The sequence below is a fragment of the Furipterus horrens genome, unplaced genomic scaffold (assembly GCF_987537825.1).
Source record: "Furipterus horrens unplaced genomic scaffold, mFurHor1.1.pri manual_scaffold_9, whole genome shotgun sequence".
Classification (NCBI taxonomy): Eukaryota; Metazoa; Chordata; class Mammalia; order Chiroptera; family Furipteridae; genus Furipterus; species Furipterus horrens.
The window spans coordinates 54,095,730-54,239,908 of NW_028327179.1; the positions used below are offsets into that span (position 1 = coordinate 54,095,730).

The 144,179-nt window shown below is 37.8% G+C and overlaps 2 protein-coding genes across 2 annotated transcripts in view; both read left to right on the forward strand.

Annotated features, from left to right (window-relative positions):
* The first annotated feature begins 3,244 nt into the window (after positions 1 to 3,244).
* Positions 3,245 to 121,537, forward strand: PRKAR2B (protein kinase cAMP-dependent type II regulatory subunit beta). Its single transcript, XM_090287338.1, has 11 exons — positions 3,245 to 3,787; positions 31,623 to 31,658; positions 79,024 to 79,076; positions 82,446 to 82,529; positions 97,577 to 97,683; positions 100,559 to 100,712; positions 113,822 to 113,923; positions 115,198 to 115,272; positions 117,366 to 117,431; positions 117,561 to 117,699; positions 119,625 to 121,537. The coding sequence occupies exons 1-11, from the start codon at positions 3,478 to 3,480 to the stop codon at positions 119,756 to 119,758; spliced, it is 1,260 nt and encodes a 419-aa protein (XP_090143464.1). The 5' UTR covers positions 3,245 to 3,477; the 3' UTR covers positions 119,759 to 121,537.
* A 10,835-nt stretch (positions 121,538 to 132,372) lies between these two features.
* Positions 132,373 to 144,179, forward strand: part of HBP1 (HMG-box transcription factor 1) — a 30,004-nt gene continuing 18,197 nt past the window's right edge. The window contains exons 1-3 of the mRNA XM_090287342.1: positions 132,373 to 132,446; positions 140,911 to 141,094; positions 142,437 to 142,665. Coding sequence (XP_090143468.1) covers positions 132,432 to 132,446; positions 140,911 to 141,094; positions 142,437 to 142,665 — 428 coding nt within the window. The 5' untranslated portion in view covers positions 132,373 to 132,431. The remainder of the gene's footprint in view (positions 132,447 to 140,910; positions 141,095 to 142,436; positions 142,666 to 144,179) is intronic.

Consider the following 144,179-nt stretch of genomic DNA (forward strand, 5'->3'; position numbering starts at 1 on the left):
GTCAAGACCAACTAACTGGATTCTGTCTCTTGATAATACGAACTAGAGACACCAAAACCATAGTCGATGCTGAACTGCTAAGGTATATAAAACTGACAGTGATGGCCACAGGGGGCCCTGTGCAAGCACAGTGCCTGTGTCCTTTCAATTTGCCCTTTCTTTCTCTTGAGTGGGTATATATTTCTTGTACAAAGACACTTTATCAGGATGCATTTTAAATATTAATAAGAAATGCTGTATGATTGATTGGTCATAATTATTATTGTAAAGCTTGCCTAGACTATTGATTTGTTCAAGCTATTGGCCTGTTTTGGCAGCTGCATATAAACAAATCAGTGTCTCTCTCCAATATTTTTTCCCAAGTGTGTAAACAAGTTTGATAGCACTCTTATTTTATTCCAATGCTGAACTCTTGGGAGTTCTTTTGCAATTGCTTCTGATTTTCTGAGAAAGTAGTGCAAATTGCTCTGTAAATCAACAACCAAAGGATCAGTATCAGTGGTATTCTTTTAAAGAATTCAGAGATAAATAATCCCCATAAGCCAGTGTCACTGAATTTCAAGGTTTGAAAAAAAAAAAAAGTTCTGAAAACGAAAGCAAAGGAAATCATACAACATTACCAAAATGGTTATGTGGTAGTGAATAAAAGCCAGAGTATGATTTGTTCTGAGAACAATATTAACATAATGGGAATATCAGGATCAAACTTTACTTTTTCAGGTGATTTAAAAATTGATGCAAATTAATATTGTTATAAGAGAGCTGTCTGCCAAGATATTTTAAATCCAACATATCTTCTCTTAATATTATATTATTGTACAATATCACAGTATGGGAGAGACCATATAGGTCACCTAATCCAATTATGCATTTCAGGCTTGACTCACTTCCGTACCCCTAAAGAAATGACAGCCACATGACCCTGGCAATGTGTTTGATGACAGAGCCATCCACAATGCCTCATATAGTAAATCCATAAAAAGGACTAAATGTAAGATGCTACTTTCAAATATGGCTCTTGTAAATGTTTGGAAAGGGGTGTTTTTTTCTTTTGTCATTTTTTGGGGAAGGGGTGTTAAGCATTGTGACAGACACTGATTATTGTTCCCAGGATCGGTTCCCTTTAATCTCCAAATGTTTACTTGGCACATGACTGCTCAAAATAAAGATTATATTCCTAAGTTTTCCTTTTAGCCATGCATTTTAGTTGCTATTGCTGTGTAACAAATTACCCCAAAACTTGGAGGCTTAAAACAATCTATTTATTATGCTCACAGATTCTGTGGGTCAGGATTTCAGACATGGACTCACAGGACTGGCTGTCTCTGTCATACTGGAATAACTCATATCAAAGCCATCACAAGCCCATCCAGATTCAGAAGAGGGGAGTTAAGACTTCAACTCTTGACAGGGGAGTGGCACAGTTACACTGCAGAAGCACACATGGAACAGGAGATATTTTTGCAGCCACCTTTGGAAAATGTAATTTGTCACAACATAGATGTGGCCATCTCGACTAAGTTCTGGCCAAGAGGATATGAGTACTAGATGTGCTTAACTTCCTGGAAGTCTCCTTAGACACTGGGTATGTGGGAAGTGGGGGTGGAGGGGGCAAGTTCCCTTCTCTTTTCCACTTTCCTCTTGGCTAGAATATGGATGAGATGACTGAAGATGGAGCAGTAATTCTGAACCACAAATTGAGAATTACAGAACAAGGCGCTGGAAGGAGTCTGGGTGCCTGATGGTCATGAAACCGCTAAAAGTACTGAACTGCTTACATTTTATATTATAGAGAAATAAGCTATCTTGTTTAAGCTACTGTATTTTGCATTTTCTGCCACATGCAAACAATGCTAACCTTAATAAAAGACATCATGAATAAACACAGATGATGCAAATTTGTCTTAAATTACTAGATTTACAAAGATAATAATGCTTACTTGGTTAGAGTTTGACAAATATTGTGGACCATGCAGTGAGGATCATGGTACAATATGTAATAAAAGCTTACTTCTTAAAATGCTTGACACTTACAGGTAGATGTACATTACTATATTTAAAAATATTATTATGAGATCGAAAAGAAATGGAAATAGAGAAAATATTCACCTTTGAAGTGAATTCAAGTTGGATATTAAAAAAAGTTAATAAGATGTATTTTTATAAAAGGGACTATTTTTTTACATCTTGATTTCTATTCTCTAGTCTCTGAGTCATGTATTTACTATTTTTTGTGAGTAGAAAAGATAACTCAGAATAACTAAGTTAGCTTGCTCTTGAAATTTTACTTATAATAATATGGTGGTCATTGTAGAAAATGAAGTATGTTTTTAAATAATATTTAATTGGCAAAAGAGAAATTTATAACTTAAAACTGTAAACATTTGCAGAATTGGCCTCATTTCAAAGTCAAGACTTCTACTTTGAAAGCACACATCTCTAATTTTATTTCTCTTTAATTGAAGTGTTCTCATTTTTGAAAATATTCAAAATCACCCAAGCCCTAAGGGAAAGTTTTAAAATAAACAATAAGTCTAATCAAGCAAAGCTTTTCCTGCTTTAGTACCAACTATCTGTCTTAACCATGACATTTTATTCCAGTTCTTCCCTATCCTATTTGAAGGGTATCCACTAACTTTGATAAGGGCCTCACAATAAATGGTGCATTTGTCTCAATAAATAGTAGTAAATGCGTAGGGTGGAAAGTGTAATAGTATCATTGAAGCAAAACATAATAAACAGGATGGATGGAGAAAAGCTGGGTAAAATGCGGTGAAAGAAAAAGGAAGGTGTCACATTTTTTCTTTGTCCCAAAGAGAACCATTACCACTCAATGACTTTAAACAAAAGACATTACCAATACTTATCAATGCAACTAGATTCTCGGAAGAAAATGAAATGCCGCTACCGAGGATGAAGTTCCAGGGCAAACCTGGCGGCACCAGCGTGGGTTCCCCGTGGTGAATGACGTGTGAGAATTCAGCCATGTGGCCCGCTTGCTCGAGGACAGGTGAACAACGAGGCGAGGCTGGCTGGTGGGGAGCACAACCCCAGGTACCGTGAAGTGGGAGGCCCCACGCCTCAGTCGCACGCCAGAGCAGCGTTCCCAGCAAACCCTCCCGCTGGCTAGGTTACCATGGTTTCCGAGGGTCACGTGGGCGCACTCCCGCGCTCCCTCCAGCGTGCTGCGGCGGGGTGGGGGCAGGGCGGTCCGGGCGGGGGTGAGAAACGGCCTCGGCGGGAGCGGGAGGAGCCGGAGATGCTGCCAGCCCTCCCGGGGCCGTGCTCGCTCAGCTGCCGCCGCCGCACCGAGCAGCCGTGTGCTGGGCCAGCCAGGCCGCCGAGACCACTTGCGTCGCACTCGCAACCGGTAACGCCTCCGGCACTGTCCGCGCTTGCTGGGCGGCCGCGGGGTCCGAGGCCGGTCCGGGGAGGGGGCGAGGGCGGCGCGCAGGCGCCCGCCGCCCGGAAGGCAGAATGAGCATCGAGATTCCGGCAGGACTGACAGAGCTGCTGCAAGGTTTCACGGTGGAGGTGCTGAGGCACCAGCCCGCGGACCTACTGGAGTTCGCGCTGCAGCACTTCACGCGCCTGCAGCAGGAGAACGAGCGCAAAGGCGCCGCGCGCTCTGGCCACGAGGGCAGGACCTGGGGAGACGCGGGCGCTGCCGCCGGGGGCGGCACCCCCAGCAAGGGGGTCAACTTTGCCGAGGAGCCCAGGCACACCGACTCCGAGAACGGGGAGCAGGAAGAGGAGGAGGAGGCCGCCGACACAGGGGCTTTCAATGGTGAGGACAGAACCCGTGTGCTGCCCTCCTCCTCACCGCCTTTCCCCCTGTGCTCTTTTTAATTCCGCAGTTTTGCTCACCTACCTCTCCCCGCGTTATCCACCTTCCCTACCTTCCCATCTCGCCCACCCCCTCAGCATCCATTTTTGTCTCCTGTTCTCCCACCTTCCTATTCCGCTCTCTTGTCATGACTTTCCTCCTCGACCCCTGCTCTGGAATGGGGAACTGAAAGGTAAGGGTTCTCTGCCCGCTCTGGTCCTATGTTCTGAGGCAGAGGGCGGCCGGCTGGGGGTGGGCATTCGCAAGACAGCTTCACTGGGGTTGGAGATACTGATTTGGACGAATACAATTGTGCATAAAGAAAACTGGCCCAGTTGGCTTCCTCTTTCAGCCCTTATATTTATTAACGTAGTGTCCAAAGAGAAAAGGCGAGGGGTGTTTGAATTGGTTGGCTTTGTTAAGAGAGCAAATTCTCTAAAAGGAGCATGAAATTGGGGCAGAAGAAAATTTATGGTAATAGCTTTGACATTCTTGGAAATAAACTAATCTATGTTTTTCCAATTTGCCAATGCTGCATTGTGTTATTTCTGGACACACAACAAAGGATCCTTTTTAACTTGTAACACACGGGGTCTTTGGAATGAGGAAACGGGCTAATCGTTTTTATATAAAGCAAATATTGAGTGATTTGGTGCCTTAAAAAAAAAATAAGTGTGTGAGAAACACTGTAGGAAGTTTTAAAAGCTTGTTGTCAGTTGTCTTTAGAATGAAAAGCCAGTGAATAATTGTAAGGACTGTGCCAGACACTGAAGCTAGAAAGAATGAATGGGAAAGAAAAAGGAATTTTCTCAAATAACTGCTCCTGGCAAGTCCCACCCCTTCTGCTTACAATCGTCTTTGCCTAACACACACAGACACACGCACATTTACAGCCTCCTGTGTTTACACAAATGCCTAAATCCCATCTTTATGGCATCCCAAGTTGAAACAACATGGTGTGCACTGTACAAGTGTTTCTCTTTGTGGTTGGTATAAGGCAAACATGCATTCAATATTGCATCAGCTTTTATTTAATTACGCTGCTTGTGGTTTGTGTGCCTGCAGCACATTTCATACAATGAAAATATTTTCAAGTGTAATTTTCTTGTGTATGTACCTAGGAAGGTATTTCTTTGCAAAATTGTTGAACTATACTATAAAATTAATGTATTTTTAGCTTGCTCAAAGCAATCACAAATGCCTGGAAATTAGTGCTCTATGAAGATAAAGGGGAAGATTGTTACTTTAAAATTTTTAATCAGTCTTAATTTTTTATTTTGCACAAGAATTGATCAAATGATTTTCTTACTAGAAACAAGAAAATGATAAAAGGATACATATTTTAAATAGACGAGAAGGAGAAGCCATTAGTGGATGACACAAAGGACAGAGGCACCTAATGTTATTTCTTATGGTTCCAACACATGCATGCACACATATGTACATACATATGCACATGCATACACACAAAGGAAAAGAGAATTGTTTCCAAGGTTGGAGGAAATTAGGAACTAAGGCATTTCATAAAGAGCCTATATGTGCTCAATACATTATGTTGTTAGTATAACTAAAATGTTTTGTTTGTGTAATGCTTTTGAAGTACTTGTCATTGATTCCATTTTTTCCCCTTAGAGCCATTTTTATTATACACATAGCAGATTTCATTTCTATTTTGCAATGAAAAAAATAATCTATTAACTTCTGAACAGCAGGGATCATTTTGTGTGGTTTTATATTCTCCAAGTCACCTTTATTGTAAAATTTACTCATTGTGAGTTTTAATAAATACTTGTTAACCAATTGTACCACCTTCAATGACTTAAAAACTTTTTTGACTGCAACCAAGTACAATTTGATCATTATCCAGTACCCCCCCCCACACACACACACACAAACACATCAGAAACCTTGGCAATGGTACTTCCCTCTATTAGGTGCAGTAGACAATCTTCTACTTTTTTTTTTTTAAATAAACTGTGTTGAGGCGTGGAGTTTAAAAACATTTTCAGGCTGCCAGTGGCTGTCAAACTTTTGTAAAGGTTCAAGCATTAAATACTTTATTTAGACTTTGTGAGCCACATTTGGCCTCTATCACATATTCTTTTTTTAATAACAACCCTTTGAACACATGGCTCTGTGGAGGTTCGGGTTGTACAAAACTGGCCACAGGCCAAGTCCACAGTGTGCCAACTTCTGGTCAGAGGGGGAAAAATATCAAAGTAATGCCATTGGAAAGCAAAGTAGGAATGAGCCTATCAATTTAATGTCTAGGTCCAAAACAGTGTCAAAATACATATTAAAAAAAAAAACAACAACAGTTATTGGGTAATTATCCTAGCAAAGTAAGGAAGATAAGTCTTAATTTACTGTGACACAACACAAGGCCAGCTGGATCAATAAGTCTTAAACTTTAGTATACATCTAAAGGAAGTTTGATTCAGAAATGAATATTCCTAGGTACCTGGGACATGTTTGTTTTTTTCCCCAGACATGCCAGGTCTTTCTGATACTCATTGTTCCCTGACTACACTTTGAGAAACATTGATCAACAGTGATGATAATAATCTCTCTCATATTATATAACAATTAAAAAGTAGCTGTCATTTATTGACATTCGGTGTGTGCTAGGCAGTAGCTAAGTGCTTCAATTTGTTACCCCAGCTTTATGAGAAAGATAAGACTGTCATTTGCACAGTATTTCACAGTTAGTATGCTGCAAAACCAAGATCAGAACACAGGTCAGCTTGGCTCCATCCCTGTGCTCTTAATTCGCAGCTTTTATCTCCGGAAGGCAGTGAAGCCTGGCATCACTTGAGCATTTTTTTTTTTTTAATGTCAAGCTCTACCTTAATGTGTTTTATCTTTAAAGCTATGAAATATTAACTTGTCCAAGGTCACACATAGGGCTAGTAAGTAGCAGAGCCTGGTTTCTTAACATCTCTCTGACCCAACCAAACCTATCAGGAAGTTCTTCGTAAATTAAATTTGTACTATGGGCTGACTCACAGGTGAGGTTTTTCTGTTTGTTTTTGTTTTCCCAGTAATGGTGATAAAATTACATTGATAGGGTCATACCCATTTTCATGAATCCATTTAGGAAAAAATACCAATATTTATGAGAGAATGGGAAAATAGGCAAGTTTTTGACCATCAGACTGGTGTCACTGACTCACAGGCATATGACATTGACCTCTTAGTGTGGTGGTTGAAGCAAAAAGCCAGTCAGGGTCTGGTAGCATGGCCATTGGTGGAGCCAGGTGAAATGGATGGACCAAGGTGGTCTTTACTCTTCTGCTTTCCCATTCTTCTCCTATTTTGTTCTAAATTTATCACTTTTAATTTCTATTTTCAGTTTTCTATCAATTGTGGTTAAAAAGGCAAATTTAAGGTGTTAGAATAATAATGGCATATGGTAATCCCCTTTCTGGGAACTTCTGAAGTCCTGAAAGAAGCTATAATGAAGACTCTGCCCCCGTCATCCCCATCCTATATAAATTGAATAAAGCTGGACCTGTCACTTCTGAAAAGGTAGTGGTTCCCAAGCTCGGAATTTATTAGAAAGGTTTAGAATTTACAGGACAAAGAGTTGGATTAGTATCAATTTGTAGTGGAATCTATGGGAATTACAGGTTTCCCCCATCTGAAAGTGGAGTGTTCCTATGAAATCTTTTGTAAAGTAAAGAAGCAATTACAGTGGACCCTTGAACAACAGGAAGAAGGGGTGAGGGTGGGGTTTGGAGGTGTCAACCCCTCATGCAGTCAAACATCCATGCATAACTTTTGACTCCCCTCCAAACTGAACTACTGATAACTTATTGTTGGCTAGAAGCCTTACTGATCACATAAACTGTCGATTAACATATATTTTTTGTTATATGTATTTTATACTGTATACTTAACAATAAAGTAAGCCAGAGAAAAAGTTATTAAGAAAATCATAAGGAAAATGCATTTATGGTATTTATTGAAAAAATTCTGCATATAAGTGGACTCATGCAATTCAAACCTGTGGTGTTCAAGAATTGACTGTACCATTAATTTATATGGAACAATTTTTGACCCCCCCAAATTACCCACCAAATCATGCCGAATAGCACATAAAACCTAAAAATAACACTAACATAAAGTAAAGGCAGTGCCACTCTTGCTGTTCAGGGTACACACTATCATCGCTTGCTGCAAAACAGATATTGAACACTGTTTTTACCTTTAACCTTTTTTCATAAAAACAAAATCCTGTTTGGATTTTTTTTCACTTAGCAAAACAGGTATGCACTAATGCAGGTGTTTTGTAAAAGCAAAGTGCTGTAACATGAACTTTTGAAAAGCAGAGAATACCTGTAGTGGTTTTATATTGGCATCATCGTGAAAGCTTTTGTTGCTCAATAATTTCTTCAGTGAAATAGCGGAAATTATAACATTAAGTAAATAAAATTAGAAAATACCCTGATAAATTGACAAGTGGCCAGAAAAAATAAATTATATATATTGTATATGAAAAGCAATCAACCTGAAATAACAAAAAGCTATAATAAACTATGGAAGAAGCAATTTTCTATATTGTGGATGAAAAAGATCTAGAATTCAAAGTGGATACACAGGCCAAAAATATAAGAACCATATCTAATAAAGCTAGTATGTCAAAGGTATATAAAAAGAAATTTACCATGTAAAAACTATGACTTAGTCCTCGTACCTCTGACCTATGTCAAATCTTTATTGGAGAATCTTACCTACCTTTGACTTTTTACAATTTAAAGGGATCCTCAAAACCATGCAAAATATTGGAAAGTTGAAGCTTGTGGTGGTGGTGGTTTTGGCAGTGGGAGACTAAGAGGACAAAATTATTTATTGTGAGAAGAAATGGTTGAAGGAGAGTTGAGAAGAATAGTCATGTGTCTTTAAAGTTTTTAGATGATTATGAGCAAATATCTGTTAGACAGAATTAGAACTAAAACTTCATTCTAACTTGAAGAATAAAAGTCAGAAATTCATCTGTTGAAATGGTTCATGTGGTCGTCTTAAAATGAGGTGATGGAAAAGCAGTAAGGGCAATAGATGGATTGACTTCTCAAGAATCTGCTGTGAAAATATTCATACCATGCTTATACTGGGAGTAAGAAATATGTTTTCTCTATTAGATTTCACAGCATAACCAATAGCAGGAGATTGTAGAGAGCCTTAAAGAATTGATGCTTTGACTGATTTATTAGGCTCATGGTGTAACAGAACCCCTGGGCTTCTCCGATTGAAACAGAACCCACGGGCTGTTTAGTTAGGGGCCCGATTGCCCGCCACCAGAATCATAACTCTGAATACCAGAATTTGGTGAAAAGGAAAAGAATTGTTTATTTACACAAAGCCCTGCCTCCCCCTCCCAGACCTGGCCAGTCTTTGGAAAGTCAGAAACACTGTTTCCCTACTTCCTAGGCACAGTTCAGCTTTACCAATAGCTGCCAATCACTCAGTTCTGATTAGGGAGGTCCTTTCTGTGCTGTGGTGCCCTCCAGCTCTCAACGCAGGACCGCCTTGATTCTCAGCCTCCTTGCAAACTGCCTTCTTCCTGAAAACCGCATGGATTTCCTCTCCTTCTCCAAGCAGCCTGGCAAGAGCCTCTTCTTAAAGCCGCCTGGAGACCCCTGCTCCAAGCCAGATGGAGGGAGCCCACAAGAGCCAGAGAGTGAGGGCGTGAGGGCCAGAGAGAGCCTGAGAGAGAGAGCCTCCTAGAGCCAGAGCCAGCCCAAAATGTCCGCAGCTCCTTCTCTCTTCCTCCCTGCCTCCTCTCTCCCCCTGCGTCCTCTCACACAGTGGGTGTTGCAAACAGTTCTGACCATTCACACAACCCTCCGTAGGCTCTGTCTGCTTCTTCCATACCAGCCCACAGTCCAAGATCCCTCCCATCTTCCTGAGTCTTGGAAGTAAAGCGGATCTTTGCAACAATGTATCCAGCCACTAGCTCCAGGCATGCAAGGGCATCCTGAAAGCTGCTTCCTGCTGCCTATCTCCCAGCCGCAAACTCTGGGGTTTGTTTTTGGACTCCCCTGTTTCTGTAACAATGGCCGTGTGCCCTTATATAAGAACTTGCTCTCTCTACAGCAACCAGAGATTATTATGAGACAAAGCCACCACTTGTCAGATCTTGCATCCTACTATATGTAGCTGTCAACATATGACTGAAGAAATTCTCGTTGTTGTAGTTAACCAAGTGACTAAAAGTTAAAATGACTTTTAATATATCATACATTTAATCAGTTTGAAAAATGTTTATGAAAGTCAGGGTTTCAGGCAACATTTATTTTATGTATAAAGTGCCGTGTTAGGCATGTTATCATGTTATCCTACTAATAATACCTTCCTCATAAAGTTGTTACAAAGATAAATGGTTTAACATTTGTAAGGCCCATAGGACAGTGCACTTAGCAAACATCGATTGCATGTTAAACAAATTATCTCATTAACATGAAATCTTACAGAAGTGTAAACTTTTCTTGCAGGATAGAAATTTTATTGCATTTGGTGGAAATGAACCTAGCATTTGCACTTTTTAAAGATATGAAGTAGGAAATAAGTTTATGTGCAGTTCTACTTAGGATTTAATGTGCAGTTGTGTTGCACAGTAACCACGCTACCCGCCCCCCCAAAAAAACCCACATCCTTTCATCTCATAATTTGTAGCTAAGAGCCCAGCCCAGGATTTTGTAATTAATGAGACTTAATGGTCTTTGGCTATTAGAAATTTACATGGTAGTTTTAAATCCTCCTGAAATAATTACATCATTCATGACAAATGGCTAAAATATTGAAGCCATTGTTTTACTTATGAGCATAAAGCAATTCTGTTAGATATTTTAAAAATATTTTGAGTTATAGATGGTAATTATGATTTTCAAAGTAGATGGTTAAGAACAATATTAATTTTTATAGTGATATTGAGTGGATTGCTTTAGTATTGAAATTAGAAAATAAAGCACTTGAAATAGTGTCCTTTCTCAGACTTTTATCCATATTTTATTTTATGCTTCAGTAAAAGAGAGGGCATAAAATGAAAACACCTAAACAAAAATTAAAGCATTGAATACTTCCATGTGTTTACTTATCTTAAAAATCAAACTGTTTAGGCATTATTTAATATGATAGTTACAAGTTTTCCATTTGCGGTTGCACGTAAAGTGATGTACTGTGTCTGGGTGGGACTGGAGTAAATATTTAATAGTTATTGTTGAAAATCTCATTTCTTCTTTTAAGTTTTTAATTTTATTTCAAATGCATTTGGAAGAGATTTAAGCATTTTAAAGATTTTATTTATTTATTTTTAGAGAGAGGGGAAGGAAGAGAGAATGAGAGGGAGAGAAACATCAATGTGTCGTTGCCTCTTGAGCACCCCCAACTGGGGACCTGGCCCGCAACCCAGGCATGACTGGGAATCAAACCAGCAGTCCTTTTGTTCACATGGCTGGCACTTAATCCACTGAGCCACACCAGCCAGTGTCCAAATCTCATTTCATAGATTCCAGTAAATTTCCAGTATCAAGATTTTTGTTCATAACTGTGTCAAAAAAGAAATGTTTCTTTTTAAACTGTGTCAATACTAACGAGATCTTTCACTTGATCAATGGGGAGTCAAATTGTAACCCATTAAATAATTTTTTTATATCCTCACCTGAGGACATGCTTATTGGTTTTAGAGGGAGGGGAAGGGAGAGACAGAGAAAGAGAGAGAAACATCAATGTGAGGGAGAAACATCAATAGGTTATCTTTTGTATGCTCCCGGACTGCGACAACACCAGCACTGAACCCACAACCTAGGCCTGTGCTCTGACCAGGAATCAAACCCATGACTTTTTTCAGTTTATCGGATGTTACTCAACTGAGCTACACCAGGCAGGGCTATAACCCATGAAGTCATTTAACGAGAGTAATAGCAATAGAGAAGGCCTATGGTGGAAGCAGGGATTGATGCACTATTTGAAAGTGAGGAGTTCAGTTAAGGAGATTGCGTAACTGACTGCAGAGTCTACTTTATTTACTTTATTTGTGTCTGGAGTCACATGGTACCAGAAAGGGGCTGAGGCCTGGAGAAGAAATATGTGAATGTTGGAGGGTAAAGTGCTCTGCTAATTCACTCATCCACTCACTGCAGAAAGTTTTGATAACGAAAAAAGAAATTACTCGTAAGTGTTCTACCTCTAGACTTCTTAAGCATTAACCCTTTTGTTAGAGACTGTATCATAGATAGTATATGTAATCTATTTCATTTAAAGGGTGGAGCAGCTGAGAACCAGAGGAGTTCCTTATTCAAATTTAGTTGGTTTTGGTCTTCTTGTACATAGAACTATCACTTATATCTTAAGTGCTATTTATATTAACTTATATATTATGAATTCTTTCTGTTTTCTATCAAGGGGATAGATATGGTTTAAGGTTTAAAATATTAGTCCAGAGATTTTCAAATGGTGTGCTCCAAACATTTTTAAAACATGTAATATTTGTCTATTTAGTCAGGGGCACTGACCTTTTTTTCCTTTAGATTGTCAAATTTTAAAAAATTACAACAGCCAACACAACAATAGCTATCTGATATGAATGAATCAAAATTCTACCTTTTTAAATTTTTTTGGTCAGATTGGCATAAAATATATTTTTAGTGTTCCTCAGTAATTAGTTTACATGTACCATGAGATAAGAAAGGTTGAAAATCCATGGGCTAGGCTAAAGACAAGTACTTTTGTACTTTTGCCTTCAAAATTACCATTTTTTTTTCTATTTCATGTTTTCATTGCAGTGAAATCTTATATTATTAGACTTTATTTTTGTGTTGCTTAAGAAGAAACTATTGAAAAGTAAAAAGAGTGCAGTGGTTTTTCTGAATTGAATGAATTATTGTTGTGTTCTTGATCCTGTTCCGATTGTCCTTTCACCCTTATACATACATACCATTTAGGTGTGGTTGTGATAGTCAACAAAAGCCTGTATAAAAGTTTCACTATGTTGCCAATCAGTATCTTTATTTTCTAAAAGCAAGTTTTGTGTTTTGGAAATTGAAAATGACTCAGACTGTTCCATTATGTAATTATTTTATGGAAAGAATTTGATCTAAAATTTGTAGGTCATGACTTACATGAAAACAAAACAATCTTAAAAAATCAGATGTATAAACAGTTGGTGTAACATTTATAAATGTTTTAGCAATAGACTCTGCCATGTGTAGCTTAATATGTTCGGAACTAAAAAAAAATTCATTCCAGTTGCTGCTTTGTAAAAAATGTTTCTGTATTTTTTAAAAAAGACAAAAGGTCAAAATATAAACACATGTTCCACATAAAAGTGAAGCCAAGAAGATATACTGTATACAGTTATTCCGGTATCCATTTGGCTAGGAACTGACATTGTTTAATTTACATTAGCTGTTCCAAGACAAAATAGTTCATGATAGTAAGGGGATATTTTTTGGATTAAAAAAAAAAAAAAAAAAAAAAGAGGAAGAAGCCTCCATTTGTTTAAATACATTTCAGTTAGACCCAAAAAGCATCATTCCAAAAGATTATCTAAATTAAAACATGACTCAGCTGTTTCATTTCAGTTACTGTAGAAAGGTAATGTTGGTTAAATGATCTTTTTACTCAGTTGTTAACATTTTGGCTGCTTAAGCATGAGAAATTTAAAAATGACACATAGACATATTTAGCCCTCCCCAAAGTATAATTAGGATTTGAACCTGACAGTTTTAATTCGGAGCCCATCTCCTTAACCATGGTACATACACTTCATTTTCAGTAATTCTTACAGGGTAACATGGTTGAACATTTTTTTCAAAAAATAAGCTACCAACCTGTCTTTCTAAAAATTTACAGTCCAGAATTCATCTGTCCCTTTTACAATTTGTGGTCTCTGTCTATTCCACTCACATTAACACTTCATATAGTTCTTTAGAAATTCAAAATAGGGAGAAACAAGATGGCGGAGGAGTAAGTGGAAGCTACACTAACTTCCTCCTAGAACTAGTCTGGATTTACAATGTAATTTTGGAGAAATCATCTGGAATAACGAACCGAACACCAGCTGGAGAGAAGTCTTATAACCACGGAGAGACAGAAAAGGCCGCTACATCACAACGTGACCGGTAGGGAGTGCGGAGACGTGGAAGGGCTGGCTGGGCTCCCACGGGTGGCAGCTGAAGGGGCTGAGAAACAGCTCAGCAGCCGGGGATTCCCCCTGAGAAGGGCAGGGTCTAAACCCCCAGCTGGGCTTCCCAGCCTACAGCGACAGAGTGGAAAGTAAAATAGTATCAGCTGTGAAAAGCGAAAAGCCACAGGCTTTCTTGCTAGCCGGAGAGAAACAGCAGGAGAAAAAGAGCTCTTAAGTGGATCACATACGAAAATATTTTGGCCACCACTTACCCTGGGCTCAAGCAGAGGGAAGGCAGAGAGGACTGGAGACACTTGGGGAGAATTTGGCACGGTGGCTTTGAGGGGAGAACTGGAGGAGCAGCTGACTGGGTCCCAGTGCTGACTCATCCCCAGTACTGCGGGTAGACCATTCCCCTCCAAGTGGCGTCAGCCTGAGGGGAAGCAAAAGCCCTGCCTACAGGAATTAAGCTGCCACACCCACAGTCCTTAAGCCTGACAGCTAATCACAGATTGAATAGATTAACAATCAAAGAAGACAGACAACAGCAGTAGATCCCTGGAAGTCTCCAACAGGCTGCCTAGGGCCAGACTGGTACATGATCTGACGCCACCAGAGGCAGATCCAGGAAGTGCAGATCATTCCAAGAAGCACCAACAAACAATAGGAGTCAAAAAAATGGGGAGACAGAGAAACAACCTCCCATCAAAAGGAAAGGTAGAATCCCCAGAAAGAGTGCTAAATGAAATAGAGGGGAGCGAACTATCAGATATGGAATTCAAAACATGGATTATGGAGAAGCTGAATGAGCTCAGCGGAAACTTCAAAGAACTCCAGAAAAACTACAAGGAACTCACAGAAAATTACGTGAGCATGAAAAAGGACATAGAAGCTATCAATAAGAGCCAGGAGGAAATGAAAAATACGATCTCTGAATTGAAGAACACAGTAGAAGGAATTAAAAGCAGGCTAGAGGAAGCAGAAGATCGGATCAGCGAGCTGGAGGACAACCTACACAAAAACTCCCAGACAATGCAACAAAATGAAAAAAGACTGAACAAGACTGAAGAGGTTCTAAGACAGCTGCAGGACAACATGAAACGTAATAATATCCGTATCATAGGAATTCCAGAAGGAGAAGAAGAAGAGCAAGGGATAGAAAACCTCTTTGAAAAACTAATGACAGAAAACTTTCCTAACATGACGAGAGAAAGAGTCACGCAAGTCCAGGAAGCACAGAGGGTCCCAATGAAGATGAACCCCAACAGGCCCACTTCAAGACACATCATAATTAAAATGGCAACATTCAAAGACAAAGAGAGAATCCTAAAAGCAGCAAGAGAGAAACAACTAATAACATACAAGGGAGCTCCAATAAGGCTATCATCAGATTTCTCAGCAGAAACACTACAAGCCAGAAGGGAATGGCAAAAAATATTCCAAGCAATGAAAAACAAAGGCCTACAACCAAGAATACTCTACCCAGCAAGGCTTTCATTCAAAATGGAAGGTGAAATAAGGAGTTTCCAAGACAAAAGAAGGCTAAAAGAATACATCTCCACCAAACCAGCATTGCAAGAGATGCTAAAGGGTCTGCTTTAAGAAGATGAAGAAACAGAGAGACAGAGAGGAACACGAGTACAAAGGGGGAAAATGACAATGAATAAGTACTGAAAGAAAGAAGGAACTTCTACCACTTGCAACAACATGATTGGAACTAGAGAGAATTATGCTTAGCGAAATAAGCCAGGCAACAAAAGAAAATTACCTTATGCTATCACCTGTTACAGGAAACTAATGAACAACACAAACAAATGAGCAAAATTGAACCAGAGGTATGTAAACAAGGAATAAACTAACAGTAACAAAGGGGGAGATGGGAGGGAGAGAAGGGGTAAGAAGGGGAAGGGTCTAGTCAAAGAACATGTATGAATGACCCATGGACATGGACAACTGGGTGGGGACTGACTGTGGGGGGGGGGCAGGGTGCAGGGAAGCAAGAGGGGGAAAAAAAGTGAGACAACTGTAGTGGAAAAACAAACAAACAGAAAATTTTTTAGTGGGGGGGGAATAAAAATATAAAGAATAGAAATGCAAGTTCAGTGAATATTAGAAGGACAAGGATTTTCCTTCCGATAAGACAGTCCTACAGATTTAGAGACTTGTATGTGGGTTATGTTACATAAATTAACATGTGTTTTCTGTTTTCAAAGGGCATAAGCCTACAATCTCATTACCTGAGTGATTATCTGTATGCATAGGCCTCACTTAATCCTGTCTGCATTGCTGCCTCCTGAGACTCAATGGTTTGGCTGAACTAAGTGGCTGGGTTGGTGAAGAACGGGGTGGTCTGTGGGCTTCACTTTAAAACTGGTTTCTCTTTTCTATCCTAATGGCTTGGACAGAAAAAGCCCAGAGGCCTGAGATGGGGGAAACCTAAAATATTTCCCTCAGTCCAAAATAAGTATAATGGGCAAAAGGGTTTTGGACAGGTGAGATGTACCTGGCACACCTTCCTCCAAAGAAGCCCTTCTTTTCCCTAATGTGGGACATTGAAAAATTAATACCTGTCTTTTGTCATCTAGTGGTTACGGATTAAATGATGTCCTTTAACCCTGTTGCCCCCAGAATACAACAAGGATGCCAGCCTGTCAAACCAAGCATGCCGTTGTCCAGAGACAGCCAACCAACCTGGAGTCTGCACGATCCTTCCCCTTGTGGGAAGGCCACCCTCCCCTCCACATCCCCACTCTTATTAGGGATTTCTTGACCCACGGGTAGGTAGGACGACGACCATGTCCAGCTTGAAGCAGCTAGAGGAGCTCGAGACCTTCATCCATTGTCCTTTATAAGATTGTAAAGGGTCTTAAGTCTGAGAGGGAGGAATTGTTATTTTTTATTGTTAAAATATTTAACTAATTAATTAATTAACTTTAAAAAAAAGAAGAAGAAGAATATATGAAAGGGTGAGGCGGGAGAGCTTGTATGTACGACCCATGGGCATGGACTTGGAGAGGGGATTGTTGGGGAAGGGGGGTGCTGGGCGGAGGGGAGCAAAGGGGAAAAAAAAATTGGAACTATTGTAACAATATAATCAATAAAATATACTTAAAAAAAATACTGAAAATAGAAAAAAAAATATATACTTACCTACCTCCTGAAAAAAAAAAAAAAAAAAAAAAGAAATTCAAAATAATGTTTATTTTTAGAAATGAGCACCTCATATATTGAACTGTTTTAGTTCTCAAAACTTTTTTGATTATGTACATTCATTAGCAAAATATATTTCAGTATGCATTCCCAGTATATGTATTTATAAATTTTATACATGTGCCAGTACATTAGTTTATTATGTAGATGATAAAGCTTCCCAGAATACAAATTTTGAAAATAAAAAGTTATTGTAAACAAATTCTAATTTTTCCTATACCCTAAAGGATGGCCTTATAGTCTACCTGAGGTGCATGAACGCATTTCGTAGACCACAACTTTAAACAATGCAACACAACTCAATACTCCATTAATATATAAGATAGCATGATCAACTTTGGTTTCCTGATTTCAGCTGTTAGATTATAAAGGACCTGCACATGGGCAGGGTTACTGTATGTGCATGCGCTTTTTAAAATGTACATTCATTAGGTAAATTGTTTGACCCAACAGAAATTTGGCAGAGTAGAGGAAATCCTCTTTTAAAAAGGAAATAAAACCAAAACCACTTTAAAACACCCTAGGAAATGTTAAGTAGGAATATTGAAAATTATCACTTTATTTAAATGAGGCAGATGTTTATAGTAAAATCATTACTATGTGTCTGAAATAGAAATTAATTGGAAAAATTTAGTTGCATTAAATTGACAGCTTGTTGCCATTTCCTCATGTCATAATATTTATGAAAGTAAGCCCAGCATAGGACAAATTTATGCCTAAGTTTTACATTAGAATGAGGTTTCATTTCAAAAACCCATAATTCTGTACTTCCTCTACTATAAATTGCTAGCTTAATAGATTTTTAGTAGGGAAAAAGAAAGTCCTTTTGGGTAACTTTATGGAGTTGTTAACAGGTCTTTGATTTCTTACTTGACTCATTAACAACAGTTTACAAACCAAGTAACAATAGGGCATTTGATACTTAATAATTCCTTAAAATAATTTCCTTATAATTCCTTTAAAAAAAACAAAAGGATTTTAGTTTTTGAATTTTAACACCCATCTGTAAAAAGGATGTTTTGTAAAAAATATTTTAGGAACACATTTAGCATTAAAATGGTACAAAATTTCAGTTAATGTAAGATGAATGAGTTCTGGAAATCTGATGTACAGCATGGAGACGATAGTTACCAATACTGTATTACGTACTTGAAATTTCCTAAGAGGTAGATCTTTAAATAAATCTCTCTCTCTCTCTCTCTCTCTCTCTCTCTCTCTCTCTCTCTCTCTCTCTCTCACAGTGGTAGCTATGTAGAAGTGATAAATTATTTAGCTTGATTATGGTGATGGTTTCACATTGTATGCATATATCAAAATATCAAGTTGTATACCTTAAATATATAAATGCTTTATATGTCAAAGATGATAGTTACAAAATGTGAACTAATCTGGTTGGGCTGATGGTAGTAGTGTTAGAGCATAGCAAGAAATTTTTATTTGCCAAAACCAACTAGCACAGAACATTTTTTCTCTTTCTTTAAAATGTGAGATACTTCCAATATACAGAAAGTAACAGAAACTAAATAAAGAACACTCACATAAGCTATCTGCTAGCCCTTAACAAATTTTAACATTTTAACACTTGAGTTCTTTTTCTCTTAAGAAAATATCATGTGCAGTAGGAATCTCCTCTCTTATCTCATTCTCTTACATTTCTTCTCCATAGATAATTACCACTGTGATAAATTTGGTATTTATATCTCCAATGCATAGTCATTTAATTTTATCCAGAGATTAGAAAGTGTTGTTTTGCATATTTTCAAAGTTTTTTAATTGTGCCATTTATAAAAGTTTCATTTATATAAATTATCATCTTTCTACTTGTTTTTGAGAACAGTGTTTTGGGATGCTGTTACACTGATTCATTAAACTGTAGTTCATTTATTTTAAACTGCTATGTGATACACCCGTGTATAAATAGACACTTTGTACGTTCTTTGATAACTATTTTGTTTCCAACTTGTTATTCAAGTGCTGTAGTAAACATTTTGTGTGTGTGTATGTTTGTGTGTTATACAGATATACTAACGTTTTAAAGGTGGATTTCAGTGTGATCTGGGGACCCTTGGAGGACCATTCCCCTCTCACTCCTAGACCTTTTTAGGGAACCTATGGGGTGAAAACTATCCTACTACTACTACTAATGTTCTTTTCCTTTTTCCCCTCTCTCATTCTCTCATAATTATATAGTGGAGTTTTCCAAGGATACATGATGTATGATATTTCAACAGATCCGAATGCAGAAGCAGATATGAGAACCCAACTGTCTTCTATTATAATAGATTTGTGAAAATGTAAAAACAAAAAAGTCGTTATTTTTATTAAATTTGTTTGTTTTGGAAAAAGTTATTTTTTATAAAAATGTTATATAATTGTTTTTTTAAATAAAATATTTTAAACTTTTTCAATTTTAACTTACAATACAATAAATATTGATGGATATAACCCACATAAGCAAATAATTTTTAAGAGTATAAAGAGGCTTTGAGACCCAAAAATATGAGGACTGCTGCTCTAGGGAATATACATACATGTGGAAAGGCTGGTTGTAGGGGTTTAACTGCACTTCCTACCACTATTATTTGTTCCAACAAGGTTGTTCCACCATTCTACTCTCTCAGCATCTGTATAAGAGTTCCCGGTTTGTAACAGAACCCCTGGGCTGCTCCGATTGAAACAGAACCCACAAGCTGTTTAGTTAGGGGCCTGATTGCCCGCCGCCAGAATTATAACTCTCAATACCAGAGTTTAGTGAAAAGAAAGAATTATTTGCACATAGTTCTGCCTCCCCCTCCCAGACCTGGCCAGTCTTAGGAAAGTCAAAAACACCGTTTCCCTACTTCCTAGGAACAATTCAGCTTTACCAGTAGCTGCCAATCACTCAATTCTGATTGGGGAGGTCCTTTCTGCCCCGTGGTGCCCTCCAGCTCTCAATGCAGAACCGCCTTGATTCTCAGCCTCCTTGTAAACTGCCTTCTTCCTGCAAACTGCGTGGATCTCCTCTCCTCAAAACCGCATGGCAAGAGCCTCTTAAAGCATCCTGGAGACCCCCTCCTCCAAGCCACATGGAGGGACCCCGCCCACTAAAATGTCCACAGCTGCTTATCTCTCCCTGACTGCGTCCTCTGAGTCCTCTGACGCAGTGGGTGTTGCAAACAGTTCTGACCACTCACAGAACCCTGCACAGACTCTGTAGGCTCCTTCCATACCATCCCCCTGTCCAAGACCCCTCCCATCTTCCTGTGCCTTGGAAGTTTCAAAGTGGATCTTTGTGCAACAAAGTTTCCAGCCACTAGCCCCAGGCATGCAAGGGCATCCTGAAAGCTGCTTCCTTTTCCCTATCTCCCAGCCCCAAACTCTGGGGTTTGTTTTTGGACTCCCCTGTTTCTGTAACAGGTTCACATCAAGCTAATGTCTGATTTTGTCAGATTTTAACAAACTTTGCCAATAGGATGGATGGTACATGGAATCTCATTATGAATTGAATTTGTTTTTCCCTGATTACTAGTGATGCTTAGCATCTTTTCATGTTCATTGGCCATATTTGTAGTTGATCTTCTGTGAAAAATACTTTTCTTACTCTTTACCATTTTTCCTATCTGATTGATTGTGTTTTTCTTACTGATTTGTGGAAGGGTTTCTTTTTCTTCCCCCTTCCCTCCCCTCCACTCACTTCCCCTCCCCTTCTTTCTTCTCCCCTTCTCTCCCTTTCTTTATTTCTTTTTCTTGTTAAATGTTCTGGTTACTAATCCTTTGTTGGTAATGCATTGAAAAAAAAATCTCATAGTCTTGAGTTTGTCCTTTCATTTTGTTTATGGTAACATTGAGCAGAACTTCTTAATTTCAAAGTAGCTAACATTTGTCCTGTTCTTTACACTTAGGCTTTTTACGCCTTAAAGAATCCATCTCTACCACAAAATTAAAAATTAATGTTTTCTTATAAATATTAAAGTCTTGAGTGTCAGACTGAAGGTTTTAGTCCATCTATATTTTTGTGCATGGAATGAGTTGGTATTTTTAATAACTGGAATTTTTTTCTATTACATATTACAGGTATCCCTCATATAACACGGTACTTCTATAACACGGTTTCACTCTAACACGGTTAGATAATTGGGGAAAACCCCCATATAACATGGTACTTCTGTAACACGGTTTTGCTCTAACACGGTTAGAGAATTGGGGAAAGCTCCCATATAACACAAAATTAGGGAAATCCTCATACAATACTGAACGTGATGAAAGCTTTTAAGAGCAAAAGATAAGTCTTTTAAAATTTTTCATTCGAGCATGTACATTGTATCAGTTTACTCTAAAAAACGTAAAGAAAGACCTAGACTTAGCCGGACAGTTCGTCATATATCTTAAATGAAGATCCTTGCACTGAAAGGAGCACAAAGTTGAAGAGAGAACTTCAAAAGTGCTTAGCACCATATAATGAAATTTATAAAGCTCTCTCAGCTAAGAGCAAGCAATCTAAAATAGCAGTTTTTTTGCAAAAAGTAGGGCACAGAAATAAGGATAATGCTGAAGAAAGTTCAGAGGAGGAGGATATCTTGTCAAAAAGAAAATGCTTTTGGTTAATGGAGCTTAGTAGTGATGATGAAGAAAACATTACTTAATTCATATTAATATGTAATACTTTTGATGAAAATTGCTTTAATAAAGAGATTTATCTTAATTATAAAAATGTAATAGTATGTTTTTTTAATTTTTGGAAACTAATTCCCCTTTTTGTACTAGTTCTTTGTTTAGTATAACACGGATTCACATAATACAGCATTTGTTAGGAACCAGCAACCATATAACATGGGGGTTACCTGTATTCTTATTTGTCATTACTGAGAATATGTAAAAGAAATTGGTAAAACTCAATAAAAACTCCCTAATAGAACTGTTCAGTAAAGAAGACATAAGAATGGCCAATAATCACATGGGATGCTGCTCAGTGTTTTTAGTTATCAAGGAAATAAAAATTAAAACCACAATTATATACCATTAAACATACACAAGAATGGCCGAAATAAAAAGTTATACCTTACGTTGGCGAAGATATGGATCACCTGGAACTCTTGTATGTTTCCTATGAGAGTATAAAATGGTACAAACACTTAGGAAAACTATGGGTTTTTATAAAGTTAAACAGTCACCCAACTGGGACCCAGCAATCCGTCTCTAGTCATTTACTCAAGAGAAATGTATATGTTCACAAACATACATGTATATAAATGTTTATAGAGGCTTTATTCAAAATAGCCCAAATTAGAAACAACCCAAATGTTCATCAACAGGAGAGTGAATAGGCAAATTGTGTTTTATTCATATAATGGATTACTACTCAGCAGTAAAAAACTATTGATTGTCTCAATAGCAAGACTGAATCTCACATTTATATGAAAATCAAAGATAGGCAAAACTAAACTATGATGATAGAAGTCCTAATGATGGCTTCCTATGGAATAGTGGGAACTGATTGCAAGGGCGGTCATAGAACCTTTCCAAGGTGTTGGAAATGTTTTATATTTTGATTGTAGTATTGGTTACATAGGTGTATACATTTGTCAGAACTTACTAAATTGTTCATTTCATTGTACATAAAATTTTCACCTTGATTTAAAAAAATTGGAAACAGAATTCCCTTGAAATCACCTTTTTTTATTTTAATTGAAAAGTACCATTGCTTTCTGCACTGATTATCTTGTGAAATTTTCATTATTTTTTGTTGGACACTAACATCATTTTTATAATTATGGGGCATAAATGTGACTGCTTTTTGCTACTTGTACAGAAAGCCAAAGGTTAGTCAAGCTGCTGTTTTTAAGCACATTTTATATTTTCATTCAGTGCTGTAAATTTATGGGTTTCACAAATTTTATACTTGTATAAATATCACATACTTGTTCACATAATCATTAGGTGTCAGGGTGAACCCCTGTTATATTAATTTTCATCAGCAGTATTCATTAAGCTTTTGTTGAACCTAATTTTTATATCAAGTGGTGTTCTTGGCCCTGGGGATACAATAGTGAAGCAGGCAGACAAGGAAAGACCCTGCCATCAAAGAGGTTATCATCTGGTATGGGAGGAAACACACAATAAAGATAATACGCTAGACACCTTTAGATAGCACTGATTGCTATGAAGAAAATGAGACCGGATGATGTGATGGACAGAAACTGGAGGGGGCTACTTCCAACTGGGTGTTCCAAGAAGGGCTCCCCAAGGAGGGTCATTTGAGCTGAGACTGGAATAGCAGAAACAACTTCATTCTGTGAAGATATGGGGGAGGATTTTCTATAATTGTACCTTTATGAGTCGTCGTCGGCAGCCGTCCGTCTCGAGAGACGATGGTGTAGCTTCTTAAGAGTCCATCTGCACCGCCGAGAATGGCTGTGCAGTCCGACTCGGGAGTGACATGGTATCTGTCTCCTCCCGTGTTGAATCGACATCTTGCGATGACGCTGAAGCTACAGAGCCTGGGCAGGGTGATATGGAGGGTCTGCTGTTGCCCATGCAGCAGACCCCCCCTCTCTTCGCAGCTGAAGGGTCCAAGGGAAAGACGGAGTCAATACAGCTTGGCTTCAGGTGCGCCGCAGGAGTTGCCGGTGTTGACTACAACGTCAAACCGCCTTAGGGACTCCGGCTCCGGATTTTCTGTCGGGGTTTACTCCCTTAGCCTTTCCCCTGAAGAGGTATGCCGCAAGGCAGCGGAGGTTTTTTGGAGTCAGAGTTTTCCTTCTCTGATGTGCCCTGACTGGAAGATCGAACCAGCGACACTTAGCTCGCAGGCCGACGCTCAATCCACTGAGCTAAACCAGAGTAGGCCAACCGTAACAACATCCCCGGATTGTTTTCTCAGTTGTTCTTCATTTCAGAGTCCTTGTATTTTTTCTTAATTACCTTTTTTGGGGGGTCTGTTTTGTTGTGACTTTATGGTTGTGAGACAATTTGAACTCTTAAGCATTTGGATTTCCTACTATTCTTAGTAATTTATTCTGTAGTGTTCACTCTTAGAAGCAGAACATCACCCCTTTGCACATATTTGACAATACAGGTTTAGAAGACAGTATTAGCATATGTAGAAGCAGAGATTGAATTTCTGTAGTCTTGTCAACAGACTTCCAATATCCCACTACTCTTCTGAACCACATTGTAAAAATCCTAAAAGTATTTGGGAGCCTTCCCCTCAGAACTGTTATTGTATCAGCTTTGTGTAGTTAAGCTTAGCTATTTTGGGACTCTTCTAGCTGAAACTATACTTTTATTTCCATTCCTAAGAGAGCATTTTTGGTAAAGTTCCCATGAATTAAAAAGTGGAGAATCAAGTTTATTCATAAGCAAAAGTAAGTAGGAGTGGTTTTTTTCCCCTTAAGTAATAGTTATATTTTATTACTGTGATATTTAAAAATATCAGTTACATGTTGAGGACTTTGGTGCATGAATAGAAAGAATGAAAATATGTGTCTTTGTAGTGGTCCTCAAAGTTGGCACTTTCTAAAAGCTCTAGTGCCTGTATTTTATCTCACTCTGCCCTCCAGCCATGCTTCTTTATGTCTAGGTGGGTTGGACACCAGATAGCATGCTGTATAATCAAAGAGGAAGAAGAAAATTAGTCCCCCAAATGTCTGCCTGTCAAACAGTTCTCTTCATGTCCAATCAGAAGTACGCAGAGAATGCATGGCTCATAACCTGTGTCTTCTCAGGACCAAGGCTGAGAAGCTTTGGAGAGTGTCTCTCCAACTGTGATTTGGTCCTACTGCCCCAGAGCCCCTTCAGGGGCTCAAAGTGTCTGGAAACAAACTCAAAGGTTTGCAGGATAGTGGCAACTAGAGTATCTCTAAGTAGTACTTACAAAAGTGGTCAAAGTTCATCATCATTTAACAAAAATATAGACCATAAGTGGCTATTTTCAACATCAGGAATTAAACATGTATAGAAAGTTAATTAGCAAAATATTTCAGGTTTTGTTGTTTTATTTGCTTTTCTGCTATTGATCTTTTAAAAAGTTAGTTCTTCCTTGGTTCAAGGGGGAGCTGTATTTCACTTTTAATTTTTGAAGTATGGGCATAAGAGAAATTAATTTATTCTGAGATAAGTATTTGCTCTGTTAAAAACAATTAGTTTACATGGTTTCAATTTAGGTAATTTCAACTATCTTTTATTTAGACAGTTAACAGATTCAGGAAGTGTTTATTGCTGGAAAAGGCGACTAATAGGAGGATAGGAATGCTCATTATTCCACTGACTCCAAGATTATTGTGTACATCTCACTTCAGGGTATATGACCACTCTTCTGCATAAAGTCATTTAACTAATGTGGCTTCAGTATAGATCGGCTGTGTGTGTGTGTGTGTGTGTACATATGTGTTTATTGATCATAGATCATGACTCTGGGCTGTTATTTTTTTAACTTGAAACTTCTTTCCCAGAATTTGCTATATGCACCAGACCAAACTCACAGGTTCATACTTTCAACTGAATGCTTTGGTTTTTATAGAATTTAACTTTTTAATGGCATTTCTCTTTATCTAAATTTTTGTTTAGATAGTAACTTATGTGGTGTAAACCCCTGAAGTCACTGAATTTGAAAATATAGCTAGCATTTGCCAAGCACTGCAGAAGCAGGGATTCTGTTACTTTTCCAGTGTTGCACATCTGCATTCCATAAAGCAGTAAAATAATCAGGAGAAGGAGCTCACCTTGTTTACTTCCTAGGGTTGATTGATTCTTACCACAGGTATTGACTTGGGCCTCTGCTCTGCCAGTTACTCCTTAGGCTTTGGGGACAAAGAATTGAGAAGATAAGCAGGTCCTGTTGCACCAGTGGAGTCACAGACGTGGGAGGCTTTAGGAATGGAGAGGCTTGTTCAGTTTACCCCAAGTCGTGGAGGATTCTTTTTGTAAGAATATTTCAGGATTACAGTTACATCTCTGGGTCTCCTGGGAGGAGAGGGATTAAGACCAGTCTAGTGGAATATGGTTTGGGAACTGAGGGAATTTCTGGTTAGACAAGCATGAAAATATTCATAGGAACACAGGACTCTTAGCATTCCACTGCAGTGGCATTTGGAAGGAAGTCAAAACTATGTAAATAATTCTGCATTTTTCTTGAAGATTCACTAAGATCTTAGGTTATATCTCTTTAAACTGGTAGCCATTTAGTGTATTCTTAAGTCATGTTTCATGTTTCTCCAGGAAGTTAATGCATTTCGTATATTTTTCCTTTTATATTTTCCTAGTTTCTAGTATCGGTTTTTGCTTTTTTGTGGTGTGTATCATTGTGTGTAAATACATTCACAGAATATTTATAGATAGGAAACTGGAAGGGTGGAAACTTTATTTGATTTGCCACATTTTAAAACATCATCTGTTAACTTTTTTGTGAATTTGTACTGCTGCTTACTTTGTTAAAAGTGGTAATATTAAAATTGGTAACAGTAGCTCGCAATAAATAAGCACTCATCTCTTATATTTGAATAAGTATTTATACTTTACAGGCACTTTCAAAGATGTTTATATTTTTTCTTAATAACGGACCCCTCCACCCCCCCGGAAAGAAGGAATGCAGGTCTTACTTTTCATAAGTTGAGAGTTTAAGTCAAAGTTACATGATTCATCTAAGGTTTCACAGAAGGCCACTGGCCAGTAGTGCATGGAGTCTTAGCCTCCTGATTCCAGTTGGTACATTGCCCTGGATCTCAGCCTTGATCACCAATGGTAGGCAATGTCACCAGTGCCCTTCCTCACCTTCCTCCTGTTCCCTTCCCTATACTGAGGTTTCTGAGAGAGAACACCAGGCATACCCTGCCCAGACAACAAATTGCTTTATTTCCAGCAAGGCTATATTATCACCCTTAGTAACTAGACTTTAAAAAATCTAGAAAATTTGTGGCTACTATTAGCTGGCCAAAAGTTTGTGCAAGAAACGTGTGTTTCATCCCTGCAAGTGGATATGGAGGAATATGGATATGAGGGTTTGGCCTTTTGGTAATTGTTGTCAACACTCACTGTTTATTTTGGCCACTGTGTACCACTTGCCTGGGGCAACCATCTTCCTTTTTTTTTTTTTTTTTAAAGATGTTTTATTGATTATGCTGTTACAGTTGTCCCAATTTATTTTCCCTCTGCTCCCCTCCACCCAGTGGCCCCCTCCCTCCAGTTGCCCCCCTTAGTCCATGCCCATTGGTTGTGCATATAGTTCTTCTCAACATCTTCCTGTCTACTCCACTCCCTCCTACTATGCTTCTTAATTCCTGCATCATCTCCCTCCCTTTTCCCCCTTCCCTCTCCCCGCTGACCTCCTCCCAATTTGTTCCCCATACCTATAGTTCTTTTTCCACTCTCATTGCCTACTTAGTTGGCTTTGTTTCGATTCCCTAGCTTCTGTTGTTGGTTGTTGTGATATAGTTTTCATTTTAATGTTCATAGTTTTGATCTTCCTTCTTCTAAACAAATCCCTTTAACATCTCATACAACAGTGGTTTGGATCTAATGAACTCCTTCAGTTTTACTTTGTCCTGGAAGCACTTTCTCTGCCCTTCTATTCTGAATGACAGCTTTGCTGGATAGAGTAATCGTGGTTTTAGGTTTTTGCTTTTCATTCCTTTGAATATTTCTTCTTGCCTGCAGGGTCTCCTTTGAGGAGTCAGCTGATAGTCTAATTGGGACCCCTTTGTACTTAATTCTCTTCTTCTCTCTTGCTGTTTTTAAGATTCTCTCTTTAATTTTTGACATTTTGATTATAATGTGTCTTGGCATGGTTCTCCCTGGGTCCAGTTTATTTGGAACTCTGTGCTTCCTGGACCTGTAAGTCTATTTCCTTCCCCAAGTTAGGGAAGTTCTGCTTCATTATTTTTTCACATAATTTTTCAATTTTTTCAACTAGTTCTTCTTCACCCTCTGGCAACCCTATGATTTGAATGTTCACTCTCTTATAGTTGTCCCAGAGGTTTCTGAACTTCTCATTTTCCTCACTTTTCATTTCCTCTTTCTGCACTGGTTGACTGTTTGTTCCTTCCCTCACCACTTGTTTCATATGTGTTTTGGTTCATTTCAGCAGGACTAGCCTTCATTCCTTCTCCGTCTTGATTAAGTCCCACTGTTATTTCTGTAAGCTGTCTTATAACTATAGCTCTGAAATGAGCCTCAGAAAAATCATCTATCTGTTCGTCCATTAACCCATGTATTTGCTTTCTGGTCAGCTGTGTGATTGGGATCTCTGTCATTATCCCTGCCATCCTGACAGTTTTCATTTTACCTTTCCTTCTTGTCATACCTCCTACGCTGTAGTGGGCGGAGCCCCGTGCACTTGTCACTACTGGGCGACCCTTCTCGCCACACTGTGGCGCTTTGTGTGGGGGTGGTGGCCCAAGATGGATTCCTGCTGTTCACTCTCCACTGAGAGACCCGGAGGCTCCTCCTCCGTCCCTACACCCTCTGGGCCTCACAGTCCGAGGCAATGGGGGTCTGCCCTCTCTGGCATTGGAATCGCAAGCTGACGGATTGTCCTGCAGCCAGAGGTGCTCCCCAGGTGCTTTTCACATCCCTTAAATACGGGTGTCTGTGCTTACCACTGTCTAGTCACTCATCACTGCAGCTGCCGCCACCAGCATCACTTGATCTCTCCACTCCGGTGTCGCCCCTCCTACCTGTCCAGACGAGCACCACTTGTTTATAACTTCATACGTTGGACTTCCATGTAGCTTTATTTTATGGAACTTCTGGTTATTTCTGGTTTTGCGGTAGTTGTAGTCCTTCTTAGTTGTGGAGGGAGATGGAGGATGTCATTCTGTGCCTCCATTTTGGCCAGAAGTTTCACAACCATCTTCTTAACTGTCTGATCCTGTGTGCCATTGGGAAGTGGAAAACTGAGTCATGTAACCTATCTACCCACAATTTAAATATTCATATAATTTCTAGCAAAAATATAAAGGAGAAATAAAGCAATTTATAGTAAGTAAAATGTATTTTGGTAGGTACATGCATCAATATACATACACATAAGAAGGCATAATGGAGTCAGATTTTCCCACCTCCATGTGAAATCATTGAGAAAATGAAGTGATACTTTAGCTGTGGCATGATTTTTTTGAAATGATGAACATCTTTTATTAAAATTAAAAACAAAAACAAAAAAAACCCTCTACCCCAAATTTCTTTAATTTATGTTTTAGTTATGTTGTATAAAATAATCGTGTTTACATAAAGCAGTGTTTGGATCTAGGTTCAGATGATTATAAACTGACTTTTGCACCATGAATGTACAACTGGATATTTGAAAGTAGAACAGGACAAAAATTGTGGGGTTCAGAACAGTTCTTTGTTGCACAGGACTGTCCTGTATGTTGTCTGCCAAATGCCAAGGATATTTTCTAAATTATTATGACAATGAAAATATTGCCCCCAAAAATTCAGAATACACTTTCTAGATGACAGTGCCGCTTGTTTTGAAAATCTCTGCCTTAAACATTTCAGAAAGACACCGAAACCTAAGGGACCCCAAGAGAACAAAGATTTCCCAACATCTCAAACCAGAATCATAATGCTGTGATGTCATTGTCTATAGAGGCTGGAGAGGCAGGAGGAAAAAGTCTACTCTATTTTTTTCCCCAAGGCTAAAGTGTTTTTTTTCCTTCATCTTGGCTTTATCAGCCTCTGCTGTACTCTCCTGCATTCCTGTGGTTGAAGCTTTTTGCATTCCTTCCGTTCTCTGTCCTTGTAGCTTTCTGGGGAGGTTTTCTTTAGACCAGCTTCTGAAGGAAATGTGAAAAATGGGTTTGGAAGTATCCAGCAAAACTGATGGAAGTGTAAATATATGTAACATATAGTTTACCCAATTATAGGCTTTTACGTATATAATTTGTGACTTTGCAAATAAATATATGGCTAAATTATTTTGGCACATAAGTTATGAGAATTTTATCTCTATTAGTTTGGAGGATATAATTTTGCTATAAACTATAGTATCTTGATAATTGGGTTTGTGAATTATTTCACCAAGTTCATCTTTAGTAACAATGGAAATCAATACAAAGGGAGATACATAGCTGTTATTGTGATTTCAGGGATAAATTTTTTGCTTTATGTTCTTCGCGAGGAAGCATTTTGGTGATAGATAAACATAAGTTCAAATTCTCCATCTGCCATAGAGTAGCTGTGTGATCTAAAACAAATTAATATATCTGAGCTTTACTGTAAATTGTCCTCATCAGTAATATGGTGATGCTGATATTTAATAGCATGGTTGCAAGGACTCATGTAAAACATCTCATGTAGTTTTCTCCTAGTGCTTGTTACTGTGCCTTAAAAATTTTCATGCAGTGTAACTTAGGGCTGATAAAAATTTTAAGTCTTTTACTTGACCTATTTCCATAATGTAAGCAATTTTTATAATTACTGTTTTGAAAATATTGAAGTGTTAAAAAGTGCAATAGGTCCATGACATTCTGTCACTAAATATACTATATAACAGATGATGTCATTTCTGTAAATAATATGGACAACACATGTACCTGCTTTTCTCAAGAATAAAGTTTTTAAAAACCTCATTTCTTAGGTAATTAAAACCAAAACCAAGAAGAAACAGCAGGCTGAGTTGGTCTGGGGACTCCACACACCAACCTGAAATGGCACCCTTTAAAATACAGATTTGTATGTCATGGACCTCTGACTTACACAAGAATTGCAAAGCCACATCGCTTAAACTTGAGGTCCTTCAACTCATAATGATTTTAGTACACATGGGCATTTTAAATTTTGTTTCCTAATTTTTTGCATTGTAAAAATGATGCTTCTGAATAGTTGTATGCATATGTTGCTTTTTTTCTTTAGTGGTATTTTTAAAAAATGATTATTGATATTTTAGAGAGAGAGGAAGGGAGACAGAGATAGAAAAAGAGAGAGAGAGAGGAAGAGAACTTGTTGTTGCACTTATTTGTGCATTCATTGGTTGCTTCTTGTATGTGTGTATGCGCTCTGATTGGAGATTGAACCTTCAACCTTGACATATCGGGATGACACTGTAACCAACTGACCTACCCGGCCAGGGTCTGGTGATATTTCTTTAGGATATATCTCTAAGAGTAAAAGTAGAATTACTCTATTAAAGGACACAAACCTTTTATGGCACTTGATGTAATTGCCAAATTATATATATACATATTCTATAGATTTACACTGTCTTCAGTTAAGTAGATTCATCTGTCTATAGCAAGGGATTTTTTATTTCTAGTGTTTTGAGGGGTACTAATTTAACAGGTGAAATATTTTAATTTGTATTTCTTTGGCTACTAGTAAATTTAAAGTTACTTTTCATATATTTGTGGTATTTCCTCTTGATTATTTATTCACTTATTTTTCTCATATTTCACTTAAAGGATAATTTAACAAATTAGGTTCTTTTCAGAACTGTGGTTAAATTAGATTTTTATTTAATCATATTATACTTTTTTTTCCTTTTAGCTCCAGTAATAAACCGATTCACGAGGCGTGCATCGGGTAAGTCTGACTATGTTACAGATTTTGCTTACCACTGGTGACATTTTTTAAATGATAGTAGTATTGGAGAAGAAGGTATGTAGAGAATAATTACTATAGAGCAGTGACTTTCAACCGGTGTGCAGTGGCAGGCACACTGGTAAGCCGCAAGAAATTTTAAAACATGCGATACCTGACTACTTAGTCAGGGGCACTGACCTCTTTTCCCTTAATTGTCAAATAAAAAAATGGCAATGGCCAACACAACAATAGCTGTCATTGTGAACAAATCAAAATTATACCTTCCTTCTTTTGTCAGATTGGCAAAAATTATACTTCTTGTAGTGCTGCAGAATTTTAGTAGTTTATGTGTGCCATAAGATGAAAAAGGTTGAAAATCACTGCTATAGAGTGATAATTTATTTGTCGTTTTGTCAGGAAAACAACCTCTGATGTAATCAAGAATAGAAAGTAATTGGAAATATTCTCTGGTTGACTAAACTTAAAATCACATTGTGCAGTGAAGCTAATATATCTTTCAAATGGAGACTCACCCCAGGTTGTTTATTCCTGCTCTTGATTAGTTATTATGTTCGTGGTTATCTGCTTGACAAGCCACAGTTTAGAGGCAGTATTTAGAAGATTGGGTAAAGAACCCTTTAGAAACAATGATGGATGAGAGTTTTTAATAAGGGACAGGAAAACTTAAAATGCAGATACCTTAAGACATTGTCATCATAGAGCCATTTAGAATCAGAGAAAATTGCTTTATATTTGTTAATACCCCTGTGGTTATTGCTATCTTAAAAATACCACAATAACCTAATGCATGTTCACAGTGATTACGAGTGTTTAAATTAGGTGCACTATCTACTTGGGTAGAAGTACAGGACACAGTTGAGAGCATTTCTATCCAAAATGGTTTAAGTAAGAAAAGTTTGGATATTGAAATGGATAAACTATTATTTGAAAAACTCACCTCTGTGGAATATTTCTTCTGAAGATAGAGGACAAATGAAGTCTTAACATATTTGACTTGAGAAAATGGTTACTCTTTCTTTTAAATATAACTAGATATTTTTGTTGTTGAAAAACACAAGATAGACATTTCAAACCATCTTTGATATTTATATAATACAAATAATTTATTTTCATAAAATTACCTTATTTCCATCTGTGCTGTATTACTAAAGGTGTTTTAAGGTTGAATTTTATTTTTAACTTGTTAGCTGTTACTGATACAATTTATTCTTACTACGTAGTGACCAGGTCTATAAGGAAAAAGACAAGGATTAGGGAAGCATACTATATTGGGATGGCATTTATTTTACCCCTTAGTTTTTTGTAGTCTCCAGGCATATTAATTTAAATATTGAAAACAAGAAGTAGAATGTAATAACTTTTGTGGAATGAGAGATTATGTTTATATCAATAAGTCATCAGGTTTTATCCCAAAGTAGAGCTATCAAGAATGATAGTAATTTAGTTCAGTATATAGTCTTTTATGAGCAGTGGTGGAAACAAAAGACGAATAATAAGAGAGACTCTGTAATGTGATATCTTGTTTTTGTGATTTAAAATTTTTTCCATAGGAACGTAGTTAAGAATCTTAGAGTAAATTGCATATTTTTCTTTCTCAAACTGTATGACATAAGATTTATTTCTGGGCAAGTTTCGTTAGTATTTATTGTACATTGTACATACCATCAGTTGATGGGTTGGAACTCCAGTTATGTAGATTCCTTTTTTTAAAAAAAGATTTTATTTATTTTTAGAGAGAGTGGAAGGGAGAGAGAAAGAGAAGGGAAAGAAACATCGATGTGAAAGAAACATCGATCTATTGCCTCTCATACATGCCCGTCTGGGGACTGAACCACAAGTTAGGCATTTGCCACACCTGGAATGTACCCACAACCTTTCGCTTTGCAGGGCAACACCCAACCAACTGAGCCACACCATTCAGGGTGTAGGTTACTTTTGGAGCACCATTATTTGAGTCCCCCTTCACCACTACATCTGTGACAGTGTAACTCAGCAGGACTTGGTGAAAATATAGAAGGTGGAATGCCAGCAAGGAAATACATATTAAAGTGAAATACTGCATTTATTCCTAGAATGACAGGCCATAGGAAATGTCAGTGAACACAGTAGGAAGCAATTTGATTTAAAGAAGAATAATAAAGTGATATTAAGTTCAAAAATCATGTTATATGCACAAATAAGCCTTAAAAGGAATACAAACTGTTACCCTAACATTCTGAAACCATTATGAGAATGAATCGAGACATTGATTATAGGAAGGAAAAGACAACTAATTTGTGGAATGCCTGCCTCTGGTGGTTCAGGCACTAAGCCCTTTATATACATTGTTAAGCATTTTATATACACTGCTGAACACTTTATATACATTTTCAGTCTTTCATGCAAGGCAATAGGATTATATTTACTACTGTAGATAAAAACAACTGTAGTTATAAAAAAAAACAGGGATGGGATCTGTTTACTCATCTATATGTCTAATTTATATTGACTTCCTTTTTTTATAAAAATTTGTCTAAAACTTTTCTGGCAAAGAAGAATATAGAAACAATCTTGAGACATCTTGAGGAGGAAGTTCTATAATTTCCTTTGTTAAGTTAATTTAGTGGCTAAAAGTAATTGATTTTTATACTAGAGATATACATCAGTTTCTTTTCAATTAGCATTTCCTGAAAATGAAAATAAATGTCTGCTTAATATAGATAGTCATACTTGGTAATTAGAAATATTTCTTAGGCCATTGTTTCCTGAAGGAGTTTTATTTCAGAAATACTTTTTCTTCTTAGAAATAAACTGTAAAACTTTAATGGGAGATGTGTCATATAGGGGAGAAAATAAGTTAGGTAAAATTGACCAGAAGTCTATATGATATGAAAGTTCTAAAAATTAATCTATTTTTAATACAACAATAATAAATGCTGTATTTTATATATATATATATATATATATATAACAACAATATGTATACTATGTGTAGTTCTAGGTATACAATCACTATTGATTGAATGGAAAAAATGTTACATTCTTAATCTTCTGAGTTTCCCAAATTTTTGGCTTTTGATATTCATACTGCATCTATAAAAAATTAATATTTCAACCTGAATGATTCAAACAAAACATTTCTCCCTTTCACACCTTTTTCTTTTTGAAGATGAGAGGAATGTTTATATTAAGAAATTGTTTATAACAAAACCATTATTTAGGATCATTTTTACACTTTTAATAACACTGTTTCTGTTAAATGCTTCTCATGTGTTTTCAGTGGCTGCCCACAAAACTGTCAGTTTTTATTTCTGTAAGAGAAATCAATTTTACTCAGTATTTTCAAACCAAATACCTAGAATTTTGTTTTTTTTAATCCTCATGTTAGGAGGGAAGAAAGAGAGGGAGGGAGAAACATCGATTAGTTGCCTCCCGTAAGTGCCCCAATTGAGAATCAATCTGGGGATTGAACCCACAATCTAGGTATCTGCCCTGACCGGGGATTGAACTGGCAACCTTTTCGTTTATGAGATGATGCTCCAACAAACTGAGCCACAATGGCCAGGGCCAAAATTTATAGGCTCTTAAGAGTTTGTAGAGGTTTCAGGATTTTATAAGCAATTTTCCACTTGGTACAGGAATGAAAGAAAGAAAACAAACATATGGGTGGGCATTGGAAGAATAGGCTCTTGCTTTATATACTAGATTGGATAAATTCTACAAAACATGATTGAACCGGTCAGATATCTCCTGAAATTCAGGTAAAAGGTACCTTTAGTATCTTCTTGACAAGACTATATAACCGTAATTTTGTTGTTTATTTAAATTTTTATTGAGATATAATTGGTATATAACATTGTGTATGCTTAAGGTGTACAGTGTATTGATTTGATACATTTCTATATTGCAGTATGATTACCCATAGCCTTATTTTAAATAGCACCCCATAATCCTATTTTTAAACAAAGAAAAAGAAATACTGCTTTCGTCCTTTTTTAGAAAAAAACCATATCCACTCTTAGTAATCATTTATTTGTGTGTCTTTTTAAATACACAGAGGTCATACACAATCTATTTTAGATTTATGTAATTAACATTGCATGTTTGGGGTTTAATTTTTCTTACAACTTATTGTGGGCTTTATGTTTTGGAAGGTCATTCTTTTTGGTGGAAAAAGAGAAATATACCATTTATTGTTGTAATTATCAAAAATTAGCCCTGACTGGTGTAGCGCAGTGAGTTGGGCATCGTCCAGCAAACCAAAAGGTCGCTAGTTCGATTCCTGGTCAAGGCACATGCCTAGGTTTTGGGCCAGATTCCCAGTTGGGGACATGCATGAAGCAACCGATTGATGTTTCTCTTGCATGTCAATATTTATCTCCTCTTTCTCCCTCTCCTCCTCTCTCTCTAAAAATAAATTTAAAAAATATTTTTTAAAATTAGTTGTGGTGGTAGATATAGTAACTTGATAGAACTTTGAAGAGTAACTCTAAGCAAACAACAATCTTGTTTAATTGTTCATCTAATATAACATGTGGGAAAGACCCTAGGTTGTGAAGTTATACAGACGAGGGTTGAGTTCAAACTACCCATTTACTCTGTGACTTTACATGTAAGTTCTTTATGTCATTGGGTTCTACTTTCTTATTTTCATTTTCTTTCAGTGGAGAATCATGCCAGCTACAGTCATACTTATGATGGTTAAGTTAGATGGTTTTTACTGAGCAGAATGTCTATGCCATCAAAAATGTTAGTGGTTGTTCTCTATGACGTTATTTAAATCAAAAGGAAACTATAAAACCCTCAGCTCTGTGCCTTATCCTGTCATTAAAAGAGTCTTAAAGAGTTATAACACTATTTGATATTCATTCTTTATTACAGACATCTCTTTTTATTATTTGCACTTTTTGATTTTTAAAAAGTATGGTTTTACTGTGTGGTTTACCCTGCCTGCCCCCCCCCCCCGAATTCTGAATTGAGAAAAAAATATCTGGAAGTATGCTGTTCATCTGGAGACACTGCCCTGAAGCTTGAAGTCAGACCTCTCTCTGAATTTTTTTAACCCTAGGATTTTCTTTTGAAAAAAAGTCAAGCTTATAGGAAAGTATGAAGAGTAATTCAGTGAACACCCTTATCTAGATTTCCCATATGTTAATATTTTGCCACATTCGCATGCTATTCTCCTTCTTCCTTACACATGCACATACACAAACTTTTTGTTTTTTCACTGAACCTTTTAGGAATCCTGAATTCTTCATGGATGTCTCCTAAGAACCAGGACATTCTTCTACATAATATAATACAAGGAGTTTAATCTTCATATAATGCTGTTATCTAATATATAGTCTATAGAATTCGATTTCCTCAGTTGTCTTGATATGTTCTTTTTGCCCCGCTCTTTTTTTAATTCAAGGTCATTCGAGGCCTTTGCATTTAATTGTCACGACTCTACTTTTCTTTTTCAATCTGATTTTTTAGAGTTCTGAAGGTTATCCCTAACAATGAAGGAGTTCACTGTTGTGAATTCCTAGATTGCATGAGCACATTCACTGCCTGGTCACTGTGCCCCATTAATGTCCAGGAAATCTCTGCATTAACATTTAGTGTTGCTTCCATGGACTACTGTGAGCATTACTTGTTCTAATACGTAATCATTTCTTATAATAGAAGTGAAAATCAAACTCCAAATTATGAATTTGCTAATTTTCTTTTCTCACGTAGGTAGTTAACAGCATCTACATTTTTAGCCATAACATAAGCATTGAATTTTATAGTACATCTTTAGCAGAGCTAAAATTGTATATTTTTTCCTAAACTAGCATTTAGAATAATTCAGAGGTAAAATTAAATTTTTAAATCTCACATACCCACTGTGTAAAATGACATTAAGAACCCAGTGAAATCACCCCAAACAGAAAATGATCAGTCCCCAGGAAAGTGGTGAAATACCAGAAGTTGAGATCTTGCTTGAATCTGATTCAGGGAACATATGCTTCCTTGATTCAGGGGACATATGCTTCATTTTGTTTTGTTTTGGAAATATGTTGTAGCTGTGGCATTATTCAGTGTTTTTACTCTCAAGTTATTTGATGAGATTTTTTAACTCCCCCCAATGATTTTTGCCAGAGGTCACTCTCAGATTGTCAAACTAATTTGCTAGTATGACTATATTTACCTTTATATTTTGTTTTTGAAATGAGCGTTTTCAAGCTTGGTAGTCACCAACACTAGGTACGTAATGCGCACTGGAAGAATACTACTTCAACTAATTCATTAATTCATTCAGCAGACATTTACTCCATCCCTACCACCACCAGATGCGGTGCTAGGGATGCAAGAAGAGTTGGCCACAGCTCTTGAGAAGTTCATCGTCTAGCAGGAAAACTGGCTGTGACTCAGAGTGTGGTAAATACCACAATATCCACAAAGGGAAAAGGAGAAGACATCGTTCTTCCAGGATATGGCTCACAGATCGGTGCCGTTTGAGCTGATCTTTAAGCTCTTAACATGGGTTTGAAGAGGAAAATAAGGGGAGAATCTGTGCTTTATTACTAAAAACTGGCTATTTTTATTTTAATAAGCCCTTTTTTATAGTATGCTGCTCTGCACTTTGCCTCTGCCATCAAGCACCTGTGGCATGGAGTAAACAGATGCCATGGCCATGGTCATAAGAGGCGTAAGGCTAGAAGTTATTTCTGCCTTTAACTTACCATTGTTACAAAATGTGTGTCTCTCTTACCAGAGTAGGCAGTCTGGACTCTGGGTTCAGATTGACCTGGGTTGGAGTACAGCCTCTGCTACTCACATGTCCACTTAATAAAAGTACATGTGTGTCTGTGAGTGTGCATGTGCATAGCCTCAGTCACCATTTTAATGCCCAACTTCTCCAGGTAGAAAATGGAAATACAGTATTCTCTCACTTATCATGGGTATTGCGTTCTAGACCCCCCATCCCCCTGCGATAGGTGAAAATCCACGAAGTAGGAACCTTACATTTATTTTAATATTTATATATATTTTAAGGCTTTACAGACCCTTCCCACACGCTTATTAACTGTTCCCAGTCCCTTATTAACTTTTCCCACTCCCTTATTAACCTTTTCCACACTTTTATAAACACTACTTATGTTCTTAAACATATTCTATACTCTTAAACATACGTAACTTTAACAACATGTATACAGTACTGCAAAATCTTGCAATATAACGAAAAATCCACGATAAATAATTAAATATAATATTTTTAAAAATCCCTAGATACAGTGAGGCCGAGATAAGTGAACCGCGATATAGAGAGGGACTACTGTAGTACTTATCTCTTAAGATTATTGTATTGATTTAACAGTAGATAATCCACGAAAAACACTTAACAGTATTCTCTCCAGTTTGGTTTCATAGTATCCACCTGTTGTTCATATGTGTCTCCACTATAGGAAGTAGCTTCCAGGAGCTTGGACTGGATGTCGAAGTGGTTTGGAAGTAGCTTGTGGACTGAAAAACTTGACCTGAAGAATTTGTTAGAAAGATGATACCCAGGGTGAGGCTGAAATCAGGAGTCAGACAGTTCAGCCAAGGCAACAGAATAAAACCAGAGGTGCTGTCGCTGGGCATGGGAGGAGAGAAGGGAGAGTGGAGAGTAGACCTAGAGAGGTTCTCTGAGGTGTCAAAGCACAGTCCCTGGGGCTCTTTGCCCAGGCTTATCTTTCAGATGGGTGGAAGTGGCTTCAGCCACTCCATGCACCTGTATTGCTCTGTGCCCAGGCTGATGTTAAAATGGATTCTCCCCTGAGAATGGTTACAAATAAAACCACATTAACAGAGCAGGTGCTATGACCACTTGTCCTGAGCCTCTTCCTTCCCTTCCTTGGTATTCTAGCAGTGTTCATTTTCTGCTACTTCTTAACAAGTTGCGTACTGGGGAATTTAAATGCTTTTTAGAAATGACGAGAATTCTCGCCACCCGTATGCAGTGTGTTAAGCATATTGTGTTCTTGCAGGCCTGAGTCAGCTGTGGGCATTACCATATTTTTTGCTCCATAAGGCACGTTTTTCCCCCTCAAAAGTGAGGGGGAAATGTCTGAGCATCTTATGGAGCAAATATTGCGTCACAGACCATGATGTGTATTACCTGACCTGTCAGCAGTGGCAACAGCTGTTAGAAGAGGAAGAGGTGGGCCCACGTGAAACCCCTGGGGATGCTTAAATGTCCCACTTTACTGCTGAATCTCAGTGTCTGGTCAGTATGAAGATAGCGAAGAAAGTGATCTCAGTGATTGTGAGCAACTGAGCTTCATAAATTCTGACACTAGCGATGATGAGTTCTTGGGGTTCCCAGAAAACTAGAAGAGTACTTGAACCTTAAAGTCTCTCCTCCTTTGTTAATGAGAGTGATGGTGGTTCTTCATACTGTTGTTGACTGCTCTTCACTTTACATGGTTGAAATATTATTGTTATATTTTATTAAATATTTTAGTACACCACTTGGTTCAGAGTATTTTTTTTCTTGTATTCCTCCTCTAAACCTAAGTGCATCTTATGGTCAGGTGCGTCTTATAGTGTGAAAAATACGGTAGATTCCAGTGGAATCTATGGGAAGTATTGAGTCTGGTTCTTTTTGTTAGGCCCATGAAGGCTGATAAACTATGTCAAGGCCAGTGAGAAATTCAATTATCTCTTGAACTTAACTGCATGTTTCGAAAATTCTCTCTTGAGTCCTGCAGGAAAGAGAGAGGAATGCAATAGTAAAAACATGATTAACAGGGCAGGGCTGGGCAGGGTGGGTGTCTCCTTCTGCTCCTGTGTCCTCAGAGTCTTCACATGAATGAATTCAGAGGAACTGTGTCATGGGAAGCCTCTGTAGCTCACTTAGCCCCAGTGTGTCCTGGTTACTCATAGGCATGAGTAGATAGAATAGCCATTTGAACTTATCACAACTATCTCTAATTAGGATCAGAGTTTAGGTCACTGCTCCACAAATTCTCTGTGTGAAGGACCAGCTTTTTCCCATAATCCATTGCAGACTAGTACTTTTGTAAAATATTGTAAAGTTGCCACAGCAAAATCAAATAGCTATAATATTTTCTAAACACTTCTACTCTCTGTACTTATCTCATTGTGGACTGCTGTGGTGTGGGTGACATTACCTTGGTATGCTCTGTATGAGACATGAAAGTTCTCATAAAAAGCTTTTATAAGGGAAAATCACACGTTTATCTAAAAGAACTGCTTATGAAAACAAAACCAGAAACCTTACTTTACCACTTGGGCATTTTGTATGAACAGACTGCAGAGTGAACAGTGCCCCTCACAGTGGTGGAATGGTGGTATTTGGCAACCCTGCTCCAGGTCCATGATACACATATTGCTCCTTCTGCTGCCTGGCATGTGCCTGCTTCTATTGGAAATACTCCACAAACTTTACTTGTCTAGCCTTGTTACAACTCACTGTCACCGCCCCCCTCCCCCGCAGTCATGTTCCTTCCCCCTCAGGATTATTTCTGTCTTTCTGGATACCATCTGTATTTCAAGTACGTAACTCCTGCTGCTGTTACTATTTCACATCATTTGATATTGGAGTTTTTTCATGTGTCTCTTTCCCTCTACTGAACTGTGAGCATCATAATTGATGGACTAAGAGAATATGGTATTTCTGGATGAAGTAAAAAAAAAAAAAAAAGAATGCAGAAGTAGAAATGGGAGTGCTGGAAGGATGAGAAGATTTGGCCAGACATGTGTAATGAGGTTTACAATATTTTTAATTTAATCTTTATTGTATTTTAATAAGGACCAGCTATGTATGTAGTTACAGAGTAAGACTGCTAAAGTGGTTGAAGTTTTATTGGAGTCAAGAAAGCAAACACAATTTGAAGATGGGCTTGGACATTGAAGTCTTCTGATGATGGCAAAATTGGAGTGGAAAGAAAATTGAGTCAGGTACCAATCAGGAGGGGGGAATCTCACAGGAGCACAGGTGTTTGCATGGGAGGATCAAGTAAGCAGTGGTCTGGATGTCAGTGTATGTAGGCTTGAGAGTCCCTCACTACCTTTTGGATCCCACTGTGTGCAGGGAGCAGGTCCTTCTAAGAGAAGTGGTGTTCTTGGAGAAGAACCAGGTTTTAGCTGAGGCAGAGAAATGTCAGAAATGTTTTATAAAAGCACTTGAGAGTGTGGGGAAAGTGTTAGAAAGGAGGGTAGTAGTGGACAGAAGGAATCCACAGGTCAGCAATTCAATTGAGCAAATATTTATTGAGCAGTTACCATCGCAAGGCACTGTGCTAGGCACTGGATACAGCAGCAACAAATGTTCCCTGCTATCAAGATACGTACAGTCTAATGGGGGAGCTTAAAGGGGTGTAGAGATGACATTGGGGCAAAGGCAGGTGTCAGGAGGGTCTTGCATGTTGTGGATGACCAAGGATGACAGAGTAAAGAGGGCATGGTTGGTTCTAGGGTCTTTAGGTTCTAATTTGTTTACTATGAATACTTGTTTAGCTTAGCTTTCTTTTAGGTTAACTGTCAGCTTACCAGTGGGAGCATTTTAACCTTCTGTTTACTTTAAGTATAAAGGCAGCATAGTGTAGATATGAAGAGTTTAAATTTGGGCCATTCTTTCACTTATATATTAAATATTCAAATGAAAACCTACAATGTTTTTGGCATTGGGCTGTGCCTGAGGCAAAAAACATTGAGGATCTTAGATGCATCACTTATTAGCTTTGTGACCTTGGGCAACTTACTCAAACCATCTTCTGTAAAACTGGGTGGTTGTAATTCATGAAGAGAATATCACATAGCTGTTTTGTGTGCGTGTATTTTTTAAGGACAGTGCCTGACACAGTGCCTAATATATCATTAAGCTCAACTTATCAAATTTTTATAAGAAAAATGCCACAATATTAATATCTGTTATTTTCTCCTATAATTTGTCCCACTTAACTTTAAATGGCCAAAGGACGTAATTCTGTGTATCTCTGACAGCGAATTCCCTTACCCTAAATTTGGATTGATTTAATATTGTAAGGAGATTTTGTGGGAGATGGAAGAGATTTCTTTGAAATGTAATATCCTTTAGCTTTTTAGATAAAAACAAAAAAGCAACTTCATTTTCCCCTAAATTATAAGTTATATTTGCAGACTGTTATTTTGAAATTAAATTGATCTGCCATTAAAATGTTAACCTTTAATTTTAAACATATAAATTTAGTTCCAACCCTCCCTCTACCGCCCCTTCCTTGCTCTTAATCAGATTGAACCACCTGCTTTTTGGAGCTGATTACTAGAGAATGTTACTTTGATTGGGTTCTGAGACTCTAAGAGCGCAACAATATATTATAGACTAGCTTATCATTTAATTATGTTTCTGATATTTAAAAGAAATAATAGACCAACTAAAATACAAAAAAGTATATCCAGGTCTTCTCTTTCTTTTACCAGTAACAAGCTTGTTTCACCTTCACCACTTACTTCCCCCACCCCTTTTCTCCTGTCTTCAGTCTTGAATTACTAAAACCGACAGCATTGCTTTTGATGTTGTTGTTTTACATAAAACAGTATAATCAAACTACTGAAACATTAAAATATAGATAATGGTATGTTGTTTTCAGAATGGTAGCAAAGAGGAGCCTTTCATTTGAAAGACTGAAGAACTTAAATAATTGTATTGTTATACTTCTATCAAGGAATTGTGAATGTTATCTCTATTGACCTCCATCAGAAAAGGTGGAACTGACCTCTTCCTTAGATATTTTAAAACAGGATTCCAAGTTATAGCTCCCTTTTAAAAACAGATGTTGAACATTAAATATGTTCATTGCATAACAGAGTAATAGGGAACCAGATGCACAGTGTTCCAGAAAATGTACATGGCTTTTATGCTGCGAGGTCGTTTTCAGAGCTGCATTTCAACAAGTTGTTGAGTGATGATCTGCAGAAAAAACTGCAAACTTAAACTTAACCGTATCTAGTCTTGTGGCTTTTTAAAAATAAACCGCTACTTTCAAGTTACCTTTTTATTTGGTATTTTCACGTTCTTCAGATTTTGTAGACTATTAAGAGTCTTGCTTTGCTTTTCTTCAGCACATTTATATGAAGGGGAGGGTTTAATCTATTTTAAGTTTGTTTCTTAAATTCGAAAATTGTTCTTGGAGTTAGAATAATGATACAGTTTATAAGCCAGAATTAGATTGTTATTGATTAAGATACAAACATTCATATTGTATTACATAGGCAGTTTCATCAGAAGTTAAGTGAAATTAAAAATTTATTTAGTTAAGTCATCTTTTTGGAAAGGACTCTTGATTTTAAACTGTATAGTTGGTAGGACTGAGGTCTCTTGCATGGTGGTTGTAGCTGCAGGAGAGTCATACTGTATTTCTCTCATCCTGGACAGAGATTCTAAAGCAACCTATGAAAAAATCTTGATAAAATATAAAGTAACACATATCAAAAATGTTAAAGAGTTTATTTGAGCAAAAATTGATTCAAATTGGACAACATTCAATTTAGCAGATAGAAAGGAATTCTGAGATTTACAAAATGGAAGTCTTTCATAGACAGAAAGAAGTAGGAGCTAGGAAGTTATACTAGGCAAAAAAGCGGGTTGCTTGTTAAAAGGTTATTTTCTTTTAGAAGATGGCAGGGGTTTATTAGGCACATTACCTAATTAGTACTTATCAGACAATTTCCGATTGACTGCTTTTTCTTTCCTGGGAAAACTGAAACTGTAACTAAGTCAAGTCTCGGGTTGATGACATGGGGCTTAGCATTAGCAACTCTGTTCTGGGCCTGTTGTCTTGTTTTAACTGTCCCAAATGTTTTCCATGAATTTATAATTCCCAAAGCTTTGTTCTGTCTTTTTCATCGAAGAATTAGTTTCTTTAACAAGGTAGTAGCTCGAAAGTTTGAATAAGGATCAATTATTTAGGTTATAGCCTTAGCCTGATTTGTGAAAGTAGATAATGGTGAATGATGACAACACTAAAGTGTATGCAGGGCGAGCTGTGTGCCAGGCCCCATTTCTCAGATTTGCTTTCCCCGTGATAACCAAGAACCACTGCTACTATCTGAAGGAGATTTTCTTATTATTGTCATTTACAGGTGTGGAAACTGAGACAGAAAGAGTATAATATGCCCAAGCATATTTTCACTTTTAATAGTATTACTGCTTTAAAATCAAATCAAACTAGTTTTTAACTGCTTTATTAAATGGTAGAGCTATAAAATTCTTGGATTGTTCATAGCCAAATCATGCAGTTATTAACGAGGATTCTTCTTCTCCCTAGAGTGGGGAAAAAAACTTTAATATTGGGAAAACTCAATTTATATTGTAATGACTACCATCTAAATACTTTTCTGATGTCAGCAAGTGAAAGATGATGCATGTATACCTAAGGAAGATGCAAAGAACTGCATAAGTCATGTTTGCTTGGTTTGCAGAATTGTATTATTAAATACATACTCCTTTGCAATTCTGGATCCTATAAAAATAAAAAAATCTAGTGATATCTGTACAAATTTGAAACCAATGAGACTAACACTAAGCAATCTGAAAATAGTATGTGCAATACTCTATGGTGACTTATAAGAGAGAGGGATGAGAAGGGCCAAAGGTGGGGAGGGACGAGAAGTGAAGGTTTACTCATTTTCTCCACTTTAATTTGAAATCGTTTTCAGTTCTCCCCTATCTTCAGCAACAATAAGTCAAGATCTTTTTAAAAAATTTTCTTATTGATGAGGTCATGTTTCCCACTAAACATTATGTTCAGCTGTGAAAGTTTTTCTAAAATGGAATCTTTGTGAATCACTATCCATGTTTTTTTATAGTTGTGATCCATGTGTGCCATGTACTTTTTATATCATTTAAAAAAATTTTATTGTAAAATTGGTACATTCTCATGATAAAAAAATTCAGGTAGTACAAAAGTGTGTAAAATGAAAACTAAGGTGCTTGTTTCTCCCATTGTTCTCCTAGTTCTGGAGAGATCCATAATTAAAGGTTTCTTGAGGACTTCCCTGGACATTTTAATGCATGCTCATATTTAGTTGGAATTAAAATTATATACAACTTTGCATGTTGCCTATTTCACTTAATAGTATATCCTGTACTACTTATCATGTTCCTACATCTAGGGGGTACCTAATTCTTATTTAAATGACTGAATGATAGTTCATTATATGGATGTATTAAAATTTTTAAAAAGGCTATTTAAAGTTCAGGTACCTATATCTTTGCATAATTGTGCAAGTACATTTAAAGGATTATTTCTAGAGTTGGAATTGCTTAGTCAAAGGTATGAGCATGTGAAATTTGTATAGGCATTGTCAAGTTGCTCTCTGAATGGTATACTAATGAATATTTTTATCTTATTTGTAACATAGTGTAAAGGACTCAACATTACAGAATTTTTAAATGTGTACCAGTTCAACTGGTCAAATGTGTGGGTCAACTATGTTTTGATTAGCACTTTTTTTATTTGAATGAGGCTTAGCATCTTTTCATTGTTGTTGACTGTTCACATTTATTTTTTCTGTGAACTGTCTGTTCGATTTTTTTTTCCCTTTACTGATTTGTTAAATCTTTGAACTCTGAAGTCAGGTGGCTCTGGGTTCAGATTTGGACTTTGTCACTCACTAGTTGTTTGACCTTGAGAGAGTTATTTAGTCCTTTTGAACTTCAGTTTATTATCTGTAAAATGTGGTAGCATAGCTTCCTCATAGGGTATTGTTAATTGATTAATGAAATAATCAATGTAAAATTCTTAACATATTTCCTGAAGTATAGCAAGGCTATAATATATGTTTGATAGTAGCATTACTAATGCTATTAAGATATTTTAAAAATTAAGAACAGAATTTGTCAAGTGCCTTCGTAGCATCCATCTGATCATTTGGTTTTTCTTTCTGGACACAATGACATGCTAAGTTGTATTAATAGATTTTCTAATATTGAACTATACTTCTATTTTTAGAATGAACTCTGCTTCTTGATAATATGATAATATTAATCATTAATTGTGTTCTTGCGCTATATCTAACACATACCAACTTATTTTAGTACAAACCAAAACACATTTTTAACACAGAATCCAGCTCAGAATTTTAGGTATATTTCAGACATATCACTGAATGTGCTTTCCTGTTTTAGGTGAACAATGAGAATCACAGGGAGGGATTATCTAGCTATATGCTATTTCTTGAAGAACCTGCCAGCGCCAACAAGAGGAATTTATTATGTATGAGATGTCCTAGTTAATATATATAACAAGCAGCCATTGTTCCATGCATACTTTTATGTCAGTTGAGATTTTATATATGTGCTTCATGGCTTTTAAAATAAAAATCACACTGTAGTTTTATAAAACTGCAATAAAACTTTTCATACAGCCCCTGGCTGCTGTGGCTCAGTGGTTTGAGCATCGGCCTGTGAGCCAAGTGTCGCTGGTTCGATTCCCAGTCAGGGCACATAACTAGGTTGCATGTCAGGTCCCCAGTTGGGAGCACGAGTGAGAGGCGACCACACAGTGATATTTCTCTCCCTCTCTTTCTCCTTTTCCCTTTCTCTAAAAATAAAATAAGTAAACAAATAAATAATTAAAAAAAAATCACTACATTATGAAGTATGCATACTGCAAAGTGTCTAAAATACAACTGTGCAATTTAATAAATAATTATAAAGCCATTACCCATACAGAGCAAAAAATTAAAAAGAAAACTTTTCATACATAGGAAAGTCTTAATATGTTCAAAATTTGTGTCTTTTTAAGGATGTATATATGTCCACAATGGTATCTTCTGTTGTTTTGATTATACAAATTCTGTTATTAAGATTGATTTTATATTGTGAATCAAGCATAGAAATGAAATAAATACATCAGTAACATTTGTGCAAATTGCTTCTCATGGTTTTCGTTCCTAAAACCATTTGCATTCATCAGATACTGACTTCTTTCTTAATTCTTCCTTTTTAACTTCAGAAGTACTAAGGGCATTAGAAATGTGATATGTATGGTAAAGATATTTTACATTGAAAAAGTAAGAATTTGGCTTTCATTCTATGGGTCCATTTTGAACACAAACTTATATGTATAATTAGAACCTGGAATACCAGTGAGAAACACTGACTAGTCCTAATAGCTACCATTTATTGAGGGCTTACCATGGGCCAGGAACTGTTCTTTACATGAGTGTTTTATACATACACACACAAATTTATTTTGTTAAATTCATTTTACTTCTATATAACAAGTACTATTATTGTTCTGATACTACAGGCAAAGTAACTGATACACAAAGAGGTTGTCCTTGCCCAAGGTAACAGCAACAGAATGGCAGAGATAGGATGCAAATTCAGGCATTCTGTCTGTAGAACCTGTGCTCTTTTAAATACTTCAATCTACTGACAAAGAATGGAATCACTTTCATTCAACAAACATTTATTGAGCGCCTACAGTGTGTGAAAATTCTTAATTGTTGTAGATATGGGTCAGTGCTGTGGAGTGGTGAGTAAGACAGACAAGCTCCCTGATGTCATGAGGTGTGCATACTTGTGGAAACAGAAAATATCAATAAATATACGAATTCATAGTTTATGAAAGTTTTTCAGATGATGAATGTTTTTCACCTTTTCTTCATTTATTTGGTTGGTTTATGAATTCCTCCCTTGGCTATCAGTGATATGCTGTGTTTTTATGTAAACCCAAGAGATTGGGCCATGTAAGGAGAAATTCCTGTACTTTGTTGTAGACTTCGGTGAGGATGTATTAGCTGTGTGTGAACTCCGAGTTTTCATGTCTTCATTTATAAACTGGGCATTGAATGCCCTACCTCTTGAGGTGGTTGTTAGGATTAAATGTGCACAGGCTCCTAACATAGTGCTTGACATAGAAGAGGCTGAATAATTATTGGTTTCCTCCTTTCTCTGCATTTTCTAGTAGTAATAATTTTCAGCAAAAGATTTAAATGCAGGTAGAGGGACTACATTGAATTGCCTGTAAATGATTCTTCTCACAAAAATGCTGTATTTTTTTCTAACTTACATACTTTTTGTTTGAAATTCTCATTTAGGCAAATGTTGAAAAAAGTTGGTATTTTCAGGATAACTAAAAATAATTGAGTTAGCCAAAAAGTTCATTTGTTTTTTTCCATAAGCTGACTCTAGTAGTACTTACTTGTCTTTAACTTCATTCAAAACAATTTTGTTAGATTATATTGGGACAGCTGTCATAGCAGCATGCATTAAAAAAACTTACCAAATTGAATTTTTGTGTAGCCAATTTAAAACTGAAGATGGAAGAAAATAAGCGACGTTTTTGGTATATTATGCTTTATTAATTCAAGAAAGGTAAAAAAAACAATTGAAATGCAAAAAAGAATTCATGCAGTTTGTGGAGAAGGTGCTGGGACTGATTGAACATGTCAAAAGTGTTTTGTGAAGTTTTATACTAGAGGTTTCTTGCTGGGCAATGCTCCACGGTCAGGTAGACCAGTTGAAGTTGATAGAGATCAAATCAAGACATTAATTTAGAACAATCAGCATTGTACCACATGGGAGATAGCTGACATATTCAAAATATTTAAATCAGTGAAGTTATTGGTGAAAATGAAAAACGCGTCTTATTTTGCAGAAAAAACTAAATGAATTTTTCACCAACCTGATATTAATCATAAAAATATCTTTTTGAAATAGTTAAGTACAAAAAATGCATCATAAAAGACTATTTTCTCAGATTTTCCTTGAATGACATTGGTATATTACATTTCTGTGCTAGACTTCAATTCTTTATTTTGTGTCATAAAAATAATTTGTTTTGGTATTACTTTTAAAATGATACTGCTTATTATTTGATTATACTTATTAATATCCACATTTGATTCAGTAGAAACATTTTTAAACTATTCAGTAACTGAGTGTAATGTGATAGGTTTTATTATGCTATAGTGAGTTCTTGATAGAAACCATATCTGTTAATAATTAAATAATAATGTGTATACTTAACCTTGTCCCTGTATCTAGTCTGTCAATGGGTTAAGGCTGTCTTTTACTTACTTGCTATTTCTCTTGTCACCATACCAATTACCATACACACAGATTGCTGTGGTGACACTAAGTGATCTCTCTTGCTTTAGTCTTCCTCTTTTTTTCTAATTCATCTGGTACATCTTTGTCATAATAGCCTACATATCACACAAGATCAAGTCTATGTATGTTAAACTAATACTCAACTCAAGGCCTTTAAGAACCTAGACTCAGTTACTCTATAACACTGTACAGGGTCGGGCAAAAGTATGTTTACAGTTGTGAGTACATAAAACAGAGTTCATTCTTGTATTATTATTCATTAATTATTGTATTATTTTTATATGAACAAATGTAACCGTACTTTTATCCCATCCTATATTCTGTTATCCCTAACAAAAATCTTGCCATCCCACCAAGCTGTAGCTACCTACTGTATTCTGAACATTCTTTAATTTTAAATATATCATGTAATCCTCTCATCAACTTCTTGAGCAAGGTACCAGTACTACCCCATTTTATAGACAATGGAACTGAGGCACAGAGAAGTTAAGTAACTGGTCCAAGGTCCCTCAGTTTGTCTGGAGTGTAAAGTTTGTTTTCTCTAGATGTGGGCTTTTTACACAGCCTTTCTCGGGTTAAAGCCCTGCTCAGGTGTCATCTTGAATAAGAATCTATGGACCCTCCCCTCCACACCCCCACTATTATTAGGGTTTTCTGGACCCAAGGGTAGGTAGGATGACGACCATATCCAGCTCGAAGCAGCTAGAGGAGCTTGAGACCTTCGCCCATTGTCCTTTACAAGATTACAAAGGATCTTAATATCTGAGAGGGAGGGATAGTTATTTTTCACGAACCATGGGTATGGACTTGGGGGGAATTGCTGGGGGAGGGAGATGCTGTGGGGAGGGGAGTAAAGGGGAGAAAATTGGAACTATTGTAACAATATAATCAATAAAATACAAAATATATATATATTTTAAAAATAGATCTGAAAATAAAGATACAATAGTTCAACTTCATAGCACCTTGCAATCCTAAATATCAGGGGACTGCAGACCATCTGTTTAAGCTCAAAAAATAAAAATAAAAGATCTATAAAAAAAAAAATCTATGGAGTGACTCAGTTCTTCAGTGAGTGACATGTGACACCTGTTATATGGGTTAACTATTTACATGAGGGACAGTGCCCTTTCTCAGGAGGTCATGTTTCAGCCAAAACCTGGGAATGAGTGGGTAGCAGGGCTTGGTTTGGGGAGAGCATTCCACAATATTCTGTGTGCAAAGGCCTGGAGTTTACTCTTATTCATAGGAAAGTATGAATATATGTTTATTCTACTTCATCATTATGTGTTTGAGCATAAGCCACATATGTAAATATATTTTTCAAGGTTTACTCCTCATGTGATTCTTGTACAGCTGACTTTTATTTATTTAATTATAGCAACTTGATGAGGTAGTTCATAATAGACACAGTTTACAGATGAAAAAAATTGACAATGCTTAGTAATGTACAAAGGTCATGCAGTTAATAAGTGGGAGGGAAAAATGGCAGAGCTAAGATATTCCTCACTTTCTGAATCCTGTGCTATTTTCCTCACACTGTGTATCAGTCACTCTCTGTATAACCACGGTTAATAGTTTATACTACTGCTTTAACAGATGAATCAATCTCTCTAACCAGATTATAAGCTAGTCGAGTGCAGGGACCCTATTTAGTACTTAATACATGCATCTGTCATAAACACCAAGCGCTGCTTTACAAATAGTAAGGTAGAGTTGTTTTCGCATGTTAGTTTCACCAAAGCTGAAGGCATTTTGCATATGATAAAACAAAATTTTAATAGTTAACAAATGAGTTGTTTGCAGGGTGCATTTATCATTTTTATAAAAACAATAAAGCTGTTTTAAAAAAATAGCAGTCCACGGAGCATAAAAACTAAATTGAAGACCTAAGCCCGCTATTATTTGTTCTGAAAGATAGCAAAATTTGGTGGCAAAGAACAATTTCAATTTGGTGGACTATCTTTATCATTAACATTCTCTAATGTCATAGATGAACAATGGTGGGTACTGTTGTGAGAACCACACGTGGTCCCCAAGTTATATATTATCCACTTTTGTTGTTTGAATTTCATTGAATCGTCACTAGAGTTTGAAGTTGTTATTTTGCAAATACCTCTTCATTATCAATGATTGCTCTGTAGTTTTATTCTTAGTTATTTTTGGTAATTGGATGAACCTTTGTTATGTTGGTTTCCTTGTTGTCCTGATCTTTTTGAACCAGTGTTCCCCTTAATTTTTGTTGTCTCCTTAGTTCTGAGTTATTGAAACACAGATTGAATTTAACTAAGTGAAAATGAAAAAATGTATTGAAATGTTGGGGTGGAGGGCAGACAGGAATGCAGTTGGGCCAGAGGAGCAACTGCACTGTTAGGAATCTCTTCATCTCATTCCTCTACTTTTCTCTTGTTGTAGGCCACTTCCTCCGTATGGTGGGGGATATGACCTCCACAGCTCCACACTTCACAGTAGCCACCAGAAAGAGACTGGCTTGACATTCCCTATGATCCAGGCCTCCCCAAATCCCAGGAAACGGTTCTAATTAGCCCAGCCGAATTAGCCCAGCCGTCCTGGATTGACCTGGAAGTTGTCTCATTTGCCCACCTGGAGACTGCTGTGATACAAGGCTCAGAAACCTGACCTCCCCTAATTTTAATTGATCCATTTTGGATTATTGGCATCGACTCTGCTAGCTGATTCTTAGTTTAGACCAGCTGCCCACCGAGTTTCCTTTCCAGCAGTGTACTCAGCACATTTGCAAATCAGAGAGCCAAACCCTGAGCTCTGTGTAAGAGGGAAACTCAAGTAACTTGTTTTACCACCTGCATGTATCACTGCAGGCGACCCGCTTGGATGAGTCTTTTTCTATTGAGAAAAATTACCTTTTTATGATAGAATAATACTTTACACATAGAATGACAATAAAAATTCCAGACAAATGTTCCTTCTCTTCGAAAGAATAGAATTATTATTTTGCATATCAGTTCATCTAGCTACTAAAGGAAAAAGCCCCAAAGGAGAAATAATACTTTACATTCATTCCACAAATTTTTAAAAGAGATAAAGTGAGAGACTAAAGGTCACTATAATTTTCTTCTTACAAACTCTTTTTTGATGTTACTTCTTCAGGACAATAAGAACAGCTAACCACCTGGTTCTCTCATACTATGCAAAATTAATGCATTTTAAAATCAGACTGGATGCTTTTTCTAGACTTGTAGGTGTTTTTAACATGTAAGAGGATAACTTTTTGTGCAAAAATGTTTGTTTTGGGGATGTTTATTCTCTGATAACTGTAGAATAGATGGATTTATATATGGTTGGTTGTGCTATCACGTCAGTTAAATTAAAAACCAGTTATCGTTAACTCACTATTTGCAAGACTGTTCTGTGCATACTGTGAGATTGCTAAAGATGAGGAAGACCTAGCTTGTGCCCAGACCCCTGGAAGAGCTGACTGTGTACTCGTGACTGTCCTACCAGACAGCTGTAGGACAGTACCACAGAGTTGGGTCATGGTCAGTGCCACCCACTCTGATTCCACTATACACATTCTACAGAGAACCTAAGTGCAAAGGAACAGAGAGACATTCCACTTAGTGCGTTTGTGCCTTCAGTGGGTAAGGAGGAGATGTGAATCTACCATTTCTCCTGGCCTGCTAAGTTCCTGCATACCTCTCAGAGTATGAGCATTTTTAGTGTTTATAAGTATCTATTTTCCACACATGTGGCTTCTAAACATAAGCCAGCAACAACTTCTAGTGATCAATAGGAGAAAAAGCAATCAATAGTAATGCTGGAGGGAAAACCCATTGTTGTGGACTTACTGTGGGACCTTATGACCATTTTTCAGCAATGGCTGCCTATGGAATTTTCAAGAATTAACATTGATTATTGGAAATTTTTGCCTCCTATATTGTATTTAGAGTTTGCCCCCACACAATATGTGATTGCACTGAAGTAAAGATACAGATAAGGTGTATACATTCTGTGTTCATACATACAATGAAGCACTTTTGTGCTTGGGGGACGTGTCAGGGAGGATGTGGCATTTATGAGGAGCTTTGGGAGAAGAGTCAGATATTGATAGGTGGGAATGGGAATGATAGGGATAAATTTCTCATTGAGCAAACCACATGAAGTAGTATTTTGTTGAGGCAATAGTGAGTAGTCTAATAATGGTTAGAAATTTATGGGCTTTATTATAGTAGGAGGAAAGTATCAAAAAATTGGTTTGAATCATCATGGGAGACCCTTGAAAGTCTTTGCAAGAGTTTGGATTTTATTCTTTATATCGTGGGAAGCATTAACAATTTTTGGTCAGAGATGTACCCCAGGACCAGGAATGATCTGGATGGAATCCTGGAGTTTCAAAATAGGTCCATATTATTCTCCACATCTCTTCACTTTGACATCATCCAGGAACAAACTGAGGTGATACCTCTTTCTAGGCATAGCCACATGTGACCATCAGACTGCCTTACTAAGGTGTGCGATCAAGGAGGAATTGAGGGAGGTAGAGTTAGACTGTCAGCCCACTGTGATATTATTAACATATGTATTATATATAATTATTGCTTTAAGCAGTCTTTGTCTTTAAAGTAAAAATTAAGAGAGAAAGAGCAAAAAATATGTGTTTATATGGTCTTTTATGTTTACCTTTTTTTTATTTTTAAGATTTTATTATTTATTTTTAGAGAAGGAGGAAGGGAGGGAGAAAGAGTGGGGGAGAGACATCAGTGTGAGAGAGAATGGTTGCCTCTTGAATGCCCCCAACTGGGGATCTGGCCTACAACCCAGGCATGTGCCCTGACAGGGAATCAAACCTGCAACCTTTTAGTTTGCAGGCAGGCACTCAATCCATGAGCCACACCAGCCAGAGCTATGTTTACCTTTTATTTCCTGGCAGTTTGAGTTAGCATCTGGTGTCATCTCATTTCAGCATGAAGAAATTCCTTTAGTATTTCTTTTTCTTTCTTTAAAAAAGAAATATAGTAATATGTATGTCTTTTAATTTTATTATCTATTTACTTATTTAGAGAGATGTGGGGGGAGGGAGGGAGAGAAACATCGATGCGAGAAACATCAATCAGCTGCCTCTTACATGCACCCTGACCAAGGACCAAACATACAACCCAGGCATGTGCCCTAACCGGTAATCAAACTAACGATCCTTTGTTCTGCAGTAGTACTCCCAACCAACTGAGCCACAATGGTCAGGGCTCCTTTATTCTTTCTTATAGGGCTCATCTGCGTGCAACAAATTCTCTCAGTCTTTGCTTATCAGAGAATAAATTTATTTCAATTTCATTTTTAAAGAGTCATTTTGCTGGGTATAGAATTCTTATGAGACTTTTTTTTTTCCTTTCAGGAATTTGAATATGCCATTGATGCTTTCTGATCTCCATTGTTTTTGATGAGAAGTTAACCATTGATTGTTTTGTTGTTCCCTTGTATAATCCTTTTTTCTGTTTTGATGATTTTCCTTGTTTTTGACTTTTAACAGTTTGCTAAAATGTGCATAAGTATGGATTTCTTTGTGTTTATTCTAGGTTTAGGTTCACTGAACTTCTTCGATCTGTAAATTGATGTTGTTCATAAAAATTGGTAATTTTTTGGCCATTATTTCTTCCCATTTTCCAAGTTCTTGGTACAGAGCTCCTAAAACCTTGTAATTTTCCAAGTGATAAGAGTACTAGGAACATCTTTTGTTCTAATATTTGGTCTTTGACCCTAGTTCCTGACATGTAACTTTTAAATCTTTTGGAATTTCCTGGGTGATAAGAGTGCCTTTTTTTTTAATGACGCAACTCTTGATGGACTCTTGGGTAGTTTTAAGATGGGGGCTGGTCACCAGAAAGACCAAGCCATACTTAGAAGCTTAGAACTTTCAGCTCCATTCCCCATCTTCTGAGAAGGGGAGAGGGTCTGGAGATTGAGTTCATGATCAGTCATGCATATGTGATGAAGCCTCCATAAAAATCCCCAAAGTACTGAATCTGGTGAACATATCTACATGATGGAAGGGCAGCATACCCCAACTCTACTGGAACAGAAGCTCCTGCTCTGGGGACCCTTCTAGGCCTTGTCCTCCGTATCTGTTTATTTGACTTTTTCTGAGTTCTCTGAGCCATTTTAGCAAATTATCAAATTTGAGAAGAGGCTTGTGGTAACCTCCAGTTTATAGCCATGTTTGACAGAAATTGTGGGTAAACTGGGTACCTACTACCTGCCATTGGCATCTGAAGGGGAAGTAGTCTTATGAACTGAACCCTTACTTGTGGGATCTGGCTCCAGGTAGGTAGTGTCAGAATTGGATTGAAAAGTAGAATAGAACACCCAGCTGGTTTTGGAGAATAGCCAGTCTGGAAATAACCCACATATCTGTATCAGAAGTGTTGTGAGTGTGGTAGTAGTTTCAGTAAATAAAAAAACATTTCTTTGTTTCTTCTGTAAACTCCCACTGTTCTAACTTGAGGTTCAGTAGTTTTTTGTAAAATGTTTTTTTAGTTTATTGTATGTCTTTAATTAATTTCTAGAGTCCTGAAATTTTTTTTGTTGTGAAAATTTCATCTTGTTTCATCACTGCTTTTTTTTTTTTTTGTATAGGAACCAACAGGATTCTTTTATTTTTTTATTTTTTTATTTTTTAAATGTTTTTTATTGATTATGTTGTTACAACCGTTCCAATTTTCTCCCCCTTGCTCCCCTCCACCCAGCACCCCCCTCCCCCAGCAATCCCCCCCAAGTCCATACCCCTGGTTCGTAAAAATTAACTATCCCCCCCCTCTCAAATATTAGGACCCTTTGTAATCTTGTAAAGGACAATGGGCGAAGGTCTCAAGCTCCTCTAGCTGCTTCAAGCTGGACATGGTCGTCGTCCTACCTACCCTTGGGTCCAGAAAACCCTAATAAGAGTGGGGGTGTGGAGGGGAGGGTGGCCTTCCCACATGGGGAAGGATCGTGCAGACTCCAGGTCAGTTGGCTGTCTCCGGTCAACGGCGTGCTTGGTTTAACAGGCTGGTGTCCTTGTTGTGTTCTGGGGGCAACAGATTTGGCGAAAAGGGTTAAAAGACATCATTCAATCCATAACTACTAGATGACAAAAGGCAGGGATTAATTTTTCAATGTTCCATATTAGGGGGAAAAAAAAAAAAAAAAAGGCTTCTTTGTAAGAAGGTGTGCTAGGCACATCTCACCTGTCCAAAACCCTTTTGCCCATTATACTTAGTTTGGGCTGAGGTAAAAAGTTTAGGTTTTCCCCCTCTCAGACCTCTGGGCCTTTTCTGTCCAAGCCATTAGGATTGAAAATAGAAACTCGTTTTAAAGTGAAGCCCACAGATCACCCCATTCTTCCCCAACCCAGCCATTTAGTTCAGCCAAACCGTTGAGTCTCAGGAGGCAGCGCTGCAGAGAGGATTAAGTGAGGCTTATGTGTACAGATAATCACTCAGGTAATGCGATCATAGGCTTATGTCCTTTGAAAACAAAAAACACGTGTTAATTTATGTAACATAACCCGCAAACAAGTCTCTAAATCTGGAGAAGAAACTTTTAAGACGGTTAGTTGCCCTGTTTTATACTCTACTACTGATCATTGTGATTTTCCTTGAATAATAATTTTTCTCCCTAAGGTTACCCTCCTTGTCTTTAAAGGGACTACATTAAGTCCATTTTTAATTTATCCTGTTCGTTTGCATAAACATAACAAGAGCAGCAAATGATCACTTATGATCTTTAGTTCTGCTTTGCTGGAACTTACCCAAGGAATATTTGGGGTGACCTTCAGTCTGTTCTTCAGGGCACAGAAGCTGAGCCACATATCTGGCATTCATCCTTGCCTGTACACACCCGTTTTTTCCAAGTCTTTCTGGTCTTTCCTTGTGCCTTAAGGTCCCTTCTAGCCATCTTTCAGGAAAACAACCTTCGTTCCTTCCCTGGAAAGATTGCTGTGGACCGCACAACCAACCATGGTACCAGGCCTTTTATCTCACGGGCTTTTATTACCTTTGAAAGTCATTCCCAGTTCCTCAGGGCTTTCTGGTAACAATCTGAGCCCAAGTATGTTTCCTTTAGGCTTGACATTCCAGTCAAAGACTTGGTCAAAAAAAAAAAAGAACCTCTGTTGACAACTGGTCTTATTAGTTCTATGCAAAGGAACTTATGTCCTTACTTACTTGTTTAGAATGCCAAACTCTGGAGGGATCAAATAGGGAGAAAAATATACAACATGAAGGAAAATCTTTGTCCTAATATTCACTGAACTGGCATTTCCATTCTTCATATTTTCATTTTTCCCCCACTAAAAAATTTTTGTTTGTTTTTCCATTACAGTTGTCTCACTTTTTTAGCCCTCTTGTTTCCCTGCACCCTGTCCCTCCCCTCCCCCACATTTAGTCCCCACTCAGTTGCACCTGTCTGTGGGTCATTCATATATATATATATTTTTTAACTTGACCCATCCCCTTACACCTTTCTTTTCCTCCCCCCCGCCCCCCTTGTTACTGTTAGTCTACTTCTTGTTTACATACCTCTGGTTCAATTTTGCTCATTTGTTTGTGTTGTTCATTAGTTTCCTGTAATAGGTGACAGCATAAGGTATTTTTCTTTTGTTGCCTGGCTTATTTCACTAAGCATAATTTTCTCTAGTTCCATCCATGTTGTTGCAAATGGTAGAAGTTCCTTCTTTCTTTCTGCTACATAGAATTCCATTGTGTAAATGTACCACAGTTTTTTGATCCACTCATCTACAGATGGGCATTTAGGTTGTTTCCAGCACTTGGCTATTATAAATAGTGCTGCTATGAACATTGGAGTGCATAGGTTCTTTTGAATTGGTGTTTCGGGATTTTTTGGATATAATCCTAGCAATGGAATTGCTGGTTCAAAAGGCAGTTCCATTTTTAGTTTTTTAAGGAAATTCCAAACTGTTTTCCACAGTGGCTGCACCAATCTGCATTCCCACCAGCAATGCACCAGGGTTCCCGTTTCTCCGCATCCTCTCCAGCACAAGTTGTTTGTTGATTTGTTGATGATTGCCATTTTGACTGGTGTGAGGTGGTATCTCATTGTGGTTTTAATTTGCATCTCTCTGATGGCTAGTGATGTTGAGCATACTTTCATATGTCTATGGGCCCTCTGTATGTCTTCTTTGGAGAAGTGTTTGTTCAGGTCCTTTGCCCATTTTTTAATTGGGTTGTCTGTCTTCTTGGTGTTGAGTCGTATGAGTTCTTCATATATTTTGGAGATCAATCCCTTGTCTGAGATGTCATTGGCGAATATATTTTCCCATATGGTTGGTTTCCTTTGCATCTTGCTGATGTTTTCTTTAGCTGAGCAGAAACTTTTTAGTTTGATGTAGTCCCATTTGTTTATTCCTTCCTTTATTTCCCTTGCCTTAGGAGATATATCAGTGAAAATGTTGCTACGTGGGATATCTGAAATTTTCCTGCCTATTTTTTCCTCTAGGACTTTTATGGTGTCACGGCTTACATTTAAGTCTTTGATCCATTTTGAGTTTATTCTGGTGTATGGTGGGAGCTGGTGGTCTAGTTTCATTTTTTTGCATGTCCTTGTCCAGTTCTCCCAACACCATTTGTTGAAGAGGCTCTTTTCACTCCATTTGATGTTCTTTCCCCCTTTGTCAAATATTAGTTGACCATATGAACCTGGGCTTATTTCCGGGCTCTCTATTCTGTTCCATTGATCTATATGTCTGTTTTTATGCCAGTACCAGACTGTTTTGATTACCGTGGCCTTGTAGTATAGTTTGATATCGAGTATTGTGATTCCTCCTACTGTGTTCTGCCTCAAAATTGCTGTGGCTATTCGGGCTCTTTTTTGGTTCCATATAAATTTTTGAAGTATTTGTTCTAGGTCTGTGAAATATGTTGCTGGTATTTTAATAGGGATTGCATTGAATCTATAAATTGCTTTGGGTAGTATGGACATTTTAATGATGTTGATTCTTCCCATCCATGAGCATGGTATACGCTTCCATTTATTTGTATCTTCTTTAATTTCTTTCTTCAGTGTTATGTAGTTTTCTGTGTACAGGTCTTTTACCTCTTTGGTTAAGTTTATTCCTAGGTATTTTATTTTTCTTGTTGCTATGGTAAATGGGATTTTTCTTTCAGTTTCTATCTCTGAGTTTTTATTGTTGGTGTATAAAAATGCCTTCGATTTCTTAATATTGACTTTGTATCCTGCTATTTTGCCGAATTCACTTATTAGATGGAGTAGTTTTTTTGTGGAGTCTAAAGGATTTTCTATGTACACTATTATGTCATCTGCAAATAATGACAGTTTTACTTCCTCTTTTCCAATTTGGATGCCTTTTATTTCTCTTTCTTGTCTGATTGCTGTGGCTAGAACTTCCAAGACTATGTTGAAAAGGAGTGGAGAGAGCGGACATCCTTGTCTTGTTCCTGATCTCAGGGGGAATGCTCTCAGTTTTTGCCCATTGAGTATGATGTTGGCTTCAGGTTTCTCATATATGGCCTTTATTATGTTGAGGTATGCTCCCTCTATTCCCATTTTGCTGAGAGTTTTTATCATAAATGGGTGTTATACTTTATCAAATGGTTTTTCTGCATCTATTGATATGATCATGTGGTTTTTGTCTTTCATTTTGTTTATGTGGTGTATCACGTTTATTGATTTGCGAATATTAAACCATCCTTGCATCCCTGGGATGAATCCTACTTGATCGTGGTGTATGATCTTTCTAATGTGTTGCTGGATCCGGTTTGCCAATATTTTGTTGAGGATTTTAGCATCTATGTTCATCAGCGATATTGGTCTTTAGTTTTCTTTCTTTGTTGTGTCTTGACCTGGTTTTGGAATTAGGGTTATACTTGCTTCATAGAACGAGTTTGGGAGTCTTCCCTCTTCTTGTATCTTTTGGAATAGTCTGAGGAGGATAGGAGTTAGTTCTTTCCTAAATGTTTTGTAGAATTCACTTGTGAAGCCATCTGGTCCTGGGCTTTTGTGTGCTGGGAGTTTTTTGATTACTGCTTCAATTTCGCTAGCTGTTATTGGTCTATTCAGACTTTCTGCTTCTTCTTGATTCAGTTTGGGAAGACTATAGTTTTCCAGGAATCTGTCCATTTCCTCTAGGTTGTCAAATTTCTTGCCATACAGTTGTTCGTAATAATTTCTTATAATTCTTTGTATTTCTGTGGTATCAGTTGTGATTTCTCCTCTTTCATTTCTGATTTTATTTATTTGGGTTCTCTCTCTTTTTTTCTTGATGAGCCTGGCTAAAGGCTTGTCAATTTTGTTTATCTTTTCAAAGAACCAGCTCCTACTCTTGTTGATCTTTTGAATTGTTACTTTAGACTCTATGTCATTTAATTCTGCTCTGATCTTGATGATTTCCTTCCTTCTACTTGATCTGGGTTTTGCTTGTTGTTCTTCCTCTAGTTCTTGTAGCTGTAGGGTTAAATTTTTTATTAGAGATTCTTCTAGCTTTTTTAGGTAGGCTTGTATTGCTATGAACTTCCCTCTTAAGACTGTTTTCGCTGTATCCCATAGGTTTTGGGTTGTTGTGTGTTCATTATCATTGGTTTCCAGGAACTTTTTGATTTCTTCCTTGATGTCATTCTTAACCCATTCATTATTTAATAGCATGTTATTCATTCTCCATGAGTTTGAATGTTTTTGAGTTTTTTCCTTGAGGTTGATTTCCAATTTTAAGGCATTGTGATCTGAGAAGATGCTTGATATAATTTCAATTTTCTTGAATTTATTGAGGCTTGTTTTGTGTCCTACCATGTGGTCTATCTTTGAAAATGTTCCATGTGCACTTGAGAAATATGTATATTTTGCTTCTTTGGGGTGTAAACTTCTATATATATCGACTAAGTCCATTTGATCTAAAGTGTTGTTCAGTGCCTCAATATCTTTGGTGTTTCTTTGCTTTGAAGATCTGTCCATTGTTGACAATGGGGTGTTAAAGTCCCCTACGATGAGTGTGTTGCTGCCTATATCTTCCTTGGAGTCTTTCAAAATTTTCCTTACATATTTCGGTGCTCCTAAGTTGGGTGCATATATATTTATAAGGGTTATATCTTCTTGATGGATTTTTCCCTTAAGTATTATGAAATGCCCTTCTTTGTCTCTTTTTATGGACTTTGCTGTGAAATCTGTTTTGTCTGATATAAGTATTGCTACCCCGGCTTTTTTTTCATGTCCATTTGCTTGGAATACATTTTTCCATCCCTTTACTTTCAGTCTGTGTAGATCTTTTGTTCTAAGGTGGGTCTCTTGTAGACAGCATATATGTGGGTCATTCTTTCTAATCCATTCAGCTACCCTATGTCTTTTAATTAGAGCGTTTAATCCATTTACGTTTAAGGTTATTACTGATAAGTACGTATTCATTGTCATTTTCCCCCTTTGTACTCGTGTTCTTCTCTGTTTCTCTCTGTTTCTTTATCTTCTTAGAGCAGACCCTTTAGCATCTCTTGCATTGCTGGTTTGGTGGAGATGTATTCTTTTAGTCTTCCTTTGTCTGAGAAACTCCTTATTTCGCCTTCCATTTTGAATGAGAGCCTTGCTGGGTAGAGTATTCTTGGTTGTAGGCCTTTGTTTTTCATTGCTTGGAATATTTTTTGCCATTCCCTTCTTGCTTGTAGTGTTTCTGCTGAGAAATCTGAGGATAGCCTTATTGGAGCTCCCTTGTATGTTATTAGTTGTTTCCCTCTTGCTGCTTTTAGGATTCTCTCTTTGTCTTTGGATGTTGCCATTTTAATTATGATGTGTCTTGAGGTGGGCCTGTTGGGGTTCATCTTCATTGGGACCCTCTGTGCCTCCTGGATTTGCGTGACTCTTTCTCTCCTCATGTGAGGGAAGTTTTCTGTCATTAGTTTTTCAAAGAGGTTTTCTATCCCTTGCTCTTCTTCTTCTCCTTCTGGAATTCCAATGATACGGATATTGTTACGTTTCATGTTGTCCTGCAGCTGTCTTAGAACCTCTTCAGTCTTGTTCAGTCTTTTTTCATTTTGTTGCATTGTCTGGGAGTTTTTGTGTACGTTGTCCTCCAGCTCGCTGATCCGATCTTCTGCTTCCCCTAGCCTGCTTTTAATTCCTTCTACTGTGTTCTTCAATTCAGAGATTGCATTCTTCATTTCCTCCTGGCTCTTATTGATAGCTTCCATGTCCTTTTTGATGCTGGTATAATTCTCAGTAAGTTCCTTATAGTTCTTCTGGAGTTCACTGTAGTTTTTCTGGAGTTCTTTGTAGTTTCTGCTGATCTCATTCAGCTTCTCCATAATCCATGTTTTAAATTCTGTATCTGATATTTTGCTCCCCTCTATTTCATTTAGCACTCTTTCTGGGGATTCTACCTTTCCTTTTGATGGGGGGTTGTTTCTCTGTCTCCCCATTTTTGTGATTCCTTTTGTTTGTTGGTGCTTCTTAGAATGATCAGTTCTTCCTGGATCTGCCTCTGGTAGCGTCAGATCATGTACCAGACTGGCCCTAGGCAGCCTGTTGGAGACTTCCAGGGATCTACTGCCTTTGTCTCTCTTCTTTAGTTGTTACTATACTCAATCTGTGATCAGCCGTCAGGCTTAAGGACCGTGGGTGTGGCAACTTAATTCCTGTAGGCAGGGCTTTTATTTCCCCTTAGTATGACACCACTTGGAGGGGGATGGTCTGTCTGCTGTACTGGGGCTGAGTCAGCACTGGCTGGTCCTGGGAGGGGGTTAGTGTAGCTTCCACTTACTCCTCCGCCCTCCTGGATCTCTGTCTGTGTTGTCCTTGATGATATTTCTTTAATCTGTCTGGTTGTATTTCAGCTACTTTTTGGTGGATCTTTTTCTCTGGTTAGTTGATTGAGAGTCACTCTGCCCACCTTGTCTTGAGATCTTTTGTGAAGGTGCTGCTAAAACATAATTACACAACCCAGGCAAGAAACCCACACCCTCCAATGTCTCCCCCAAATACAATCCCACTATAGGCTGCAAATGAGCCCGTGTTAATATACTTGTGGAGATACTGGGACTCTTATTTCATAGGAGAAACAGAAAGGAGTTGTTTTAAATGAAGGAAGGGTAATTTTTGAGCTGAAAGTTGATAGAGTTTTAATATTAGCAATTGGGATCAAGGTTATGTAAGAGAGCAATTAACACTTACACTGTCTGTTTGAAAAGGAGGGGAGGGTTACAGTGTGGAGTGTGAAAGTGGAAGTGTATAGTATTGGGATTATATAATTGGTATATACTATATGATTAGAGTGGGAGGTAGGGTAGACACAACAGACATCCAGGTAGACAGACAGCCAGAAATTGAAAGAGAGGGCTGGGGAGGTTAGAAGGTAGGAAATAGATTGAGAGAGAATTTTTTAAGGATAAAAATACAGAGTAGAAAATATCAAGACAGGAAGGGAGAGAGGAAAGAGAGAGAGAAAGTAGAGAAGAGAAGGGTAGGAGAGAGAACGAAAGAAGAAGGGGAGGTAGAAAAGAGGGGACTGGATTAAAATTCTTTTTTAAATTATATATTATAAAAAAGATTAGGAGATTAAAACATGATATAAAGTTGCAAGGTAGAGAGAAAAGGTGAATATAGAGAGAGGAATAGGAGATAGGAAAGCAAGAGGATTTGGGAGGAAAAGAGCTCAGAGGAGGGAAGGAAATCAGGAGGAAGAGGAGATATTAGGGAGGGGAGGATTGAAATTGAAGAGTTGGCAAAAGATAGGATGAAGGAGAGAAATACAAGAGGTAGGGAAAGAAGTGGGGGGATGGGGTAGAAAAAGAGAAGGGGTAAGAATGGGAGAGTAAAGGGAGAGGGGGATAGATTAGAATTATAATTTGAATATTAAGAGATTAGAATATAAAGTATAATAGGGAGAGAGAGAGATTATGTATAGGGAGAGAAGGAAAATAAGGACAAGAGATGAAAGAAAAATGAATGTAGACTGAAGGGGGACAAAATAAAGAAAGAAATTTAATAAAGTTGAAGGTGCGTAGCGCAGAGAAAGGAGAGGGTGAGAGAGGGAGAGAACTTAAAATTATAAAATTAACTGAGAATAAGATGCAGGGGAGAATGCTAAGGGGAGAGAAGGGAGGGAAGGGGAGGGGAGAAAAGGAGTGAGAATAAGAAAGGACTGACGGTAGGGGTAGTTAGAGAGTGAGAGATAAAAGAATGAGGATTTTAACTCAATTCAACTTTTATGCACAGTCTCTAGGTATTTTTGGTTTGTTTGTTTTTTGGTTTTTCCTTGCTTCCTTCCTGAGTCTGCTCCTATACAAAATTCCATGAGTTTCAAATCTTTTCTGGTTGGTTGGCTGGCTGTGGGAGGGTTCTGCTTGATTCTGGGGTTGCTAGTCTTTTTTTCGTGGGCCTACCACCGCTCTGCTGTGAGCTGCCTTTAGTTGTTCCCTCCTGAGGCAGCCTCAGCCCTCCTCAGGCTTGTCCAGCTACTCCTTCCCTCTGTTGGTCCAGCCTGTGCCTGCCAGCAATCCCCGCCCTGCCTCCAGTCCTGTCTCTATTCCCAGGCTACAGCTTCTGCTCTCTTTCCTGTCTATATGCCTGCGCACCCTATCTCTCTCCCTGTCTCAAGATCGTCCTTTTGTTCTGCAGGACTCTGGCACAGTCGGTCAAAGTGCCGGGCCCAGCGGCCCTTTCCTGCCCTGGGCCTCTCCCCTAGTCTGGAGCTTTGCAGTGGCTTTCCTGCCTGTGCTCTTCTCCTTGCCCCAAAACTTTCTCTATTCCGAGCTACTGCTTCCGCTGGCTTCCCTGTCTATCGGCCTGCGCGCTCAATCTTTCTTCCCGCCACAGCACCGTCCCTTTGTTCTGTGGGACTCTAGTGTGGTCGGTCAGCGCAGCACTCTCCTTCCGCGGAGCTCTCTGCCGGTCTGGAGCTCCGCAGCAGCCCTTCCCTGCGGGCCCTTCTCCTTGCCCTAAAACCGTCTCCCCTCCAGAACCTCCGCCTGCGCTCTCTTCCCTACTTACACACCCTGCATGTCCTATTTCTCTCCTAGCCCCAAACCCGCCTTTTGTTCTGTGGGATTCTAGCGCGACTAAAGAGCAAACACTGATTTCAAGAACACAATTCTCCCCCGGTCCGGAGTTCCGCAGCAGCTTTTCTGTGCTGCCGTTCTCCTTGCCCCAAAACTGCTCCTTTGTTCTGTAGGGCCCTAGCGCGAGTGCTGTGCGCGCCCCGGATGCCGAGCTTTCGGTCGGAGGTTGCAGCTGAGGATGTTTCTCTCTAGACTCCGATCACAGTTTCTCCCAGTCCTGATTGTTCACTGTTCTCTCCCTCCTCTGGCTTTTTCGGCCAAATCCTCTCCCTAACTCCCTACAAGAATTCACTCCCGGCTAGTTCGCTCTCCGGCTTGATACTGCAAACGCACGGAGTCTCAGAATGACTCAGCCTGCAGTTTGTGATAAACCCCTCCACCCCCCTCCACGCTGCTCCCACGATCTCCTCCCCATTCACGTTATCAGATATTCCCACTCACTCAGTCATTCCTCCCCGAGTTTGTTCCTCCTGGATTGTCTCCTTAACAGGAGCGAGCTGAGAACACTGTTCCTACTCCGCGGCCATCTTGGTCCCCCTCCCCTCATCACTGCTTTTGGGGTGAGGCTTTGCCACACTCTTCACTCTTTCTGTATTACACACTTGCAGTTGATTTTTAAGCATTCAAGAATAAAGGAAGCCATGTTATAAAATTGAGGTCAACATTAAGTCTGTATTCTTTTCTTTTTTTTTTTTTCTTCAGTCTTCACCTGAGGATATATTTATTGGTTTTAGAGCGAGAGGAAGGGAGGGAGAGAGAGAAATATCAATGTGAAAGAGAACAATTGGTTGCTTTCGTTATGCACCCTGGCCAGGGATTGAACCCACAACTTAGGTATGTGCCCTGACCAGGGATCAAACCTATAACATATTTGGTATATGGGACAATGCTCCAACCAACTGTCCACTCAGCCAGGGCTAAATAAGTATTCTTCTATTTTTTTTAATATGCTTTATTGATTATGCTGTTACAGTTGTCCAAATTTCTTTTCCGTTTGTTCCCCTCCATCCAGTGACCCTCCTCCCTCCAGTTGTCCCCCCCCCTCTTAGTCCATGCTCATTGGTTGTGCATATAGCTCTTCTCAACATCTTCCTATCTACTTCACTCCCTCCTACTATGCTTCTTAATTCCTGTACCATCTCCTTTCCTTTCCCCTCTTCCCCCTCTCCTTTCACATCTCCCCAAAATATTCCTCATTCCTATCATTCTTTTCCCACTCTCGTTGCCTACTTAGTTTGTCTTTGTTTTGGTTCCCTAGCTTCTGTTGTGGTTGTTGTGATACAGTTTTCATTTTAATGTTCAGAGTTTTGATCCTCTTCCTCCTAAACAAGTCCCTTTAACATTTCATATAACAGTGGTTTGGATCTGATGAACTCCTTCAGTTTTACTTTGTCCTGGAAGCACTTTCTCTGCCCTTCTATTCTGAATGACAACTTTGCTGGATAGAGTAATCGTGGCTTTAGGTTTTTGCTTTTCATTACTTTGAATATTTCTTGCCAGTGCCTTCTTGCCTGCAGAGTATCCTTTGAGAAATCAGCTGATAGTCTTATTGGGACCCCTTTGTATGTAATTCTCTTCTTCTCTCTTGCTGTTTTTAAGATTCTCTCTTTATCGTTAATTTTTAACATTTTGATTATAGCATGTCTTGGTGTGGTTACCCCTGGTTCCAGTTTATTTGGAACTCTGTGCTTCCTGGACCTGTAAGTCTATTTCCTTCCCCAAGTTAGGGAAGTTCTGCTTCATTATTTTTTCACATAAAATTTCAATTTCTAGTTCTTCTCCTTCACCTTCTGGCAACCCTATCATTCAGATGTTGGCCCGCTTATAGCTGTCCCATAGATTTCTGAGCCTCTCCTCGTTTTCCTCACTTTTCATTTCCTCTTTCTGCACTGGTTGACTGTTTGTTCCTCCCTATGTTCCGATATTTTTATTTGACCCCTGGTTTTCCTTCCCTCACCACTAGTTTTGTATGTGTTTTGGTTCATTTCAGCAGGACTAGCCTTCATTCCTTCCCCATTTTGTTTAAGATTGGCTATTAGGTCTGTATGCATTCTTATAACCAAAGCTCTGAAGTGTGCCTCAGAAAGATTTATTATCTGCTACATCGTTAGATTAGATATTTGCTGTCTGGTCAGCTGCATCACTGGGATCTCTATCATGATTTGTACCATCCTGACAGTTTTGTGTTTACCTTTGCTTCCTGGGTGGGGCTGTCACACCTCCTATGCTATAGGGGGCGGAGCCCCATGCACTCTTCACAACCAGGTAGTGCTTCTCACCATGCTGTGGCGTTTTCTGCGGGGGTGGGGGTCCAAGATGGATTCCTGTCATTCACTATCCACTGAGAGACCAGAAGCCTCCTCCTCTGTCCCCACCCCCTCTGGGCCTCACAGCCCAAGGCAATGGGGGTCTGCCTTCCCCAGCACTGGAATCGCAAACTGACAGGTCTGGTCTGCAGCCGGGGATGCTTCCCCGGCGCTTTTCACCTCCCCTTAAATATGGGTGTCTGTGCTTACCTCTGTCCTGCCACTGTCACCACTGTTGCCGCCGCCAGCGCAGCTTGACCTCTCCTCCCCAGCTTCGCCCCTCCTACGCGTCTGGAAGAGCACCACTTCTCTATAACTTCATATGTTGGACTTCCATTTATTTTCTGGAACTTCTGGTTATTTCTGGTTTTGCGGTAGTTGTATTCCTTCTTAGTTGTGGAGGGAGATGGAGCGTGTCAGTCTAGGCCTCCATCTTGGCTGGAAGTCCAAGTATTCTTTTTTTGAGAATTTTTATTAGAAAATTTTCAGTTTTACAATGATATTGTTAATGAGATTATTTTTTATAAATACTTTCTAAGAAGTTACAGTACCGTATTTCTGCCAGTTGTGGAAGCTGTACATTTTAGGAAATATTAAATTATAATAGTAATTTTATAAAAGGATTAGATGCATTTCAAAAAAAGACTGATTATTAGCAAGATAACATATTTTTAAGCCTTTTTTATGTTTTAGATATTAATGTTTCAGGGACTTTTATAATTTCTTTAAAAAGACCCGTTATTTCTGGAAAGCCTAGGAAGGTACAACTAAGAAAATTAGAATCATCACAGTCATACTACCAAGAAACAAATATAAACTTTCATGACTACCCTATCAAACTTATGTATACTTCATGTGGGCTCAAATCATTCACCTACCTTGAAACCTGCTTTTTTATTTTTATTTTATTTTTTGAAGTATGATTTATTAATTATGCTATTACAGTTGACCCAGTTTTTTCCCCTTTGCCCCCCGCTGCCCCATACCTACCTTCCCTCTAGCAGTCCCCTCCTCCCTTAGTTCATGTCCAGGGGTCATGCATATCAGTTCTTTGGCTTCTCCATTTTCTTTTTTTTTTTTTTTTAAATATATTTTATTGATTATGCTGTTACAGTAGTTCCAATTTTTTCCCCTTTACTCCCCTCCACCCAGTATCTCCCTCCCCCAGCATCCCCCCCCAAGTCCATACCCATGGTTCGTAAAAAATAACTATCCCTCCCTCTCAGATATTAAGACCCTTTGTAATCTTGTAAAGGACAATGGGCGAAGGTCTCAAGCTCCTCTAGCTGCTTCAAGCTGGACATGGTCGTCGTCCTACCTACCCTTGGGTCCAGAAATCCCTAATAAGAGTGGGGGTGTGGAGGGGAGGGTGGCCTTCCCACATGGGGAAGGATCGTGCAGACTCCAGGTCAGTTGGCTGTCTCCGGACAACGGCGTGCTTGGTTTAGCAGGCTGGCATCCTTGTTGTGTTCTGGGGGCAACAGATTTGGCAAAAAGGGTTAAAAATCATCATTCAATCCATAACTACTAGGTGGCAAAAGGCAGGGATTAATTTTTCAATGTTCCACATTAGGAGGAAAAAAAAAAAAAAAAAAAAAAAAAAAAAAAAAGGGCTTCTTTGGAGGAAGGTGTGCTAGGCACATCTCTCCTGTCCAAAACCCTTTTGCCCATTTTATTTAGTTTGGGCTGAGGGAAATAGTTTCTGTTTCCCCCCTCTCAGACCTCTGGGCCCTTTCTGTCCAAGCCATTAGGATAGAAAAGAGAATTCAGTTTTAAAGTGAAGCCCACAGACCACCCCATTCTTCACCAACTCAGCCATTTAGTTCAGCCAAACTGTTGAGTCTCCGGAGGCAGCGCTGCAGAGAGGATTAAGTGAGGCTTATGCGTACAGACAATCACTCAGGTAATGCGGTCATAGGCTTATGCCCTTTGAAAACAGAAAACACATGTTAATTTATGTAACATAACCAACAAAAAAGTCTCTAAATCTGTAAGACTGTCTTATTGGGAAGACATACAGTTGCAAGGCACTTGACATTCTACTTGCCTGCAACTTGAATCTCTTTGGTGATATCACAGATATGGTTTAATTTTCAAGTGAAACCATTTTTTAAATGAGAAGAAACTTTTAAGACGGTTAGCTGCCCTACTTTACAGTCTGCCACTGATCATTGTGATTTTCCTTGAATACTGATTTTTCTCCCTAAGATTACTCTCCTTGTCTTTAAAGGGACTACATTAAGTCCATTTTTAATTTATCCTGTTCATTTGCATAAGCTTAACAAGAGCAGCAAATGATCACTTATGATCTTTAGTTCTGTTTTGCTGGAACTTACCCAAGGAACATTTAGGGTGGCCCTCAGTCTGCTCTTCAGTGCACAGAAGCTGGGCCACATACCTGGCATTCATCCTTGCCTGTACACACCTGTCCTTTCCAAGTCTTTCTGGTTTTCCATTGTGCCTTAAGGTCCCTTCTAGCCATCTTTCAGGAAAACAACCTTCGTTCCTTCCCTGGAGAGATTGCTGTGGACCGCACAACCAACCATGGCAGCAGGCCTTTTATTTCGCGGGCTTTTATTACCTTTGAAAGTCATTCCCAGTTCGTTAGGGCTTTTTGGTAACAACATGAGCCCAAGCATGTCTCCTTTAGGCTTGACATTCCAGTCAAAGGCTTGTTCAGAAAAAGGAACCTCTATTAACAACTGGTCTTATTAGGTCTATGCAAAGAAACTTAAGTCATTACTTACTTGTTTAGAATGCCAAACTCTGGAGAGATCAAATAGGGAGAAAAATATACAATGTGAAGGAAAATCTTTGTCCTAATATTCACTGAACTGGCATTTCCATTCTTCATATTTTCATTTTCCCCCACTAAAAAAAATTTTTTTGTTTGTTTTTCCATTACAGTTGTCTCTCTTTTTTTTTTTTTTTCCCCTCTTGCTTCCCTGTATCCTGCCCCTCCCTTCCCCCACATTCAGTCCCCACTCAGTTGCCCATGTCTGTGGGTCATTTATACATGTTCTTTGATTTTACACTTCCCCTTCTTACCCCCTTTTCTCCCTCCCCCCTCCCCCCTTGTTACTGTTAGTCTACTCCTTGTTTACATACCTCTGGTTCAATTTTGCTCATTTGTTTGTGTTGTTCATTAGTTTCCTGTAATAGGTGACAGCATAACATATTTTTCTTTCATTGCCTGGCTTATTTCGCTAAGCATAATTCTCTCTAGTTCCATCCATGTTGTTGCAAATGGTAGAAGTTCCTTCTTTCTTTCTGCTACATAGAACTCCATTGTGTAAATGTACCACAGTTTTTTGATCCACTCATCTACAGATGGGCATTTAGGTTGTTTCCAGCACTTGGCTATTGTAAATAGTGCTGCTATGAACATTGGAGTGCATAGGTTCTTTTGAATTGGTGTTTCAGGATTTTTCGGATATAATCCCAGTAATGGAATTGCTGGTTCAAAAGGCAGTTCCATTTTTAGTTTTTTGAGGAAATTCCAAACTGTTTTCCATAGTGGCTGCACCAGTCTGCATTCCCACCAGCAATGCACCAGGGTTCCCGTTTCTCCGCATCCTCTCCAGCACAAGTTGTTTGTTGATTTGTTGATTATGGCCATTCTGACTGGTGTGAGGTGGTATCTCATTGTGGTTTTTATTTGCATCTCTCTGATGGCTAGTGATGTTGAGCATATTTTCATATGTCTATGGGCCCTCTGTATGTCTTCTTTGGAGAAGTGTTTGTTCAGGTCCTTTGCCCATTTTTTAATTGGGTTGTCTGTCTTCTTGGTGTTGAGTCGTATGAGTTCTTTATATATTTTGGAGATCAATCCCTTGTCTGAGATGTCATTGGCGAATATATTTTCCCATATGGTTGGTTTCCTTTTCATCTTGCTGATGTTTTCTTTAGCTGAGCAGAAACTTTTTAGTTTGATGTAGTCCCATTTGTTTTTTCTTTCCTTTATTTCCCTTGCCTTAGGAGATATATCAGTGAAAATGTTGCTACGTGGGATATCTGAAATTTTCCTGCCTATTTTTTCCTCTAGGACTTTTATGGTATCGTAGACAGCATATATGTGGGTCATTCTTTCTAATCCATTCAGCTACCCTATGTCTTTTAATTGGAGCATTTAATCCATTTACATTTAAGGTTATTACCGATAAGTACTTATTCATTGTCATTTTTCCCCTTTGTACTCGTGTTCTTCTCTGTCTCTCTCTATTTCTTTATCTTCTTAGAGCAGACCTTTTAGCATCTCTTGCATTGCTGGTTTGGTGGAGATGTATTCTTTTAGCCTTCTTTTGTCTTGGAAGCTCCTTATTTCACCCTCCATCTTGAATGAGAGCTTTGCTGGGTATAGTATTCTAGGTTGTAGGCCTTTGTTTTTCATTGCTTGGAATACTTTTTGCCATTCCCTTCTGGCTTGTAGTGTTTCTGCTGAGAAATCTGATGATAGCCTTATTGGAGTACCCTTGTATGTTATTAGTTGTTTTTCTCTTGCTGCTTTTAGGATCCTCTCTTTGTCTTTGAATGTTGCCATTTTAATTATGATGTGTCTTGAAGTGGGCCTGTTGGGGTTCATCTTCATTGGGACCCTCTGTGCTTCCTGGACTTGCGTGACTCTTTCTCTCGTCATGTTAGGAAAGTTTTCTGTCATTAGTTTTTCAAAGAGGTTTTCTATCCCTTGCTCTTCTTCTTCTCCTTCTGGAATTCCTATGATACGGATATTATTACGTTTCATGTTGTCCTGCAGCTGTCTTAGAACCTCTTCAGTCTTGTTCAGTCTTTTTTCATTTTGTTGCATTGTCTGGGAGTTTTTGTGTAGGTTGTCCTCCAGCTCGCTGATCCGATCTTCTGCTTCCTCTAGCCTGCTTTTAATTCCTTCTACTGTGTTCTTCAATTCAGAGATCGTATTTTTCATTTCCTCCTGGCTCTTATTGATAGCTTCTATGTCCTTTTTCATGCTCAGGCAATTTTCTGTGAGTTCCTTGTAGTTTTTCTGGAGTTCTTTGAAGTTTCCGCTGAGCTCATTCAGCTTCTCCATAATCCATGTTTTGAATTCCATATCTGATAGTTCGCTCCCCTCTATTTCATTTAGCACTCTTTCTGGGGATTCTACCTTTCCTTTTGATGGGAGGTTGTTTCTCTGTCTCCCCATTTTTTTGACTCCTATTGTTTGTTGGTGCTTCTTGGAATGATCTGCACTTCCTGGATCTGCCTCTGGTGGCGTCAGATCATGTACCAGTCTGGCCCTAGGCAGCCTGTTGGAGACTTCCAGGGATCTACTGCTGTTGTCTGTCTTCTTTGATTGTTAATCTATTCAATCTGTGATTAGCTGTCAGGCTTAAGAACTGTGGGTGTGGCAGCTTAATTCCTGTAGGCAGGGCTTTTGCTTCCCCTCAGGCTGACGCCACTTGGAGGGGAATGGTCTACCCGCAGTACTGGGGATGAGTCAGCACTGGGACCCAGTCAGCTGCTCCTCCAGTTCTCCCCTCAAAGCCACCGTGCCAAATTCTCCCCAAGTGTCTCCAGTCCTCTCTGCCTTCCCTCTGCTTGAGCCCAGGGTAAGTGGTGGCCAAAATATTTTCGTATGTGATCCACTTAAGAGCTCTTTTTCTCCTGCTGTTTCTCTCCGGCTAGCAAGAAAGCCTGTGGCTTTTCACTTTTCACAGCTGATACTATTTTACTTTCCACTCTGTCGCTGTAGGCTGGGAAGCCCAGCTGGGGGTTTAGACCCTGCCCTTCTCAGGGGGAATCCCCGGCTGCTGAGCTGTTTCTCAGTCCCTTCAGCAGCCACCCGTGTGAGCCCAGCCAGCCCTTCCGCGTCTCCGCACTCCCTACCGGTCACGTTGTGATGTAGCGGCCTTTTCTGTCTCTCCGTGGTTATAAGACTTCTTTCCAGCTAGTGTTCCGTTGGTTATTCCAGATGATTTCTCCAAAATTAAGTTGTAAATCCAGACTGGTCCTGGGAGGAGGTTAGTGTAGCTTCCACTTACTCCTCCGCCATCTTGGATCTCTCCATTTTCTAAATGATTCTTAACGTCCCCCTGTTTATTTTGTACCTATCAGTTATGCTTCTTGATCCCTGCACTTTCCCCTTTCCCCCTCCCCACTGACACCCTCCATATGATCTCCATATCTATGGGTGTGTTCTAGTTGTTTGCTTAACTTGCTTTTGTTTTTTAGGTTCAGTTGTTGATAGTTGTGAGTTTGTTGACATTTTAATGTTCACAGTTTTGATCTTCTTTTTCTTAAATGTGTCCCTTTAACATTTCATGTAATAATGGCTTGGTGATTATGAACTTCTTTAGATTTACCTTGTCTGGGAAGCACTTTATCTGCCCTTCCATTCTCAATGATAGGTTTCCTGGATAGAGTAATCTTGGTTGTAGGTCCTTGCTTTTCATCACTTTGAATACTCCTTGCCAGTCCCTTCTTGCCTGCAGGGTCTCCCTTGAGAAGTCAGCTGATAGTCTAATTGGGACCCCTTTGTACATGATTCTTTTCTTCTCTCTTGCTGCTTTTAAGATTCTCTCTTTATCTTTAACTTTTGACATTTTGATTATAATGTGTCTTGGAGTGGTTCTCCCTGGGTCCAGTTGTTTTGGAACTCTCTGTGCTTCCTGGACCTGTAAGTCTATTTCCTTCCCCAAGTTTGGGAAGTTCTGCTTTATTATATTTTCACTTAATTTTTCAATTTCTAGTTCATCTTCTTTGCCCTCTGGCAAGCCAATGATTCTTATGTTGGGCCTTTTATAGCTGTCCCAGAGGTTTCTGATCCTCTCATCCTTGCTTCCCGTTTCCTCTCTTTGTACTGGTTGACTGTTTGTTCCTTCTCTATGTTCTGGTTTGTTGATATGAACTCTGGATTTTTTTTTCCTCACCATCTGTCTCGTATGTGGTTTTGTTCCTTTCATTATGAGTGTTTTTCGATTCTTTCTCATCTTTTTCCAGATCTTTTGTTAATTCTGTAAGCCACCTGAGAACAATGACCCTGAACTGAGCCTCCGATAGGTTTCTTATTTGTTCATCTGTCAGGTTCTTCATCTGTTGCCTGGTGAGCTGCGCCACCGGGATTTCTATAGTTGTCTGCCTCATTTTGACAGATGCGTTTTGTTTTCTTGGGCCGGCTATAGGGGGCAGTGCCTGTGTACTCGTCACGACCCAGCGACCGGCGCCGTTCCACAACCTTTCTCGCTGCGCTGTGGTGCTTTGTCGTCACAACCCAGCGACCAGCGCCTGTCCTCAACCTATTTCGCAGCCCTGTGGTGCTTTGTGTGGGGGCGGGGGTCCAAGATGGATTCACACAGTTATTCCGCTAGGAGACCGGGATCCGTCCTCCCGCCCTCTGGGCGATGTGGTGGCTGCTTTCCCCAGCGTTGGGGTTGCAAGCTGCCGGGGGTTCGACTGCAGCTGGGATTGTTCTCCCTGCCGCTGGGATTGTTCTCCCTGCCGCTGTCCCTTGTGTGACCTCAAACAGCACCGCCCCCTTTCGCTCTTCCTGCCTACCCAAAGGGCGCCGCTGGTTTATAACTTCATACGTTGGGCTTCCGTGTAGTTTTATTTTCTGGAATTTCTAGTTATCTTTTGTTTTGAAGTAGTTGTATTCCTCTCTAGTTGTAGAGGGAGACCGACCGTGTCCGTCTAAGCCTCCATCTAATTAGTGTTTTTTTTATTTCTGTCTGGTTCTTTTTTATGCTCTTGAGGTCCTCACTAAATTCATTGAGCATCCTTATAACCAGTGTTTTGAACTCTGCATCTGATAGGTTGCTTGCCTGCATTTTGTTTAGTTCTTTTTCTGGAGTTTTGATCTGTTCTTTCTTTGTCTCCTCATTTAGGCAGACTCCCTGTGTTTGTTTCTATGTATTAGGTAGAGCTGCTATGTCTCCAAGACTTAGTAGAGTGATCTAATATAGTAGGTGTCCTGAAGGGTCCAGTTGTACAATCTCCCCTATCTCCCAAGCTGGATACTTGAGGTATGCCTCCATGTGTGCTATATACCGTTGTCTTGTAGTTGAACCTTGATTGCTGTTGGCACATCAGTGGGAGGGCTTTACCCAGGCTGATCAGCTTCAAGGTTTGGCTATGACCACTGACCACTGACCTCCGACCACCTTGAAGGATCAGCTGTGCAGGGGCTGACTCCACATAGCAGGTCTTCCTTCAGCAAGGCTCTGGTGCCTGCTAAGTCTTCCTTTTTAGTGTCTCGCTTGTGGAGGTGGTTGGATCATGGTGCTTCAGTGGGGCCTAAAACTAACTACTGGGTGCACTGTCTCTGGGGCCTCGCAGGAGGTGCAGGCTAATGTCAGTCACCACTTGTGTCCTGTGAAGGGCCACCTGGGAAAAGGTACAAAGTGATCTGCAGATTGCTGCTACTTGTGCTGGGCTTACAGGTGCCCAGGCAAGGCCAAGCTGTGAACCAAGGCCTCCTGCTGCTTGTGCCAGGCCTGGGGCCACTTAGCAAGAAGAGAGGTATGGGGCTTACTGAGGCCAGGCGATGCTTATTGAGAAAATTTAGAAAAATATGAAGCATGAACCAAGACAAGCCATTTATATGGGGAAGTCACTGGAAACAGCTTGAGTGCGCCCAAAAGTTGGGTGGGGTGAGGTCTCTGGAAATCACAAGGGTGAAGCAAACAGTATGAACTAGATTGATGGAATCTCAGATATGGCACCTGCCTGCTGCCTCTGTGGGAGTAGGGCTCAGCAAAGGAACGATGGCCTCTGGTAGCACTTCTGTCTAGGATAAAGCTGTCCCTCTAGCCCTTGCCTTGATGCCAGACAATTCAATTCCTCCCTGTATGTCTCTGGAGCCTTTCAAGCTCCTGTCCCAGTGCTGGAGCTCAGAGGAAGTGAGTGTCCGGACCCTTTAGGAGAAACTGCCTGGGACTCCAGAAGTTTCTGTCTTCCTCACCCTCAATCCGTGCTGGTTTTTAGAGTCAGAAGTTATGGGGACTTTTCTTCCTGGCACTGGAACCCTGGGCTGGAGGGCTTTGTGTGGTGCTTGGACCCTTTCCTCCACCGGGGGGGATCTCCACAGCTCAGATATCCCTCCTGATTTTTACCTGCCACACTTGGGTGTGGGACTAGCCTGTTCAGTGTCTCCACCTTTCCTACCAGTCTCAATGTGGTTTGTTCTTTAACCCTTTGAATACCATGCATAATTTGAAATTTGGATCAACATGAGAAAAAAATTATATTTATATGTAACCTGAGGTACCAAAAAAGAGAACAAAACATAAAATATGAATTATTCCATTGTTAATTACATTTATAGCCATCGAAAAAAGAGTCGCTGGGAGCGACGCTGGCACTTTTGGGAAAATTTGTCAACGTTGCTCACAGCAACGTTGGCACTCAAAGGGTTAATTCTTTAGTTATAGTACTTGCACTCAGCTCAATTTCTGGCAGTTCTGAATTATGGTTTTTCTGTAGGTTAGTTGTAATTTTGTAGGAAGTGAGGACTGTGTTTACCTACGCCACCATCTTGGCCAGAAAGAAGTCCTCTGATGGTGTTTTTAATGATGATATATTCTTTATTCCATTGGAGGCCCTTGGAAAGACATTTGCCAGACTTTCATCAATGCTCTATTCTTTAAATTTCTATATCTGTGGCAGAATTAATTTCATATGGGTTAGAGGGTATGTATCAATAAAAAACATCTGCCTTAATAAAAGCTGAAAGGAGAAGTAAAAAATCTTTAGGCTTGCAAATAAAGAAGGGAATTCCAAGCTTAGAACCAATGGTACTTCTGTGATGTTTAACGTTTTAATTTAAATCATTTTGGGGAATTTTCTTCCTTGGTATCATTACATTAAAAATAAACAAACGTACCTAATCCTTAAAAACTTTGTAATTATAGTTAAAAAGCAAAGTGGATATAATGATTGTGAGAAATATGACAAAGTGGTATTAAGAAATTGTGTAAGTCAAAAAGAAAACCAAATACATCCATAAATTCCTCATACATAAGGACAAAGGAGGAAATAGAATCAGCTTATAAACACTTGAAACTTGTTCAAATTCAGTAGTAATTAAAAAAATTTTAAATCCCTTTTTCATCTAAATTGGCAGAAATTTTAAGCATTAACATCCAACTCTTGTACAATTTAGAGGAGTCTTCTTATATGTTCTTTATAGGAAGTAAGTGGCTACACTCTCTCTGGAATGAAACTTGGTGGTAAGTATGATATGTCTTAAAAATCAGCATATATTTTAACCTACCCCCAAGATAACATTTGAGAATAATTTCTACAGCATAATCTGAAATGTAGACAAATATTTCTGCATGAAGATTTTTATTGAAAGGTTGTTTTAATAGAAGCCAGCTAAGTGTCTAGCATTAGGGGAGTGGTTAATTATAGCTTATGATGAATAATCAGCAGCCCTTAAGACAATATTTAAAACATGTTTCTAATGGCATGTAAAATTCTTTCAGAGTTAAATGAAAAAAAGGAGGTTTTAAAATTGCATATGCAGTATGAACTCAATTCAAAAAATAAAGACTGGATAGCAATATGCAAAATGTTAATAGTAGTATTTGCTCCTACAAGATTGGATTATGGATAATTGATGAAAGTTACTCCTGACTATATAATTAAATTGATCATTTCATAGCAGACTTAAATAACTTTTGCTCTCTGTTGTTTTAGGTAATATTAAGATCTTATGTGTTTCTATAGCTTGGAAACGAAGTTGACAGAAGTTAACTTATATTTAGTTAATAGAAAGCAAAAAGCAGTTGTCAATGTCTTAAAGTGCAGCTATGTATTTTAATAAATTCCATATGTACTGCAAGAGGAAATTGGTTTCGGGGGTAGTTAGCTTGCCTTGGATGAGGTAGATTAACGTTTTTTACACCATGGTACTCTTGTTTATTGATTTTTTAAAAGATATATTTATTATAGTATGTTTCTTGATGAAAGAATCTTTAAAATGTCCATTTTTATTTTTATAGTTTGTGCAGAAGCTTATAATCCTGATGAAGAAGAAGATGATGCAGAGTCCAGGGTATGTAATTTACTGAATAAAATAATTTTAAGTTATTTCTGTATTGAGTAAGGAAAATAATAATAGAAAAGATGTTAACAGGCGTATAGTTTAACAGGAGACATAATGGAATTATTTTGACCATTTCTTTTCGTAGTCTTATCTCTTGATAGCTTACTTCTCCTTCAGGTTCTGTAGAATTTCTTTTATCCAGAGGCTCTCTTTGGCTAAAGGAAGGATAAATATAAAACCTCTCTGCAGTTGTGGTTTTATTTCCTTTGCAAAAATACAGCTTTCTCATAGCGATAATTTATTTTTCTTAGTATTTCTAGTAAAGAAAAATACTGGGAAGAGCCCGCTGCTCCTACTAATTTATAACAACAGAAGCTTACTCTGAAATAAACAAAAAATCAGAGTAAAATGACATCTAAAATGTTAGTACAGCAGTTGATATTTTTTAAAAATCTGTGAGTCTTAATAGTTTGTTCAAAAACTGATTTCTTGGAGGTCCTAATGTTTTTGTAAAAATTTGTTCACTTTGGTTTGAAGCAAATTTTTAAGCTGTGTTCTTCAGCTCCATTCTCTTATTATTTGTTTAGTAAAAAAGTAAACTAAATAAGAGGTTACTGTGCCTGGAGATGGAAGTAATAATTTACCTTTTTTTCTTTTTTGAGTACATACTTTAAAAAAGTCCCCCTTTTCTATTTGGCCTTTAAAAATATAACAAAAATCTATTTGAGCTTTCAAAAATGCTTCAGTAAGATTGGGTTTTAATATGGAAAAGCAGATATAGCATGCCAAAGTCACTGCATCAGTAAGCTCCCCGAAATATATGTAAAATCCAGTGGTAGCATGATGAGGAGTCTTATATGACCAGAAGATCTTCAAGGAACTCCCATTTCACTCCCTACCATGGAAAGTCCCAGCAGCAGGGTTGGGGGAAAAAATAGAAAATGAATAAGGAACAAGGAAATTAGTATAGAGAGTAGAGTTGGCTTAGCTTGAGGGTTCTGGTGAAGTAGAGCATTTACAGGTACACAAACGTTATCAAAATTTTGGTTTGCCCACATGGCACCCTGGGTGGGAGCCAGCTCTATTTTGAACCTAGAAAGTTATTTTAATAATGGTGACCTGGTATCCCCAACTTTTTCTCTCTGAGGATAGAGCCTCTCAGCAGGCAAACATTTAAGAATGCTTTAGCTTGAATGAATATCATGAAGTGAGAAATAACTTTGTTTTGTGTTATTAGTTAGTCATCCTTGCTTAAAGTAAGGAGTAGTGAATTTTGGTTGACATGATTTAGTTAATACCCAAATTTTAAGTCTCTTGTATACAATGAATTAGTAGTCACCAAATCTGTTTTTTCTGTGTTCATGTGTCGCCTTAGAATCTAGTTTTGAGATGAATATATTAGTGAGCAAAACTTTACATATATCTTACCCTTATAGGAGAATGATAGTCTTTTGAGTAGTATATAAATAGTACACACATAAGTAGTATACATATACTGTAAATTTCCTCGATTCTTATTGGGCCTATGATTTTCATTAATTTTCAGCCATCTGAGATGGGTTTGAAGGGCTCATTTTCATTTCCCATTTTAAGTTCTGATATATTCATGGGCACAGAACTCACCACTGCTTGATTCTGGTTGCTCTGGTGGTGGGGCTGGCTGGCTGAAGAGGGGAGGCACCAGTCTATTATCTCCAGGGTCACTCTTAAGGTGAACATCAGAATAGGAAAAGGTGGTTTATAGGTCTCTAGGAGATCAATTTGTTGCCTGCTGCTTTTAGGATTGTCTTTTGCTTAACTTATTTTATAAAAGTTACAAACTACCAGAGTTCATGAAAAAATAGACCATTTAGTCCAAGTCAGTTTTGCCTTCTCTAATTTAAAGGGACTCTGGAGAGTTGGCAGGCAGGCCATACTTAACACAGAGCATCCTGTTGGTTCTTCACATCTTCCTGGAATCAAAGTTAGTAAGAATATAGGACACTGGTTTTCTTTGAGCTGTTTCTAAAGTGAGCACACCAGGACTGTTGGATTCATTTGCTCTCAAATCCACATTCTTGGTGTGGCATGGCACAACTGATACCTCCCTTTGGAAGGTTGCTCCCTGTGAAGGTATTTACATACATTGTGCATAAAAATGCATCTAATGCACTGTACATGTAAGAATTTACTTGCTTCTAGAGACTTTACCAAATTTCAAGGGAAAGAGCTACATCCCGAGTAAGAATATTAAGAGAGTATTAAACAGAATAAAGGCAATCTCTAAATTTTTAGTATATCTGTTGTCACCTGTTGTCCTGTTCTATGTTCCCACTAGCTGGGAGCTTGGGTGTCTTTAGTAATTAGATAATCACAAACCCTTACAAAATGTAACTTGCTAACCTGGAGGAAAACACTCCTTTCAAAAACGTTCAAGTGCTATCCGAAAAACTAATTTGAAAAGATATATGCACCCCTGTGTTCATTGTAGCACTATTTACAATAGCCAGGAGATGTAAGCTACCTAAGTGTTCATCAGTAGATGACTGGATAAAGAATATGTGGTACCTACAGGGTGGGGAAAAACCAAATTCAGTAAGTACATGAAACACAGAGTTTATTCTTGTATTATTATTTATTAAATATTGTATTATTTTTCATATGAACAACTGTAAACCTACTTTACCCTCACCCTATATATACAATGGATATTACTTGGCCATAAAAAAGAATGAAATCTTATCATTTGCAACAACATGGATGGACATAGAGGGTATTATGATAAGTGAAATAAGTCAGATAGAGAAAGGCAAATACCATCTGACTTAACTTATATGTGGAATCTAAAGAACAAAATAAATGAATGAAAAAAACAGGCAAAGACTCATAGATACAGAGCACAAACTGATAGTTGCCAGATGAGTGATGGGTTGCAGGGCTGGATGAAAATGATGAAAGGATTAAGTACAAATTGGTAGTTACAAAATAGTCAGAGAGATCTAAAAGTACAGCACAGAGAATATAATCAATAATATTGTAATAATTATGTATGGCGCCAGGTGGGTACTAGTCTTACGGGGGGAATCACTTCATAAATTGTGTAAATGTCTAACCACTATGTTGTATACCTGAAACTTATGTAATGTAATATTGAATGTCAAGTATAATTGAAAAACTAAAAAAGAAAAGCATTCAAGTGCTGTATTAATCAAGTGTACCCCCTCCCTCAGACAAATTGTATTATATTCTCCTACTTAGTGGGCTCGTAGGTATCTAGTCGCCTAAAGCAAACCTCAGCACTAACAATTCTTCCTTCTAACATCCTACTAGGAAATTTGATCCCTTAAAATTAAGAAGAGTAGACTGATTGTTTATTGATTTATTTGGTGTTTGCTTTAGATTATACATCCAAAAACTGATGATCAACGGAATCGATTGCAAGAGGCTTGCAAAGACATCCTGCTCTTTAAGAACCTGGATCCGGTAAGATAAATTTCAATAATAGAAATGGTTTTTGCACTATCAGTGTAAACAACTATCCAGGGTTTTAGATTTAATTTTCTTTACAAGCTAACATCACCAGGTGATTTAAAGGCCCTATTGTGGGTGCCTGCATGTGCGGTGGGTTGTAGTATAGGGGAGGAATATTTGCATTGAGCTTGGTAGGTCCACTGCTGTTAGAACAAGGAGTAAGCAGGCCTGCAGTTTGTCTAGGGGAAGACATTATCTCATCCCTCAAAGTTACTAGCTACAAACATCCCTGAGAAATGGCCCAGCTGAAGAGAAGTTAGGACCTTGCATTCTCTGTAAACCCAACTGGAACAGGCAGGGATGTGCAGGGCCCATGGTGAATTGCCTCCCTCCTTAGCTGGGAATAGTAACTGTATCTAATGTGTAACTCTTAAACATATTTTAAAAGTAGCATCTTACTTGGCTTTAAAGGTAGTGGAATTTTTTGTTCTTTGTTAGGATTTTGAAATCTCTAGTCTTTGGGGTGTATTTCTAGAATACCCTCTCTCAGTATGAGTGAGCAGTGCTGCTCACATTTTGCCCTGTTCAGCTTCTGTCATGACAGATTATGCTTATCTGTTGCTATGTGGTCATTTGGGCAAGAATCCCTGCTGCCATGTTTCAGATGTGAAAACTGAGTTAACCTTTGCTACTTTCCTCAATTATTATTATTATTATTTTTTTGTCAGATTGATGCTCTAGAGGAGAAAGCATTAAGTCTAGATTCTTTTTTTAAGATGAGGTTTTCTTGAAAAGGCCATCTTTTATAAAGAGAAAGGCACTACATTATACCAAGTCTTCTACAATGGGTCTTACCACAAACTAAAATTTTTTTAAAGTACATTTTATTGACTATGCTATTACAGTTGTCCCAATTTTTTTCCCTTTTGCCCCTCTCCACTCAGTATCCCCCTTCCCTCCAGCAATCCTCCCTGTCCTTAGTTCATGTCCATGGGTTGTGCATGTAAGTTCTTTGGCTTCTCCATTTCCTTCATACCCCTGTTTTAACATCCCCCTCTCTTATTTTGTATCTACCAGTTATGCTTCTTAATCCCTGTACCTTTCCCCCCATTCTTCCCCTTCCCACTGATAACCCTCCATATGATCTCCATATCTATGATTCTGTTCCTGTTCTAGTTGTTTGCTTAGTTTGTTTTTGTTTTTTAGATTCAATTGTTGATAGTTACATATTTATTGCCATTTTAATGTTCATATTTTTTATCTTCTTTTTCTTAAATAAGTCCCTTTAGCATTTCATATAATAAGGGCTTGGTGATGATGAACTCCCTTAGCTTTACCTTGTCTGGGAAGCACTTTTATCTGCCCTTCCATTCTAAAAGATAGTTTTGCTGGATAGAGTAATCTTGGTTGTAGGTCTTTGCTTTTCATTACTTCGAATACTTCTTGCCATTCTCTTCTTGCCTGCAAGGTTTCATTTTAGAAATCAGCTGACAGTCTTATGGGAACTCCTTTTTAAGTAACTCTTCTTTTCTTTTGCTGTTTGTAAGAGTCTCTCTTTTTCTTTAACCTTTGGCATTTTAATTATAAAATGTCTTGGTATGGTCTTCTTTGGGTCCAACTTGTTTGGGACTCTGTGCTTCCTGGAATTGTATGTCTATTTCCTTGGCCAAATTAGGAAAGTTTTCCTTCATTATTTTTTCACATAAGTTTTCAATTTCTTGCTTTTCTTCTCCTTCTGGCATTTCTGTGATTTAGATGTTGGTACTATTGGAAATGTCGCAGAGTCTTCTTATTCTTCCCTTGTTTTCTTTTTTTGAATTCTTGTTTCTTTATTCTGTACTGGTTGACTGTTTATTTCTTCCTTATGTTCCAATTCATTGATTTGAACCCCAACTTCCTTCCCTTCACTATTAGTTTCCTGTGGATTATTCTTTATTTCACTTAATGTGGCCTTCATTTCTTCCCTTATGCATTTGTCATACTCAATCATTTCTCTGAGCATCTTTATCACTAGTGATTTCAACTCTGTGTCTGGTAGGTTGGCTATCTCATTTTCACTTGGTTCTTTTTCTGGAGTTTTGATCTGTCCTTTCATTTGGGCCATACTTCATTGTCTTCTCAATTTGACAGCCTCCCTGTGTTTGCTTCTGTGTATTAGGTAGAGCTGCTGCAACTGTTACATTGTAAGGGGCAGAGCCTTAGGTATTCATCGGCATGGGGTGACCTATTTCACTGCTTTGAGGTGCTGTGTATGTGGGAGGGGTCAGAGGGAACAATGTACCTTGCTTGACACTCGTCCCTTTACCAGTCACTTTACCCACTTCCCATATGTGACTGGCATATTACCCCAGTGATGGTTCCCAGAGTGGGTGGATTTGTGCATGTTCTAGGTGCGTGGGGGTCCTCTAAACAGACTCTCCTGAAAGATGGGCAGTTTCTTCTGCTGCCCTAACCCCCATTGGTCTTCACAGCTAGAAACTATGAGGCTTTATTTTCCTGGCGCTGGAATTGTGAGCTGTGTGTGGTGTAGCCTGAGGCTGGGATGGCTCCCAGGTGTCCCTCCTGGCTTTGATCCTCCACATGTGAATGTGGGACTGCTTGTTCTGCCGGCCAGAGCCCCTGCCTTGTCACCATCTCACCTCCACTACACTGCGTCCTCTCTGCCTTGGCTTTCCAGCTCTGCCCATTCTGCTCATCTGGATGCATATATGTTCTTTAAATTTTTGGTTGTTGGACTTTCATACAGTTTGGTTTTTCTGGCAGTTCTGGTTGTTTTTTGTTTGTTTTGTTTTGAGGTAGCTGTAATCCTTCTTATAGTTGTATGCGGAAGTGAAGCATGTCCACCTACCCCTCCATGTTGGCTGGAAGCCCTATACTCACAAACTGAAATATTTTTAAAAGCTCCTGTATTTCTAATGCCATTTATATTGCTATCCTATTCTCCAGGAACATGGCTTACATTTTGTGACTTTGAATATCTTATTTTAGGACCACACATTAGAAGTTTTGTCCATTTTGATCCAGGTTCTCCAGAATTATTACTATTTTATTTTTTACAAGGTTACTTTATTTTTTATTTATCTATTTTTAGAGAGAGGGGAAAGGAGAAAGAGAGTGAGAGAACATCAATGTGCGGTTGCCTCTCATGCGCCCCCAACTGGGTACCTAGTGTGCAACCTAGTCATGTGCCCTGACTGGGAATCGAACCAGGGACACTTGGTTCGCAGGCCAACACTCAATCCACTGAGCCACAGCAGCCAGGTTCCAGAATTATTTTAAGTGGACAAATTTAGGGGCTAATGGAGTTGCTGGTTATTCCTTCTAATAACAGAAGACTAGAAATGGAATTAAGATAGAAAATGTAAGAATTTAATTTACAGATGGGAAATTTTCCTTGTAGTATTAAACAGTGGAGTAAGAGACTGAAGGGAATTTGTGAAATATTGATAAGCTTCTAAATAATCCCATATCTCATTTATCTAGAATAGTAATGATTCTGTGAAAAAAAGGACACTAAACTTTGTGAACTCTCATGTTCCCCCACCAGTGACACTAAACTATGTGATCTCTCGTGATCTCCCACCAGTATGAGTCCAAATTATTAGTGTGTAAGATTGAACTTTATATGTGTGTGTGTATAACATGATAATTTTGGTAGTAGAATTAAACTAATTTAGAATTTAACTCTTTCTCTAGGTACATACAGAAGACAGCTATAAAATTAACCCTTAGTTTTGTCCTTAGGTGTAGGCTTCAGCCAAGGAGAATCTCTATTTTTCAACTAGAACTTTACATTGGAGAATTTCCGAGATCACCAAGAATAGTGATTCTTATTCCATAGGTCTTCAGTGGAGCCTGAGAGTCTGCTTTTATCACAAGCTCGCCGATAATGTTGATGCTCCTGCCCATAACAATACACCTTCAGGAGCAAGGAGTAGAGCTAGATATGTAAATGCTATAGCTCAGTATTTTGGTACTACCGTATGTTATTTTGATTGCATATTTCCCTATGCAACTGAACCAGTATTTTAATGCTTCAGCAGTGACTGAACACTGATAGCCTGGTGTTTATACACTAAATGACAAATAGGCATGGGTGAAATAGCTGCCAGTTATACTTTCCTGAGATTCTGCCTCTACTAGTTCATACTCTAAGTTTATTTTTCTTGCCATTTCAACTTTAACTTTTTTTAAGCATTGTGAATATTTTGGTTGCATTTAAAGTAGTTTTTGAAAACTTTTGCTAGTGTATTCTGGCAAGGAGCATCTTTGCAAACAGGGATTTTTTTAGACTTCTTCTGCTTCTTTTTTGAAGCCAGTTCATGAAACTACTAATTCATGAATTATCATTATTGAATCTTTTATATGGAAGGAGCAAATGTTATGATTGTAAATCTTACATTAGACAACAGCAAAATGTTAAAATTAATGTTAACTTTATAGCTATCTTCTGTATCTAGAGAAAGAGTTAAATTATAAATAAGTTTAATTCCACTATCAAAATTATTATCTTTTACACACACACACACACACACACAAAGTTCTATCTTATACACTAATAATTTGGACTTATAGTGGTGGGAGATCATGAGAGATCACATAGTTTAGTGTCACTGGTGGGGGATCATAATTACAAAGTTGTTTCCAAGAGATCTTTTTTAAAAAAATTTATTTGTTAGTTCATTTTATTTTTTAGAGAGGGGGGAAGGACAAAGCGAGGGAGAGAAATATCACTATGTGGTTGCCTCTCACTCGCGCCCCCAACTGGGAAACTGACATGCAACCTAGTAACGTGCTCTGACGGGGAATCGAACCAGCGACACTTGGCTCGCAGGCCAACGCTCAATCCACTGAGCCACAGCAGCCAGGGCTTTCCTAGAGATCTTTTATTGAGTTTGAGCTCAAGCCATCTTGACTTATTTCCTCACTATCTCACTTTCCCTTCCAGGAAAAATGCAGAATATGAATAAGGAAAAGTTAATTTTTCTCAGCAAAGTACCACCTGTAATAAATTCATCTTCAAACTTAGCAGATTGAAGATTTTAGATTAAACTTATATTTCAAGTAGCTCTCTAGTTTTTTATGATATACATTTTTACAATAACCCAAATGCATTTAAGTTGAATTACATGTTCAGCTCCTATAATCTTATATTGCAGCAGTTCTTTTCAGCGCAATTCCTTGACTACAGACTATGTTCCAAGTCCTGTCCAAAGTCTTGGAGGCCACAAAAGTACTTAGACATGGTTATTGTCCTCTTGGAACTTAAATTTGATGAGGGGTTCAAATATACATATAAAGCAACTGGGTAAAATACGATAAATGCTGTGATATGGTCAGGGCACTAAGAGAAGATGAGGGTATCTTAGCCTCACTTGAGGATTTAAGAGGCTGGAGAGGCCACCACAGAAAGTGGATGACATCCAGTGGTGGGATCTAAGATGTGCATTCTGTGACCATTCTTCAATGCCTCACTGTAGCACAGGTCACATACTATACGCAGTGGGCAGGCACAACTGAAATGGTTTAAGCAGAGAATGTAACAATCAGATGTGTCTAAGGTCACTGGTGGCAGTGTAGAAGATCAGCTTAAAGACAGGAGAGTTACAGGGCAAGCACAGAGAAGAGCTCAGTGAGGACCAGTGCCATCCATGATCAAGGGAAAAGAAATGGGCCCAGCTCGGGAAGTGGGAAAAGGGATGCTTCACATAATATTCAGGATCAGCAGAAGTTGGTACTTGGTGGTTGAATGAATTGGAACCTGACAGAGTCTAGGATGCCTTCCAGTGTGTAGGTGAAAGGATGGTGAAGGTGGTACCTTTATCTGAAATGAGAAGACAGAGGAAGAGGAAGCAGTATTTACTAACAAGAACAGTCTTGGCTTTGTGTCTGCTATCTCATTTGAATTTCCTGAAGCCATTGTTTATCTTAAAATCTTGCACCTCCTAGGCCTCACAACATTTTCCCTTGGAATGCTGTATATTCATACATTGAGTGCAGCATTTATAATTATTAATTTCTTTGAAGATAATCTTTTCATGAATATTTTAATGCTCAACTCAGTAGGCCATTTTTCTTCTTAAGTATTTCTAATATGAGGCATACAAATAATTTTCTTAAGCTATATGCTAGGCTCTTTCGTTAATGGACAGTAAACTGTTATTTTTTTAAGTGAGTCGGAGCCCTTTTACTGCACTCAGTCTCGTAATTGCGTTCTATAGAAGAGATATGGATTTTCTACAATAGTTGTCAGTCATTGTGATAAGCCCCTTCATATTGAATATTTCCTAAGTTCTTTTCACTCCATGAATAATTATGGGGAAATTACCTTTTGATTGACTAGAACAGACACCTGTCACATAAGAAGTTCTGGAAGAAATAATTGTTCTCTATTTTATCAGGAATTACTTTTTAATATATTCATGTATGAATTCATAAGCTTTATAATATTTTCAAATGAATCTAATTCAAAAATAGCAAAAATATTTACTATATTTTTCATCTGTTTTTCATCTTTTTCTCCATTTGGTATTTGCAGCCAGAGTTAATTAATAAAGCTGATATTCTCCCTCCATTTGCCCTAAAAGAGTTGAAGTATAAACAGTATGCAAAACAAAATATTAGTAAACCATTTAATCATACTTCATAATTTTGATAGGTGACCATATGTTTTGCCTGGTTCATGAATTCATTTGGGTAAAATGGCCCCTGTGGGGTCAATTAGCACCACATCAAGAAAGCACTGTTTTACCGCCACATTGGCATCATCTTTGGCCCTGGCTGCCATTGCACAAATAGGTTCCAGAGCTCACACAGAGACCCAGGGAAGGGATGAAAACCGCTTTCTAGAAACCATTGTTATCCCAAAAGTTTTCTTAACTCACATGAAGATGCAATATTAGTTCTCTGTATAAATGGAGAGTTTGGTTTTTCAGTTAGTTAAAAATGGTATTTCAGTATACATATACAATTTACAAAAATTCAAAAAAAACAAAAGAGTATAAATTCTAAAACAACAAAAGAGTAGTCAGTGAAAGGAAATCTACCTTTCATCCTTGTCTCCCACCAATTCTGTTTCTTAGGAGCTAAGTTCTTTTAGCATTACCATGTGTATTTTTCCAGGATTATGCTATGTATATACAAGTATAACCTTTTAAAAATTTTGGCAGCAAATTCAACAGTGTTCTGCCTCATTCTTTTTTTACCTAACACTATGTACTCATAGAGATTCCATAATCTTTTTTAAAATTATTTTTATTACTCTTAATTTATTTGTAGAAGTTAAAATTGGCAATGTATTATAAAGCTAAATCATGAAAACATTAACATTTTGTTGTTGTCTAATGTAAGATTTACAATTGTATATATAACTTGGGGGCCTTAATAGTAAAATAATATTGAAAATGAAGAACAAGTTGGAAGACTCACACTTGTCAATTTCAAAACTTTTACTAGAAAGCTACAGTAATCAAAACAATGTGTTCCTGGCATAGAGATAGACATATAGAGCAATGGGATACAAGGGAGTCTAGAAATAAACCTATACATCTATGGCTATTTGATTTCAACAAGAATGCCAAGACCATTCAATGAGAAAAGAATAGTTGCTTCAACAAATGGTGCGGGGACAACCAGATATCCACACAGAAAAGAACAAAGTTGGACTCCTCCTTCATACCACATATAAAAATTAACTCAAAGTGGATCAAACACCTAACTGTAAACTCTAAAATTAAAACTCTTAGAAGTGAACACAGAGGTATTCTTCTTGACCTTGGATTTAGCAGTGGATTCTTAGATGCCAAAAACAGGAGTAAGAAAAGAAAAAAGATTACAGTCATACCTCAGTACTTGTTGGCTTTTCAGAACTCATCGAACCCTGTACTTGTTGCATTTTGATGAGAAAAAAATGTTTCAGCACTCGGTGTTTGCTTGGGACTCATCAACTTGCTAAAACTTGTATGAGTCACAACTCCACCCCACAAAAGAAAATGCTTTACCATTCAGTATTCGTTGTTTTTGGCACTTGTCACAAGTTCTGGAAGGAATTAACAATGAGTACTGAGGTAACACTGTAATTGAATCCATAAAAAATATAAAAAATTATGCATCAAAGGACATCATCAAAAAAAAAAGACAGCTTACAGAATGGGAGAAAATATTTGTAAATCATATGTATGATAAGGGCCTATTATCCAGAATATATAAAGAACTCTTACTATTCAGCAACAAAAAGACAAACAACCCAACTTAAAAATGGGCAAAGTACTAAAACAGACATTCCTCCAAAGGAGAAATACAAATAACCAATAAGCACATGAAAATTTTTTCAACACGGTCACTCATTAGGAAAATACAAATCCAAGCCACTTCACCTGCACCCTGGCTGGGTGGCTCAGTTAGTTGGAGCATCATCCATACACCAAAAAGGCTGCGAGTTCAATTCCTGGTCAGGGCACATACCTAGGTTGCAGGTTCAATCCCTGGCTGGGCTCATACCGGAAGCAACTGATAGATGTCTCTGTCTTTGTCTCTCTCTCTCTCTCTAATCGATAAACATATCCCTGGGGTGAGGATTAAAAAAAAGAAAACAGAACAAAAACCACTTTACCTGCAATAGGTTGGGTATAATAAAAAAAATAAAAAAGGAAAAGAAGTGTTGGTGAGGGCATGGAAATATTGGACCCTAGTACATTTCTAGTGGCAAAGTCAGATGGATCAGGCACCGTGGAAAACAGCTTGGTGGCTTCTCAAAAGTTAATATAACTCAGCAAATTCTACTCTTAGGTATATACCCAAAAGAATTGAAACACAAATATTCAAACAAATACTTGTATATGAATGTTCATAGCCTCATTATTCACTATGAACCAAAGTATTCATTAGTGGATGAACGGGTAAGCAAATTTTGGAGTGAATACTATTTATCTCTAAAAAGGAATGAAGTAATGCTACAGTAGGGGAGAATGGCAAATGACTGCTTAATGGGTACAGGGTTTCCTTTTAGGGCAGTGAAAACTTTTGGAACTAGATAGATGTGATGGTTATACAACTTTATGGCCACTGAATTGTCCACTTTAAAATAGCTTTCATTTTATGTTGTGTGAAATTTCCCCTCATAAAAATTTTGTATATTTAATCCAGCTGAGCATTTTGATTTCCATTATAGTATTTGATGGCTAAAATACACTTTAAGGCTGCAATTAAATCAGCTATTTACAGAATTAATTAGTCCTGGGTTCCACAAAACAATTTGAAAAACTGAACCCTTTCACAGCATGTGGAAGATGGAAAGCCAGCCTTGAACACTTTCTTGAGCGACAAGGAGCTTATCTCTCTGCAAGGGATCCTGTGCCACTTGAGAGCTCTCATTCTTGAGCAAGTCTTTACATTGTGCCAAAGTGTCCATGAAACTTCCACGTAGTAGTCCTAGTTGTGTCCTCTGGAATCACCGACATCATCAGTGTGATAGAAGATGGCAGAGGTATTCACATGTAGGTCTTTTTTTCTCTCACCTAAATGCCCCCAGTTCCTTGAACTGTTTCCCTGTGGCAGGTTTTCAGGTTTCCTGATTACCTTTGAGTGGTCTCAGTTACTCCAAGGAAAGATACATGTCTTAAAATCTCACATTCTTTCTTATAGCTTCATAGCCTTCCAGTGTATAGATATACCAAACTTATTTATCCAGTGCCTGTACATAAATATTAGTTTGTTTCCATTTTTTTGCTATATGATGCTGCAATGAAAAATGCCTGGGCACAAATCATTTTGCAAATATCTATAAAATAACTTCTTAGAAAAATAATAGTGAGGTGAAAGGTATGTGTATTTGAAATTTTATCAAATATTGACAGAGTACCCTCTAATTTGTTTCATTTTACCTTCGCATTAGAAGTCTGCAAAGAGACCTCTTTCCCACACTATCTCCAACACTTATTCTGAACATTTTTATCTTTCTGAATCTGACAGGGGAAAATGGTATCTCACTTCAATTTTAATTTGCATTTCTCTTTAGTTTGAAAGAAGTTGAACATCTTTTTGTGTTTTTAAGAGTTTCTTCCCTCTTTTTGTTGTAAGCTTTACAGATCACATTTACAGGTCATGTTAGGGTAGGGTTTTTGGTCTTTGATTGTGTTGGACACCTCCCACTGAACTCACCTGTGCTCTAGAAATCTCACCTCCATCAATTTCCTCTTCCCATACTCATTATTGTGTGTATTCATACCTTCATATTTCCTATGAAACGTTCGAAAAGAAGAATCATGTGTAGTCTCTTCATGCTTTTGATCCAGAGCATCTTTTTAAAAAATTTTTATTTAATTTTTGATTTTAGAGTGAGGGGAAGAAGGGAGAAAGAGAGGGAAACAGCAATGCGAGAGACATCAGTTTTTTGCTTTACATATACACCCCGACCCCTGACCGGGGACCGAACCCAAAATCCCAGCATGTGCCTGACTGGAAATCGAACCAAGCTACCTTTCTTTAGGTTTGTGGGACCCCCAGCCAACTAAGCCACACCACCAGGGGCATAGCAGCTTGTTTTTGAACCAGGGTTTTCCACTTGTATCTTTTCCTCCTCTCTAATCTACCTTTAGCTCCTTAACTTATAATAATAATTTATTTTGGCATGGGCAAGTTAGTGTTTTACCCTTTTAATACCCATAGAGAGTAACTTGATAAAATATTCAGAGCTAATAAGTGGCAAATAACCCTCTTAAATCTTCTGACTTTCCTATTGCTGTGCATCATACTACTTTTCTATATCCACTTGTTTTGTGTATTTGAAGCCCTTTGAATTGTTTATATATATTCTGAGGAAGAATTATTTTTAGCTCCTAGTGTGTTCTCAGTGGCTGAAGTTTATCGGTGAGCTTTGTCAACTACACTTCAGCAGAATAAAATTTTTATATATTTTAAGTAGCTTTTGGATACGACATATGATGTTTCTGGCTTCAGTTTTAATAAACCTTCTGTCAGGAGGTAAATGTTTGCTTCCTGAAAATAACCTTAGTGACAAAAAAATGATGAGTATATTCATTCACCACAGTCATTTTTTATTTTACTTTTGTTACTTTTCTGTGGTGTTTTTTGTTTTTGTTTTTGTTTTGTGTGTGTGTATATACTAAACCTAAAAGGACTGGAGTCACAATTTAAATTAAGGATTTAGGTAATCTCCATATAAATTTTAGTGACGACTACTAATAGGGAAGTTTTTTTTTTAAGTATATTTTATTGATTATATTGTTTTAATAGTTCCAATTTTTTCCCCTTTGCTCCCCTCCACCCAGCACCCCCCTTCCCTGACAATCCCCTCCCCAAGTCCATGCCCATGGGTCGTACATACAAGCTCTCCTGCCTCACCCTTTCATATATTCTTCTTCTTTTTTTTTAATAATTAATTAATTAGTTAAATATTTTAACAATAAAAAATAACAATCCCTCCCTCTCAGACTTAAAACCCTTTACAATCTTATAAAGGACAATGGACGAAGGTCTCGAGCTCCTCTAGCTGCTTCAAGCTGGGCATGGTCATCATCCTACCTACCCTTGGGTCAAGAAATCCCTAATAAGAGTGGGGGTGTGGAGGGGAGGGTGGCCTTCCCACAAGGGGAAAGATCATGCAGACTCCAGGTTGGTTGGCTGTCTCTGGACAACAGCATGCTTGGTTTAACAGGCTGGCATCCTTGTTGTATTCTGGGGGCAACAGGGTTAAAGGACATCATTCAATCTGTAACCACTAGATGACAAAAGACAGGTATTAATTTTTCAATGTCCCACATTGGGGAAAAGAAGGGCTTCTTTGGAGGAAGGTATGCCAGATACATCTCACCTGTCCAAAACCCTTTTGCCCATTATACTTAGTTTGGACTGAGGGAAATATTTTAGGTTTCCCCCCTCTCAGTCCTCTGGGCTCTTTCTGTCCAAGCCATTAGGATAGAAAAGAGAAACCAGTTTTAAAGTGAAAACCACAGACCACCCCGTTCTTCACCAACCCAGCCACTTAGTTCAGCCAAACCATTGAGTCTCAGGAGGCAGCAATGCAGACAGGATTAAGTGAGGCCTATACATACAGACAATCACTCAGGTAATGAGGTCGTAGGCTTATGCCCTTTGAAAACAGAAAACACATGTTAATTTATGTAACATAACCCACATACAAGTCTCTAAATCTGTAGGACTGTCTTATCAGAAAGACATCCAGTTGCAAGGCATTTGACATTCTTCTTGCCTGTAAATTAAACATCTTTGATAATGCCACAGACATAGTTTAACTTTCAAATGAAAACAAATTTTAAATGAAAAGAAACTTTAAAGATGGTTAGCTGCACTACTTTATAGTCTACCGCTGGGCATTGTGATCTTCCTTGAATCGTGATTTTTCTCCCTAAGATTACCCTCCTTGTCAATAAAGGGACTGCATTAAGTTCATTTTTAATTTATCTTGTTCATTTGCATAAACACAACAAGAGCAGCAAATGATCACTTATGATCTTTAGTTCTGCTTTGCTGGAACTTACGCAAGGAACATTTAGGGTGACCTTCAGTCTGCCCTTCAGGGCACAGAAGCAGATCCACATACCTGGCATTCAGCCTTGCCTGTAAACACCTGTCTTTTCCAGGTCCTCCTGGTTTTCCATTGTGCCTTAAGGTCCCTTCTAGCCATCTTTCAGGAAAACAACCTTCATTCCTTCCCTGGAAAGATTGCTATGGACCGCTCATCCATCCAAGGTACCAGGCCTTTTATCTCGTGGACTTTTATTACCTTTGAAAGTCAGTCCCAGTTGCTCAGGGCTTTTTGGTAACAACCAAAGCCCAAGCATGTCTCCTTTAGGCATGACATTCCATTCGAAGTCTTAGTTAAAAAAAAAAAACAAAAAACCTCTATTAACAACTGGTCTTATTAGTTTTATGCAAAGAAACTTAGGTCATTACTTACTTCTTTAGAATGCCAAATTCTGGAGGGATCAGATAGGGAGAAAATATATACATGTGAAGGAAAATCCTTGTCCTTCTAATATTCACTGAACTTGCATTTCTATTCTTTATATTTTTATTTTTTCCCCCACTAAAAATTTTTCTGTTTGTTTGTTTTTCCATTACAGTTGTCTCACTTTTTTCCCCCTCTTGCTTCCCTGCACCCTGCCCCCCCTTCTTCCACATTCAGTCTCCACCCAGTTGTCCATGTCCATGGGTCATTTATACATGTTCTTTGACTAGACCCTTCCCCTTCTTACCACTTCTCTCCCTCCATCTCCCCCTTTGTTACTGTTAGTTTATTCCTTGTTTACATACCTCTGGTTCAATTTTGCTCATTTGTTTGTGTTGTTCATTAGTTTCCTGTAACAGGTGATAGCATAAGGTAATTTTCTTTTGTTGCCTGGCTTATTTTGCTAAGCATAATTCTCTCTAGTTCCAATCATGTTGTTGCAAATGGTAGAAGTTCCTTCTTTCTTTCAGTACTTATTCATTGTCATTTTCCCCCTTTGTACTCATGTTCCTCTCTGTCTCTCTCTGTTTCTTCATCTTCTTAAAGCAGACCCTTTAGCATCTCTTGCAATGCTGGTTTGGTGGAGATGTATTCTTTTAGCCTTCTTTTGTCTTGGAAACTCCTTATTTCACCTTCCATTTTGAATGAGAGCCTTGCTGGGTAGAGTATTCTTGGTTGTAGGCCTTTGTTTTTCATTACTTGGAACATATTTTGCCATTCCCTTCTGGCTTGTAGTGTTTCTGCTGAGAAATCTGATGATAGCCTTATTGGAGCTCCCTTGTATGTTATTAGTTGTTTCTCTCTTGCTGCTTTTAGGATTCTCTGTCTTTGAATGTTGCTATTTTAATTATGATGTGTCTTGAAGTGGGCCTGTTGGGGTTCATCTTCATTGGGACCCTCTGTGCTTCCTGGACTTGCATGATTCTTTCTCTCCTCATGTTAGGGAAGTTTTCTGTCATTAGTTTTTCAAAGAGGTTTTCTATTCCTTGCTCTTCTTCTTCTCCTTCTGGAATTCCTATGATACGGATATTATTACTTGTCATGTTGTCCTGCAGCTGTCTTAGAGCCTCTTCAGTCTTGTTCATGTTAGGGAAGTTTTCTGTCATTAGTTTTTCAAAGAGGTTTTCTATTCCTTGCTCTTCTTCTTCTCCTTCTGGAATTCCTATGATACGGATATTATTACTTGTCATGTTGTCCTGCAGCTGTCTTAGAGCCTCTTCAGTCTTGTTCAGTCTTTTTTCGTTTCGTTGCACTGTCTGGGAGTTTTTGTCTACATTGTCCTCCAGCTCGCTGATCCGATCTTCTGCTTCCTCTAGCCTGCTTTTAATTCCTTCTACTGTGTTCTTCAATTCAGAGATCGTATTCTTCATTTCCTCCTGGCTCTTATTGATAGCTTCCATGTCCTTTTTGATGCTGGTATAATTCTCAGTAAGTTCCTTATAGTTCTTCTGGAGTTCAGTGTAGTTTTTCTGGAGTTCTTTGTAGTTTCCGCTGAGCTCATTGAGCTTCTCCATAATCCATGCTTTCAATTCCATATCTGATAGTTTGCTCCCCTCTATTTCATTTAGCACTCTTTCTGGGGACTCTACCTTTCCTTTCGATGGGGGGTTGTTTCTCTGTCTCCCCATTTTTGTGACTCCTATTGTTTGTTGGCGCTTCTTAGAACGATCTGCACTTCCTGGATCTAATAGGGAAGTTTTAAAAACAGATTTTTAAAAAGATTTTTGCAATAGTTCTTTGTTTAATCTGGTCATTTTAGTTGCTAAGATTACATTTCACAAGGTATATGTGGTTTGGTGGATAATGTTTTTATGTTAAAGTGGTGATAACTGCAAATATTCTGAAGTAGACTAATTATAATTTCATTTAGATACTGAATATGAAAGTAAATATATAATCATCTCATTTGTATGTTTTCAGAAAGACGTGTATTTTTTTTATAAGACTTAATAGCATGACGATATCCCATTTCTTTGTACTTGCTCACAGAAATATAAAGCTACTAATGGTTACTGAACAAAACATGTTCTAGGTAAACATAAAGGTTATATCTTTTCTTTTTAAAAAACAGGAGCAGATGTCTCAAGTATTAGATGCCATGTTTGAAAAATTAGTTAAAGAAGGAGAACATGTAATTGATCAAGGTGATGATGGTGACAACTTCTATGTAATCGATAGGTAAGTTTTGCATAACTTCACTACTAAAATGTAACAAATCTTTTGGGTAAAATTTCAATGGTTATAATGATAGCAAATTAATACATAGTTTATAGTAATAGGCACTATAAACCTGCTGTGAATACATGCAGTGAAATCCTATTAGATCATGAAAAGTGGTATAGTTTATAAAAGAACTGATGATTTTTGGTTATTTTAATCTGTACATCTCAGTCACTGTGAACCTTCTCTTTTGTTAACTTCTATTTGACAGGTCGTTAGTATGTAATAGATGCCTATTACAATGAGAATTAGAAGCATAATACAGTACCTGGGATATTGAATCACAGTGTATCTCAATCTGTGTTTCACTTTTTAAACAATTTTTTTTATAAGCTATAAAGTAAAACATGCTCATTGTTTAAAAAATCAAAGGAGGCATAAGGTAGAAAGTCTCATCCCTGCTTCTTCAACATTATGTAGTCAGCAGAGTGGTAGTTTGTGTGTCCTTCCAGAAGTTGTTTATGCGTTGTTTTATTGGCCTTTTAAAAACTATAAATTATTTTATTAAAATAAGAAGGCATGCATCTACATTGAAAAAATCTAATTTCAGAAAACTTAAAGTTGTGCTTTACTTAATAACACTTTATACTTTAAGTATGCTTTTAGTGATAATTAGGTAGGAGTCCCAAAATTGTAATAGGGGAGCAGTCTGAACTGGGTATTTCTTCTGTTCTGTAAAGTGATGTTGAAGTATGAGACATTTGGTATCCCCAGCCTGATTTATTGGACTACATTTGCTTCTCTGGATAAGAGCTATGTTCAACTCAGAAGTCTTGTGGAAAATTACTCCCCATCTGTCTGCTTAGTCCTCCTTTCCTGATCTTGGCTCTGTGGGTGGTATCTTGCATAAATCTATAGTGCATGCTCTCTGAATCAAGGGTTTTCACTGATTCCTCTATTCCTTCATCCCAGATGCCCTGCTGACCCTGCAGAGCTGTTGCAAAGGCAGTAGCCAGGGTTCGGGTGCACTCTGATTCTAGAACAGAATAGAACCAGTTATCTCATGTGTAAATTCAAGTCATGGTTTTGGTATCATTGACCACTTTCATCAGTAGAACACCTCAGAAATTTATTCAGCTGTTTAATTGTATTTAATTGTAGGGACATATGAGAACCTCAAGTACTATACAGAATTAATCTCCTTTTAGTAGGTATTTTGACCATAATAATTCCCCTGCATTGGTGTGTGGTACATCCTTTTCAGGTAGATCCTAATTACCCACTTGACAGGTGAAAACTCTCAGGCATGCAGAAGTAATGGGAGTAGGTTAAGGTTACCCAGATGATTGGTATAGAGCCAACTCTGCAGGCAGGTCTTCTTGGCCACTATTTGTGTTCTTTCCATACCTGAGGCCTAATATTATCAGGGAAGAGATCTATATAAAAAAGCAGCACACAGTATTTTAACAGATATTAGACTCATGGGATTTCAGATGGACTATAGCTCATTTTACTTCTCATCAGTACATTTGTTGTATATTTTATCTTACTCAAAGTAGAAAATATAGAGACTAGCTTTAGTGCAAATGTGTAAATAGCATAAAATAGAAGAATTAATCTATGCTTGAAAAATAATTATTCATGAAAAAATTCTAGATGGTACCCTTGAAACAGCCATCCTGTCTGTGAATTATATTAAAAGCCAATTATTCTCTTCCTTATTCAGTAATATTTTTGTCTGTTTTCTTATGTTTTTGCTTGTATTGTGTTTTTACCATTCACAGTCCATTTTTTAATAAAAGCAGTCCCTTTTTTGTCTTTGTTAGGGTTTAGCCAATAAGGTAAAGCCAAAGAACTTCTGTTTGCCATCACAGGTGGTTCAGCAAGCCTTGAAACCATGTTCTATGATAATCTATAATATATGGAAAGACAGTTCTCCACAAGAAGAGTGTAGTTCATATAAATAAACATAGGATCTGGACAATATGTAGTGCAGTGGCATGAAAATTGCCTTGGAAAAGAACTCCAATTAAAAGATAAGCACAGAAAAACTATAAAAATACCAGGATCAGATAGTCTGAATTTCTACCACTTTTTATGTTTTTACTTAGATTGGGGGTTGATCGAAAAGGCCCAGATAATGTCAATTTTTTAGGCTTTGCAGGCCATGTGGTCTCTGTTGCAGCTACTCAACTCTGCTGTTATAGCACAAATCAGCTATAGATTATGCATAGACCAGTGTGTTTGTGTTCTGGTAAAACTATTTACAAAAACAGGCAGCCACTGTGTGGGCCACGGCTTGCTAGTCCCTCCTTTAGATTATAAAGGATCCTCACAAGTACTGTATAGTAATGGATAACCAAATTGTTAGATATATATTTTTAAGTAGTTATATATATGTGTATATATATATATATATTTTTAAGTTATTTTCTCCTGATCTAAAGAGTAATACATGTTCCTTTTAGAAATAAAAACTCTTCAGTTTGATAATGTCTCTGGATTCCTCAGTATTGTTATGCTTAGAGATAACTACAGTCAGCATTTTCATATACATTCTTTCAGATGGTTGTCTATGCATATACTGCTTGGTTGCTCTTAGTTATATTTTTTATCATTTATTTTATTACCTCCAGTTTTTATTGTTTTGACTCATTTTCCCCAGCAGGCACATGTATGGTCCTCACCTTAGGCCAATTGATGATCTCTTCATGCTTGTCTGGATCAGATGGTGTCTCTGGCACATCTTGATGCCCTTTTATTGCTTATTGTCATCAGAGGGGAAAGGGAAGCTGGAATGAGATTTTATTGCACAGGGCTTTTCTCTAAAATCAGGTTTTATTGTAATGAGATTTTGCTAGAATTACTTTTACCTTTTTCCTGTGTCCAACAGAGGAACATTTGATATTTATGTAAAATGTGATGGTGTTGGAAGATGTGTTGGTAACTATGATAATCGTGGGAGTTTTGGTGAACTGGCCTTAATGTACAATACACCGAGAGCAGCTACAATCACTGCTACCTCTCCTGGTGCTCTGTGGGGTTTGGTGAGTGAATTATTTCTTTGAACTGAATATTATTTGTAAAAAAGTGTTGACAAAAGCCAGGTAGATCTAGTATTTTAGTTCAATAGGTGGATTTACTTGGGATCATCATCAGGCCTAAGGGGATTTTATTAAGCAACTACTGGATGCTGAAATGTTGGGCACTAAGACTGTACTGGATGAAATCTTCATTTTTTTTTTTCCCGGTCAAGTCAGGTGCTTAATGTACTGGCCCTGGGAAAGACACTCAGATCCAAAATGGTCCTCTTTCTTCACTCACCCATAACCAAACAGCTACATGATAAACAACCAAAGCCTTCAGTGCTATTTTCTGAGATAGCTTTCTGTGTTAACTATTATATCTGTGGCTCCCAAAATGTGGTCCCCTGACCAGGAGCATCTTTATCTGGGGCCCTACTTACTGATTTGGGCCCGCTGAATCAGAAACTTTGGAGATGGAGCCCAGCAATCTGTATTTGAGCAAGCCTGCCAAGAGATTGTAATGCAGACTAGAGTTTGAGGAACCCATTATAAACTGATTTTGGTGGGGTATAAATTGATTGGTAACAACTTGCATTGAATAGCAGCTATGTAGAAAAAAAATACTTGATGCCGGTGGCTCTCACCTGGATGCACATCAGAATTACTTGGGGGTGTTAAAAAATCCTCTTGCCTAGGCCCCACCACACACCAATTTAATCAGACTCTCCCAGGGTGGGACCTGGCTTTTCAAAATAAATTTCTTAATAGTGGTATTTCTACAAGACTTAAAAGTTGGTTTAGACTGGAGACATTTGAGTAAGGGAAGAAGGAAGATTTTTTTCATAGATGATATCAGGATGCAGAGTAACAGGCACTAGTAAAACTGATTCTGGAAGACTGTGTTTAAGCTGGTCCTTCTTATACATATCACCTTGAAATTTAGTTAAAATGCAGATCCTGGAGTTCCAGTCAAGATGGTGGCATAGGCAGACATGTCTTGCCTCTTCGCACAACCACATCAGAAATACAACTAAAACATAGAATAGCCATCACTCAGAACCATCAGGAATTGAATTGAATGGAAGTCTGACAACTACAGAATTGAAGAAACCATATCCATCCAGACTGGTAGGAGGAACACAGATGCAGAACTGGGTGGTCCCATACCCACATGCGGTGGATAAGAATTTGGGAGGGATATCTTGGGAGAAAGGAGTTCCCAGCCCAGGGTTCCAGTGCAATGAAAATAAGTCCCCACAACTTCTGGCTATAAAAGCCAGTGAGAACTGAGTCAGTAAAAGAAACTACTGGAGACCCGAGCAGTTCCTCTTAAAGAACCCACACATGGACTCACCTACTCAGACTCCCTCCCTCTGAGCTCCAGCACTGGGCTAGCAGCTTGAAAGGCACCAGTGACAAAAAGGGAAAAACTGAAGTGTCTGGCATCAGGGCAAGCAGAGGCCATTCTCCCTTTTCTAAGCCCTCCCGACACAGAGCCACACCAGCAAGCTGGTACCATATCTGAGACTCCATCAACCTAGCTAACACTGTTTGACCTGCCTTGGAGATCCCCAGAGACTCCACCCAACTCATGGACCCACCCAAGCTGCTTTTCCATATGAATGGCTGGTCGTGGCTCATACTGCACAACTTCCTAAATCCTCTCAAACTAGCAACAGCTAGCCTCAGTGAGCCCCTGGCCAACCACTGGCCAACCACTGGCCAACCACTAGCAGTAGCCAGCCTATATTCACAGCTTGGTTTTGCCTGGGAATATCCAAGCCCAGCACAAGTAGTAGCAATCTCAGATGGCTATTTATAGCTCAGGCAGGGTGGCCCTGGGCAAAACACGGGTTGGGGCTGACCTTGGCCTGCAGCACCCAGAAAACCTCGGGGCCAGCACACCTAGGGGACAGCTACAGACCATGTTGGAGCAACCTCACCCTTGCCCTGCACAGCTGACCCTCCACAGAGAGCTGAGGATGGTGGTAAGTAGACACAGCCAATTCTTGCATCTGACTGGCCTGGGTGAATCCCTCCCATTGATCTGCCAACAGCAATCAAGGCTCAACTACAGGAGGAGGGTGTACTCATCCCACATGAAGGGCACACCTTGAATACCCAGCTTGGGTGATAGAGGAGGCTGTGCCATTGGACACCTAATACATTAGGTCACACTACCAAGACACGGAGTCAAAACAGCTCTACCCAATACATAGAAACAAACACAGGGAGGCTGCCAAAATGAAGAGACAGAGAAATATGGCCCAAATGAAAGAACAGACCAAAACTCCAGTAAAAGAGCTAAGTAAAATGGAGATAAGCAATCTGTCAGATGCAGAGTTCAAAATATTGGTTGTAAATATGCTTAAGGAACTTAGTGAGAGCCTCAGCAGCATAAAAAAGATCCAGTCAGAAATGAAGGACACACTAATTGAAATAACAATTTTCAGGGAAACAACAGTAGAGTGGATGAAGCAGAGAATCAAATCTATGATTTGAAACATAATGAAGCAAAAAACAACCAGTTAGAACAAGAAGAAAAAGAAATCCAAAATAATGAGTGTAGCGTAAGCAGCCTCTGGGATAAATTTAGTGGCTGAGGAGTCCAACATCCAAATCATAGGGGTTCCAGAAGGAGAAGAGAAAGAGCAAGAAATTGGAAATTATTTGAAAAACAATGAAAGAAAACTTGCCTAATTTGGTGAAGAAAGTAGACTTACAATATCAGGAAGCAAAGAAAGTCCCAAAGAAGATGGATGCAAAGGCCACCATTCCAAGACACATCATAATTAAAATGCCATAGGTTAAAGATAAAGAGAGACTCTTAAAAGCAGCAAGAGAAAAGAAGTTAGTTAGCAACAGGGGAGTTCCCATAAGACTATCAGCTGATTTCTCAAAAGAAACTTTGCAGGCTATAAGGCATTGGCAAGAAATATTCAAAGTCATGAAAAGCAGGGAACTACAGCCAAGATTGCTCTACCCAGCAAAACTGTCATTTAGAATGGAAGGGAAGATAAAGAACTTCCCAGAGAAAAATAAACTAAAGGGGTTCATCATCACCAAACCATTATTATATGAAAGATTAAAGGGTCTTATTTAAGAAAAAGAAGATCAAAACTATCAACAATAAAAAGGCAAATATACATATCTATCAACAAAAAAAAAAAAGAACAGAGATCATGGATACAGAGAGTATTTTTGATGGTTGCCAAATGGGAGGGCAGTATAGAGGAATGGGTGAAGAGGTGGGGAATTAAGAAATACAAATAAGGATTTTGGAGACTTCCGGCCATAATGGGGGCATAGACAGACACGCTGTGTTTCCCTCCACAACTAAGGAGGAATAGAACTACCTCAAAACTAGAAACAACCAGAAGTTCCAGAAAACTAAACTACATGGAAGTCCAGAAAACAAAGATATAAAGAAGTAATATTCATCCAGACAGATAGGAGGGGTGGAGTTGGGGCAGAGAGGACGCAGTGTGGTGGCGGTGGCGGCGGCAGTGGCAGGCTGGCAGAAAGCACAGTCACACGTTTTAAAAAGTTGGGAGGCACACCTGGGGAGCGCTCCCAGCTCCTCACCGGGCCTTGCAGCTCATAGTCCCAGCACCAGGGAAAATCAAGCCTCATTGCTTCTGACTGTGCAGACCAGTGGGGGTTTGGGCGGAGGCAGAAACTGCCAGTCTCTCAGCAGAGTCCACTTGTTTAAAGGGCCACCACAGTCCTAGAACCTCTGCAGACCCACCCACTCCGGGAATGATGGCCAGGGCAGCGGCTAGAGGGGCGCCAGTGCAGTGTGGAAGTGGGAGGGTGCCTGGAAAAGGGGCGAGTGCTGGGCAGGCGGCATTGTTCCCTCTCAGACCCCTCCCCCACATACAGCACCACAACGTGTTGAAACAGGTTCCCCTGCACTGACAAATCCCTAAGGCTCTGCCCCTTACAACATAACAGGAGCGACAGCTCTACCTGGGACGTGGAGGCAAGCAAATACAGGAACCTGTCATAATGAGGAGACAGAGAAGTATCGCCCAAAAGGGGAAATGGATCAAGGTTCCAGTGGGAGAACTAAGTGACGAGGAGATAGCAAACCTAACAGATGAGGAGATAGACAACCTAACAGACACAGAATTGAAAACACTGGTGATAAAGATGCTCACAGGCTTGACAGATATGCTTGAGGACAGCAAACGCATAAGAGAAGGAGTGAAGGCTATACTAAGTGAAACGAAGGAAAATCCCCACAAAACCAATGGTGAAGGGAAGGAAACCGGGGTTCAAATCAATGATTTGGAACATAAGGAAGAAAGAAACAGCCAACCAGTGCAGAATGAGGAAGCAAGAAATGAAACATGAGGAAAACTTCCAAATTTTGTGAAGGAAATGGACATACAGGTCTGGGAAGCACGGAGGGTCCCGGGCGAGCTGGACCCAGAGGTGACCACACCAGGATGCATCATGATTGAGATGCCAAAGGTGAAAGATAAAGAGAGAGCTCTGGAGGCCAGCAAGAGAGAGGCAGAGAGTTGCCTACAGGGAGGTGCCTATAGGACTATCAGCTGATTTCTCAGAGGACACTTTGCAGTCAGGAAGAGACTGTCAAGCAGTATTCAATGTGGTGAGAGGCACCTGCAACCAGGATTACTCTATCCAGCAAGGCTATCATTTAGAATGGAAGGGCAGATGAAGTGCTTCCCTGACAAGGTAAAGCTAAAGGAGTTCATCATCACCAGCCATTATTATATGAAGTGTCAAAGGAACTTAAGAAAAAGAAGATCAAAACTATGAACACTAAAATGACAACAAACTCACAACTATCAACAACTGAATCTAAAAAATAAAAACAAAATCCAACTAAGCAAACCAGAATCGGAACAGAATCATAGGTATGAGGATCATTTGGCAGGTTATCAGCTGGGAGGGGAGAGGGTGAGAAATGGGGATATGGTGCAGGGATTAAGAAGCATAATCGGTTGGTACAAAATAGAGGAAGTTAAGAATAATATAGAAAAGGGTGAAGCCGAAGAACTTATATGAACAACCCATGGACATGAACTAAAGGCGGTGGGATTGCTGGAGGCAAGGGGGATACTGGGCAGAGGGGAGCAAAGGGGAAAAAATTGGAACTACTATAACAACATAATAAAATATACTCAAAAAAAAAAGAAATACAAATAGGTAGTTACAGAGTGGCCATCGGGGTATAAAATATAAAGTACAGTATAGGAAATGGAGTGGCCAAAGAACTTATGTGCATGACCCATGGACATGAACAATGGTGGGGGGATTGCCTGAGGGCATGGCGGGTGCTGGGTGGAAGGGGACAAAGGTGGGAAATCTCAGGACAATTGTAATAGTATAATCAATAAGATATAATTTAAAAAATTAAAATAAAATGCAGATTTTGATTCAGTGCGTCTGGGATAAAGCCTGTGACTCCATTTCTCATAAGCTCCCAAGAGACAACTAGTGCTGCTGGGACGCAGAACATGCTTTCAGCAGCATTGATTTCAATTGATTGATTTCAATTAATTATTGAAAATAGTCCACCCTATAGTTTTGACATGCATTTATGAGGTTATTTCTCTCAAATACTTTGTGGAAGGGAGAAAGGTTGAATTGAGAGAAAGTGTGTTAATTTCATTTCCGAGGACATTGGGGGGGGGGGCAACGTACAGAAATTACAAATTATTCAGTCAGGACTTCACATTTCACTGCAAAGTAGATTCAGCTGATAAAATATCACTTGATATAGAAATAAGACGTAGTGTACATTTCTTCTTATTAGAACCAGGCAATTACTGTCTACTAATTAAAAAATGTGATGAGTCACTTCTTAAATTGTATAAGAAAAGTTGGAATTGTTGCTGGTGGAGGAAAACTTATTATCCGAAATGTTTTAAGAGCTATCAAAGATTTGACTACCCAAAGCCCACCACAGTAAAAACTCCAAACCAAGAGCAGACCTGGTCCATAGGAAGTGTTTGCTTGTCATCAGAGTGGTGGGCAAAGTTAGAGTCTGTCATGAGTTGTTACTTAAGGAAGATATCATTAAAAACATTAACCTTCTGAATGGGGTTGCCTAATAGCCTTAGAGAAGTAACCGATCACCGTGACCATGCTGATGATTCAGAGAGGCAATTATTGAAATAAGTAGGATGGGACTTCCAGCCAAGATGAAGGCCTAGACAGCCACTCTGCATCTCCCTCCACAACTAAGAAGGAATACAACTACCTCAAAATTAGAAACAACCAGAAGTTCCAGAAAACAAAGTGCATGGAAGTCCAGCAAACAAAGATAAAAAGAAGACATACTCATCCAGACAGCGCCACAACGTGGTGAAACAGGTCGCTGGTTACTGATGAATACCTAAGGCTCTGCCCCTTACAACAAAATAGGAGCGACAGCTCTGCCTGGGACATGGAAGCAAACAAACACAGGAGACTTACGGCCAAGATGGAGGCCTAGACTGACATGCTCCATCTCCCTCCACAACTAAGAAGGAATACTACTACTGCAAAACCAGAAATAACCAGAATTTCCAGAAAATAAATGGAAGTCCAATGTATGAAGTTATAGAGAAGTGGTGCTCGACCGGACAGGTAGGAGGGGTGAAGCCAGGAAGGAGAGGTTGGGCTGTGCTGTCTGCAGCAGCAGCAGCGATAGCAGCAGGACAGCAGTAAGCATGGACACCTGTATTTAAGGGGAGGCTAAAAGCGCCTGGGGAGCAGCCAAAAGCTGGGGAAGGCAGACCTCCATTGCCTAGGACTGTGAGGCCTGGAGGGGTGGGACGGAAGAGGAGATTCACGGTCTCTCAGCAGAGAGTGAATGGCAGGAATCCATCTTGGACCCCCACCTCTGCAGAAAACGCCACAGCATGGTGAGATGGGTCACCTGGTTGTGACGAGTGCACAGGGCTCCGCCCCCTATAGCGTAGGAGTTGTGACTGCCCTGCCCAAGAAGCAAAGGTAAACACAAAACTGTCAGGATGGCACAGATCATGATAGAGATCCCGGTGATGCAGCTGACCAGACAGCAAATATCTAATCTAACAATGCAGCAGATAGGAAATCTTTCTGAGGCACAGTTCAGAGCTTTATTAAAAATGCTTACAGACCTAACAGCAGATCTTAAACAAGATGGGGAAGGAATGAAGGCTAGTCCTGCTGAAATGAACCAAAACACATACGAAACTAGTGGTGAGGGAAGGAAAACGAGGGATCAAATAAAAAAATCGGAACATAGGGAAGGAACAAACAGTCAACCAACGCAGAAAGAGGAAACAAAAAGTGAGGAAAATGAGGAGAGGCTCAGAAACCTATGGGACAGCTATAAGCGGGTCAACATCTGAATGATAGGGTTGCCAGAAGGTGAAGAAGAACTAGAAATTGAAAAATTATGTGAAAAAATAATAAAGCAGAACTTCCCTAACCTGGGGAAGGAAGTAGACTTACAGGTCCAGGAAGCACAGAGTTCCAAAAAACCTGGAACCAGGGAGAACCACACCAAGACACATTATAATCAAAATGTCAAAAATTAAGGATAAAGAGAGAATCTTAAAAGCAGCAAGAGAGAAGAAGAGAATTACATACCAAGTGGTCCCAATAAGACTATCAGCTGACTTCTCAAAAGAAACTCTGCAGGCAAGAAGGGACTGGCAAGAAATATTCAAAGTAATGAAAAGCAGAAACCTACAACCAAGATTACTCTATCCAACAAAGCTGTCATTCAGAATAAAAGGGCAGAGAAAGTGCTTCCAGGACAAAATAAAACTGAAGGAGTTCATCAGATCCAAACCACTGTTAAATGAAATGTTAAAGGGATTGGTTTAGGAGAAAGAGGATCAAAACTATGAACATTAAAATGAAAACTGTATCACAACCAACAACAGAAGCTAGGGAACCAAAACAAAGGCAAACTAAGTAGGCAACAGAGTGGGAAAAGAATTATAGGTATGGGGAACATTATAGGTGGAGGTCAGCAAGGAGGAGGAAGTGGGGAAAGGGAGGGAGATGGTACAGGAATTAAGCATAGCGGGAGAGAGTGAAGTAGATAGGAAGATGTTGTGAAGAACTATATGCACAACCAATGGGCATGGACTAAGGATGGGTGGACAACTGGAGGGAGGGGTGTCACTGGGTGGAGGGGAACAAAGGGAAAATAAATTGGGACAACTGTAACAGCATAATCAATAAAGCATATTTAAAAAAAAGAAATAACTAGGATGAAAACATTTGAAATGGGACATTCTGGATTTTATTTATGTCACAGTGGGTGTGAAGAGATGGGCCACTAATAGAAGATTTTTCTTGAGACATAAAGCTTATTTCTAAATTACTAAACTATTTCCAGCCTTCTCAGTTTTGCAATAAACTCTGTCCATAAAATGGCCTCACAGTTACTTCCCAAACCTGATTGTATACTAGAATCACTTGAGGAGTGTTTATGAAACATAGGTTATTGAGCCCTACATGCAGAGATTTTCAGTCATTAAAGTCTGGGACCCCAAAAACCTTTTCTTAACACTCAGCTGATTCTGATGCAGAGCCAAGCTTCGTAATTTTTTCAATATTTTTCACTTTATAAGATTTTTCTCTTTCTAAAAAAATTAAGAATACAAGTCCAAATTATAGCCCTTGTAAAATTATAATAAACTAAATTGGAAAAAAGTATGTTTAATTTTCTAGAGACATAATCACACTGGTATTTTTCTCCTAATTCATTTAAATTCAGCCTTAATGTGTTGACACAATAATTTAGTAATTAAAGAACATACCCCAGTTTTTAAAATATTAAAATGATATTATTTTTCAAGGTATGCCAAACTAGTATAATGTGGGGGGCTCTTTACTGAGAACTACAATTATGTTTTGTAGGAATTTTTCTGAAAATAAAACTTCCAGGAAAACCATTTTTTGAGCTTGTTATTTAACATTTCTGTAGTTCCTTAATTGAGTTCTTTATTTTTGAGGTTAAGTAGTATAAAGATAGGAACATTTTTAAATGATAAGCATGAAATAAACACTGAAATTAGACTTTACTGAAGAAAGTTGTTTTTTCGCTATGCACATTTTTAAAAGGACTGATATGTGGATGTGACAAAAATAATTTTTCAAGAACTTTTACATTATAATTGCTTTTTATGATTATAAAGTATTTTCTAATAGTGTTTCTCATATTTCTTTTTACTGCAAGCTATATTAAAAAGCACATCAGGAAACGTATGTGTTTGTGTATAACTGAAATAAATACATAGCTAAAAGTGACTACTAAAACGAATTAATACTATTTTCCATTTTACTTTTTTTTAAATAAAAATTCTGGTCATGGCTTGTGAAGGGGATCAAAAGGTACTAACTTCCACTTATATAAAATAAAAAGTCCTGGGGATGTAATGCACAACATGGTGACTATAGTTAATAATACTGTATTGTATATTTGAAAATTGTTAATTTAAGGTCAAGATGGTGGCATAGGTAAATGCAGTGCTTGCATCCTCCTAAAACCACATCAGAATTACAACTAAACTGCAGAACCGCCTGAAATCTGGCTGAATAGAACTCCTATAATTAGGGAATTAAAGAAGCCACTTGGGAGACTTGTAGGAGGGGAGATGCAAGCAGGCTGGTCCCACACCCATATGTGATGGATAAAAATCAGAAGCGATAGCTCAGCTGTGGAGGTCCCCCCTGTGGAGCAAGGGGTCCCAGCCCCCACACCAGGCCCTCTATCCCTGGGTTCCAGTGCCAGGAAGAGAAGTCCCCATAACTTTAGGCTCTAAAAACCAGTGGGGATTGTGGTTGAGTGAAACAGAGGGCTTCTGGAGGCCCAGGTGTGCCTCTTAAAGGGTAGGCACACTGATTTACATAGACACTTTAAATCTGAGCTCCAGCATTGGGGCAGCAGCTCGAAAGGCACCAGGGACATATGGGGAGGAACTGAAATGTCTAGAATTGAGAGAGCTGGGGGGTTGGGGGGTGAGCTTTCTGCCAAACAAAAGTGCTGGCAGATGGCATTGTTCTGTTTATGAGCCCTCCTCCAAAAAACCAGCAGGCGGGCATCATATCTGAGTCTTCATCAACCAGACTCACATTGTTCGTCCATCCTGGTGATTCCCTGAGACCCCACCCCACCCAAATTTTGGGCCCACCCAAGCTGTTTCCAGTAGTTTTTCCATAGGAATGGCCTATTTTGGCTCATGTTTCAGACTACCTAAAATCTCTCAAACAGGCAGCATCTGGCCTCAGCATACCCGAAACTTGCTAAATGGCCCCAGGCCTGGCACTAGTAGCAGCCAGCCTTGATTCACACCTTGTCCTCACCTAGACACCTCCTCCCCCAGCACAAGTAGCAGCCATCTGAAGATTGCTTTGTAGCTCATGCCAGGTGACCTTGACCTGCATCTCCCAGGAAACCTCAGAACCTCAGAGTCAGCGCACTGGTGGACAGCTTCAGGCCACATCAAAGCACCACCCAACCATCTTCACAAGTGATACATAAAGAGGTGGACTCAAGCAGGCACCAGAGGCCCGCTGAAGTAAGTCCTGCTTCATGGGATAGGCCCCTACACAACTGATCCGCACTGGTGAGAGGTTGGTGGTCACAGCCAGTCCTTGAAGCCATTTGGCCTGGGGGTAAATCCCTTTAATTGATGTGCCAACAGCAATCAAGGCTCAACTACAACAGGGTGGTGTATACAGCCCACACCGGGTAGAGGATGGATGACACCTGGAGTGTTCAGCTTGGGTGATCAGGGAAGGCTGTGCCTCTGGACCCTACAGAACACCTACTATCTTAGGCCACTCGACCAAGCCCAGGAGACACATCAGCTCTATCTAATACACAGAAACAAACACAGGGAGGATACCAAAATGAAGAAAGAAAGATACATGTCCTAAATAAAAGGACAAAACTCCAGAAAAAACTAAATGGAGACAAGTAATTACTATATGCAGAGTTCAAAACACCAGATATATGGATGCTCAGTGAACTTAGTGAGAACCTCAACCAGCATAAGAAAGAACATGGAAACTATAAAAAAGAAACAGTCTGAAATGAAGGATACACTAACTGAAATAAAGAATAATTTACAGGGAATCAATAGTAGAATAGATGAGGCCAAAAAAGCAGATCGGCAATTTGGAATATAAGGAAGCAAAAAAACATCCAATCAGAATAGCAAAAAGAAAAAGGGATTTCCCAAAAAAAGAGAAAGAAAGAAAGGAAGGAAGGGGAGAGAGAGAGAAGGAGAGAGGTGGAGAGAGAGAGAGAAAAGGAAAGGAAGGAAGGAAATGAAGATAGTGCAAGGAGCTTCTGGGACAACTTTAATCATACCAGTGTTTGCATCATGAGGGTGCCAGAGAAGAGAGCAAGAAATTGAAAACCTACTTGAAAAAACAACAGGAAACATCCCTAACCTGGTGAAGGAAGTAGACATATAAGTCCAGGAAGCACAGAGAGTCAGTCTCAAACAAGATGAACCCAAAGAAACCCACATCAAGAGATATCATAATTAAAATGTGAAAGATTAAAGACAAAAAAAAAGTCTTAAAAGGCGGTAAGAGAAAAGCAGTTATTTACCTACAACATTTGCCATAAAACTCAGCTGATTTCTGAGCAGAAACTTTGCAGGCCAGAAGGGATTGGCAAGAAATAATGAATAGTCCAAAAGTGATGAAAAGCAAGAACCTACAACCAAGATTACTTTACCCAGCAAAGTTATCATTTAGAATCAAAAGACAGATAAAAAGCTTTCCAGACAAGAAAAGCAAAAGGAGTTCATCACTACCAAACCAGTATTAACATGAAATGTTAAAGGGTCTTTAAGAAGAAGAACAAAAGATCAAAAAAATGAACAATGGAATATCTAACAATTGAATCTAAAAAACAAAATAAGTGAACAAGCAGAACAGAAAAGACTCGTAGATACAGAGAACGTTTTGAATTTTGCCAGCTGGGAGGGGGTTGGGGGAAAATGGGGGAAAATGTTGAAGGGATTAAGAAGTACAAATTGGTTGTTGGAAGTGTAAAGTACAGCACAGGGAATATAGTTAATGATATTCTAATAACTGATGTCAATGGGTATGAGATTTACCAGGATGATCACTTAGTTATATAATGTCTAATCACTGAGGTGTACACCTGAAACTAATATTGTATGTCAGCTGTAATTGAAAAATTAAAAATCAATTATAAAGTTGCTGAGAGATTTTAAATGTTCTCATCACAAGAAAAAAGTTTTTGTAACTATTTAAAATAACAGATGTTAACTTTATTGTGGTGATCATTTTGCAACATATACAAAAATTAAATCATGTTGTACAACTGAAACTAATATTATATATCAGTTAAACCTCAATTAAAAAATTCTGGTCATGTCTTACCAAATTGATTTTATAATACTCTAGGCTATCATCCATGGTGAAAAAACTGGTTGCTAGTCAGAAGTCATAGAAACTGCATACGGTGGTGGTTGCCAGAGACTATGGGTAGGGGAAATGGAGAGATTTGGTCAGAGGGTACAAACTTTCTGTTATAAGATGAATAAATTCTGCAACCAAATGTACAGCATATTGATTATAGTTAACTATATTGTATTATATACTTGAAAGCTGCTAAAGTAAATCTTAAATGTTCTCACCGTAAAAGAGAAATGGCAATTACGTGAGGTGATAGAGGCTTTAACTAACCCTACTGTGGAAGTCATTTCACATTGTATAAGTGTATAAAATCAACACATTGTGCACTTTAAACTTACACAATATTATATAGGTCAATTATATCTCAAAACTGAGGCAGGAAAAAGAATATGGTACTGGTATCTAGTTTTTAGAATGGTGCAACAGTGCCACCTCGTGGGTTATACATAGTAGTATATCTCTTCTGAATAAAAATAAACTGATGCTTCTTTTAAAAAACTTAAAATAATATTTTATATGGTTCTGTATTTTATGCTTGAATAAAAATCTTAAATAAGTTACATTAAATATATAATAATGTTAATCTTTTATTTCAAAAATTTCAGTTATTGTTTATTTCTTATAGGGAATGAAATGAAACTATCTTTTAAAACTTTTTTCCTCAGAAAATTTACCTTTTAATTGTCTTTGTATTTGATATTCTGCCTTAGGACAGGGTAACCTTCAGGAGAATAATTGTAAAAAATAATGCCAAAAAGAGAAAAATGTATGAAAGTTTTATCGAGTCACTGCCATTTCTTAAATCTTTGGAAGTAAGTATATATTTATACTTTTATTTTGCTTTAAAAACTTCTGTATTTTGTTAGGAATATTTACTTCTATACAAAAGTTTCTTTGAATAAAAATATATCGATATTTTCATTTGAAAGATTAATTATGGTGTTTGTATAGCTCAGTATTTCTTTTACTACATAAAACTACATTTGTTTTATTGTTCATAAGTAATAGATTCCTGTGAACATTTATAGCAGTTTTATGTGGTCCTTTTCTAAAAGCAGACTTAAAATAAGCATGTAATATCATCAGGAGCCACTAGTTATACCTTTCCAGGGAGAGGTTTCTAAATACAGAATGTTGGTATTAGCTCAATCTAATGAATATCTACTCCATTATAAAAATACCAGGGAAAAGAAACAAAAAATAGAACAAGATTCTCCCCCTAACCAAAAAATAAATCCTTCTAGTTACAAAGTCCTCACTGTCCTCTCCTTCTCAGTCATCTTTGCTGTTTATTCCTCTTCTCATTTCCTTATATGCCAATGTCTTTTCTTTTTTCAGGCTACTTTTACTCACTTGGTGAACTTATCAAATCCCCTGTATTTAAACACTCTATGTTGATGCCTTTTAAATTTACCATAATCAGATAAGATCCCTTCCTAGAATGCCAGACTCATATAACTAACTAACTGCATATTTAATTTTTCCTCTCAGACACCTAATAGTCACCTCAATCATCACATCCTAAATCTACTCCTCCCCTCTCTTCCCTGTCTTAGTGGCTGGCAGCACCATCCTTCCAGCATCTGGGCCAAAATCTTTGGGATTAGTACTGACTCATCTACAGAAGTATCTTTGTTGCATTGTTAGTATATATGCCTGACGGACATTTTGGCCACATTACAGAATGCATATTAGGTAGCTGATCTCAGAGGTTGGAAATCCAAATGCCTTCAGATCTAGGCAAGTAACATAAAGAAGAAAAACTGAGTTGGGACAGGATTTTGGTAAACTGAAGAACATGTGCTCCACTTAAAGAAACAGCTGCTATTCCACCAGTTTTTTTTTTTTTTTTACTATGTGGAAATATGGGCTGAGTGTTGTTGACATTCCTGGTTTTTCATGAGAGGCTGGAAATTCAAACTTCTATGAGAAATTTATTTTAAAATGCTGGCTGTTTGTTAAGATAACACATACAAACCTGCACACTTCCTGGTTTATTTGGTTTATAAGCTACCAATTTTTAAATCTCTGAGATAAATAATATTATCCAATTAATCTGTTTAATAATTTGTTTTTTTCTTTGTAGGTTTCTGAACGCCTGAAAGTGGTAGATGTGATAGGCACCAAAGTATATAATGATGGAGAACAAATCATTGCTCAGGTATGATCCTTTTTATGTAATTTAGTTTAGGTTTATATTCCAAAAGGTTCTTTCTTATGTCTATAATTAGCATGTATTGATGGATTCAACGAATATTACTTTTACCAAATGACCTATTAAAAATGGTTTAATTTACAGCCATTAAGCTATTTGAATATTTTTATTTATATAATTAATTTATAATGAGTATGTACTAAATCATCAAATGGATTTCTGCTTAATGTTATATTTGTACATGACATGTATATGTATATAAAGAATAAGATACCATTTATAAGAGGGCAATTACAGGTGAGTGTTCCATGAGATTAATGAGGACTCAAAAGGTACATTGGAAGATATTAGACTTTTGTACAATCAATTTATGATGACATCTCCTGAGGTTGCTCCCTCATAAAATTAACGAAGAATGGAACACAGTGCACCGTATACTGTGTTGGCTTCCAGGCACTAAATGAGAGCCAACATGCTATTTAACCATTAATGCTTTTCTAAAATCCCACTTGGAACCAAAGTAATACATACCTTGGTTAGAATACAGCTTGCGAGAAGTAGGATTTATGAAAGTAGTCGAAGTTCACAGAGCACACAGATGATAGTACCTTATTTCCTAGTTACATTTTTGAAGTATTGAACAAATGATTTAAACAGATTTTTAATAGATTCCTTAATTTTTATCACAATATTATACTGTATTTTACTATTTTTCTAAAATATCGTCTTTTCTTTGGATATATGTGAAACAAGATTCAAGGTCTGTGAGACTAAGGAAAGAATAATTGTTTTAGAAGGCCAGTAAGTAAATCAGTCTCTGTCTCCTCCCCAACACACATAGTCACTGATTAGGGGTGAAAGATTGGGAAGAAGTGGAATCAAATTAGAAAACAAGGCTAAGGTTCTACTATATAAATTGATCACAAAGTATAGAACACTTTTGAAATGATTTTTTTTAGATTTTTATTTTGAAATAATTATAGCTTCATAGGAAGTTGCAAAAATAGAACAGAGAAGTTCCATGCACTTTTCACCTAGTTTTCCCAGTGCATCTTGCATCACTATAGCACAGTATCAAACTAGGAAACTGACAGCCTAATCCACTGACCTTTCTCAGATTTCACAGTTTTACATGCACTTAGAGCATGTTTTGAAAATGAAATTACACAGTAGTCGATAGACCTACTATGATTCAAATCTGAAAATTTAACATTAAACTCTTAAAGGAGATACATATACTGTTTTTGGAGTTTATTAAGGATATTTTGAGATATTAGTTGTCTTTTAAGCATTTATGAACATACACATTTATACTATATTATATAAATCTACTCAACACTTATTTTGTGATGTAAATTGAACTGTAGTTCTTGAATTGTACTAAAGAGTTTCGGAGTACTTAAGTTTCTTTTCAAAATCACTTAAAGGCCCCGGAAAGTCAGTGTCTGTTATCTTCTATTTTCTACTATTTAATTTAAAAGGTATCACTGGAAATCAAGGTGTTCACTCAAAAATATCACCAAGAAGAAAATGGATATGTAGTTAGAAATAGCAATACTTCCCCACTCCCCACCACTAAGGGTTTTATTTTTATTTATTTTATTTGTTTTGCTTAATCTCTTCACACTTTGCACCCAACACTTTTTTTTTTTTTCCTCAAAAGTCTTTTCAAGGCCTTGAGGTGGATTGTCAGTAAACAGGCGTCTGAGAGTGTGGTCTCTAGCTAACTGCAGGCAAAACATCAGGATTCAAATACATGAGTCTGGGTGTTCTAACATCTGTGCTGTTATCCGGGCTGAAGTTTGGGTGGAATTGTTACCGCAGTGTTATTTGCCATTTTTTCTTGACTTAGAAATGCTATGGTAGAGAATATATTATTTCAAAAATTTTACAAATGAAATCATTACTACATAATTGTTGATTTTAACCTCTGTTTAGAAAGTGAGAAACAGCTTGTTCCTATGCAGTGTTCCTTTTCAGGCAAATCATCTGTGCACTGGAGTTGGACTGACTTCAGGGTTATGATAGGCATATGATAGGCAAGAGGATTTTTGTCAACTAAATCTGCATTTTCATCCTGTTTTTGTTTATTCTAATAGGGAGATTTGGCCGATTCTTTCTTCATTGTAGAATCTGGAGAAGTGAAAATTACTATGAAAAGGAAGGTAAGTGTGAGTTCTCAAAAAATTCACATATGAGCTAGGAACATAATAAATTTTCTGTTTGATGTTTGGACTAAGGTTAACTTTTTCAACATGCTGAGTAAAAGTTGATGCTTTTAATTACCTTGTCAGAGTAAATCAGAAGTAGAAGAGAATGGTGCAGTAGAAATCGCTCGGTGTTCTCGGGGACAGTACTTTGGAGAACTTGCTCTGGTCACTAACAAACCGCGAGCAGCCTCTGCACACGCCATCGGGACTGTCAAATGTTTAGGTAGGACTCACTCCGGTGGGCATATTCCTCCTGGTTAAAATTTTTATGTCTGCATTTTATGTATCTGTGTTGTACAGATTATTTTATTGGGTTTACAGGTTTTATGGCCCCTACAAAATATAACAAGGGTAGCACTCATTGCATTATAAAATCAATTTGTGGAAGCCATGTTTTTCTTTAAAAATTCCGTGTGTGTGTGTTTATACATGTATATAGTGTTCTTTTCTATAGGCATAGAATATCTTATTTTAATATAAGAATCCTGAGTAGCAAGTTTTATATCTGATTTTTCAAATAAACATGCATTATGTTTCTCAAAAAGAAGGCTAAAACTATTTTTATAAGGTGAATTAAACACTGTGGAGAAAGGTGGAATGTCTATGGGAATACTTATCTTAGTACTGGGAAACAAAGGTTAAGATTGTCGAAGTACAATAAAATTTTCTGTATTGTTTAGCTGTTTGATGAGATTTTAAATATGAGCAATGACTTACATTAATAATGAAAAATATAATTCAGGTCACGTCAATATAGATGATATTTTCTTTTAAAAAAATGATTCATCAGTAATTAGCCACTCTAGTCTCTTCATCCACAGTTTAGTAGAAGAAACTTAGCTTCCATGTTCTTAAGATTTGCTAGTATCCTCAGATTTAACTTCTAGAGAAATCACTTTTTAAAAGGTTTTAAAGTATAATATTAATCAACTGTTATACTTGGATAGAAGAGAAGACAGAAACTGACAGGTGGTATTTCCCTGAGTACCTGAAATATTAAACAGTAAGAGTAAAGGTGATGTGAGTGAAGTCCCAGTATTTTTTTCTATAATTCTATTCACATTAAAAAGGTAGGAAAAACTAAGAGGCACTCACACCACCACCACCCAGTGACTTTCCACATCCTATTATAGTTCTCATCTTTTATTGGCATAGGTTTTCTATTTTTTAAACAGTTTTGTAACCTGCTTTTTTCATTCATTATAGATTAGGCATTTTCTCATTTTACTACATCAAATTGTAACATTCTGTTAGGGAAATGTGCATATTAAAAACTATTTAACTCCCCCCCCCCCCCCGCTCCCCACCCCCCCCGCCACTGATAAATATTTTGAGGATTTTGGCTCCATTTGGGGGGAGGCAGGAGCTTTTTTTGATGTGCATAGACAACTTTTTCCAAACATAGGATTTTCCCTTATAAACAGTTTTAGAAGTGAGTTTTCTTTTTATAGCTTTTAATATATATTGCCAGCTCAGTTTTATTTGTATTGATTTATATGCTACCAGCAGTGTAAGAATGTCCATTTGCTCTATTTTTGTAAACACTGCCTTTTTTACCTTTGCTAATATAAAATGCAAAAACATGTATTTTAATTTGTAGTTCTAGGGTAGAGAGTGTGACCATATTTTCCTTATGTGTATTATAAATTTAGTTTTTAAAAATGCTTGAGACAGGCAAGTAAAGTGACATATATAGTTATAGAATTGGACAAAGCATTGTTTTGGCTGCTATTTTGAAGTGACTAGACAACAGTATGAGAGTAAAAATTGTAAAAGGTAACATTTGGTCTTAAAACATGGCATTGTAAACCCTGAGGGAAAATGGAAGATACTTCCTTGAGTTTATATTTACTCAGGTGATGACAGAAAAACAAAATTTTTTAAATTTCAAGGCCTTGCCCATGACAGTCCCTCATTCTTTTCTCAACCTGGATCAGGAACCTTACCCCAACCTTGCATTGCACATCATATTGCCAAGGAATTCTGGCTACTTTGAAGTGGAACATTTTTACCTTTATGCCTTTTTCTTGTATATTTATATGAAATAAAAATACCACTGCATTATTGACATATGCAGATTATCATAAATGACTCATAAATTCTGCATATTTTCAAAGAATGTTATTTATCCCCCCCCCTCTTTTTTAGCCATGGATGTGCAAGCATTTGAAAGGCTTTTGGGACCTTGCATGGAAATTATGAAAAGGAACATTGCCACCTATGAAGAGCAATTAGTTGCCCTGTTTGGAACAAACATGGATATTGTTGAACCTACTGCATGAAGCAAAAGTATGGAGCAAGAAGACCTATAGTAACAAAATTACACAGTAGTGGTTAGTCCACTGAGATGTGTTTGTGTAGATGCCAAGCATTTTCTGTGATTTCCCGTTTTTTCCTTTTTTTACATTTACAGTGTATCAGTAAACAGTAGTAATAGGCAATAGGCTTTAACATCACTTTCTAAGGAGTAGATGATAAAAATATCAACATACTAATAAAATGATTTTCAGTTCCACAAAATTGACTGAAAGGTTTATTAAGATGATTGTAATATACTAAAAGTATCTGTGTTTAAGAAGGTAATTAAAGGATGTTATTATAAGCGATTTGTGTTTGTTTTTGACTTACTCAGATTGGTATGTACATGACTATGCCCATGTAAGAGGGAACTTGGCAATGAATCATGCTATACAGCATGACTTCACATTCTTTTTACAACTCATTATAGATATAGTAAGTATAATTTTAATCATTTTTGTTTTAAAGTTTTTCTGGCTTGATAAGTTACGTGCTGGCCTTGGCCTATTGGTGAAATGGTATAAAACATTATATGCAATTTAAAAACCTTTTATATTTTTGCAATAAAGTACAATTTGACTTCTTTGGCATAATGTCAGTAACCAGTAGTTTTAAGGACAGGCAATTTAGTCATTATAATAGGGAAGAGTCTTTTTTAGATGAGAGATCATTAACACTTTTTCCTCATAAAGCATATATCTCTGCTTCCTTTTTCATTTACAACTTTCTGTATTTTTTTACCTTTAAAAACTTGAGCTTGCTATTTAAAGTCACATTTCTTTAAAGCTTTAACTTAAATTTACTTGTTGTCTTCTAAAAGTCTAGGTTCTTATATATACTACCAAAAAAATCTATACCAAAAATAATTTGGGGTCCTTATCAACATGCCCACAGGATATTTCTTTTTTCTTCACTTGGTATCCATAATATAATTCTTTCAGACATCTGCTCCCATGGGGTTCCTTCAAGGTGGTAAATAAATTTTTATTAGCAAAATCATATGCAAAGATAAAAGGAATTTCTGCCCATTCCAAATGTATCATTACACTTTGCCATTTGCTTTAATGTAGACTGATAAAGTGAAGGATGAACTCAACCAGAAGAGATTTTCATTGATAATTGATATATTTGTTATTGGCTACATAAGATGAAATATATTCAACCAAAGCAATATAGCCTTACAGTTCTAGACTATATAACTCCAGTGTCTAGAGAGAGGAAAGTAATTCTAACGAATTCACTTTTAAATAAACAGTTCCATTTTGGGAAATGTTTTAAAGAAATATATACATGGGTAAAATTATTCTGTGGCTAGTGTGGTCTTATTACAGAATGTTTATTATGGTCTTGTATAATTAAAATGTGGTTAAAATATGTTAACCAGATAATGTATATATAAGAAGTTAAAGTATGTAAGGTGTAATTTCAGCCACATTTTAGAACACTGTTCAACAATTTTGTAAATTTTCTTGTAGGAAAAGAGCTTACTATATGAAGATGACTTGTTTTCTATTTAATTTTAAAAGCCATGTTAATAAAAATTTAAAAAAAAACAGAACCCCAGATTTCCGGTTCATCATTCTCTATTCTTTATTCACTTTTTCAGGTTACCTATTTTGTTCCATAAGCTGATTGTTAACTATTCATGGAATAGCAAAAATGCCTGTTTAATAAAGAACCTTGACTGAGGCTGTAAATGCCAGTTACAGTATTGTTGGTTATATTTAAATTTTCCTTATAATAAAGCACACTTTTATAATAAACTATGTTAATTGTGTTTAATGAAAGGGTTTCTTTTTGTTTTTGTTTTCTAATGACTGACAGAGTGCATACTGCACCATGTGGAAAGCATGACAGAGATACAGCATATATGAAAACGAACCCCCTGGGCGTAATGGAGCAAGAAAGTATGGTTCTGAATGGCAATAGACATTTTTAAAATTTAAACTATTAGTCATTATTTTGATATGTTTATATAATTATGGTATATTAGAATAACCAAATAAATCTGGCTATCTAAGAAATATATGTCTTAAAAGTATCTAAAACACCTCTAGTTTGACTTGTGCATGTTATTTAATCAAAAATCAAGAATCCACTAGTATCTGGAAATTCTCTGTTGAAGTTTCATTCAAGGATGTATTATGTATAGCTGAGAATTCTCAGAGAACATTCTTTTCACACAAAGGTTCTTCCCCATATTTATTTTAAATAAATATAAAGAGCATGTATGTGCTTCCTGTATAGCCACATGAACTAGGGCTTGGTATATATATTTTAACAAATACTACCTATGACACAAGTTGGGTGAATGCATAGTAGACCATTCACTATGCTCACAAATGCTGCTGTCTCAAGTTAAACACAGCATGAAATGAGGGACTTTGGATTTTATTGAAATACGTAAGATTAAGTGCTGAGTCATTTCCCTTTCTAAAGCATCTTTTAAAATAATGATATAATTTTTCCTATGTTTCTCAAGAAATGCTATGTTTATGACAAGGATTAGATGACCTTTGGCTTTCTTAAAGAAAATTAATAATGTGTAAGCCTGAGTAATACATCTGGTTAAGCCATGGCTTTGTTAAATAACTGAAGAAGGGATCTTAATATCTAATTATATTAACACTTAAGGGGGAAACAGAATTATAAGGAATGCTGGCTCCTAAAATTAAAAATAGTGTATGGGTAAAGTCTAATATTGAATCAGAATTTTGACAAAAAGAAACTATAATAAGAATTGAGACAACCTGACCTGTTTCAGCATACTTTTAAAGGCAGCAAAAACGGGCTGACCATCTAAAACTATATAGTTGTTACTCTTCACAGGTATTTTTAAAAAACAAAGTATAATTATGCAAATATAAGCAACAAAGTACACCAGGGATTTCCAGAGGACTTGTGTGCCGAACAATAACTATGAGAGCTTAAATCAATTCACTTCTATAACTGATTGACTCCCCCAAATCATTTACTTTGTAAGTCCATGGCAGAACTTGTGGGCAATAAAAATCTCTTGGTTCCGTGTGTAATTAATTCTTGGCTTCATAGAGTTTCCTAATAGTGACATTACTGAGCCTAGTATATAGAGAAATTTATAGGAAGTTTCCAGTGCAGACATTATTTTGAGAGAAAAAGTTTATTATTTGACCCACAGATCTGTATCTTTCTGTCCCTTTTTATGCTCTGTTTGTAAATCTAAAATTGCCTAGAAAATCCTGAAGATCCAAGTGATGATGTTTGAGATGGAAATAATTGTCTGCACCATAAAAATGAAATGCCACCTGTCAGGTGGTTTCTCTAGATTTTGATTTAACCACAGCCTGGGTCTTGCCATTTTACGCCCCTCCCCACCAGCTCTCTCTCTCTCTATTTTTTTTTTTTATATAAAATATACTGCAAAATGTATATGCATAAAATGTTTTCTTAGTAACAATTATAACATTCATTATAGTAAGTGAATGTATTTTTTACTTTTAATGGAAAAACAGAAAATAACTTTTCCATGTGCAAAGGAAAAGTTAAGTGTAAGTGGGACATGAACTCTGAAATGACAAGGTGCCTTGACTCTTCACTGGATAACCCAGAGGTGAAACCCTAATTGTCTTCTATTTAACAAGAAAAAAAGTTTACAAAATAGAACACCTGAATGAATTTATGAGCAGTAAATATGACCAGTCAAAATACTGAATAAAATTGCTTCATTAAGGAACTAATGTAAATGACCCATAGACATGGACAGGGTGAGGATTGACCATGGGAGAGGGGGAAGGTGGGCAGGGCAGCGGAGAGCACTGGGGGAAAAAATGGGACAACTGTAACAGAACAATAAAAAAATGGAAAAAAGATTGCTTCAAATTGCTGATTTTCCATCTGAACTGAAAACCTATCTGAATCCTGCTGAGGAACAAGAGAATAAATGCACATACCTACGATGCCACTGCTTTTTAGGCCAAAGTCTGACATAATACAACTGTATTTCCATTTACATGATGACTATATTCTTGAAATGGAAATGGGTGACACTTAAAAGCCAAATAATATTTTAATTATTTTAGGAGAGGTGCTTCCCTCTAAAATTTCTCATAATTTCTCCTTGAAGATCAACTTAAATATCCTCAGCATTTTTATTACTGTAGTATAGCGGTTTTCAACCTGTGCTGCAATAATTTTTAAAATATGCAGTACCTGACTATTTAGTCAGGGGCACAGACCTCTCTTCTCTCATAAAATGACAACAGTCAACAATTGCCTTTGTGTGAATGCCCTGTCTTGAACCATAAATATATAGGTCATATAATAGAGTTGCATCTTACTGGTCACATACATCATAAGGTTTTGTCTGATTGGTTAATTATTGGTACCAGAAATCCTTCTATATAAATATAGGCACCCGTTATTTATTTTATTTATTTATTTATTTATTTATTTATTTATTTATTTATTTATAAGAGGGAGGAAAGGAGAGAGAGAAACCGATTTGTTGTTCCACTTATTCTTGATATGTCCCCTGGCCAGGGATTGAAACCACAACCTTGGCATATTGGGGCTATGCTCTAACCAACTGAGATACCTGGTCAAGGCAGCACCCATTTTTTAAAATGTCACTTTGAAGCAAAAATGGTAGATAATTACTTTTTTTTTTTTTGTAAATCAATCAAAATTATACCTATTTTTTTGGTCAGATCGGCAAAATATATGTTTTTGTGTGTTACTGAATTTTAGTAGTTTATGTGTGCCATGAGATAAGGTTGAAAATGACTGCTGTAGTACTTTATGATATGCTATGTAACTTGAAGAATTGAAGTGTATTAATTAGACATGTATTGTTTGCCTTTGAGAAGTCATTTCAACAGATAACCTGTTGCACCACAAGGAGACACAGTGATTGACAATAGTGCTAATTATACATCATGTAGCTGGAAGATGAGACCTATTCTCAAATACAGGTAACCCCTGTATAACACGGTTGTTAGGTTCCTAACAAATGCTGTGTTACGCAAATCCATGTTATACGAAACAAAGAACTAGTACAAAAAGGGGGATTGGGTTCCAAAAATTAAAAAATCATACTATATTTTTATAATTAAGAGAAATACTTTATTAAAGCAATTTCATAAAAATATTATATATTAATATGAATTAAGTAATGTTTTCTGCGTCATCACTACTAAGCTCCATTAACCGAATGCCTTTCCTTTTTGACAAGATATCCTCATCCTCTGAACTTTCCTCAGCAATATCTTGATTTCTGTGCTCTACTTTTTGCAAAAAGTCTGTTATTTTATATTGCTTGCTTTTAGCTGAGAGATCTTTATATCTTTCAGTATACGGTGCTAAGCACTTTTGAAGTTCTCTCTTCAACTTTGTGCTCCTTTCAGTGCAAGCATCTTTATTTAAGAATTAGAACTAACTGTTCAGCTAAGTCTAGGCCTTTCTTTACACTTTTTAGAGTAAATTGTTTAACTTCTTTGTTTTCAGTGCTATCCTCCTCTAAGTTATCTTGGCACATTCCAGATGTCATTTCCACCAAAATTGCTTGATCAGTTTCTACTTCTACCAGCAATTATTGGATATTTTCTACAGTCATATCATCAAAACCTTCCCCTCCTAAAGGCTTAGATGCCTTAAAACCTGGTGCAACCTTTCCATTTTTTGAAATAAATGTTCTCTTGGGCATTTTTTTTCCACCAAAGACCTGTTTTGTTGGCATTAAAAATCTGATGTGTTGAATACCCACCCTGTTCAGTAATTTTTTCAATTCCATTGGATAAATTTTCGCTGCTTCTTCATCAGCTGATGTGCTTCCTTCTTGTATTTTTAGGTTTTGTAGTGATAAACGTTTTCTCAAATGGTCAAACCACCCTTTACTAGCAACAAAATCAGGGGTTGTAGCAGATTCTCCATTTTCCTTTAAGTAATAGTAAAATTTTAAAGCCTTATGCTTAATAATATTGGTGTTCAGTGGAATCAGTTTTTTTGAACAATCATCAATCCAGATACTAAGGGCTTTTCCTATCTTTTCAATTATTGCTGCTATAGGGCAGGATTTCATATTTGCAGAGCTAGAACAACCAGCAGCAACAGAAGCTCTAATTTTATGTTCATATTTCTGTATAGTCCAGATTGTTGCTTCATTTAAATCCAAGATTTTTGCAACTTCTGATACTTTTTTCACCCTTTTGAGCCTATTCAAAATCTGTAATTTCTGTTCCAGTGAGATGAAATGTCTTTTAAGAGGTATTTTTAAATTTCCACCAGGCATAGTTCAGGGCTACAGATTAATTCATAAAAATAAAAACATAATTACCATTTATTTTAAAAAGGTTGGATATTACCTGAAATTTTTCAATATATGTGTAATGTCGCAAAAAGAAAAATACAAAGTTTTAAAGTGTAATTAATACTCCATGAACAAAATGGATTTAAAATTCTGATTAATTTTAAAATTCTACAGGCAAATCTGATGCGATGTACAGGCTCGAATGAAAAATTTTAAATGAGTTATCTTTTGCTCTTGAAAGTTTTTATAATGTTCAGTATTGTACAGGAATTTCCCTAATTTCGTGTTATAGGGGAGTTTTCCCAATTCTCTAACCATGTGAGAGTGAAACCGTGTTATAAAACTACCGTGTTATACGGGGGATACCTGTATATAGAACAGGTGATACTTAAAGCCCATGGAAGCTATTCAACAGAGTTAATGTTCAAAAGGGCATATGACATAAAGCATAACACAATACACTATACATCAGTAAGAAAATTCTTGCTACTTATTTTCCCCAACTTCTCATTCATTTTTTTCAGCAAGCATCTATTTATTATTTCCCAGACAAAAAGATGCATATGAGATGGACCAGGACCCCCCCCCACCTCCCCCCCAAAATGCCTAAGAGCTGGTGACTGACAAGGCACCATGACTTGCAGAGGCAAATGTAAGCAAAAATACCAGCTGTAGCATTGTGTGTTAAGTCCTAAGTACATATTATTCCTATGCTTTAAGTTGCTTTTCATCAAACTCTCCAAAATGAGGTACATTTGACTGGCAACTAAAAATACATAGAGAAGGGCCCGGGATACCAAAATGACATGAGTAGAAAATATGTGGGAATTTGTTTTAAACAGTTCAGATACAAATTACTCCAGAAGTTTTGAAATGAAAGCCACAAGAACTCATTTAAGCAGATGAAAATCCTCATATTTCCTCTTGATTTTATAAATCAGAAGCAAAATGAAGTAGAATTATGTGTTGCCTTCTCTGAATACTCACATTTTCATTTAAACCAAATTGGACAACTTACAAAAACTTTCTGAGGGCAACTGAAACCACACCCAAGTTAATTTCTCTAGACTTGGATCTCTTAAACTCCAGACAAATATGTACAGCTGCTTACAGAAATCCTGTACACAAATGTCTTGCCTGCACGGCAAGTTCATCATCTAAAGCAGAACACTTCTCCCAGGCCCCAAATCTGTTCTCTCCAACATTCCCTATCGTCCTCAACAGTACTGACATACAACAGTTACCCAAGTCAGCAACTCTACCCAGGCTAGAAACTCAACAATCTTTCTTAGTTTCTCCTTTTCCCCTTGATTCTTCTCCTACTGGTGATAGCGATAACATACCCACAAGGTCTTGCTTTATGGTCACAAGAGCCAAATCTTAACTTTTGATTGCATTAATAATTACAAGCACAAAAGACATATTACTCAGTTCTAAAATGGTACTCATCATGTCCTAGGCATTTCATTAAAATTTGAGTTTTTTTAAAGTATAGTTAGTAATATATGGAAGGATATTTTTGAGAGTTTAATCTGAGAACGATACTATCTGAAAAATTTGTGAACTTACTTTCCAGACCATACATGTGCTCCATTTTCCAATTTTAATACTTACTTTGCTTACCTTTTGAGAATTTGAACAGCAATATTCTCAACATTCAAGCAATGCCCCGTGCTTGAACTTCTTAGTCTAACAAAGTAGTCACTGATCTGCCAAATGTGATGGAAACAAGGGAAATATATTGTTTAATTATACACAACAGAATTTATCATTTTTTTAACCATCTTAAGTTAAAACGTCATGTTTTTGTAATAACAATTTTACAAACTGTTGGAAAGACCTTGATTTTAGATGATTTCTTGATATATTTTGGCCAGTTTGTGTAACATTTGTGCATAGATATTGCATCTATACTAATCAAGAGTAGGTTGTTATTTAACAAAACTGATTTTTTTTAATGCCAATTTTGTCATGGAAACATCTGAAGAACAGATAAAAAGTAATTATATCTGAAAAATGAAATATTACTCAGCCATAAAAAAGAACACAATCTTACCATTTGAAACAGCATGGATGGACCTAGAGCGTACTATGTTAAATTAAGTAAGTCAGAGAAAGGCAGATACCATATGATTTTACTTATATGTGGAATATAAAGGACAAAATAAAAGAACAAACAAAACTGAAACACACTCATATATACAGAGGACAGATGGATGATTACCAGAGGGGAAGGGGTTGGAGGGACTGGGTGAAAAAAGTGAAGGGACTAAGAAGTATAAATTGGTAGTTACAAAATAGTCAGAGGGGGGATGTAAAGCATAAGGAACATAGTCAATAATATTGTAATATCTATATATGGTGCCAGGTGGGTACTAGAAATATCAGAAGGAGCCCTTTGTGAAGTGTTTGGCCACTCTGCTGTAGACCTGACACTTAAAATAATATTGAATGTAATCTTTAATAAAAATAAATAAAATTTTTTATGGAAAAATTAATTTACAGGTATATCTGTTTTAGTGAAAAAATAATTTATATATGTAAAGATTTCCAAAGAGATCTTACTAGTTTTATTCTTCATTCTCTGTTCTGGCTTACCAGCTGGCTGGTTTTATAATGTTCACCAAGAAATTAATGACGATATTTCTGTTAAATATAAATAAGGTGATGTGGTCATTTACCGTCTCAGGAAAGTCAGAAGATAGGACTCGTCGGCAGCCGTCCGTCTCGAGAGACGATGGTGTAGCTTCTTAAGAGTCTATCTGCACCGCCGAGAATGGCTGTGCAGTCCGACTCGGGAGTGACACGGTATCTGTCTCCTCCCGTGTTGAATCGACATCTTGCGATGACGCTGGAGTGTCCTCTCCAGTGAAGCTGAAGCTACAGAGCCTGGGCAGGGTGATATGGAGGGTCTGCTGTTGCCCCTGCAGCAGACCCCCCTTCTCTTCGCAGCTGAAGGGTCCAAGGGAAAGACGGAGTCAATACAGCTTGGCTTCAGGTGCGCCGCAGGAGTTGCCGGTGTTGACTACAACGTCAAACCGCCTTAGGGACTCCGGCTCCGGATTTTCTGTCGGGGTTTACTCCCTTAGCCTTTCCCCTGAAGAGGTATGCCGCAAGGCAGCGGAGGTTTTTTGGAGTCAGAGTTTTCCTTCTCTGATGTGCCCTGACTGGAAGATCGAACCAGCGACACTTAGCTCGCAGGCCGACGCTCAATCCACTGAGCCAAACCAGCCAGGGCTAATTGCAGAGAATTCTAATACTGATAATTTAATCAGTTGTGACTGAACTATCAAAAATTTACTCTTATGTTCAATGACTTGGACAAAAATTAAAGTGTGTAAAACATTTTATCTTTGCATCCTTATTAATTAGCAAAGTGGTTGACAAATATTAGAAATAAATATTTTTGAATGAAAAAATAGAAACAACTTTATAGTACTATTCAAAGATAAATTATTACTTTATTAATACAATACCTTGATCTGAGGTTAAAGTTATTTTTCCAATTGCAGTACTCACCAATAAGAATATCTCCACTATGGCTCCTACAGGTATAAGGTTTTATGTGCAATGTTTCAAAATAAAGGCGAATATTCAATACATGAGAGTTGGAGTAAGAAAGCTCAAGAAGGGAGAACTAATACTCATATCCATCTTAAGAGAGCTCAAAATGCAGGGTTCTTATATATCAAGGAGAGAGAGGATGGTTGAGGCAAAAAGGTGGGTGGAGACTGTAGACAGCCAGGCTGGGAAAGCGATCCAAGGAAAAGTGAGAAATTTCTAACTCCCTGTATTCCTGGAGGGTCCTTTGACCACTGCTGATCTGCATCTTCTTGAGTCATTATTCTGTGCATATTTCCCTACCCCTTTGCCGAAAGAAGGGCTGCTCAAGCCTGAAGCAGAATTCCTATAGTTCAACATTTTTCATCTCATGGCACACATAAATTAATTTAAAAAATTCTGTGACACACCAAAAAATATATTTATTGCTGATCTGACAAAAAAAATAGGTATAGTTTCGATTCATTCACACTGGATAACTATTGTTGTGTTGGCTTTTGTCATTTTTTAATATGACAGTGTAAGGGAAAAGAGATCAGTGCCCCTGACTATATAATCAGGCATTGCGTGTTTTAAAAATTCTTGCGGGCTCACCGGTTGGAAATCTTAAAATCGCAGCTCTAGTTAGTTGTCTATCTATAGCTGGAGCTATTAGCCTTATGGCCAGAGAGGAAACATGTCACTGTTATAAGGCTTTCAGTAAAAACTTGCAAATAGTAAGGTTTAGCCAAAAGCAGATCTTACAGTTTATGCCCTTGAGAGAAAGGAATAGCTCAAGCTCAAGAGCTCGTTTTGGGGGGAGGGGCGGTGAGGGGAAGCTTTTCAGTTTCCTGGAGGGATTTTGATATTAATATCTAATTTTAATTTTAAATGGATAGGTGAATTCCATTTCTTTTTGTCAACAAGTTTAACAATGGAGCTCCTTTTTCAATTTAGGGGCATAATGTAACTCTACTGAAAAAAAAATAAAGGAGGAAGAAAATAAGGATATACAGAATTGCATGGACACAGTCAAGCTCTTTTTTTGGATCACTCTATTACACTCTTTTGAATGATACATTGAAAGCCTGTCCTTTTTCCTCAGGGAAAAATTCTGGCAATTTTGTTGGCATTCTGAGTTATTTTTAGAAAAAAATATGTTTGATTACTATTTGTGATTGTGGAAAGTAAACCTTTGATCACATGGTAGGAAGGACTATTCTATAATTCACTTCAAGCATTCAAACAGGGAATTCCTAAAAAGAATTTGAATACTTGTTTCAACATATAGGGTAATTTTGGATTTCTTGATTTGTTATGTGGCTTTAAGGCAGATCTAAAAATTCAAGAAATGTAATTAACTAAAGAAATAATTAGCTATGATTTCAGGCTCTTTTCAAAAATTTAACTTCACTGATTTCTCAGTATGTAAGTTTTCCTCCTCTTAAACTTTAAGCATACATATAACGATGTAAAGATATAAAACCTAAAGCATAGCTTAAATGATTAAACACTAAAGGTTCAAAGGGGATAGGCTTAATAATGTCTTTGTAATGTGAATGGTAAACGTATCAATTATAGGCTAAATGGGCTGTCATGGACAGTCATGTTTAAAGTGAAGGGAACTGTAAAGCAGAGAAGCCATCCTCCTTTGCTGAGTCAGAGAATTAGTAATTGAAGGAGGAACTCCTAGTGGAAACGAAGTGGAAAGACATTCTCTAATCAATGGGAAGCCACTGAGAGGGGAAAATTGGTTACCAAATAAATACTCACCAGAGAAACTTAAGATAATGATTCACAAATTAAATCAGTTTAAGTCACATTATAACCCTCTGTATTACTGTAACCAATGAGCAAGCTGGTCAAAATAGAAAACACCGTTTTGACTCCCCTCAATTTCAAAGCACCCGTCGTTACAGCTCTGTAAATTCTCCAGACCCTAAACTTCTCTCTCAACTGCCCCTTCCCAAGGCTCTCAGTGCCTGGCGTATAGCCGGCAACAAATCTTGGGTGACCTGAATTGAGTTGGCAAAGAAATCTTAAGTTACTGTTCTGGGGGTGACGAGGAAAGGCTCAGGATAAAGAAAACATGGTTTTTCCCACTGGAGCCCAGCGCCACCTTTATTGTCCCCATCATGACTGGAATCGCGATTTGTGGGTGACTAGGTCCCTCGCGAGGTTGCACTGTTTCCGCTTGGGTAGTCATCTCCTTCCCCTAGGGCTAAAACAATACCTTGGCCTGCTGCCAAACTCTGAGCAGCGAGACACTGGCTGTTCATGACCGGGAACGGGTATTGCGAGAGACTGGATCTGCTTTGAGTGCTGCGACCAGTCCGGAGGAAAAGAGACCAAATCTTTTAAATACTCCCTTCCTCCGCCTCCCCCCCTTTGTCTCAGACACCAAAACAAACGAGCTGATACACGTGTCCCTATGACTCTTGTTTACTATCAAGACTGCGCTGTTCACGCACCTCTGGGATATGTAGTCTAACCGGTTCCACCAGCGTGTGATTTCCGAGAAGTACGAAGCACTGCTGAGACTACGAACCCACAATCCATTTCGGGGGTAAAGTTTGGAGAGTGTCCCCGGAGTCTCGGCAGCAATCCAATCCGAAGCGCTTATTCTAGTGATTGACATGTCATCTTCTCCAGTAAACACAACACAAAAGTCAATACAAGCCCGCCTCCGAGACGGACCACGGTATCACCCAATGGGAAAGGAAAAAGATCGAATGGCAGTTCTGCAAGCCAATAAGAGGGTGAAAGAGCTGGACGGAGGCTCAACCCCCAGGGGGTTGAGGGGAGGGGGAAGGCGAAGCTTGAAAGACTTGGTAATGGCGACGGGTTTGGTAAGTAGGAAAGTTTCGGTTGAGGAGTAAGAGCGGTGGTGAGAGCAGTAATCCGTATCGGGGAGGCCTGCTTCAGTCGGAGAGGGGGTACACGAGCTGCTGGTGGTGTTGTCGCGGCCAGGGCCTCCCGCGCCGGGACTGCCCGCACTCCGCGGCGGGTTTGTTGTCTTTTAGTTCGGGAAGGGGTGGGGGTGGGGCAGGGAGGGGCAGGATCCCGAGGAGAACAGACGGCCGGGCGAGCTTGGGTCCTCGCTCTTCGTCCTTGAAAAGCTTCCCTCGCAGTTGGGGCAGTTAACTGTCCGGTAACTGCGTGCTCGAACCCACTGGACCAGCGCCCTGCGCGAGCTCACCTGGGCTTCGCGGCAGAGCGGCTCGAGGGGTGTCGGGAGCGGGGAGGAGTCGGCGAGGACTTAGTTCTGAGCCAGGTAATGCGGCGGGTGGCAGTACCTGGTGAGGAAATGGGGGGTTTCTGGGCCGGGGAAGGGGCCGCGGAGGCCCCTGGGCTGCCCAGGAAAGTTTGACTTCCAACTCCCCGCATGTGGGTGGAGGGTCGGAGGTTGGCCGACGGTGAGGTGCCGGCCGGGGGTAGGGGACCCGAGTGAGGCGCTACCTCACTCCGGCCCCAGAGAGGCTCGAGACTAGTTGGGGAGCTCACAGAGCCACGGGGCCCCCGGGCTCATTGTTACGCAGTTCGAATGAATGGACTCTGAGGCGCCTGCGCGGTGGGGCTGAGCGGAGGGGAAAAACAAGCTTGGAGTCCAGGCTGTGGTCACATGATTGGGGGAGGGGAGGGGAACGCGATGAATGGCGAAAGAGGGTGGGGGATGGACCTGCGGGCGCTGCCTCTGTGACCCGAGCCGAGACTTGGCAGGCGATTCCAGTCTCCGCCTTCCAACCTTTGCTGCTGCCTCAGGCGGATTAAAACAAAAAAGTATCCAGGCGAAGTCGACCGTTGGGGGCCCGGTTTTTGTAGCTTATTTAAACGCTGCATACTGTGTAGGGAATTGTACTCGCTTCTGAGTTAATTCTCAAGAAGTCTTCAGCAATAATTGTTTTTAAAAGGAGCACTGACAGCAGAGCAATATTCAAGAGTTTTTAGCTCAGGATGCCACTAATGCCATAAAATGGGAGGGTAAAAGGGAGTTATACTAGGAAGTGTTGGAGTCCTACCAACAATTCCATCTAAGTAGCCGTAACAGATGACTCCGAACAGTAGTTTTGAAATTAAAGTTCACTTTTGAGAATTACGATAATTTTAACATTTGTGATTACTTTTCTGTTTAACTGTTGATAATCTACCTTTGTAATGTATCCCTAGAACTTTTGGTCTTTGCTTACTCTTTATTTTCCAGCTGTTTTGCTTTACCTTGCTAACCGAGAGTGTTAAGATCTTCTGTTCGATTTCCTTGATTAAACTTACCCAGTTCTTGCTGGGTTGGCAATATTTAGCAAGTTTTAATGAAATTTGAATTTATATTCAAAATAATTAAATTCACTCTTAAGTTTTTGAGCTACTTTATGCTTTTGAGGAAGCCACTTTACAGCAGAATACTGTTGTTCATTCTAACTTGACTAATATTTATAGAATGAAAATTTGATTTTACTTTCTGTTCCATTTTATGTAGCTTTACAAGTCCAATTACCTTTTTTTCCTGCCTGGGAAGCCCTTCCCTTTTGTTCACTTATACATTAGTTAAAAGGTTATCTTCTCCCAAGATTTCCCTGCACACCTGTCTCCATAATCTTCCATACTTCACAGTGCGTGCCTGTCAGACTTCAAATGGTACTGTCACTTTAAAGAATGGGCTCCCCCATTGTATTTTCATTTCTTTGGACTCTTGTCACTATACAAGTGCTCAACGGAGGTCATATATAGCCTGGTCTTAATGAATGAATAACTCCTAGGCCCTGAAGATTTCGTGGAGAGAGAATTGCAAGCTGATGTCTTTCATTTCTGTTTGAAATGAAGATAATCATTTTTTCCTGTCATAAGTTATAAAAAGATACTACCATGTTAATGAGAATGCCAGGTATTTTGTATGTATTATATTTTAAATATGAAAGTGAATACGTAGAATGAAAATATAGATCATAATAAAAAATATTTTAAAGCTGACATACCTTATATACCACAGAATTTGGGAAAAATTATATTATTAATTACCTGACACATTGGTGATATTCCTTCATAGTTTGGTCTGTATTTACTTTGGTGCTTCATATCATAACTTAAACTATCATTTTCCATAAAGAATAGAAAAATAGTTTTCTCCTAATACAGTTGTAAATTTTAAAAATTACTAGCTTAGAAAAGCTTTTTTCACAAGTTCTTATAGGTAATTAGAATTTCTTAGAATTACAAACAAGTTTATGAAAACGAGTTTCATGTATGAATTTTAGATTTCAAGTTTTTTTCATACAGTGACTCATCTTGAATCTATTTGAAGTGACAGTCCTCTTTTAAACAGGTTTGTGCATGGCTTCTTTTAGTGGTTTAGTACGCGTTTTCTGTTACCTTCATCGATATCAGTATTTTGTGTCATATCAGCTCAGAATTAATAATAATTTCTGTAGCTGTGATTTGGCAGTGTCTAGCAAAGGCAAGGAGTCTGGTTTGGGCAGCAGTGAGATAGAAGAGTGCTTTGGTATCAGGTAAGCGTGTGGGATGTAGTATTTTTTATATCTACAGTAATTATAGGTAAACAGGTTCTGGTCCCATTTACAAATAAGGAAACTGAGGCATAGAGGTTAAGTTCTTTAGTCATATAGGTAGTAAGTGGTATTCTACAGTAGTGTATTTTACCAGAAGAATACCACTCACTGCTGGGTGTATCAGTCCCCAGCACAATGGCAAATTGTTGAAACAGTTCTTTCAAAACTTTTGTTTCAAGTTCCACGGAAATTTTTCTGAAAGAACTACATTAAGGCCCCCAACTACTTTTTGTGCAGAAAGTTGCATTTAACATAGTTTATTATGGAGGTCATTTAGCTTGGAATTATATAATCCACTTTTAAATACCTCACTTCTCATATTAGCGACAGAAATTCATTGCAAATTGCCTTTTCTTCATCCTTTGCTCCCAAACAATTTGTATTTGGTATAGAGTCCTTCAGGGTTAGGGGATAGCGTATAGGAGCTCATTTCTTTGAAGTCTATGGAAAGCTAAGGATTGAGGGAAGAATAGCCACTTGAAAGTAGTAGTCTAACTTATGTTGGTCTATCCATTATGTCATTTTTCTCAATTCGTTTCAAAAAGAAAATGGTCCCTTTCAGTTGGCAGAATCCTATTTTCCTCATTCGTAATAAACTTTGTTCACAGAGCTGTTTTGAGGCTATATAAGATTTAACAGACTGTGGAAATGGTCTGCATGGAGTTGGTAGTATTTAGTAAAACTTTGTTCTTTTTTTTTTTTTTCATTATAACTGAAATTTAGTTATTTCTGGTCCTCTCTTAGTCTCTTATCTAAGATTTTGTGACTGTACTTCGGAAAGTATGCTAAACAAAAGCAATAGGGTCTGCCCAATCCTACCCAGTAAAAATTTGTAATACTAGCCCTGGCTGGTGTGGCTCAAAGGATTGAGCGCTGGCCTGTGAACCAAAGGGTCTCCGGTTCAATTCCCAGTCAGGGCACATGCCTGGGTTGTGGGCCAGGTTCCCAGTCGGGGGTGTGCAAGAGGCTACCACACATTGCTGCTTTTCTCCCTCTCTTCCTCCCTTCTCCTCTCTCTAAAAATAAATAAATCAGATCTTTAAAAAAATTTTGTAATACTGTATATGACATTTCAAAATACAATTGCTAGAGAATGTTACTTTTCCCGTTCTAGAATCAGTGACTTAGTGAAGAGATAACATGTGAATCCTGTATTACCAAAGCAGAATATAAAAGTATGAATGAACAATAGGTTTAACTCTACTAGGAAATATTTGAAAGAGGAACTTGTTATTCAGAATGAATGTCTACTTGGTATAATGTATGGGAGAGGGGAGCATTTTCTAGTACGGAGTCCTCTCGTATTCTTTTAGTGTATCAGGGACCTTGCTTCCCACAAATAGTTTGACAAAAAAATGAGAGCCAAAAGCTTTAAGTTTGTATGTGGGTTTGAATTTTGCTTTCATGTATTTAATTCTCGCACAAGCCCTGTGTATAAGAAGAGATACTGTAAGTCTTGAGTTTCAGTGACTACCCAAGGTGACATGGCCTACAAGAGTGAAATACAAGTCTGTTGACTAAGTCTGTGCTCCCAATTACTCTACAGAGGTTTACAGTAGCAAAATCTCCATTATCTCAAGACCAGCTTTTGGTAGCCAGCAACAATAAGTTGTGCAAATACAAGTTCACCAAGTATTTATTTGTCCCCTTTTATTATTTGTAGGTAGCTCTGTTTTGAAATTAATGTTTTTATTTTACTTCATCTGAGGAATATTGTGACGGGTTATTGGTAGGTAACTAAGGCTAGGTGCTGAAGAAATGGTAGTTGCAAGGAGTTAATGGTGAATGGTGGACAGTGCAGGACCTGTTGATAGGAAGAAAAAAACTAGGTGCAAAGAATGAGAAAATCAGAGTTCTGCAGAGTTGGGGGTGGGGGGAGGTAGACAAACTGCAACACTGCTTGTGTGGATCCATGAACCAACACTGTTTCATATACTTAAGGATAGCTCTGAGGAGATATATATATGTGGGCAACCTCTGAATTTCATTTTAAAGGTAAAAAGAACACTTTCAAGTTTAAGATTAAAGCTGGGGCTGAATTAAGCAGATCATATCTATATGTAAAGGATTTATAGAATGACTAGTTCCTCTCTTGTCTTAGGCATTACTAAGTTAAGGAATCTGTACTGATATGAACTCTTGCAAAGGAAGCTAGGAACAGGTGGCTTACATGGATAGAAGTTGAGAATGTTAATACATTCTGTCTTTAATACACTTTCCCTCAAATATTTGTTATTGATGTTCTTGCACATTCATGTAGTGTTTCAATATGATTTTGTATAGAAATGACGAAAATGTCAGACCTCTCTTCCAAAATCTTAAGCGGTTCCCCATTGTCTGATAATAGCTAATAGTCACTGCTTGGGTTTGCTCTGTGTTGGGAACTGTTGTAAGCTTTTTGCATTAATTGGCTCATTGAGTTTTTACAACAATCTATGAGGTAGATGCTTTTATTACTAACATTTTATAACAAGGCATAAAGATTTTAAATAAATTGTTCAGGGAACATAGTAAATAACAGATTTGATATATAAACTCAGGCAGCCTAATTTCAGAGTTGTCATTTTTATCTACAAAAAACAAACCAATTTTCCTGCACTAGGATTGAAGATTCTGATCTCAGTCTACCCTTCCAGCCTTAGCATCCATGACCACAATAAACATGAGGCCATCCTACTGTCTGGTAATGCTGGATTCTTTGTCCTGCTCTCATTCAGTACTTCCCTAATTGTACGTTTGGTCATGTGAATTTCTTTTGCTTGGAGACCTCCCTTCTTTTCTTTTTTACTCATTCATAGCAAAGCCCTGATCTGTAATATGGTCATTAACTTAACATTTTTCTACTGAAGTAGGTTTCATTGAGGTTCATGATTCATCATTGAGTACTAACATTGAAACTAGTATTTTGAATGTAGTATATATTAAGTAAATATAAGTATTTTTTTAAGCAAAAAGGAATTTGGCTGTCATTTTTAGGCCACTTGTTCTCACACTGCATTTGGGGTTATTTTAAAAGCAAACAAATAACCACTACACAGGGCTGTACCCCAGACCAAATAAATCAATTCTCTGGAGGAGGAGCCTGGGTATTATTTTGTTGGAAGTACTACACAATTTCATGTGTCACAAGGGTTGAGAATCACTAAGTTTGCTTGATTTTTGCAGCAAGAACGCAGAGGCTCAGAATCATGATTTTGACCATTTTTTACCTAAATCAATTTGTGACTAATCATATTTCATGAAGCCATCAATTTTGTAGGAAATTGTTACACTCCCCCATTAGATTTTCAATAACCACTTTATATAATAAGATTGATTAATCAGTACATATACTAAACTGGAAAGGAGTTAATTTCTTGCAAATGCCTCAAAAATATCTTAGATAGACTATTACTTGCCCAAAGGAATGGCATGACACATAACTTTTATTGAGGTATGTTGGATAACTTATAATATTTCCCAGAGAGGAAACTGCTGAAGTTGAATAGCTCTCTAGTCTTAAGTATTCTCAGTCTCAGTAACTGTTCTATTTAGGACATTAAGTGTCAAAAGTATGTATATTTGTCCTGTGTCACTCTAAATAAAACAAAATTTTTAAAGAAGTCATTTTAGCCCTGGCTGGTGTGGCTCAGTGAATTGCACTCCATCCTGCAAACCAAAGAGTCACTGGTTCAATTCTCAGTCAGGGCACATGTCGGGTTGCAGCCCAGATCCCCAGTTGGGGGTGCATGAGAGACAACCACACATTGATGTTTTTCTCCCTCTTTCTCCCTCCGTTCCCCTCTCTAAAAATAAATAAAATCTTTTAAAACAAAGGTCATTTTACACTTTTTCCACTCACTTTGTTTCAGTTCATCCTTAAAACTACTCTCGAAGAAATTTGGGCAGGTGTCATTAACCCTATTTACATATGAATATAATTAAGTTTAGAGAGAAGCTCAGTCGCTTAGGTCATATATTTAGTAAGTGATAAGCTGGAATCAAACCTCTGTTTTCTTACACTAAACCCAGTGCCCTTTTTACTACCCCATTCAGTTGATACTGAGTAAGGCTCTAAAGCAGTGTCCAGGATATGCGTCATTTTTGAGGCATGCAGACAGAAAGCAAACAAAATAGAACATCAGAAAATAAACTAAGGCAATATGCAGTTTGGCTGTATGTATCAAGAACCTTAGGAAGATATTTAGTTGCCATCCACCTGTTAAGAATCTAAAGAAATAATCAAATGTAAACAAATACTGCATTTACATTCTTATATATTTTTAACATATTATCTAGAAGAGTGAAGAAAATGGGAACAGCATGTTCAGCAATAGGAGAAAAAGTGAATTTTGGTACATCCATATGATGTATGTTATCTATTTAAAATGGATATTTGAAAAAATTAATGACACAGGAAAATGCTTATGAACTTACACAAAGGACAAGATATGTGAAGAAAAATATGATTGTGGGTATCTGCATGAAAAAGAGATGTCAGATAATGCACCAAAATGTTGACAGTATCTAAATTTAGTTGATTAGAAATAATTTACTTTAAAAAATATATATATGCTTTTTACATTTTTGCCACAGTGACTGTATATCTTATAGGAAGAACATTTTTGTAATTTAAAAGATTATGAAAAGGACTTTGTAGAAAAATATTGTCAATATTGCTAGTATTTTTGATAAGTATGTCATGACGTCGAAAGCTCTGGTATAAATATTAAGCATTTAACATCTTTTCACTTCCTTTTTTGATTAGCCGAACCGGGGTACTGTTAGTGACTTTTAACAAATATATTTTTTTTATGTTGAGGAAAAGATATGTTTCCAAAAATTTTGGTTTATTTCCTATTAGCTCAGAACTTTTTGAAAAATGAGATTTGGAGTAGAGCCTGAGAAATCAGGAAATCTTCCTGCTCCTGTTGCCTGTGTTAAATTACCTATTTGGTAATGTCCAAAGGCAACAGTGTAAAAGGTATAACCACATTTACTCTCATAACAAAATTTAGTTGGTGGACTTCCCTGAGAAATTATCTAGGTGTGTTAACCTGTATTATTTTCTTCCTTGTGATAACTTTGTGGCCTTGAAAATAGATTTACTATTTATTTAGCTCAATCTCCCATGATTTGTATTCATTTTTCTAGAAATAATAGCCTAGTCAGAAGGACAGGTGTCTCTTTATTATGGCTAGGCTTCCAATTCTCATTAAGAAGACATAAGAACATTTATATTTTTATGAGAGTATGCTGTATGGCCATTTTAAGAAACTCAAATGTTCTTTATAAAATATAATTTTAAGAGTGATAAACTTGTTTACTTTTAGAAGATATGAAAACAAAATAACACAGTAAATAGAGAAATTAAAATAGAATCTTCAACAAATGAAAAAAATAAAATATTTTAGTCTGAATTTAATTGAAGAAAGTTTGTTAATTTTAAGTTTGAGGATACAAGTTAAAAAAAGGTTTTGTTGGTCTCAGTACTGGGATATGAAAGAGAGAACTTGATTCAAAACTGCTATTTTTCTTTAGAAAAAAGGACTTATAAATTCAAGATATTAATCCTTTGGGATTTGGGCATAATTTAGGTTAGTGGATGTAGGCCAAGATATCAGGGAGTCATCCTGGTCCAAAGGATTTGATGGGGATACAAACAGCAATGTATAAATTAAAGATACAACATTGTGATGTCTCTGATTGACTTTATACTTATGTAAATTTGGGTCATATGATTTTACATTTTTTTCCTTATATTATTTTAAAGTCGGAGCACCATAACATGGTGTGGGAAGTGAAGACAAATCAGATGCCCAATGCAGTACAGAAACTCCTGCTGGTAATGGACAAGAGAGCTTCAGGAATGAATGACTCATTGGAGTTGCTGCAGTGTAATGAAAATTTGCCATCATCACCTGGCTATAACTCCTGTGATGAACACATGGAGCTTGGTAAACAAAATTTAAAACTTTTTAGGAATCTCACTGAAATTCAGATTACTTTCCATGTTCAGCCTACCTTGAACTGCTAAAAAGTATGTGAAGTTTTTTGTATTAGTTTTCAGTGGCCTCTTGTTGCTTCTAAAATATTACTTGAAACCAACATAAATTTGAACTATTTATGGTTATCATAGAGACTCATTTACAAATTATTATACTAACTTGCCTTACTTTGTGGGTAAAGATGGGGTTGTTAAACACCTTAGGAAAACTGCTGTGTGGGTGTTATTTTGAAACCTCCCAATGAGCTCTTCATGGCTAGTTTGTTCATATGGGGAAATTACAGTGGACCCTTGAAACTTGAAGGTCTGTTGTTTGCAGTTATCGCTATTGCTGATCTACTTCATAGATATGTGACCTGTAGAAATGTGTAGGCTTGTTGAGGTATAATTTTGAATTATATTACTTTGAGATTTTGAAGAGTAAACAGCTAATGAGTAACCTTGCCTTGCTGCCCAGCTTTGTAGATTGGCTTTGTCCCCATTTTATATGTAGTTTTTCTAATGTTCACAAAAACCCTGAGAAGATACGATTATCCTCATTTTACAAAAGATGAAATAGAGATTAGATTATGTGCTGGAGTGCTGTGTGGGAATTTGAAGGTCCTCAAGGTTTTGGGACATAAACCTGTTTGAGCGCCAAGAGTTTACTGGGCCCTATGATTCACTGAGTAGTAGTTACTATTGAGCAAAGACACAATTTTAATCAGTAATTGATCCTGCACCATCACATTTTAGGTTTCAGGAGGAAATCAGGAATGATTTGGCATATATAAAGTTGAATAAATAGTACCTAAAATTTTATAATATGATTTTTCTCTTATCTTTGAAAATTGTTGTTTTTATTATTGCAGTAATCTTGTGTAACAGTGAATAAAAATAAAAGTATGTAAATAATAAGTACATATATGCACACATAAAATGCCTTTGTCCTCATTAATGTATTCATATAAAAATGTCTCAGTATATGGATTTCTCCTCCATAAAGTATTAAAAAGCTGGGGAAAAAAAAAACAAGAAACCTTGTTTTTCTAGTCTGTCAAGAGTTTGTGCAAATTGCATGGTTTAAGTAGTGAAGTTATTACTACATTTACATTCGTTGGATTCACTTTTCTACTAAGTTCTGTTGACCTTTAATGCACTAGATGTCACTTTTTAACAAAAATTTTTTGAATTTATTCTTTTCCTCTCACAAAATTTATCAGCTAAGTTTGAGGACTTCTCTTTCAACTATAATGATAGTACTGCCCTGTTTTAGTAATACCCCTTTTATAATTTTGAGTATTTATTTGCAGATGACCTTCCTGAACTTCAGGCTGTTCAAAGTGATCCTACCCAATCTGCCATATACCAGCTAAGTTCAGATGTTTCACATCAAGAATATCCAAGACCATCTTGGAACCAAAATACCTCAGACATACCAGAAAATACTTACCGTGAAAATGAGGTGGATTGGCTAACAGAATTAGCAAATATCGCCACCAGTCCACAAAGTCCACTTATGCAGTGCTCGTTTTATAACAGGTAAGAAAATTATTTATATTTTTATTGAAAACTTCTAGCATTACAAGTAGCTATTAATGATCTTTTTCTTGTTTTAAAAGTAGTTCTATTAACCATTTAATGAATGATTTACTTAAATTGGCATTTAACTAAAATCGTTAGAATTAGTAAACCCCGACAGAAAATCCGGAGCCGGAGTCCCTAAGGCGGTTCGACGTTGTAGTCAACACCGGCAACTCCTGCGGCGCACCTGAACCCAAGCTGTATTGACTCCGTCTTTCCCTTGGATCCTTCAGCTGCGAAGAGAGGGGGGGTCTGCTGCATGGGCAACAGCTGGCCCTCCATATCACCCTGCCCAGGCTCTGTAGCTTCAGCGTCATCGCAAGATGTCGATTCAACACGGGAGGAGACAGATACCATGTCACTCCCGAGTCGGACTGCACGGCCATTCTCGGCCGTGCAGATAGACTCTTAAGAAGCTACACCATCGTCTCTCGAGACGGACGGCTGCCGACGAGGATGCTTCTTATAATGATGGAATAACTATTTCACTCAATAATATGATTTCATACTCTGAAAATTAAGTAAAAGTGATATGGAAACAGCAGAGTGGAAAATATTTGTAAATATTTTAAAATCACCAGAAAATGAGTCAGACCAAGAAATACTTTTATTATACTATATTTCTACTTATTGAAATGAAAATTGTATTTGTTCAAATAGCTGTAATTATAACAAACACCATATTTTAAAACTTGTATCAAACTTCAGTTCAGTTTCTCTTTTGTCTAAGTTCATTTTCTTCCAGTGTATGTGACCTTATGTTATTTATCTGTTTGCTAATACTAAAATTAGCTGATCTTAAAACTGTCAAAGAGTAGACTCCCATTGGTGAAAACTCTTGTTTTATACACCCAGACCGGTGTTTAAGAAAATAAGTTGTGCTATAAAATTATGGCAACTTTCAAACAAGATTCCTAATCAGACCTAAGTGGATAATATTTTATTAATTATCTCTAAAATAATAAAATCATTTATGTAAAAAGACACAGATAAATATGATAGTTTGTAGTGGGGAGAAATGCCCAGATTTGCATTCATGTGGGTGGACAGACCATAGTTTATACTAGGGGATGTAGAAATAACTGAATTTTGGTAAGTGTTCTTAAGTTAGTATAATTCTTTGCTAAAGAATAAATTTTTTGGTTTTCTTACAACCTTCTAATTTTGTTGCTTTTCTTTTATTCATCAGATACTGGTCTTGTTTAGAGCAAATTTATTTTAGTTAATTTGAGTTTAATTCGATAAAATTTCCACAGGACAGAAAACTTGCCTTTTAGAGTACTACTTCCTTTATAGTCCCAGTTTTTGTTACAGTCTTAATAATCAAAAAGCTGAAAATTATTTTACGTTAAAAAACAAAAACTTGATTTTACTATTGGGCTTTCTTCTCCCATTCTCCTTTCTAGTTTACAGATGATACTTTTCATTTTTCACCTTATGATGATTAATAATATAGATCATGGAAAGTTGAG

What these genes read in the sequence shown, in the direction of transcription:
- PRKAR2B (XM_090287338.1), top strand. Translation starts at nt 3,478, where the DNA reads ATGAGCATCGAGATTCCGGCAGGACTGACAGAGCTGCTGCAAGGTTTC. An exon ending in CGACACAGGGGCTTTCAATG is followed by an intron (nt 3,788 to 31,622) that starts GTGAGGACAGAA and finishes TTTTCCTTTTAG; the next exon opens with CTCCAGTAATAAACCGATTC. An exon ending in CTGGTGCTCTGTGGGGTTTG is followed by an intron (nt 100,713 to 113,821) that starts GTGAGTGAATTA and finishes ATTCTGCCTTAG; the next exon opens with GACAGGGTAACCTTCAGGAG.